At 40.3% G+C, this 144,179-nt stretch overlaps 1 protein-coding gene across 3 annotated transcripts; it reads left to right on the forward strand.

The window, feature by feature from the left end:
- Window positions 1–3,882: 3,882 nt before the first annotated feature.
- On the forward strand, window positions 3,883–76,038 carry ZFAT (zinc finger and AT-hook domain containing). 3 transcript variants are annotated; one of them, XM_057429848.1, is made up of 16 exons: window positions 3,883–4,164; window positions 15,057–15,227; window positions 20,625–20,885; window positions 26,905–27,078; window positions 32,417–32,567; window positions 33,331–34,799; window positions 36,041–36,273; window positions 43,492–43,579; window positions 48,360–48,509; window positions 50,724–50,897; window positions 54,221–54,309; window positions 57,224–57,362; window positions 60,959–61,077; window positions 62,999–63,125; window positions 64,755–64,885; window positions 75,510–76,038. In XM_057429848.1, exons 1-16 carry the CDS (start codon window positions 4,146–4,148, stop codon window positions 75,747–75,749), a joined length of 3,735 nt encoding a protein of 1,244 aa, XP_057285831.1. In that variant the 5' UTR covers window positions 3,883–4,145; the 3' UTR covers window positions 75,750–76,038. The 3 variants fall into 3 exon arrangements, with proteins under 3 accessions (XP_057285831.1, XP_057285832.1, XP_057285833.1); XM_057429849.1 differs by having other exon boundaries at window positions 4,142–4,231; XM_057429850.1 differs by lacking the exon at window positions 3,883–4,164 and adding an exon at window positions 14,522–14,631.
- The last annotated feature ends 68,141 nt before the right edge of the window (window positions 76,039–144,179 follow it).

Genomic DNA, 144,179 nt, shown 5'->3' on the forward strand with positions numbered 1-144,179 from the left:
TGATAAACACTTGTGCATGAAGGAGCTTATCTTCAAGTGGCTGGACAGAAGTTGCGGTGAAAGACAGGACCTGGGAAGAGCCTTTGAGGAAAATGGAACAGATATTCATGTGAATGAAACTGGGAGCTAGAAGGCAGCAAGAGGTCAGACAACGAGATACAAAGGAGAGAGAAGGACGCATGGGTGGAGTGGGCCTTGAATTTAGTCAATGAGGAAACTGGAACAGGCAGATCAATAACCAGCCCAGGACCAGATTCCCTCTTGAGGCGAGGGCTGTTCTCTACTTTGAGCTGGCACTTCCACCTGATGCTACTGACCCTGTTAGCTGAATCAGCTGGGTGTGCAATGCAGCACCACTCAAGCTGGTGACGAGTTACATGGTGGACATCATGTTCCGTGGTGGCACATGATGGAATTTCTGGAAGAACTTGATGGTGTTTTTGTTGAAGCTGTGGAAATTGTTATTCAGAGTTGTACAAACCTTGCTTTAACGTGGTTCTGTGAACAGGGCAGGCACCTCAGCAGCTTCTGCTCCTGTCCTTCTCATCTGACCTCTGGCCGACAGAGCTCCCAGAACATTTGGACTGGGTCAGATGCCAAAGATCAGAGATTCCAGCTCTGTTTTTTTTTGGTAAACACCCAGCCTTTATTAATACGGCCTTTTACACAGGCTTGTGACCTTGCCAAGCATAACTATATGCAACAACTGTATGTAGAAAGTAACAAACCGCAAGTCCTGTTGATGTTCAACCAGTGCATCTAACCAGTGCATCAACCACTGCATTTTCTGTGAGAGAGATTTGGGACAAGCACTTTTCTTGGCAGGAGAATCTACACTACTTGCTGCAATAAGACTTGGTGACTCAAGGACCAGAGCATGTTCCTACAGTGCCAAGGTAGGATGAATATTGCTCATGTCCTAAAAAGAGCACAATCCCTTCATTTCACAGGTGGCAAATGCCTGAGCATGAATGTGCCTTCCCTTTTACGGCTTATAGTAGAAAAAATGGTAGATGCAAGATTGAGCAGGGCTGGGAAGAGGGGCAAAAAGGGACACTAGGAGTCTAGAAGGTGAAGAGGGCAAGTCAAGACAGTGAACCAAAGACAAGGACAGATTCCTAAATGCTGCTTCTCAGCAGCTTGGAATATCCACACATGACTCTGCTATGATGTGGCTCTATCATTCAGGTCAGTGAAGACAAATGAAGTTGCTCTCGCTCTCGTGAGACCTCACCTGGAGTATTGTGTGCAGTTCTGGTGTCCTCAACATAAAAAGGACATGGAACTGTTGGAACAAGTCCAGAGGAGGCCACAAGGATGATCAGGGGACTGGAGCACCTCCCGTATGAAGATAGGCTGGGAAAGTTGGGGCTGTTCAGCCTGGAGAAGAGAAGGCTGTGTGGAGACCTCATAGCAGCCTTCCAGTATCTGAAGGGGGCCTATAAGGATGCTGGGGAGGGACTCTTCATTAGAGACTGTAGTGATAGGACAAGGGGTAACAGGTTAAAACTTAAACAGGGGAAGTTTAGATTGGGTAAAAGGAAGAAGTTCTTTACTGTGAGGGTGGTGAGGCACTGGAATGGGTTGCCCAGGGAAGTTGTAAATGCTCCATCCCTGGCAGTGCTCAAGGCCAGGTTGGACAGAGCCTTGGGTGACATGGTTTAGTGTGAGGTGTCCCTGCCCATGGCAGGGGGGTTGGAAGTGGATGATATTAAGGTCCTTTCCAACACAACCCAATCTATGTTTCTGTGGTTCTATAGTGGGGTGAACACTGGTAGATTCAGCTGTACAGCTGCTCAGTCAGTCTTTCTGCTGGGGCCTAAGGCTGAGGCTGGCTCTGGCCAAGCCTCCTCCCGCATCTGTAGCAACTAATGCAGCAAAACTCAGTGTAAGACTGCTCAATATGCTGCAAGCAGCAGCACAGACCATGACATCAGACAGGAGAGGTGACTGTTTTAACACACAAATGATTTCACTTCCTCACACTTGCCCTTCCACATTCATAACCACCAAGCATGTTCAGGCAGGCTGGGTGGAATTGTGGTGACATGGGGAACAAGGGACACAAGCAACTGAGTCCCCATCATCATGTCTCCTGACTGTTCCTTGACTGGCAAGCTTGGTGTGTCTTTTGTGCCACTTAGGAGCCGACAGTAATTTTCATCTACTGTGTGTTCAACTTACCCCACGCTGAGAGTCACTGACAACACTGCTGAGCTCCTGTTGCGCCTCCTCTGTCTGCCCTCTGCTTTCCTGACCTGGACATCTTGGGGAGCCACACGTAGTCAGGCCATGGTGTCAATGAACAAATGCCCTTCTTCAGTTCCTTCTGTTCCCAATGCTTATGCTTCCCTTCACAATGATCTTAACACTTGTTAGAAATCTCCATGCTCCCACCCTGCAAGCCTGAACTGCAGCTTCCCATGGGTCCCAGTGAGTTAAGTAACAGGGACCCGTTTTCTTTTGGCTGCAGGCCTATAGTTTGTTCTCCGTCTTCTATATCTGATCTTTACTGTGAGGGTGGTGAGGCACTGGAACAGGTTGCCCAAAGACGTGGTAAATGCAGTGTTCAAGGCCAAGGTGGGACAGAGCCTTGGGTGACACGGTCTGGTATGAGGTGTCCCTGCCCATGGCAGGGGGCTGGAACTTGATGATCTTAAAGTCCTTTCCAACTCTAACCCTGATTCTATGACGACAGAGAGGGCTCAGTCCCAGAGCAGTGTGGAATGTGAACTGGGGTTCTGGAGCCTGTATTTATGATATGAATCATCATATAGATATTTTCTAGATTTAAAACTGTTTATGGGACTAATATATATGTTTTGTGACCTTCTGCTGTGGCTGATTTTCACTGGTCACAATGAGATATAAGCACTAATGCTTTTATAAGCTATTTCTCAGCTATTCTGTATGCATTATTTCCAACAGGAAATTATTCAGGTTCATTACTGTAATCAATACTGAAATGAATTCCCGTTTTGACTATTTTTACTCTTCACACGTAACTGAGTACCTCTGCAGCATGACAAAAATATTATAACACTGTTAATGTTCAGGAAGGATAATGAGATTCCTACACAATAACAGACATTATGGGATTTAATACTGAATTCATTAATACCGAATACATTAAATACTTGTGATGATTTGAGTGATAAAACTGGTATTTGGTGGTTGTTAGCGTAGAAACAAAACAGAACAGGAGGCACAAGCGTGTCTTCCAGTGTTCCAGAGCCACCAGTTGTGCTCTGCCATGGAAGCTCCTGTCTTCAAGCTCCCATTAAGAAAATCTGAAGAAATTATTTATACTCAAATTCATAATGCAGAAGCTGCATCAAAACAATGTGATTCACCAGACTCCAAGGCAAACATTAAAACTTCTGAACCAGTCACAGTTTTAAGCATGAGGCTAAATACCCGTCTGAACTAGAAGCTTCCAGTGCTCATTTATGAGTTTGTAATGGTGTAAACTGTGTTTTTTTTCCCCAAGCTTGTCCAGTTATCTAGTAAATACGACGTATCAGGTTCATTAAGACACTTTTAATTTACTGGGGGTAAATTAACCCGACTTTGTTACCGAAGGGCTGTATCAGTGCAAGCAGTGCAAGTCCCATCCTCCTCCGGGTCCGGGGTACGGCTGAGGCTGCTCCGGGAACGGCGAATTCACCCCAGCAGAGCGACCCTCGGGACCACCGCAGCCTGATGGGTGAGCGGGAGGACACCGCCCTTGTCCCCATGTGCCTACAGCCCCCATCCCGTGTATCCCTCAGGAATTACCTCAGGACACCCGGAAGCGCGAAACGCGCCTCTGACAGACACCGCGCGCGCACGATGCTGCCGCCGCTGCCGCCACCCCGCAGGCGCCGCACGCGCACGCCCCGCCCTCACGCTCGCCGTACGCCGCCGCGGCGGAAGAAGGCGCCGTGTCGGACGCGGCAGATTCGCCATAACCCGCCGTTCACCCAGCCGGGTCCCCGCCGCCGCACCGAGTCGCATAAGCCTTTATTCACCAAAGCGGGAGGCCCGCGGGACCCCGGCACGCTGCCGTGGACAGCGGGCTTTGTTTTTACGCTTCCCCTTTCCGCGCCTCTCGGCTCTGGGCCAGTTCCCCCCCCCCCGGGCGCCGCCGCTTCCCCGCCGCCGTCATGGAGGCTACGGCCGCAGGTGAGCGGGGCGGCTCGGGACCCGCGGAGCGCGCACGGATCCTCCTGCGGCGCGGCCTCCGCTGACAGTGAGGGACGGGGGGAGGGAAGTAGTTCCGGCGGCCGTCTGTCGTCACGCTGCATCCGCACGAAAAGTAGTTCCCTCACCCGCGGGTGGGTGTGCTCGCGAACCACAACCGTGTTCGTCGCTTCTGGGTTGCCCGGGGAGTGTAGAGCCGCCTTTACCCGCGGGGCCAAGCAGGGGGAAACCCCATAGCGCGGGCCGTGGGATCCGTGTGCGTGTGGGGCCGCGGTCAAGGGCTCCGAGTGGTGCCTGCGCGGTGCCGGGGAGCCCCGAGGTGCCCCCGCTCCTTGTGCTGTTGAGGAGGAGTCGGGGAGCACCTGGCAAGGAGCAGCTGCCGGCTGTTGTTTGAATTGGAGTAAGGCACGTTTGGGTTTAAAACACTCGTGGTTTCCTTTAGCAGCTTGTGTAGCTTTAGCTCGGTTTATCTGCAGAAGGGAGACAGCGAGTTAAAGTCAGGCGTTTCCATTGCGTTGTTATCGCAGTCCTTTATCTGCCTTGTATTGGCCTGACTCGCACAGGGATTACTGTGTAAGTAGAGCTACCTTGATAGCCACAGTAACGCTGTGTACGTGCTCTCTGCATTTCACAGTCACTACCTGTTCGTTGAAGTACAGGTTTGTGAAGTGCTGTTGCAATGATTCAACTCACCGTGTATGTTCAAATGTAGCTTTTGGTCCTGGCTCCCTGAGATGACATTTTAATATTCAGAATTTTAAGTTTTATTTAGGGCTACCCTATCGAGTATTTGCAATTAGTTTACAACTCAAACAGGGTTTTGTGCCAAAGCAAATGGCACTATCGGAATAACTTCTATGTGAAGAGAATGTCTAACAGGTGCTGTGTTATTTAAGTACTATTATAAAAGCATTCCAGGACTGTTTTATATTCCCTGATGTAACTTTAAATGAGAATTTAATTCTCTTGCTGCTATCGCTACTAATAAGTTTGTATTAATTCAGTTTATCGTAATGAAAAGTGTTCTGAGGGTCATTGAATCCGGCACTGTCGTGAGTATCCAGTATATTTGGGCCTGCAACTACTGACCTGTATTCAACTTCAAATGCATTTCTCTTATGTGTGCTTCCAAAATCAGGTTTGAAGTGTTTCGACCAGGGTATGATGGAATCATAGATTGGTCAGGGTTGGAAAGGACCTTAAGATCATCCAGTTCCAACCCCCTTGCCATGGACAGGGGCACCTCACACTAGACCATGTTGGTCAAGGCTCTTCCTAGCCTGGCCTTGAACACTGACAGGGATGGGGCACTTACCACTTCTTTGGGCAACCTGTTCCAGTGCATCACCACCCTTGCAGTAAAGAACTTCTTCCTTATATCTAACCTGAGAGTCTCCTGTTTAAGTTTGATCCCATTACCCCTTGTATCCAGAAGTCGGTGGCTGATCATGCAGTACGCGCTTATTCTGCGTGAGGTTCTGAGTATTTTCAGCGCCTCTGGTAGTGCGGTTGAGAGTATGAATAGTGTACGAGTGTATTTTAGTGGTAGCTTCAACAATGGTGCATTTAGCCACATGAGGGCGATCTTAGAACATCAGAAAAGACAACATCTCTGCACGTCTATTACGGCTTTTTTAATTATGGAAAAGCTCCCTTGTTTATATGTTTGATAAACTGGTTATTCTAAACTGCCGCAAATGACTTAATTTTTTAGTTATTAGAGTGTAGTTTTTAATCCGGTTCTGAATTTTGTATATTCTAGCCAATGTAAAGTTAAGTGTCCTCTTTTGAAGAACTTCATGTAACTCTTCCCAGTAGCATTTGTAAAGCTAAAAGAAAAACAGTACATATGCTTTTATTTGCCTTCATTAGTTAAGCTTCGGTAGGTTTAAAAGCAAGTTTCTTTTGACAAATCTAGTAGCAGACTAGTTAAATAAAATACGTTTGGTTGTAGTAAGAGCGTGAGGACACAAATCGGATAAGAGCCTTGCGCCCTTTTCCTGTTGGGGTGGCTGTTTGCTCATGTGGCAGGGGGCGAGTTCTGGTTTCTGGTCATATCTTAGACAAGTCTGAAGCCAGTCGATGTAACCTGGATGCTCAGTCTTCCAGTAACTGAAATTAACGCTCTAAAATTGGTTTACCAGAAGGCAGAACTCTAGCTTGTTACTAGTCTGTTTGTCTACCTCTGTATTGGAGATAATGATGCCTTTATGTCAAATACTTGGAGATTTTCAGAGGTACTGTGTGATGTTGGTGAAATATTAGTGTTTGAATGTTGGAGTGGCTGACCTACGGTAAAGTATGCACTATGTAATGCTTCTACTGCAACTTAAGGCTGTGTGGAGACCTCACAGCATCCTTCCAGTATCTGAAGGGGGCCCACAGGGATGCTGGAGAGGGACTCTTCATCAGGGACTGTAGTGACAGGACAAGGAGAATGGGTTTAGACTTGAACAGAGGAAGTTTAGATTGGATATAAGGCAGAAGTTCTTTACTGTGAGGGTGGTGAGGCACTGGAATGGGTTGCCATGGATGTTGTGAATGCTCCATCCCTGACAGTGTTCAAGACCAGGTTGGATGAAGCCTTGGGTAACAGTGTCTAGTGTGAGGTGTCCCTGCCTATGGCAGGGGGTTGGAGGTGGATGATGTTAAGGTCCTTTCCAACCCTAGCTATTCTGTGATTCTTAAAAGTACCAATATGTGGATCTTAATTTTGTGGCATGCCTGATGTGTGTCTCTAGCAGTGCCTCCTGATGGATGTCCAAATAGGCAAGTGTAAGGACAGGACAAGCCCACACTGGTATTTGTCCAGAATACTCCAGGTCTTCTTGTGGGCTTCTAGAACCCCAACCAGAGTCTCTCCACTTCCTAGTTCTTGATGGACTTTTCTTCCAAGGATTTTTAACATCAAGCAGACCTTTACCCCCCTAACCTTTACCTGCAGAACTGTGTTCTTTCATGTTCTCTGCTTCTCCCAGTGCAGCAGCAGGAAGAGATCAGCTGAAAAGCAGTCAGAGATCAGCTAAAAATGCAGAGAGTGATTTTAGAGAGATAATTTGCTGTGGTCTCCATGACACACATGATTTCATAGTTCTTCATTTTATGCTTTGCCTTTTTTTGCAGAAAAATGCTAATTTATATAACTGTTTCTTGTATGGAATTGTACTCTGGTTTTCATTGTCCTTATTGTTGGACCTTTTAAGGATTTTAGTGGTAGTAATAGTAATTCAGTTTAGATGGAGTTGTTTTTTTTTTCAAGTTAGAGGAACAGTACCCACAGATGTAAGCCCAGTATGGACTTCTCTCCTGGCTTTTATAGACATTTGTGTTACAGGACCATTTGTTTTCTAGGACTGTTTATTACAACTGTAAGGTTTGGGGTTTGAGTAGTGCAGTTCTTAACTTTGTTTTGAGGCTCTTGTTAAAGTGTTTGCCAGAATTGTGAGATCTTGCATAGGAAACCTCTCCAAACCCATAGAGAGCACAGCAAATTGAAAAAGCCCCTTTTGCTGTGGGTTCCTCTTCTTTGAAGGGTCTTTTCTCATACACAGGTTACTTCTTACTGCAGGGGCTCTTGGGAAGGACTGTTACTATTGAGGTGCTTTAAAAATTGCAGCGTTTTATTTTCAAGCTGATAAAATTTTCCATATTGGCCTGCCTTACCGTGGTTTTACATTAAATTTGCAATCTCTGTATGTGTCCTCTTGTGACAAAACTCTATAAAGATGTTTTCTTCACTAAAATTTTCTTTCACTGCTATTTAGCTGTGTGATAAGGTTGTGTTTTCTTTTTTTTCTTCTGCCTTCTAAAACCCTCTTTGATGATTAGCATCAGATCTGATGCTTTTAAATGCTGCTTTCAAGGACTTAAGTCTTCTTGGAACCCTTTTAGTCCTTTTTGTGGTTTGTTTTTGTTTTGTTAAAGATTCTTTTTATCTTTATATAGTTCACATTGTTGAAGTTAAACGCAAACATTTTGCTCTTTATCACTTTTAGAGCATTTCGAGTAGCTCTTTAATCATGGTTACAGGGTAGCTCTCAAGTACTGTCACTTTGAGTGGGGTCCTGTGTTTTCTTTAGATAAAGAGCTGTTTCTCCGTACCTGGTTTCCCTGACTGCTTGCTGGGAGACTACCCATTAGTGATGTCTAAACATTTAATCATGGCATCCTGCCCTGACCTGACATTTAACCAATAAATGAAGCCTACAACAGATTGTTTTTATATGTCATTGTAACTTCTTTTATCCCCTTCAGTGAGTCACAGTCATTCTTACCCTTGTGGCCAGGCTCATGTAGTCCTAACGCTGCATTTCTGTGCAATGTGAGTATTTCATTCCTCAGGGAGTCTGTTATTTGTTAAAATAGCCTGGTAATCAGATTTGACCCTAAATTGCTTCTAACAGATGGCATTGCTTCATAAACAGTACTTTCTGTCCTCAACATTTTAAGGTGGCCATGTCCCACGGGCATCACAACAATATATTTCAGCAGCTTGTTTGAGTGTGTCTTGTCAGTAATCATAGAATCATAGAATGGTTTGGGTCTGAAAGGACCTAATGATCATCCAGTTCCAACCCCTGCCATGGGCAGATATGCCTCTCACTAGACCATGTCACCCAAGTCTCTGTCCAGCCTGGCCTGGAACACTGCCAGGGATGGAGCATTCACAGCTTCCTTCGGCAATTTATTCCAGTGCCTCACCACCTTGTCTACAGGATACCTTATCTCGGGCTTCTTGTGTTATCGCAGTAGTATGTACATTTGTCCTTTTACAAGCAATTGTAAAGAAATGGTAAACAGATTTTGTTCCAACTGTTCTTTGTTGTTTCCCATTAAAATTTTATTAACTTCTATGTCATCATTTGAAAACAGTCTTCATGGTTTTACCACTGCAAGGTGAATCACTTCGATCTTTGTGGTCACCTGTCCTTCAGACTGTAATTTAAAAGTATTTTCATAATCTCTTAAATTTGGCTAAAGCCTGATGCTCCTCTCTATGTTGTTCTCAACTTGTACTGTTCCCTTTGGTGTGTACAGCACTATCACATTGGTTCTGCTCGCAACAGCACCATTATGCATTCATGTCCCAAGTGCTTCCCCCCCCCCCCCTTTTGTTCTCTCTGTCCTGGTATATTTGTACTGCTTAGATTTTTAAATGCAGCTTATTTCTTAATCAGAAGCATTCACAAACTTCCGTGGAATTTAGTCTTACACAGCTCTCTGTAATGTCCAAGAGCCTCTATAGGTGTAGTTTATCTGATAAACTAAGCTTATGGTTTTGTTAGAAGAAATGTTTAATGTGTATAGTTAGGTTTTCCATAAAGTCATATTAAGCAGTGTAGATCTTGGTACCATCTTCCAGTTTTTGCAGGAGTGCATCCTATAACAACACTGCCATAACTTGCTTCCTTCCTGTTAAAGAACATTTGTGGCAATTAACTAAAGAGAATTAAATTACCCTGATTATAGTCAGCAGGTAAAAGTGAGCGCAGATATGGCCAGGTGCTTCTTTGCTTTGACTGGACATTTTCTGTGTTGGGGGTTTGGTCTCAGCAGTTACTTTATGCTGGTGAATTAAAAATAGTTACTGTTCAGAGTGGTTCAAATTCAGGTGAAGGAAGCCCTAAAATAGGTTTCTCTTCTCTTGCCTGCTGCTTTTAGAGCAGTTAGTTTTGAATAGGGATTGTTGTGATGCTGCTGTTCTAGTAATAGCACATAGTGGCATGTTTGATATACTTTTTCCTTAATATTTACTGAAGAGAATGCTTTGAATTTGGAGATCTGCCATAATCGTGCATGTGAATTTCTGTATGAATCAAAATAGAGAAAACAGCAGGAGACAAGTATTGATTTATTTAATTTTTTACTCTATCAAATGAAGAGAAATGAAATTAGTTTATATTGACATCTTCATTAAAATAACTAAAATGCCATAAGGTCGAGGAAGAGGTTTAAGGAATAAATTCATGGCTAAATATAGCCTTCTGAGCCTCAAGTAGATGTAATCAAAACTTGATTCATTTAAAGATCCTTTTTTGTAAGATAGAAAAGTGCACCTGACAGTTACTTCCATTTTACTGAAATACTGAAGCAGTGCTCAATGCTCAAGGGCATTAAAACCACAGTCATACATTGCACAGGAATGAAAAAATGTTTCCTTGCTGTGTTTCCTGTGAAAATATTTATTTAAATCTGGACTAGTTTTTGCCATACAATGGTTCAAAGTACATATGTCATAGAATCATAGAATGGTTTGGATTGGAAAGGACCTTAACATCATCAAGTTCCAACCTCCTGCCAATGGCAGGGGCACCTCACGCTAGACCATGTCACCCAAGGTTCTGTACAACCTGGCCTTGAACATTGCCAGGGATAGAGCATTCACAACTTCCTTGGGCAACCCATTCCAGTGCCTCACCACCCTCACAGTAAAGAACTTCTTCCTTATATCCAGTCTGAACTTCACCTGTTGAAGTTTGAACCCGTTACCCCTTGTGTTATCACTACAGTCCCTAATGAAGAGTCCCTCTCCAGCATCCTTATAGGCCCCCTTCAGATACTGGAAGGCTGCTATGAGGTCTCCACGCAGCCTTCTCTTCTCCAGGCTGAACAGCCCCAACTTCCTCAGCCTGTCTTCATACGGGAGGTGCTCCAGTCCCCTGATCATCCTCGTGGCCCTTCTCTGAGCTTGTTCCAACAGTTCCATGTCCTTTTTATGTTGAGGACACCAGAACTGCACACAATACTCCAAGTGAGGTCTCCTGAGAGCAGAGGGGCAGGATCACCTCTTTCAACCTGCTGGTCATACTTGTTTAGACGAAGCACAGGATATGGTTGTCTTTCTGGGTGTAGGTGCATTTTTTGTGCTGTGAGTGCACAGTGTCAATAATACATTACCTGATTACCGTGAATAGTGTTAATTTCAGTGATTTTTCTAAAATATGTGCTTCTTTCTCCTCCTTTCTTTCCTCCCCAATCCAACTTTAAATCCAAACAGCATAGGTAATTTTTATACTTTGTGAAGGGGTCTGGAAATGAAGGAACCTGCTTCCTAGTCTGCAACTTTCTATTTGTTTTTTAGTAATCCATTTGTTGATTTCCCTTTGCTGTGTTCATGCTCTGTGTAAAGAAAAAAAGACTGAGAAATATGCTGGGATCTTTGGAAAAATGAAAACAAAATAACTTCACATAGTTTAACATTTCTCTTTTCCATGTAAGAAGAAAACCACTGGTGTTATTTGTTTCAGTGTACCTTTAGCACAGTTTACATGGGCAAAGTGAAGATAATGGATTAACACAAAGTGTGCTTAGTGAAGGGAATGTTCCCATTTGGGTTTGGCTGTAATTCCTGTTGTTTGTTTACCTGCACACTTGATTACTGTGCCTTTCTTTCTCTGCATATTTAATTACTGTCTAATTAATTGCTCTGTTGATTTCCCACATCATTAATTATTCATTAATTAATCATTGATTCTCTGCATAGCTAATTAACTTATTGCTTATTTGATTTTTACACTTAATTGACTATAATTCATTACTCTATTGCTGCACTACCTAATCAGCAACTGGTTAATCAATTACTGTTTGCTTACTCCTAATCTAGTTGTTTAGGCCTGTGATCAGCAGGGTTTATCCTCTGCTATCTGCCAGGTTGGACAGAGCCTTGGGCAATATGGTATAGTGGAAGTTGTCCCTGCCCATGGCAGAGGGGTTGGAACTGGATGATCCTAAGGTTCTTTCTAACCCAAACCATTCTATGATCTGACCTCCTTTTCCAGCCATTCTTCCTAAAATAATTTCTTTACTCAGGTTTTGTTTCCATCCCTCCTCTGAGCAAAGCATATGGATTTTCTGTATGTTCTCTTGATGCTTTCTGCACCTTCGCTAACAGTGAAGGTTTTGTTCCAGCTTTACTTCTTTTTGATGGGTTTGTGTAATCAGGCACTTTAAACAACCACAGACTTCTGGGAATTCTTGCAATATCTGAAGGGGTGCCAGAGAATGACTCTTTGTCAGGGACTGTAGCAATAGGACAAGGTATAATGGGTTTAAACTTAAGCAGGGGAAGTTCAGGTTAGATCTAAGGAAGAAATTCTTTACTGTAAGGGTGGTGAGGCACTGGAACAGGCTGCCCAGTGAAGTGTTAAATGCTCCATCCCTGGGGGTGTTCAGGGCCAGGTTTCACAGAGCCTTGGGCAACATGGTCTGGTGTGGAGTGCCCCTGCCCATGGCAGAGGGTTGGAACTAGATGATCTTAAGGTCCTTTCCAACCCTAGCTGTTCTATGATTCTGCCCAAGTCCTCAGTGGGAGGAGTAAGAAGGAAAGTGGTCTGTGAGTACTGATTACAGCTGTTCAAGGAGGGGACAGGAAACACAAAACATTGAGACTGAATTTTTAGGGAAAACAACCAGCAGATCAGGAAGCAGAAACGTTGGCAAATAAAACCTCAAACCAGAAGTGTCATCCAGATAATGGAATATCCATGTTCAGTGTTAGTTAAACCTTTAGGTAAATGCTTATAGGTTTTGTAGTGTGAATTTTAAATGTGCATTTGCATTTAGTGCGAACAGTTATCTACTGCATCAGAAACAGGCTTCATACACTTTTCTTACTCCTCTTAAATAAAAGAATGCTGACTAGAGCTGAACTAGTTCAAAGGAACTTTTCCATTGTAAACATACTGCAATCAAAATAGAAATGTGCGTGCTCAAGACAGCAGAATGCCTGACAAGGAACCCTACCGAGCTCCTAAGAACATGTCAAGTCTGTTATCGTTACAGAGCTGCCTGTGTGTGTAATACAGAGCGCTTCAAACAACAGGATCAGGTGTTTGTGTTGTTTCGCAGATTCGTCTTCAAAGAGATGAAGATACACCTTGCCTTCTGCGGTAATTGTATTATTTCAAAGATAAGGATGCTTTGGTTATAGGTGCAACTGTTAGGTTAGGTGTCTTGTTAGGTGCAAATAAATATAAGAGAGTTAGCTTTGCTGTTCTTAACATTTAGAATGCCTTAAAGATGGATTTTTCTGAGTGGGGTGGACCATATAATTGTGTCATGAAGGGAGGGAAGTGATGTTGAATAGGAGTTGTGATCTTTACTTGGGGCTGTTTTGAAAATAGATCCCAAAATACAGCTTTCCGATTCTCTTCCCCCCAGATTCACCCCCAAATTCACGAAATAGCACTTTAGTTTTCTACCTATCCGGCTAATCTGTGGTTTGGTTTGTAATTTAGATAGCATTTTTCTTTTCCAATTTGCTGTCCCTAATTTTCCTTAGGGTCACTGAGGGAGAGGAGCAGTTGAAACCAGTCTCTGGGTGAGGAGGTTAGGTCTGTTGCTAAAGAAGTGGGCTGTTAAAATTGGTTCCTGGCTATTGTTAGGTGTCATCAGACACTGAAAGGAGCCGCTAACTGCTGAAAAATCAAACCATTAAAACAAATGACAGCAGTTTTAGGAAGCAAACAAAGTCTCTGAATTAACTATTTTTAGCTGGGTTTTTCTGAGCTGTTGACTTTATATTAACCCTTCTTTATTGCTACCTACTTTCTGTGGCTTTCAAATCACATTTCTAGAACCTGTGAATTAAAAGAAAACCCCCCCAAAAAACCATGAAGTTTTGACTAAAAAGTTCTGTAAAGTTTCTGTTTAAAGCATCGACCAAGGAAAGTTTTCATGGAATTATTAATTTGCTGCTACTTTGAAGGTTTTTAGTTTGTTTGGGTTTTCTTTGAATCAATGGGAATTTTTTCCCAGAACTTGTTTGTCACAGCATAGGAAATACTAGATGATTAACGTTAATATTGCTTCTGAGGCTAATGCAATTTTAAGAGCAAAACTTTTTTTCCCCCTTCCTAAGTTTTCCTCTTATTCCTGCCCATTTTTCTCCGTGTAGATGGGTCAAGATGAGATCTGATATTGTTTTGCAAATACTGGGATAAAAGGAGAGAAAACTTTGTTTGTAGAACTCTTGAAATGAATGGCCAGAGGAAGAAAGGAAGACTGTGATTGCACAGCTGTGACTATGGTGTGATGCAACAGTTTGTGGTCTACAGCAGTGCAGATGTTTTAAGCTTCCTTCCCACCCTTTCTTTAGTGGCAGAGCCACATCTAAGGATAATGACCCCTGAAACCATGCACTTAACATTTGTAACTCACAGAGTACGCTCATGGTAACATGTGAAGGTAAAAATGATACATCAAAACATCCAGGTTTTATCAGATCTGTTTATTTTCTAACAAATGTTACAGTGAACAAAGTTTCCTTTTATGTTTTACAGTATTTAGTTCTTCCTTTTGTTTATAGCATTTACACAGTTATCAGAGAAATTAGACTTGCTTATATGAAGTAAGTAGAAAGGTGAAGTACATGTAGGAAAGAACAGTGAGGCCTGTGAACAGAAATAAGGGTTTGGAGCCCAATTGTATTTCAGAGCTGCTTTGTAAACAGTAATGTGTTTTGCATTTGTACTGATGTTATACACAACGAACCTGGATGAGGACTTGGTGTCTTACAGAATTTCACCCTGTATTTGAAAGAAATATGAAACTGTAATGTTGTCTGAGGCTGGAAGGGAAAAAGGGTTTTTCTGTCCTGCTTCCTGTTGAACCTTGTTAGAAAATATCCAAGATTTAAGCCAGAAGAACTGTCCTCCCTGTGAGGATGTGCATAGGAGTTTAACCATTTCTTAACTGAATTAATTGGGGATTTATTATGAATGTCTTCGTTTAACAGTGCAACATTCTTTGTTTCAGCTCATTACTGTCTGTGGAGTGTGTTAACTGATGGTTACTGTGTTAGCTGAACCAAAACCTCAACAACTACGGGTAATATAAACAAGTGATTAACTGCTCATTTTAAACTTGTTTTTCAGGGATCAATTCCATCTTCATGTGTAAGCTTTGTAACTTATTTTCACCAAATCAATCTGAACTGCTGTCTCATGTCTCCGAGAAGCATACAGAAGAAGGTACCAGTGTGGATGACATCATTATTCCTCTCCAACCACTAACAGTACCCACAAACATCAACAAAGATGGAGAAGGTATGTTGATACATTGAGAGGAATGTAATTTTTAAAGTCATTCAGTTTTTTAATAAAACAACTGCCACCCTTAGTTTTATTCTATTCGAAATGGGTCAGAGGACAGATGTGATAGGGGATGATGACATTGGGCCATTAATTTTAAATGTCAGGTATGGCAAAGTCTACTTCCAACAGCTTTAATCTGAGCTGTGTAATAGCAGTGGAAAGCAACCAGGCCACCATGGATGGGGACGTGTTATGAGGCTTAGGAAGGGTGGTGTGCTTTTTGAGTGATCTAACTTGTTTGTTGTGATTCAAATAATACTTCTATTCCAAAAAAGAGTGATATGATTTGTAATTTATAACTGTGCTTTGACATTGGCGCTGGTGAGTAAAGCAATCTGGTAGTCAAAGGTCAAATTAGTTACACAGAACAGTTTTACTCTGCAGTGGAAGAAACTGCATTAATTCCGTTTTTAACTGATTTTAATTGCAATCCCTTGTAATATTAGAAATAGTTTGAAAATGAATCGGAATTTGTGATTATATCTTCTTTTAGGCCCTTGCTGAGCAATGGATTTATCTTGCTGGCAAACCTCTTCCTTAATAAAACTACTATGATATTCTAATCATTATGTTTTCTGGATTTTAAAAACTGTGGGCTCATGAATATAACCCACTCTAATACTTAATAGATTTTTTTTTTATCATTAACATAAGCATGTGATATTTCTTCATTTATTTGCCAGCATTAATTCAGCAGTTATATTAACTTCCTCAACATAAGAAGATATTTCTAATAATAGTCATATAGTATTCAACTATAGCTGCTATCTCTTCAGATGGTTGGTGAGGAAAAACTGCAGCCGATTACTCTTTTATACAATGCCTAAAAATTAGCAGTGCATCAGAAGACGATGAATAGATATCAGATCTGCATCAAGTTTCAAAATACCATTCTGATTTTATTTTAATTGTACAGAATGAATTTTCCAGACATGCAACATGCATCTTCCTTTCTGAAATCTTTGTTTCCTGTTATCCCTCCACTAAATCGTGTTTCTGAGTACAGCAAGACTAGTACTTTGTAGCTTATTCTCACTCCTTTTAGTAGAAAGGCTTTTCTGTAAAGGTCTATCTGCATTCGTGTCAGGGGCTATCTGCGCTTTCTGTATGGTAAGTTGTTACATTTATGTACATTTATGAGAATAGTATGTAATTCCTGTTGTGATATGAAGCAGCAGAAATTAGACATATGCAGCTGTTAAGAACTTTGCAAATATAATTATGTAAAGTACAACATTCATCTGTTAAGCTACACATTCATAAATTACCTTTTCCATTATTCTTGGTGAATACTTTTCATCATCTTATATGATCATATGGTGCCACCTTTTTCAGATTACGTAGCCCAACTCTGTGCCGTCTGCTATCAGTAAGAATGTCAAGGTAAATCACTTTCAGACAGTTTTCAACTTGTTTTCTAGAAATACATTTAATATCTCTTCTTTCCCATCACACGGATTGCTCAGAGAAGAGGGTAGTTTGCTCTGAAGTGCTGTTCAATTATTTCCTGTGTTCTGTTTAGAAAAATAAGGAATCTGGGGAGTTCTTCCAAGGCATTTTTTCCCTCCTGTTATGGAATCTGCAGTGATAAAACTTCTAAAATGTATATTATAAATTTTTTCTCAGTGGACCCTTTTTGTAGTAATTCAGTCTTGTCTCTAAAAGTAGAAGTGACTGATAAATGACAGTCTTAGAAACTCCCTTTTAGTACTCATTGACTGATAGGTGAACATCTTATCCTTTGAAAGCACAGTTTCTCTTCCAAATATTGGTAAACACTGTAGCTCCTCTAGAATTGGTATAAACAAGTGAACACTGAGTTGTTAATGGAGCTCTTTGTTATGCCTGAGTAATAAATTGATGATTTTATAAGTCCTGTGAACAAGTAGAATGTTAGGCAAGTAATATGTGGTTATTACTCTAATATTGTTTTATTGGCAGAGCTCTCTGCTGAATTTTATTTAGTCATGCCACTTTCCCATAGTTAGGTCATGATCTATTCAGATCGTTTGTTCTAACTGTTTTGATAGGGTGGTATTTGCATTTTGCTGTCAAGTAGAACCAAGGGTATTAGGCAGATGTTGCCATCATACAAATTATGCTTAGGTCGCATTGTGTCCAGCACTGGAGTGTGACATCTTTGGAAAATGACAGGTATTTACTTGTCAACTGCAGTCACTCATGCTCACTTGTGCTTAGGGGTTTTCTCTCGTAACTGTTCACAGTGATCTCTATCTTCTTCAAAGTGCTGGTCAGAACTCTGTTTTCTTTTGCTTAGTCAGATTGGTAATGATTTGAGGGACGACATTAGGGGCCCTAGCATCATCTATTCGTAATATTATTCCTTGATGGATCAGTAATTGTTTCAGGCTGTATCTGCATTATGGGATGCATGCTTTATTGATTATGAAACCTTGAAGACAGTTACAGTCATAGAAATCACCCCTCTCGGCTGATAATTGACAAAAGTACTTGCACTGGAGTCCAGTAGCACAGAAACGCAGAACACTGCGAGGGAGGGTTGCAAAACTTATATGAAAGGGTTGCTTTTTCTCCTGCTGTTCATGGCACTTGGAGCAACCTGGCAGGAACTGAGTGAGCTTTAATGTCCCTTCCAATCCAAACCATTTATGATTCTGTGATGCTGTATTTAAGCAGGCAGGTACTCAATCACTCCTATGACAAGACAGAATGCTTTCTTTTTCATTTGATATTAATTACATGATTAACTCAAAGCTGTGCTCTCTGTATGTGGTTATTTCTTTGCCTCATATATGTAAGGGAAATGTTGAACAGATCTTTAATAAGATGCTGCCACCACCTCCTGTTCTATTGCATCATCTTCCCTTAAGATTCTTTGAGGTCATTCATTTTTCCATATGCTCTAATTCAGCCAATTTAGTAAGGTCTCTTGGCACATATACTTGAAAATTATTTGGGGGTTGTATTTTATTTAATGTTCTCTCATGATTTTTCAGACTTTTACATTGTCAGTCTCCATTTATCAGGCAGAAGGTAGGCTATTGGCTTGATGAATACTCAATAAAAAAACTATATAGTTCTTAATCTTTATTCTTGATATACACTGGTGAAGGTTCCTGGTATAGGAGGAGAATAAATTTAAGTTTATTGTAGGAGGTACAATTTATGTGTGGCATAGACCAGTCTTTCTTAGCTTGAATAATCGCGGGATACTTTCAAGCTTTTAGAACTGCAACAGTTGCTTAATTACTGGGCATTTCTCTCTTGTAACCTGGAAGACATATTTCATATTTAGCCCATCTGTGAAAAGCAACAACAAAAAATGTGCCACCAAATCCAAACAAAAAAGCCCTCAAACCAACAGTAAAAGGATGAAATTCTGTGGAGAATAATTTTATTTTCCATTTTTGCACAAACCTCAAGATTTGGAAATATTTTGGTGTAGAAGAACAGCTTTAAGGGACTCCTTTGCTGTGACTGCCTTAAGCTGAAACATGCCAAAAATTTAAGTTTGCTTGTTTTACTTCTGAGCCTTACAAACAGAGTTCTTCACAAAACTTTTGTAAGTGCCTGTCTCTGATTTTAAAAGGTGATGGCTGACAGGAGTTTCACACCTCCTGTGTTTCACTCAGCACATATAATGCACGTTATGCTACAGGGTTTTTTGGCGATTACAACGACGGTATCAAGCTCTTTTTCTTTCTGAAAGCTGGAAGTCACTGCACATAAGTGAAAGCTCTTTAACTGGGATCTTGGTCACCCTGGGATCCAGAGACAATCCAGGCCTTATGTGGACTGAACCGCACTCTGAGGAGTAGTTTCTCTGTTTCTTCACTATAGAAGACAAATGTTAACTAATTTAAGAGCTCAACTGTCTAACGTGAGATAAAAAGAATGCTAAAATCCCGGAGGAAGCCTGACTGTCCTGTTTCTCCATACAACATCAGGCAAGCTCTTTTCACAGAATCAGAATCGTGTAGGTTGAAAAAGACCTTTAAGGTCATTGAGTCCAGCTGTTTACCCAGCACTGCCAAGTCCACCACTAAACCATGGCCTTCAATGCACAGTAATTTTCCTTCTAAATGCAGTAGATGTGATACTTCACCAGATGTCTGCTAAGACTTCAGAAAACCTATTTAAATGCTACCAGGCTTTGCTGTTTGAACAGACAGTTTCTTTCAGAAGAGGAAGATTAAAGTAAATAACCAAAACCTGTACAATAACAATCAGTTAATTCTTCAAGAAACACAGTATAAGGAAGTAAAAAACAAGCAAGCAACCCCCACGATTAACAAGAAAGAAACTGATAGAGACTGATTCTTGTCATTGTATTAAACTATTCAATAGAAGTAACCTAGAAATCTCCTAAGATAACTTGGTCACTATCTGGAAATTTCCCCCTTTCCCTCTGACTATCTGCTTTTGTTAGTTAAAAGTTTCCTTGGGATCTAGTTGATTTGGTCAGTGAAGTCAACAGTTACACCTGTGAGTGGGTGATAGCAAGGTGGCTTCTGAAGTAACAACAGCAGCAACGAGAGAAATCATCATCAGGAAATAGTGCAAAGTATTTTATGTTGCCATGCATTTCTATGTTCACTACATCTTATTGATGTTACCAGTATTTTCTCTACAGAAATATGGAAATCATACAATCAACTAGGTTGGAAAAGACCTTTAAGATCATCCCCAGGACTGCCAAGATGACCGTGAAACCATGTCACTGAGGGAAAAATGAGAAATTCTATTGTATTTATTAAGAATTTTGAATGACTTCAGATTTAATAACTTGAAATACTCACCAAGGAAACATTTTTTTGCATGACTCTGGAATTCGTTTGTTGCCAAAATTTTTTTTATTCCAAATTTTGACTAGGAAGTGTTAATAAAGAACCATAGGAAATATTGTTCAGTTTTCTTTTAAAAGGACAATGAGCTTTTGTTTTTTTAAACAAAGGTATACATTGACATGTGTTTTCTATGAATACATGTAATACTTGAGCCATTTCTTTGAGAGTGCTTTAAATTGAAAAGGCTTTTTGTTGAGTGTCAGAACAGAGCAGATCAACTTTGTGGAATATGCATGCTGATACAGTTATAGAACAACCCAAAAGAGTGCTTGCAGTGAAATTCCTGTAAAACTGACACTTTGATATCTGCCAATCTCAGTAACTCAAACTTTGCAGCTAGCAGAAATGCCAGCAAATACCACTGTTTTCAGATAAGTTTGTCTGAAGCTACTTTCTTTAAGCTTAATGGATAGAGGCTGTCAAACTTAATGTACTATTCCTGTTTTTCACAGATCAGATTGATATTGCCTGATAAGCCATGGAATTTAATTACAGTTTCTTTTTAAATCTCTTTTTCTAGAGCTTCTTGTAGCGAAGAGGAAAAGAGGGAGACCAAAAGGCTCTACTAAGAAGTTTTGTGTGGATGAAGATGTGGCAGAAAATAACCCTGTTCCAAGTGAAGAAACTCTGCCTGGGACAGAAGAAGGAACAGAACTGTCTGAAATCTCACCAGGAAGCTTAGAATGTAGGAAATGCAATCGGAAGTTCTCCAACACACGTCAGCTGAGGAAACATATCTGCATTATTGGTTTAAGTGAAGGAGAGGAAGAAGGAGATGGAGGTAAGAAAATATCCAACAAAAATGTCTGAAGCATGTTGTGAAATTGTGTTTCCATCTTGTGACCTGATTGGTAATGACTCGTAATCCCCATTGTTAATTTCAAATGGAATGGAATTGTCAGTTTTTTGAACACAAAAAGCACACTGAAGCAAAACTGAGAGTAAAGCCAGACAAGGTAGACATGTTTATTATACTAATGATTGTCTTAAACTTCCTGAAATGCTGCTTCCCCATAAGCAACTGTTCTGTCTCTCACAAAGGATTAGAGTTTTGCAATGAGAAGTAGTAAGGGCTGCATTGCTAACTATCACACATAGGTGAAGAAGGATGATCCCAGAGAGGTTTATCTATCTTGTGGCTTGGGAAACCTGACATTTCTTCACTGTGGCTGCTCCCAGCCAGGAAGTGGAGCTGCTTCAGCCTCCACCACTGGGATGGGATGGGTTTGAGGAGTTTGGCTGTATCTGGGTTGGGTCATTTCCCCAGCAGCTGCCTCTAAGCTTGCTTGTTTTGAGGCATAGACAACAGGTAGTCATTTTAACTGCCATCTCTCTCCCACACTGCAGCATGAGCTGTATCTCTGGTAGATATAAGAGAGGATGTTTGATGGATGGGGAATGTGATTTGGATGGAAGACAGATTACAGTAGTGGACAGATTCTTGGAGTGAACCACTCATTCCTGCTGAATTAGAGCCTGCACCATTCTTAAAGATAGCACGTTTGGCCTTAGTTTAACATGGTTTTGCCATCAGCTGGATTCTGATTTAAGTGATTTTTTTTATTTTTTTTTTCCTGCAAGTATCATGTCAATCTCTGCAGGAGAAGCAATTGCATGTGTTCATTTTGTATGGCCAGTTTTCTTTTTGTTTTTTTTTTCCCCAAGCTGTTCCCTTGCTACTGTGAAATACCAGCATCTTTTAGGGGATAAAAAAAATAGTGGTTTGTATGAAGCATAGTTTAAAAACATGCCAGTTAAGGATGTGTAGCTGTGCCTGCTAGATGTCCTACATCCAATTACTAATGCAGAGAGCAGTACCTTCAGTTAGTGGCACAAATAGAATCATGGGACAGATCTAGTTCGACAGGACTCTGAAAGCAGTGATTAATTCGGAGCTGACAGTAGCTTTACTCATCAACACTGACACGACCGTTCCTTAAACGTGTTAGAAGATGCAGGCACAGTGTTGTATTTCTTGCACAAGCAGGAGCAGCCATTTAAAATGCCTGTTGCTAGATAGAGGAGGTCAGTTTAATCATCTGCTGAATCAAAGTGCCAGCTGACTTCTTGGGGAGGGAGATGCAAAGTGAGGCAGTTTGTCTAAATAAATCTGTTTAGGACTAAGCAAAGACTCTTACTGCTTTGAGAGACTTGGCATAGCTATTCTAAGTTGCATATATTCTATTTGCTCATAAATCATCTTAAAAATCAGTTATGGGTTTTCCTTTATGATACAACAGGAATTGTACTATAGAGGTGGGTTGTTCTAGTTATAAGAGGCGTGCTTGTTTTGATACTCTAATCCACAGTGCTAACACTTAAGTAGTTTTTTTTTTTCCTGTAAGACAGCTAAATTACTGATGGGATGGTCCCATATTATGGAAAGGCAGTTTGAGCCCTTGTGGTCAAAACTGTAACTCTTTTTTCATTAAAACATGCTTTTGTCTCCCTATTAACCCTTTCCTAAAGCACACTATATAGTTCAGCGGGTTTTGGTGTATAGAGTTCAGGAAGAAAGCAGCTATTACTGAGAGTTAAGATGTTGTTTTTTTTTCTGGTCTGGTGATTTCATAGAGAGCTTTTGTTGATCAGGTTACACACACTATGAAATAGTTGGGTTTGAAGTAAAAGGTACCGGTAATGTGTGCAGCCCCAGCCTCTTATCAACAGATTGTTTCTGGAAGATGCTTGTTGCTCTCAGAAAGGGGGAGAATGGAGCCGCTGCCATCAACATGCATCAGATTAGTGAATAAATTCTAATGTTTAAATATCATAACTGGACTTGACCACTCCACAGAATAGTATCATAGAATGGTTGGGGTTGGAAGGGACCTTAAAGAATATTTCATTGTCTTATCTTGTGAGACCTCACTAGGAGTATTGTGTACAGTTCTGGTGTCCTCAACATAAAAAGGACATGGAGCTGTTGGAACAAGTCCAGAGGAGGGACACAGGGATGATCAGAGGATTGGAGCACCTCCCGTATGAAGACAGGCTGAGAAACTTGGGGCTGTTCAGCCTGGAGAAGAGAAGGCTGCGTGGAGACCTAGTAGAAGCCTTCCAGTATCTGAAGGTGGCCTGTAAGGATGCTGGGGAGGGACTCCTCATTAGGGACTGTAGTGATAGGGCAGCGGGTAACGGGTTCAAACTTAAACAGGAGAAGTTTAAATTGAATATAAGGAAGAAGTTCTTTACTGTAAGGGTGGTGAGGCACTGGAATGGGTTGCCCAGGGAAGCCGTGAATGCTCCATCCCTGGTGGTGTTCAAGGCCAGGATGGACAGAACCTTGGGTGACATGGTTTAGAGAGAGGTGTCCCTGCCCATGGCAGGGGGGTTGGAACTAGATGAACTTAAGGTCCTTTCTAACCCTAACTGTTCTATGATTCTATCTAGTTTTAACCCCAAATAGTGAGGAGACAATCAGGGTTTTTTTCATATAAAAAGTTTTGAGGATGTTTATACACAAACATATTCAACACTAGTTGAAGATGTATGATCAGCAAATTGGTTGTATTTTATCACTTGCCTGGTTTTGATCAACATCTGTGTGGGCTTTTCTGTGTTAAGGGACTTTGCATTGCACTCAATACCTTCCTCTCATCTTTGCAGATACTGAGTGCAGTATTCCTGTTACTTGCTGGATGTTCTCAGCTCAGACTGAGATGATGGAAGTTGAGATTCAGTCCTTTGTTTGAAGTACTCACCAGCTTTGGGTTTCTTCAAGTATTTTCACATGACCATCATCTTAATATATAGCACTTGGCACCTGTGCACAAGATTACTGTGCATATAAAATAGCAACACTTCAGTAAAGAAATACTGTTATATTGCAATTTTGTATGTTATTTTAAATAGCATTTGTGGTGTCATGTTTTGAAAGCAGAGAATCAATCAAATCTATTTATTGTAACATGTTTTTTTTCCAAAGCTTTTACCTTAGGTTGAACTGAAGGAATTAGCAAACTGATCTGCCTGATAGAGGCACATTAGGAAAGAAAACCAGCATGAAACATTTGTTAGCTTATTACTGTGGTAGTAGTTATGCATTAGTGTGGATCACTGACAGAATTGTTTGTCCTTTTCTTTCTTTTCTGTTCTTAGTAGAATTCCAATATTGAGAAGTTAATAGAGTTACAGCTTAACATGAAAAGCATGAAAAGGCAATATAATGGTTTTGTCATTTGTTTTCAACCACTTTATTTCCTCATTAAACTGACTCTTACTTTTTAATGATTAGAAAGGGATTTAAGAGTAGAGGGCTTGGGTTCTATTCATATGCCTACTAGAAATTTAATATGTGATCCCAAGCCAAATAGAGAATATTCTGTTGTCCTCATCGCAGCTTTCTTTTCAATCTATAGTATTGGATTTCTTTTATCTAAAACATACAAAAAATGACTTTAAGTCTTGTCCACAGGTATATCAAATCTTCTCCCCCTTCCTCCCCCCATACTATTACTAGCTGTCACTGTCCACTAAACAAAAAGCAGAGTAATTAGCCCGATTAATCTTTGTTGTTTAACAGTATGTGTTGCAGCCTGAGGGAAACACAATTTAATAAGCAGCTTTATGTTCTCTTTGTATTCTGATTCTTTATGAGACTTGTTTCTTCTGTTGATGGCCTGGTCCTGCTGTGAAATTCATTTTATTGTTGATAATAAGCTGACAGAGGCTGTTTCATGAAGGAAATGTGGAAAATTGTGTTTGTTTCCTCCCACCCCTGTTCATCACACCAAAAGAAAATGCTGCACAAGCAGTGCCTTTATATGTCTTTATATTCATATCTAAATACGTCTTTATATTCAAATATCCCTTTGAAGTGTTGCAGAGAAATGTCAGGTTTAGAATTATGTGGCTTCAACATCAATAATTTACAACATTATTAAGGAGTTAAATGGGGACATAATGAGCCCCTTTATAAAGCAGCAATATTTTCCAAAATCTTAGAAATTTATGGAGAAAAAGATAGTTGAGAAGAGGCATCTATCAAAGAAGTTATCTAATAAAATTGAGGAAACCATTACCACGGAAGAGCAGCGGGCTCTCAAGGCAGAGCGTAGTTTTCTGTAACCTAGAAACTGGAAGCTGGGGTAAAAACCTCAACTCCATAGAAAGTTGGTTGGCGGAGTGTGTTTGAATTCAGTTTGTGTGTGGTTGTTGCTCATTGTAGGTATTGTAAATATGAATTTCGGATTTACAGATTAGTATCAAGTCACTGTGAGTTGTCACTGCACATGTCTGCCTATGACTGCCTGACCTACACACCTTGTTTCCTTCTGGTTTTAGATCTAGTACAGAGCTTGCAGTTTATTCAGGTGGTAGTTACGTAGTCAGTCCTAACACTGAGAAGGCCACACGGGACAGATTTGTTTGAATCTCAGCTGAATATTTAGAAAGCATTACTGAAATTAAAACACAGCTGATTCCACGTAGCATCTCTTTCCCCTGCTCTTGCTATTCACATGTCATAAACAACTCTAGACATCCAGCTTTGCTGTTTCTGGGGTTTATTTTGTATATTGTTTCTCAGTGAAGCAGCTACAGCACAGTATGAATATACATTGAATAACTTATCCTGGAGATTGTGTCACCTGCTTTAGATTCAGGGGAGGGGAGGGAGGAAGTGAGGAGAGAAAGAAAAGAAACTCACTGGGTTCATTTATAACTTTCTTCCATCAATTTTTGCTTTCCATACTCATTACCTCTGGGACGTTTGCATAATGCCTTATTTTGCCAAGTTTGGTTTCTCTTGCCTGGATTTTCTACCACTTCATCTAATACAAAGAAATTTGTTGGTATAAACTTTCAGCCCTCTGTATTTATTCTTTATACAAATTCTTTATATATAAACATTTGCTTTAAGGAAGAATTAGCTTCAAGAAACAACTTATGATTATTCATTCTTATTTCAGATGAGTGTTTTAAATACAACTATTGCATTGCTTTCTAGTTAGTATGTCCAAATGTTATCCCATTTAAGAAGCTGAAGACATTCATGCCCCGTCCCTGGCAGTGTTCAAGCCCAGGCTGGATGGGTCTTTGAGTAACCTGGTTTAGTGGAAGGTGTTGCTGCCCACAGCATGGGGTTGGAACTGGGTGGTCTTTATGGTCCCTTCCATCCCAAACCATTCTGTGATCCTGTGATTTTGAATAGCAACAGGAATGATGTAACTCTTTGTTTTGAAGGCTTGCACTTCTACATGTCAGGAGTTAGGCTGAACAAAGAACTGTTTTGAACCTTAATTATTGCAACAACACTGAAAAAGAAAAGTATGTTTCTGGCTATTGGGTCACGGTAATAGTGGGGGAAAAAAGCATAATCAAAAGAGACTGTTGGATGACTTTCCATTAAATAAGATGGGTCATGAATCCAGTATTAGAACAAATAATTCTGAAGTCAGCAGGACAATTATATGTGGAAAGGGGAAAAATAATTTGTTCATTAATGGTGAAATCATAAGAAATTCTGCACAGTTTGTAGAATTTTTACAAAAAACCACAGTAACAACAAAATAATTTAGAAACACAAATGTTTCTGAGAGTCCAGTTTTGCAATTCTGGGTTGTTTGTCTTTATTTTGCCTATTTTCTCTGTTTGCATAAGTATCACACTTGTTTTCTTAAATTGAGGTGAAAGAAGTTCCCCTTTAGGGAACCATGCAGCACCTCTTGTTTCGGTAACATGTATTTCTTTGTACAATGGTATTAACTTCCTCCTAATTCTTTCTTGTAGTGTTAGTGACTGTGTTACCTGGATTTCTTTTGTACATAGTTACATTCTTTCTGATGTTTGCTCTTTAGGTAATGATTCTGACGTTGACCTTGACAGGAAGGAAGACGAGCGAGAGAAAACTCCAAAGAGGCCCAGAGCTCAGAAAACAGAGAAAACTCCATCAGTTAAGGAGACTGAGCAGGTTTCAGGAGCTAAAAATCCTATTATAAGTGTGGTTTTGACAGCCCATGAAGCTATTCCAGGTAATCAGAATTGTTATATAATCAAATGTAAGTTTTGTCTGTGCTGGCACTGTATAAAGTTAGTCATTGGTCTGTGACTGAACTGCTCAGGATGATTATTATGTGAAAGATATTTAGTGTTATTTGATTAGCTTGATGCAGAATCTCTGCATCTGACAGCTACAGCGTTTTGGAACTACCATCACACTTCTTCCCAGGTCCATCATTTGTCATGCCTATGTGTACTTATCTGCATTAACATCACTTACATAGTATGTGAATAGTTTTAAAGGAGAAAATGAATAAACAGTGATCAAAGAACAGGAAAGTATTTTTCTCCTGTAATATCTTTATTACAGCTCCCGATTTTGTGTGTATATTTATGCTAAATGTAAATTTTTAAGGAAAACAAAGTATATATCTACAGTATACTATTTGTAATGTTAATATTTCTGCATACAAAGAGTTTGACAAAGTGTGTGTATATATTTGAAAATCAAGTAAAGTTCCTATATCATGATTGAAGGATTCTTCATCCATAAGTTCCTATAGTGCCTTTTCATCGAAGAATTTTGGAATCATTTCAAACTATTTATTTTAACAGTAGACATGCATTTGCCACTTTAGATAAACCATTCACTCACCTGACTGGCAGAATCCCTTTCAAAAACTTCTGTGCATTGTTTTCAGCTTTGTAGCTTTATTGTTCTCTTTGTTATTACATTCCTGTTAACACATTATACATTATACATTTTGTTAACATATTCCTGAGTATGTGGTTTGCTTACAGCTCTCAAAACAACTGAAATATGTTATTTATTATATGCATGGAAACATCTGTCTTTGTGTCCAGTCCTGTAAAAGTCTTTTGAGGACGTCAGATAAGCATTCTGTCAATTAGAAACACAGAGAAGGCTTCAAGAATCAGTTGTATTTTATTCACAGTATAGAGGAGATATTCAGACTGTTTGTCTTCCTTCTTAAGTGAAAGATGCTTTTGGAAGTACATTAACATGTTGCTGTAATTCTGCTGTACGCTATTTAGGTTTGGGACACTACGTCATGTGTTCACTAGATTATGACTGAATTGATCTTTTAAAAATCCCTTCAAACACAACAGTTAGTTTGTAGCTTCCCAGAGCATTGATTTATTTTTTCTTTTCTTTATTTTTTTCCCCTGTGTTCCTTTAGTGTGATGTGTACTTGGAAGGCATATGAAAGGTAATAGATGTACAGCTTTAGAAATGTGAAAGCTTACATTAACTGTCAGACTAAACACATTCTGAATAAAAGTTGCAGGGTTTTTTCTGTGCAGGTGTTGAAAAACCATGACAGGCTTCAGAAGTGGGCCTGTGCAAACAGCATGCACTTCTACAAGGCCAATGCAAGGTCCTGCACCTGGGTTGGGCAAATCCCAAACACAAATAAGGGCTGGGTGGAGAAGAACTTGGGAGTGTTGATTGATGGGAAGTTCAACATGACCGTGAAGATGATCTGAGGGCTGGAGCACGTCTTCTATGAAGGCAGACTGAGAGTTTTGGTGGTGTTCAGCCTGGAGATGAAAAGGCTTCAAGGAAACCCTGTTGCAGCCTTCCAGTAACTAAAGGGGTCTGTAAGAGAGCTGGAGAAAGAATTTTTACATGGACATGCAGGGGTACGACAAGGGGTAATGGCTTGAAACTGAAAGAGGGGAGAGTTAGATTAGATAGGAGGAAAAAAAGTCTTCACTGTGGGGGTGGTGTGACACTGCAGTCTTTAAAGTATTACAGAAATCACATAAAACAATTTAAATGTTTGAAGTGGAATCTCTTCTGAATCAAACTAATTGAGTATTAATAACTAATTGGTTTTAGAAGCTTTGGCAATATCACAGAATTTAAACATAGGAAATAAAATTCATTTAAAAACCACAGAAGACTGAATGCTTGGCAGAGTTTGCTTGCTGGTTATTAAACATAGACTATGAACAAAAGTATTTGTCATTCAAAATAAAGTATTTTTAGATGCGCATATAATTGTAGTTATTCACGTTCATTCCTAATTGCAGTGCTTACGAAAAACTGCTGCGGTTAATCTGACACCAGCCATGCATGCTCATGAAGACAGTGTTCCCTCTCTTCAAGGTCTCTAGGTCCCTCCAAATACAGAATCAGAGAATGGTTTGTGTTGGAAGGAACATTAAAGCTCATCCAGTTCCAACCCCCGTGCCATGCGCTGAGACACCTTCCACTAGAGCAGGTTGCTCCAAGGTCCATCCTGCTGGTCACGCTCCTTTTGATGCAGCCCAGGATACAGTTGGCTTTCTAGGCTGTGAGCACACACTGAAGTTGGTTCATGCTCATTTTCTCATCGACCAACACCCAAGTCCTTCCTCTCAGGGTTGCTCTCAATTCCCTCTCTGCCTAACCTGTGGCTGTGCCTTGGGTTGCCTTGACCCAAGTGTAAGACTGTACTTGGCCATGTTGAAGTTCATGAGGTTGGCATCAGTCCATCTCTCCAGCCTGTCCAGGTCACTCTGGATGTCATCCATTCCCTCCAGCATGTTGATCACACCACGCAGCTTGGTGTCAGTGTCAGACTTGGTGCATCAATCCGGCTGTCCATGTCCCTGGCAAAGTTCTTGAGCAGTGCCAGTACTAAATACTGACCCCTGAGGAATGCAGCTTGTGACTGATCTCCACTTAGACATTAGGATATACGAAGTACATACACGTACAGAAATAGCACAAAATATTTTGATTATTTAAATTATTCATTTAATTATTTTTTAATTTCTAAAGGAGTTACAATTTTTTTCTTCTACAAATTCCTGCTACAACACTGTGCAGGTTTTTCTCTCCCTGATCTCCACTGAAGAACCTCTATTTATAAAAAGGCCAGCTGTATCCCCCTGCTACTGTATCTTGTGCTGTAACTTATGAACACTTGTTTCCTTTTCCCATCGAGGTTTTTGGAAAGCAGGGAGGAAGTGGAAGAATGTAATTTTGTTTACTACTTTGGGAGTGACTTGGTTTAACTGATAGAAGTTGTTTCTATTAAGCTGGTCAGTCTTCTGTGTTTAAGCTGACTTCTTTCTTGTAGCTCACAGTATGATGGTTGTGGGTTTGTAGCACATCTGAATGGACTTAACCTCACACTCATGCCAAGGGAGCTTTCCTGCTTGTCTCTTCCATCCCAGTTTCTCTTTCTTGCACTGCCACTTGTAGTAAACTGCTTCAGAAAGCTGGTAAAATAAATACATGTGTATTTGCACTGCCAGTTTTACAAACTGGAATGTCTCATGTTGGGACCACTGGAGTTTCAAAGGTGGGAAGAGGGAAAGTGGTGATAAAATGAGTCTCTTGGGGGAAAGGAGGAAGATTGGGATTACCCGTTTTAAAGTAGCTGGGTCAGTAAGGACAGAGTGTTGTCACAGGGGGAGTGTGATCCTCCTGCACCAGCCACACATTCCTGTCCATTAGATCATTGTGTAGACATTGTGTAGACATTGTGTAGATCTTAGCCAGAGACCCCTTTTCTGATCCTCTTCATCTTTGCAAACTCTCGTGCTGGCATCACAAGCATGTAGGTGAGCAGAGGGCTAGAGAAAAGAAGCTAACCTTGTACTGATTTAAAGCAAATATGGCATTAAGCAAGGTGAGGAAAATTAAAGCTTACCCTTCTGAGCAGGTAGCTCTGTTCCCATGGAGCTGCAGATTGATTTGGCTCAGCCAATCTAATGTCCCACTCTGTTGAAAAGGATAGTAATCTTCATTCTGTCTGAGTTTCTGTTTCTTTGTCCAAGTTAAAATGTTTAACCTCATAGTGAGCTAACCTATAAAAAATATTAAAAGCTGCTTTTGCCTTTTTTAAAGCTTTATTTTTCACCTGATTTAGGTGATTAATATTCTATCCTGGTAGCATAAAAGTCTGTTAAACAGTTCAGTCTTTTCAGGAAATGGTCAAACATGCTGAAAGGCAGAAGGATGCAGAGGAGGTTTAGTGCAGAGCATTTAATGAGGATCTTTGTCTAACGTTTAGGAAATGAGAAGCCTGGAAGAGGTAGCCATGTTTATAGAGCAGTTCAAGATCTATTTTCTTTTAACAAAGTGATTCTAAATATAGAAGAATTTGCTTCCATTTTAAAAATATTGACATATGGGAATACTGGTCTGGTGTCTAATGTCTTTTTTTATCATCTTTATGTTGAACCCACTGATTGAACTGCATCTCCTGTACTGTAATGACAAGCTCCTGTCTCACTGGGCTACCATAGTGCAGTTTGATAGATGGAGTCCTGTTGGACAACCTGGCATTTATGAGAGGGAGTGACAGGAAGAATAGAAGTTACAGTGTTCTGGTAACATAGGCTGAAAACTTAGAAGATCAGAAAGCAACATTTAATTTTTTTTGAAGACTTTTCTATAGTACTTGTTAGTAGTGTGAAATAATTGTCATCTGTGAATGGATAAGGTCATAAATAGACAAATGTATGTAATCTCAACTGTTGAAGATAATAGCATTCCCATTGAACACATGGGTAGATGAGAAGTTTAAAATGAGGTGATCAATCAGTAATGGGTGCTTGGTTTGATATACCTCAGTGGTTTTTTTTTCAATGTAAATTAATATTGATATGGATTTTCAGTATCTTCAGTGCTCACTACAGATGACCAACATTAATTTTTTCCTTCTACTATTCAGAAAATAAAGAGCACCCAAGTAAATAATCTCCACTCAGTCACATCTCAAAATATGCTTATTTGTGCCTTAACTAACTGTAAAGCTCTGAGGGACAGAATCTGATCTTACTGCATTCAGCAGAGCCCCTTCTGCTTTTAATGGAGATTGAGAAGTGCACATGGAACGTATTCTTGTATTCTTTTATTCTGAAGGATGACAGTATGCCCCAAAATACAAGCAGTAAAAGATCTGTATAAGGAAAAGTTGTGCACTTTTAAATAGACTAAACAGTGTCTTTTCCTCAGCCTTATTTGTGGAACTGATTAAACAGCTTGTCTGAGGTTTTAAAGGATGTAATATGGGGCAGAAACAAAGATATTAAAATTTCATTTTGAAAAGTTACAGTTTTTAGAATGTGGCAGTATTTAGATGTAGGATCACATAATAGCAGAAATCAAGCACCATGAACAGTCCCTAGAACCAGCAGTTGTGGCTTGTTATTTAAGCAGATCTGTGGTATAAATACTGGTGGGTTTTGGAGGTGTATCTATCATTTTACACACATGAATTTAACAACAGAAACCAAAATAGGTGCACTAACAATTACAGAGTTTAATGTTTTGCTTATGCTTGTATATTATAGGTAACACATTTTAATAGGCTATTTTTAATGAGCATTTTTTGTTCTTGCTTTTAGGAGCCACAAAAATTGTTCCTGTTGAGGCTGCTTCCCAAGAAAGTGAACCTGCAGCTCCAGAGGCAACAGTTCAAGACCCCTCACAACGAAGAGGTTATCAAGAATATGCCATTCAGCAAACCCCGTATGAACAGGCAATGAAATCAAGCAGGTAATTCTGAAGTATTTACATTTGTGTTTATTCAAAATGTGAATGAGATGCTTCCCTATCCATTTTCATGAAACTGAAATAATTCTGAGCCTTTAAAATAAGGGAACAGCTGAAAAGTAATCACAGAATCATAGAATGGTTGGGGTTGGAAAGGACCTAAGATCATCCAGTTCCAGCCCTCCTGGCACGGGCAGGGATGCCTCACTGTATACCATGTTACCCAAGGCTCTGTCTAAACTGGCCTTGAACACTGCCAGGGATGGATATGGTTTAGTGTGAGGTATCCCTGCCCATGGCAGGGGGGTTGGAACTAGATGATGTTAAGGTCCTTTCCAGCCCTAACTATTCTATGATTCTATGATTTACCACTTCTTTGGGCAACCTGTTTCAGTGCCTCAGCACCCTCACAGTAAGGAACTTCCTTATATCTAACCTGAGCTTCCCCTGTTTAAGTTTAAACCCACCATCCCTTGTCTTACAGCTATCCCTGATGAAAAGTCCCATCCCAGCATCCTTGTAGATGTCCCATCCCCTTCAGATATGCAAGGCTGCTATGAGGTCTCCATGCAGCTTCTCTTTTCCAGGCTGAACAGCCCCGACTTTCTCAGCCTGGCTGTGCATAAGTTGTAGGTTTTAAAAGGCCTGTGGAGAATACCTTTAAAAACAAACATTTCTGTCCATTATGGATATTTGGAGTAATTTTGACATATTACAAAGTTTCGGTGCTATAAACATAACTGGTTTGTTTTGTTTTTTTTTTTAGGTTGGGTCCAACTCAGCTGAAGATCTTCACATGCGAATACTGTAACAAAGTGTTCAAATTTAAACATTCCCTCCAAGCACATTTGAGGATCCATACAAATGAAAAACCTTACAAATGTTCATACTGCAGTTACGCCAGCGCAATCAAAGCCAACCTTAACGTTCACATGCGGAAGCATACAGGGGAGAAGTTTAGCTGCGATTACTGCTCGTTCACTTGTCTCAGCAAAGGCCACCTCAAAGTCCACATTGAAAGAGTTCATAAGAAAATCAAGCAGCATTGTCGCTTCTGCAAAAAGAAATACTCAGATGTGAAAAACTTGATCAAGCACATCAAGGAAACACATGACCTTCAAGATAAAAAGGTGAAAGATGTTTTTGATGAGCTTTGCTTAATGACACGAGAGGGCAAAAGGCAACTTCTTTATGATTGCCATATTTGTGAACGTAAATTCAAGAATGAACTCGATCGAGACCGTCACATGCTTGTTCATGGTGATGAAAGACCCTTTGCTTGTGAGCTCTGTGGTCATGGAGCCACTAAATACCAAGCCCTTGAGCTTCATGTTCGAAAGCACCCATTTGTATACGTGTGTTCCGTGTGCCTGAAGAAGTTTGTCAGTTCTGTAAGACTTCGTGCTCACATCAAAGATGTGCATGCAGATTTGCAGGAGGCTTCTGTTTTTAACAGTTCTATCAATCAGAGCTTCTGCCTGCTTGAGCCAGGAGGTGATATCCAGCCAGAAGCCCTTGGTGAACAGCTAGCACAAAGTGCAGATGAGCTGGCTGTCACGAGAATCGATGCTGGTAACGCACCACAACCATCTGACTGTAAAGGTGAATCAACAGCTGCGGATGTAAACCATAATGGTCAATCTAATGGTGACACAAAAATTGATACGACCATTTCCTTAGCATTCGAAAATCCTTTAGCGAAGAATGTAACAGAGACACCGTGTCAGACAACAGATGTAGCAGTCCCAGACATTCAATCCTGTGTAGCATCAGACTGCTTTCAGCTGAAAAATGGTACTTCTGGTCCCGATGAGTTAAAAGGCTCTCCTGCAAATGAAGAGGAAGTTAATCCCAGCAGCTCAGTAAATGAGCAGGGTGAAGAAGTTCAGCTTTTGCTGTCTGAAGACAAAAGTTTAATTCCGAGTCAGGATAATGCAGTGACTGAGAACCTTTCAGACTCTGAGGAGAGAAATCAGCCTGTTCCTTCCAGTGAATCAGAAACAAGCAGTGTGCCAATTCAAAACGCAGCAGAAACCACAAGCCCTCTGCCAGCACCAGCAGCGAATGCAGCTGTTGGTCCACAGGGAGCCTCTTCTAATGCAGCTACACCAGACAGTGGGAGTGGAGCTGTTGCCTTTATGCAGATCTTGGATAGTTTGCAGAAGAGACAAATGAACACAGAGCTGTGTGAGAGGATAAGGAAGGTTTATGGAGACTTAGAATGTGAATATTGTGGTAAGGAGCAGCAGACGTATGTTTGTTTGGGGGTTTAAAATGTTATGTAGTGAGCCATCTTTTTCTTGCTTCTCTGGTTACTAGTGATTGATGTATTTGTGTATCTTTGCAGCAGTATTCGTTTTGTAGTTCAGTATGGATTCTGCAGTCCAATGAGATTTACTTCTTGCTGTGTAAATAGCATGAAATGACTCATCTCCTCAAAAACCCACTAGTGGGATATAGTAAAGAAGTGCTTTGTTATGCTCAGTTTTGTGTTGATGTGAAATTTGATAGAATTAGATCACTTCTGTCCACTTGCCTCTTCCCACCTCTTAACTTTCACTGAGGCCAAGCGCAGCAGATTAGACATGAGATAAGCATTAGTCAGTCCATGTTTTAATGCTTAAATTTCATTATCAGCTTAATACAAAATTCAGACTCTTTCTCATACAGTATGTGGGGATGTCTAGTGTGAGGTGTCCCTGCCCCTGGCAGGGGAGTTGGAGCTAGTTGATCTTAAGGTCCTTTCCAACCCTAACTATTCTGTGATTCTATGTGTAATAATAGTCATTCTGTACAGTAGATACATGTGTACTGCTATATTTTTGTGACTTGTTTTGAACCATGTGTTTTTAACTGAAAATTTTCGTTGTATAGTATCAGATCAAGACTGTTCTGATCATATTTGGTTTCTTGAATTTATCAAAGAGGGAGGAATACACCATTCCCATTTATTCTAACTGAAAACTTTTGTCTTTACAGGAAAAGAAACAATTTGGGATTTATCCTGTAGTCTTTAGTCTTGAGAAGGGGCAAGAATCAAAGTTTGAAAGAAGTTTTTGAAACACCATGATGTTGCACATTAGATGAATTGCTGTTCACTTGTTGGTGCCATTGTGTCAGAAGGGCTTTTAGAGGAGTAACACAAGAGGAACTAACAAAAAGATTTTGACAATCTCTTTTGGTGTACAGTTGCATTCAGATTCTTTCTAGAGTAAAACAGATTTAAAGGACTTTCTCATTAGGAAAAAGATCATTGATCTGTATTAAAGTTGCCTTTGTTAGGCTGTTGCAGGTCAAAAGTGTTTTTTGTAAACAGGTTTTCAGTAGCAGAGTGACTTTAGGACAACTTTTCAGTAAACCAAAAGAGATGAAATTCAAACAGTGTGTTTTACCCTGGAAGAAAATTGGTTCTGTATTAGAATTTTCAATTGCAGTTGTGTAGAATTTACTTTCTTCATGTCTAATTTTATTTTCAGGCAAGTTGTTCTGGTACCAGGTACATTATGACATGCACGTTCGTACGCATACTCGAGAACATTTATATTACTGCTCCCAGTGCAATTACTCTTCCATCACCAAAAACTGCCTTAAGCGTCACGTCATTCAGAAACACAGTAATATTTTGCTGAAGTGTCCCACAGAACACTGTGACTACTCTACTCCTGATAAATACAAGCTCCAGGCACATCTTAAAGTTCACACAGAACTGGTGAGTAACAAACAAGATGGTACCTTTGTCCCAAGAGTCATCATCACAGTGTTTGGAATGGCATGGCAATATTTGAAGATACAGGTTCTTACCTGAGCAGTCTTTGCTTTCTTTTGTGCAGGGAATACCTGAGTTACAGCAACTAGATATGTGGTCCATTTTGTAGTGGTTTCCTATAGGTTATGTCTGTATCCATTTTCTCCCTTTGATTTTCCTGGTATTCTCAGCTTCCTTGAGTTTTGAGAGAGTTCAGTATTGTTACGCCACTTAATTCCATGGACCTGAATTTCATTCCTTCATAAAATGGTAGAACAAAAACATGTTCCTCTCTTAATTACTATAGAAGGAAGAAATTTAAGTTGAAAAGAGTTATTTTTTTCCTAATAGTTCCAACTATTTGCAGCCAATCTCTTTGAACACCTATCATTTTCTGCTGCTGTTACAAAGATGAAGAGATCACGTTTTAAGGGCTCCTATCTTATTCATGAAGCCTTCCATCTCTGAATGCCATTGTGTTAAAAAGAGGTCAGGTCTCCTTCTTCAATGTGCCCTGTTACATGTTTTATGTGAAACTATACAAGGGGTGGCATGCCTGGCTGCAAGCCTCTTTGTGCAATACACTGCTTTGTGGTCTTGCTCTGATCCAACATTATCTCTTGAATAATCTTTTGAGGAAAAATCTTTTCTACATCAACCCTGCTTGCATTTTTTCACAGTATACTTTCAAAAATCTATTATGGTATTCAGAATGAGAAATATTTTAAAACTACAGAATGAGAAAGTGAAATTACTTATATGCTTTTCTTGCAAGAGTAAGAAAAAAACAGTTATTTTCTTTACATCATCGTTGCCTTGCTTGTTCCTGTTGTTGTTTTATTGTTTTGCATGAATGGCCCAAATAGGTTAAGATTCTGTCAGAAAGGCAAGATGCTTTCTGCTTGCAAAGTATAGCTGATCTGGGACGTTGTAGGATTGTGTGTACCCAGAGGGGTTATAGTGTGCATGCACTCACAAGGTATGAGTATAGGTAAGTTCCTTCCTGTTTCAAATTGACCTCTAGAAAAGGGTGCTCAGCAAGTGCCTGCTCTCCCAGCATAATGAATTTAGTCTACTTTTAACTAGAGTATTTCTTGAAGGCCATCTGGAGTGCTTAGGTGGAACATACGACCTCATGTATTTTACATGAAGGTACTGGTGTTGAATAAAGTACAGTTTAGCATTTCAGAAAGTGTTTGACAGGCATGCTATTTGTATTTAATCTTTCTGACTGATACTGCCAGAAAATTGGCATGAACTACATCCTTGCAATTTGGCATTTTAATAATTTATGCAGTAAAACACTTGCAAAAGGCAGTTTACCCTTCTCCTGAATATATTTTTATTCTTATTCCAGCAGAAGAGAAAATACCAATTGTTTAATTGCAACAGTCACTCTTCTGTCCTTTAAGAGCAAGGAAATACTCACACAGATGGATCTTTCTTCATTCTTTACACAACATTATGGTTTTTGCTGGCATTGTCTTGTAAATAAATCTTACACACACTTGACAGAATGCACCACATACAACAAATCCTTCCTAATCACATGAGAAAGCAACGTCACAACTCACTTAAGGTACAGTGATAAATACTGTTGTTACACTTCCTTTTAATAGTGAAATGTGGTGCTTGAATTAAGGATTCATGTTAATTTTTCCCAGAATGTGGCCGATTTCTGCTCAGCTACTTAAAAAAGCTGTTGCCTAGTGGTTTCAGGTCATCTTCTGCAGTCAGCAGGTAGGCTCATGGCCAGCATTTCCAACGGCTGAAGTTGGTGTTTCTAACAGTACAGACCACTGCCCCTCCTACTCTTCTTAAGTACTAGTCCTTTGTAACTGCAGGGCAGATTTAAAAAGACAAAATGGAAGAGCTGACACAAAAGGGAACATTTTCTCCTCCCCTTTTTTCCCCGAGTTCTGTAGATATTTTAAACAGAATCTGAATTTGTTATGAAATGGGCAGAAAGCTCACATAATAGACATTCTTTTAGGCTGCTTTTGAATTTATTGTGTTTATGATGTCCATCTGATGGCAAAAATCTGTGTAAATGATGTCTGAGACTACTTATGGACAAAGACCCTGCGATGGGATATCCCATATGCTTATGTAAGTGCCTGTTTTTCAAGCTTGATGAGTATCCTTCAGCTCCCACCAGGAGCATTGTTTTCATGATACTAAATAGAACTGAGAAAATGCGTTTCATAATTAAAACCCGTGTCACAGTGAGATCTTTCAGAAGGATGCTTACTGATACTTACTGTCAGATATATTTGAGTATTTAAATAGATTGAAAAATTTATGTATTAGAACTTAGTGACTCAACTTGGCAGTTCTCATATTGGCCTTTGATCCCACTGCTTGGTATATTTGCTTAATGTACACAGGGCCAATCATTCCAAAGTACAGCACTTTAAGAAACTATGCACAGCTAAATGTGGAAAGCTTCTTTAATGTTAATTTTAGGTTGCAGAATCCATAAACATTAAAATTAAATCTTCCCTAGAGACAGAATCATAGAATCACAGACTGGTTTGGGTTTGAAGGGACCTTAAGATCATTCAGTTCCAACTGTCCCTGCCCTGCTCTGGGCAGGGACACCTTCCAGTAGACCAGGTTGCTCCAAGCCCCATCCAGTCTGGCCTTGAATGCTGCCAGGGATGGAGCATAAAAGATATCAACGTATCAAAAGAAGATACCAACATCTCATCTCAGTGTCTTGTATGAATGCATATCTTTCGTTACCTTGTTGCTGGCTGCTTTTCACCTGAATCCCTGTATTATTTGGTGAATAGGATAAATGATGGTTATTAAACATCAACTTACTGTTTGTTCACCCTTGTCACTGAGTGTATAGCCGCCCATCTTTCTGTCCATGCACCATGTAAGTCTTGTACTGAATTGGGGATTATTTATTGCCTGGGCGATGATGAGGAGGAGTTTATATGTGCTGCATCTTGCCTGTGGATTTGCTGCACATTGTTGTTACAGGGAAGACTTTTACTTTTGAAGTCTGGAAATTGACGCTCAGCTTGATTCAAAACCAAAATTTTGCATATATTCCCTGATTTTCCATACCTTTTATCTCTACCTCTTGTCTATGACAGTTATGACAATTATTGGCTTTTATGTGACATGTGTGGCTCACTTCAGTTTCATAATAGCTAGGAAAGGGATGGGCCATTTATGATGACTTATGCGACATGGTTTAGTGTGAGGTGTCCTTGCCTATGGCAGGGGGTTGGAACTAGGTGATCTTAAGGTCCTTTCCAACCCTGACTGTTCTATGATTCTATGAATGAGCTAGTGGTAACATTAGGGACCAGCTGTGGAACTAAAGAATGCCGATACAGGTACCAGAGTTTGTTTACAACCTCCAGTGGGTTTTACAGTACTCAGTGTGCTGAGCTTTGAAATGATGTTAAATCTATATATGTAATTGATGCTGCAAGAGAAGCTCCTAAATAAAATGAGAGTTCACATCCAGAACCACCACTTGCTATTAGGTGCCTACATCTGCTGTCACCTGCGTTTTGCGGTGTAAATGATTCTTGTCCTTGAAAGGATGCTCAGAAATTTCATTATGCTGCTGACCTTTCCTGTAACAGCATAGTTAGAGCTGTTAGTAGGAAGTGAGATACTCGAGCTGTGATTGCTTATTTCCTGCCTGAGAAGTGTTAATTTTCAGACCATCACTGGTCTGACTATGATATTGCACTCTGGACCAGTGCCACTGTGTAGTCAAGAATGCAAAGTACTGGAAAGGGAGGGAATTAACCACAGAATCTATGATCTAATGATCAGGCATTCAGTTGGAAAATGGCTTTTGTTCTTGGTCCTTGCTTCCATAATGAATGCCAGTCATCTTTACTAGTAGTTATTTCACACACAAAAAAACTTGCTTGAGCAGTACAGTGTGCAGGTGCTTGTCATTTTGTGAGCTGTGATTTCTGCTGCTTGCCAGACTTCATAAGTCTGTCTAGCCATTAGCAAATTCTTCTCTAGCCTCCTTCACACATGTGTGTAGCCACCTCCTGGGCACATCAGATCCTTGTAGCCAAGTTGCATTTTAATAGGACATCAGCGTAATTTGGCAATCTTCTGTGAAAATTCTGATTTTAATGGCATGATGAAGATTTCTGGGCATCCTCAGTCTTTGGAATTATAACTCAGGGAACTAATTCTGTTTCATTAGGCATTAGAAATTACATTTCTGTTGATCCGAATAGATGTAGGAGCAGGCTTTGACTCTGTAGTCCTCTAGAAAATTGTACAAAAGGAGGAGAATGGATTGTTCATTTCTACAGTGTATTTGTCCAATTTGGGCCTAAACACTTTTTATTGTGGCCATGGTCTTAATTTTACATTATTGACAGAATTGGTAACAAAGCTGTCAGGAGTTGGAGTTGGAGTCACACAGTCTCGTTGGAAATTAGTAGCAGGATTGCCATGTAGATGCTGTAATATATGATCATATGTGTTCTATGTATGTTCATAAGAGATATTTGTGTCATCAGAATGTCTCATTCCTGATAAGTGTGATATGATAGCTTCTGATGTTTCTGGTGTTTTGCATGTAAGTCATATTTAGTACTATTTGATTTGTTAAATAAATTCCATAGTGGTCTGTTGCTTTAGATGCTGCCTATACAGAGGCTTTTCATTTTTCTTCTCATCACTGTATATGTAAGCAGCCTTATTTTAGAATGAAACTTAGCATAAATAAGAAAGTTCTGTGATAGTATTAGATTAATCTTTTTGCTAGGTTTAAGAATATTTATGGCCCTAATTCATTCCTGATGCGGAACATGCACAGTACTTTAAGTTAGAAAGCTCACTTCATTTTAGAACTTTTTTAAGTTTCTTAGATATTCTCAAATTGGCTAATAGGGGGATTAAGCAAATCTCAGGAAGTGTGGAAGTGACTTTGAAATTGAAGTAGCTGATTAGACCATGCAGCTGGTCCCCAACAAAGGTAGATCCAGCTCTCCCGATACTTTGCTTCTGTTTGTGTCCCTCAAAAAACAACCATAAAGACATTTAAAAGGCAGGCACTCCAGAATGGCATAGGATAAATAACTTAGTTTTACCAGAGGAAAACTTGCATGCTGAGAATGCGATGAAGATATTACTACAACCTCAGCCTAAGTAAGGCCTTCAAAGTGTCTTTGTCATCATGTATGACAAGGACATTCTGAAGAGCTAGAGCTGTGGTGGTGGAAACCTTCTCTGGAGCTCTGTGTTGTGACCTGAATGCTCTGAAATACTTAGCTTGCAACAGGGGATTTCTTAAAGTCTGGTTTTGAGAGTGATGGGATTACACAGAGGGACCAGCACTGTCACAAGCTCTCAGTGCAGGGACAGAAGTGCACTTAAAACAGTCAGAACTAACAATGTAAGCTCCAAAGGTCTGTGGGACTGGCCGGGACAAAAAAGCTGTGAAAGGTTTGGTTTTAGCTGGATGGTTTTGGTGAGAGGCTGGCGCTTGACACAGTCACTTTGAAGGGACTTAGTGCTCCAAAGTGCAATCTGTTACACTGAAAAAGACCCCCCTTTTGAAGATCGTTTGCTGCGGAACTTGGTGTGATGACTTTCTAGCTGCTTAAAGAAAGGTCTTTGAATTATTCTGTTACTGAAAAATTTTGTTACCATCCTCACATAGAACGGTGTGTTCTTGCCTGTGCTTTCATGTTACTCTGTAGTTTTTGATGCATTTACTGATGATTTTGGCTCTTTCAGGTGCAGGCTTCTAGTCTTGCCATCTTGACAAGTATTAGCAAGAATGTAGAGTTGTGACAATTGCAGTATTTAACTTAAAGTAGTGTTTGTGGAGGGGAGTGTTGGTTGGTTGTTTTTTTTTTTTTCTAATTTAACTTTATGAAACAGCAATGTGTATTTGTCTTAGTGTTCTGGGCACAATGAGAAACATTTAATACAATGCGTATTAAAGGGCAGCAATGCCCAACTGTGCATAAAAGTATACTAATATAAATAAATGAAAATAACTAGTATAGTTCTGATGTACAGTTGGGTGTTGCTGGTCTTCAATTTTCATGTATTGTGTATTTTGAACACAGTTATAAGTTTGAGGAACAGTTTGACAGAGTGAGATCTACCGAATTTCAGGTGGCCCCTCAGCAGCCCCTAAATGATGCTGTGCTTATGTTTTTCTTACATGTGCCAAATTATGAATCTGATTGTGCAACCCAGCCTTTGAAGAGGCTCAAACATTGCTATAGGGTTTTATTAATCTGCCAATTTTCATTTGAGTAACATGTTCAGGTACAAGTGTGAAATTAGCAGGAACAGGTTCAGAGGTAATAAGTTGTATCATTTGAAAGACCCTAATTCCACAAATGAGCAGCTCTTTCCCAATAAGATTTTGTCAGCACTTGTAGATTCCTAGAGTCTTCTATTCCAAAAACCAGTTAATTGAGAAAAATGCTACATTTTTATGTGGAGTTTAATACAGTCGCAAAAAGATTGAAATTACAATTACACTAAAATTGCATATAGGAAGAAATTGTATCAAAACTCTCCAGCTGAACTTGTTTGATGGTGTTAATCTTCCATAACGTCAGTGAAACTGATAAAAGACAACTTACAGGCTGGCTTTGAAATCAAAATAGGAGAATAATACTTTATTGGCAATACATAAACTGCTGAATATTTATGAAGTAGTTAGAAATGCAGACACTGAGTAGTGGCATCTGTCACTGTTAACTCCTGTGCTCAATTTCAGGCCGTTTTCTAAATATACCTACTGGTGGGTGTCTTCAGAATAGTGAGATCTAATCCTTAGGTTTCAGAAGGGTAGACTTGTGAAAAACCTCAAAAACCCCTGAATATTACTATTTACATCAAATTCCTTTTCTTCTGTTCCATGACCTCATCTTTCAACTCTTGATTCTCTAAAGAGTCAGTCAGGATGTAATGCTTACATTTATTGTGAATATTCTCATGTGCTGTAACTTGGAGCCCTTCATTCATGGGGATTAATGGTGTGCTTAGAATACTTTAATATTTCTCCTTCACTTACTTCACTATAAATATCTTCATTTCTTTCCTTAAAAGCTGAACCTTCAATTATAGCTTTGTTGAGAACCATGTATAACTGAGTAATGACTATGGTGATTACAGCAGTAGACTGAATGCAATCTCTTTCTTCCTTTCTTGCTTAAGGATAAAAAGAGTTATTCCTGTCCTGTGTGTGAGAAGTCATTTTCTGAAGATCGACTTATAAAATCTCACATCAAGACAAATCACCCTGGTAAGGAAAAATCGAGGAAAATTTCTCAGTCTGTTGCCATAAAGGGATAAAGGTTTAGAGCGAGCAGTGTAATGTGATTATATTCTAACAGAAGAGAAGAGTCTACATCTAATTTAACTGGTTTAGAAGAAGAATTGTAGTGGGTTTGTAGATGTTAGAATTTAGAGTGAAAAAAAAAATCATTGTTCCAGCTTGTGTGATGTGGAGTCTATCAGGTAATTGTGCTAAGAAATCTGTCTTCATCTGGCAGAGGAGTCATTTCCAAAAGAAAACCTAGGTGAATTCAAATTAAGCATTTGGGTAGTTTGGAATTAGGCAGACAGACATCCTGTAACAGCCCATGAGACATAAAATTCCCATTGGCCATACATAAACTGACAGAAAGGCATTTATTACACATTATTGTGTCCATAGGTAATTGGTGTGAAGGCAGAAGTCTCTGAGCTGATGCTGCTTGTGCTCATTTGGTGTGTGGCTGGGCTTTACCTCCAGGGCCAACTGAAATCTGCAGCAGGTCTCTTGCTAGAACCATCTGGGGTGTAGTATGATCAATATTAAGCTGGAGCTGACAAGCCTGGCTGGATCCAAGATAACCATTGCAGTCCATTCAGACTCTGTTTATACCTCTCATTCTAGTGAATCATCAGTAGAATGAACCTGATTTATCAGTGCAAGCTCAACATAAAATGTGCAGGGAGTCAACATACTGTGCCTGAGTAAACAATCCTTTCTCAAACCTTGGAACTTCAGTGCCAAAGTGTGACTGGTGCAGGCACTGATTTAAATCTGACTGATGAGAGCTTGGCAGAGCTGCATTGATATGTTTCTACTTTCCTCCTCAGTATTATGTTGGATAGTGTTGTGGTTTAACCCCAGCTGGTAACTCGGCACCACACAGCTGCTCTGTCATAGCCTTCCTTCATCCCTGCCCATGCAGGATGGGGAGGAGAATCAAAAGAATGTAAACCCCCTGGATTGAGAGAAGAACAGTTTAATAACTAAAGTACAAAATAATACTCCTGCCACTGCTACTACTAATAATGATAAGTGAAATAGCAAGTAGAGAGATACAAAACTAAAATGGGGAAGAAGACAAGCAATAAACAGCAGTGATACATAATACAATTGACCACCACCCACTGGCTGATGCCCAGCCCAACCCAAGCAGTTATCAGTCCCTTCTGGGTGACTCTCCCAAGTTTATATACTGGGCCCAGTATGGAATACCCCTTTGGTTAGTTTGGGTCAGGTGTCCTGTCTCTGCTTCCTCCTGGCTTCTTGTGCCCCTCCTCACTGGCAGAGCGTGAGACTGAAAAGTCCTGATCAACAGCTGAAATATCTGTGTATTTCCAACATTGTTCTCAGACTAAAGCTAAAACACATCACTGCACCAGCTACTGGGAAAAAAATTAACTCTATCCCATCTAAACCCAGGACAGATAGAAAGGCCCTGCTACTGTGGGTAAAGGAGAGTTGACTGCATTGGCCAACGTTCTTTAATTAACTTGCCTACAGTGTTACTTATCACCTGCCATAATATCAAGAAATAAAATACCAGCCACGCTCAAAACTTGAGTTTGGGGAAGAAAAAATCCAATTAAAATGATGTAACTTTTCTTGTCTTTGTCAGAATTACAACATAATAGGTAAAGCAGTAGTTTCTTATCTTCCTTCTGCCACTAGATAGTGCTAGACCCGTGTTTTAAACAATTTCCTTCAATTTCAGAGTAAGTCTCGCTTCAGCTCTTTAGTTACCAAACCTCTTTATTTGCAGACTACGTTACAACAGTGTGGTTGAAGGGCTTGTCATACATCAGGACATGTCTGATGCAGCAAATTGAGATGAGGAAAGGTTTCTGTGCTATACTGTAGTCAGGAGGTGTGTCACCCACTAAGCATAGAAATTGAATCTCAAGTGCTGTGCCTATAAATCCTTTGTGCTGTCTCAGCCAGGGAGTATAAGAGGCCTCCCTAAATAATGTGATCTGTGAACTAGCAGGACATTATGTACTGTGCCCTTACAGGTTGCCATTGGTCAGCAGTCCTCCATTAACTGCTGAATTATTAGTGTACACTGTGTGAGGGGTCCAGAAATAGCAGTTACCTCTAGAGCCCTGGCATGCTAAACTCCTGCATTTTGGTATCTGAATCCCTTTAAACGTACAATGTAAATTTTTTGACCCAGGAAAGTGGCTTCTGTAAAACTCTGGGTTATAATAGAGGAAAGATTAAAAAAAAGAAAACCTGAACAGCCTCTTATTTTTGTGTTCTCTTTTTAGAATCATAGAACAGTTAGGGTTGGAAAGGACCTTAACATCATCTACTTTGAAACCCCCGTGCCATGGGCAGGGACATCTCACACTAGACCATGTTGCCCAAGGTTCTGTTCAACCTGGCCTTGAACACTGCCAGGGGTGAAGCATTCACAGCTTCCCTAAACAACACATTCCAGTGCTTCAGCACCCTTACAGTAAAGAACTTCTTCATTACATCTAATCTGAACTTCCCCTATTTAAGTTTTAACCCGTTACCCCTTGTCCTATCACTACAGTCCCTAATGAAGAGTCCCTCCTAGCATCCTTACAGCCCCCTTCAGATACTGGAAGGCTGCTATGAGGTCTCCACACAGCCTTCTCTTCTCCAGGCTGAACAGCCCCAACTTCCTCAGCCTGTCTTCATACGGGAGGTGCTCCAGTCCCCTGATCATCCTTGTGGCCCTTCTCTGGACTTGTTCCAACAGTTCCATGTCCTTTTTATATTGAGGACACCAGAACTGCACACAGTACTCCAGGTGAGGTCTCACGAGAGCAGAGTAGAGGGCCAGGATCACTTCCTTCATTTTTAATTCGTATATTGCAGGTGAATAGAACTTGGAAGCAAAGTACCAGATTTATAAGATATATCTTCTAGGTACTAAAGAAATACTGCATCTAAGATATGCCTATGCAGTACTTATGCAATAACACTGTTTAAATGTATGGAGGAGAATTAATACACAAATCTCTTCCTGGGTGTGCTGTCCTTTATTTGGATAGCATACTTCATTATAAGCCAAATGAATGTGAGTGATCTGATGACAGAAAATAACAAGTACTGCAGTGGAATGAGTGCAGTTGTTTTTAAAAACCTAAATGGAAAATAATAAATTTGAAAGGGAAAATGGATACTGTTAAAAGGAATTGGATTTTAAAACGACATACCAAAAATGAATTTAAAGTGAAGCCCTCTCATATTTATCATTAAAATGCTATTTCTGGAGCTCCCTCTCTTTCCTTAATATCATTCACTGTGACCCCTCTCTTGTCTCTTCTGTTTCATCAAATAGAAAGTATGAAATAAAAGAGTAATCCTTCTAGGTTTGCAGAGAATAGGAGTTGAATTCTGATCTCATGAAGGCAGTAGGACAAAAGTCTCTGTAGACCTTGGTAGAGGAGTATTCAAAACAAGATGATAAGAGAGCTTGGCTTTATTGCCAAATGATTTGGATACTGAGCAGCGAAAGTTGAGTCTTGGATTCTGGTCGCAGCTCTCAGAATTCTCCATCTTTTCATCCACTGATTTAATTTGGTGCTTCTTAATAGTCTGAGACACAAGATATATCCCTGCGGAGCAGACACGCTAGCCTGCACTCATGAATGAAGCATCTAAGCCATAGAAGGCTGATGAGGGTTCAGACTTGTATCTGTATTTTCCTTTCTTTGGGTACTTTTAGAATATTTCTCTGCTCAGTTCATGGGCTTTTATGTTTCCCTTTTGAGGTTGCTTTCCTTGTGCATGCGAGTTCAGGCAAGATTTTTTATTCCACTCTGGGATCAATCATCAGGACACTGGGTATGACAGATCATATTTGATAAAAGTGTAAGTTTAGACTGTAACTTTCAAATTTTACAAGATCTTGGACATATTAAATCATCAGCTTTTATGTCTTAGTATTTAGATTGCACGAGTGCTGTACTTTGCTTGAGTCAGGTGATAGCGTTTTATTCATCTGAAATGCACCGATTTAGTTTTTAGTTTGATTCAGTTTTTAAAAGCATTTGGCAATGTTTTCATTATGTGTATTTGGGACACTTTAATTTAAGCGTCATTATTTTAAGCTTTTTCACTGTGACAACCGAAACACTAGATCGTATGAGGGAAAAACTTACAGAGTGGAGTGTGTTGAGCCTGAATAAGCAAAGGCGAGAAGAGGAATCTTGATTGCTGTCTTCAGCTATCTAATAGGACATTAAGAAGACAGAGCCAGAATCAAGACAAAGTCAGAATCTGCTTGGGATTCTACAGTGAAGGGCAATGAGTTGAAGCAAGGAGGTTCTTATTAGAAATGAGAAAAACAAATTTGACTGTAAAGGTCATCAAACACTGGAACGGGCCAAGACAGATTGTAGAAACTCTGTCCTTGGATATGTTCAGAACAGGACTGGATATGACCCTGAGCAACTTGATGTAACTTTGAAGTTGGAGCTCCAGAGTTGGCCCAGCTTGGAGAGGTGACCTTAGAGGTCCTTCCAATCACATTATTCCGTGAGTCTGTTTTTTTCTTTATAGTTTATACCTGATTATCAGACTTTCTGACCGTTCTAGCTATGGCTGATGTGACTTGAAACCCTGCAGGAAATAAGGTCCTTATGTTCTTTGCTCAGGTCTTATTTGAGTGGCAGTAGGGGAAGTAGAGCTTTTAAAAAGTTGGAGTGAATTGGGATCTAGCTCTTCAATATTACTTACAGAACAAATTCTCTCATGTCTTTCTGTTTTTTATTACCTTTTATATTTCTCTCAGAGGTTTCAATGACGACTATTTCTGAGATTCTTGGCAGAAGAGTTCAGCTGAAAGGACTTATTGGAAAGCGAGCTGTGAAATGTCCCTACTGTGATTTTTATTTTATGAAGAATGGGTCAGACCTTCAACGTCACATTTGGGCTCATGAAGGTAAAACTCTGCTTTTAAAATTTCAGGTATATAATCAGTCTCATTCCACATGAGCTTTGCTGATATAAAAAGGAATTCAAAATTATGGCTATACCTGAATCAAAATCTTTACGCTACACTGGAGGCTAAATAATTTAATACATTCTGGATCACATATGGAGCTGCACACTCATAACAGGAATAGACAGCTTAAATGTTTTATAAAATTAGTATGTTTCTGATTCAGTTTTCCCCAAAAACTCATTCATAAACATCTATAAAAGTATTGTGTAATAAAAGTGAGTAAGGAGGAGTGAATTAAATGCATGCTTAGCCTCTTCAAGCAAGTGATTTTATGTATCTTCTCATGGGTAACTGCTGCTTTCACATTTGTCCAAAAATACTTGGACTGGAAACCTATTAGGAAAACAACTGAAATCCGGTTGCTTTGATGTATACATATAAATTCTGTGTGTAATTTAGGTAAATCATGCTGAGCATGGCAAGTAGCTGACACAGGCATAAACAGTGATGAAAAATCCATAAGATAATGCTGATCATATCTATGACTTTTTAGGGAGAAATTCCAGTAATGTGGCAACACACAAGTTAAAAATGCCTTGAACTTAAAATCTATGCCCAGTAAAATCTTGTGTCTACCCAGTCTGTCTATTTTTCTAACAATTGGAAGACCACTTACTTGTATGCTCTTTAATCAGTTAATAGTCTGTGGAACAGATTGACTATAGTGTTCGAGCATGATTTTGGTTTCTTTAGCCCTCTCTCTGCATAAAGGGGATAATGGGTTTTGATACTCTTAAACCGGCATTTTGGTTCCAAAGTGTTTGTTCCCATGCAGATACTTCAGACATTTGTTCTAGTATTGCATATTTGTTTGAGTGCTTTAACTATGAGCTCACCTGTCTATGTACTGTAGTGGTGCTTCTTTTCCAGTAGCCTTTACTCCACTAAAGAGTTTAGGTAATACAAAATTGTAGGCTTAGAGCTATTACTTGTGTATTCCTTTAGATACAGTTTGTTTGTTCTGCCAAGAAGGCTCGGAACCCATCTAACTAATGTGAGAAAGAGGTGAATAGAAATTTATTTCCAAATCAAAATGTGCAATCAAGTCTGCTTAAAGTAGGCTATAATTCCTCATGCTTGTAAATCTAGTTCTGAGGTCATGAATATCATTCTAAAACTGCCAGAGCCTCATGAAACTGTTGAACTACTCTGCCAATTCAGATTCTGAAGGATTTACTTTGTTCCTGTAGACTTGTTAGATGACATACTGTGTGTCTCTCTCTGTTACATACTTTGGACTGTTTGAGAGAAGTGAAATTGTAAGTGCTTGCATCTTACCAAGGGGGCCAAAAATAATAAATTAAAAAATAAGTACTACAATGTAAGCCATTAGCCAGCCTGATAGTAGATAACAGTAAAACACAGCTTTGCACAAGTACCTCATTAACCAGTCCTTCTTAAAACAGCTTTCTTCATTCTTTATGTTATTAAATGAAGAAGGATGGCAGCTTTCCAGTATCTGAAGGAGGCCTACAAGGATGCTGGAGAGGGACTCTTCATCAGGGACTGTAGTGATAGGACAAGGGGTGACGGGTTAAAACTTAAACAGGGGAAGTTCAGGTTAAATATAAGGAAGAAGTTCTTTACTGTGAGGGTGGTGAGGCACTGGAACAGGTTGCCCAGAGAAGTGATAAATGCTCCATCCCTGGCAGTTTTCAAGGCCAGGTTGGACAGAGCATTGGGCAACATGGTCTAGTGTGAGGTGTCCCTGCCCCATGGCAGGGGGGTTGGAATTCGATGATTTTAAGGTCCTGTCCAACCTAAACAATTCTATGACTCTATGATAGTTATCTGAAGGCTTTTAGAGGGATATTTGGTATCTATACCAGCTAGGCATCAATTTAGGCAGTGGACTCTACTTCAAAATGGAGGATGGACACACCAAGACCAAAGCGTTAGTATATCCTTAGTTAAACTCAGTGCCTGGCTTCAATAGGAAAGTACTTAATTCTGAAAGAAGCCCTCCTTTCAGTAAGTTAAATAATGCTGTCAAGAGCTTGGTATCATTTACGCAGAGGCTGTAGGTGAGATTTCTTAAATGCAGATAGCCAAGTTTTCCACAAGTTGGACCTTGTTTGTGTTGCTCACATGTCCCTGCTCTCATCACAAGGTTCAGCTTGCTTGTATCATAGTATGTATTTTTATTCGTAGGTGTCAAACCCTTCAAATGCTCCCTCTGTGAGTATGCCACTCGCAGCAAGAGTAACTTGAAAGCCCATATGAATCGTCACAGCACTGAGAAAACACACCTTTGTGATATGTGTGGGAAAAAGTTCAAATCAAAAGGCACTTTGAAGAGCCATAAACTCCTTCATACTGCTGATGGTAAGTGTATGTTTATTAAGTGCAAGTTTATTCCAAGGCAGTAAATACTGGCTGTGCTACAGGGCCTTGCTAACAAGCATTTTTCAGTTGAACAAAGTGCTGCCTACAGATGTTTTTTATCCCTGTGAGACACTGTGAAATAATTCAAACCTTTGCAAAATTAGTATCTGTGAAAGAAAACCAGTTGTCTCTGCAGTATTTGAGACACTTTGTGTTTGCTTTATATCTTTTTATATTCTTACAGACAATTGTTGATCTCAATAGAAATTTGAAAGCATAAATAGTTGCATAATTATGTCTCTTACTACTTTCTTCTGCAAGAGTATTGTTGGGAGTTGGCAAGTCCAGTAGCCCAACAGAGGCAAGGCTAGTGCAGCTCTGCGTCTAATCGTCTAGTGGCAAGCCTGAGCATGTGTTCTCTACGTGCACACATGCAGCAGCTGAATTTGCTCTGTAATCTTAATATTTCTGTGATAACAGAAAGAAGTGAGATGCAAATCCAGAAAAATATTATCTTTTGTATGAAAATTTGGGCTAGAACAGTATTTTATTCCTCTGATTATCAAATTGAAAATAGCAAGATAAGCTGTACAGACCTTCATTATGACTTAGTAGCCTGATCGTTGTTACTCATGCAACCTTGTGAAACCTCATTTCACTCTATTGACCATTTCATTTAAACAATTTTTATTAAAAATGCATATTCATTAGTATTATCCTTTCCTAGAAAGCACACGATGCTCTCTTGCAACTTAAGAATCTATGTGAAGGTTTTTTTCAGAGATATTTATGTTATTTATGCTTGTATCTGCATGTATAAGTGAAGGAGATGATCCCTTTTGCATTGATATGATGCTGGAGAAGGACTCTTCATCAGGGATTGAAGCGATAGGACAAGGGGTAATGGGTTTAAACTTAAACAGGGGAAGTTCAGGTTAGATTTAAGGAAGAAGTTCTTTACTGTGAGAGTGGTGAGGCACTGGAACGGGTTGCCCAGAGAAGTGGTAAATGCTCCATCCCTGGCAGTGTTCAAGGATTGCTGTTCAGGTTGGACAAGCAAGTCCAAGGCAGTGTTCAGGTTGGACAGAGCCTTGGATGACGTGGTCTAGTGTGAGGTGTCCCTGCCCATGGCAGGGGCGTTGGAACTGGGTGATCTTAAGGCCCTTTCCAACCCAAACCATTCTATGATTCTGTATTTTAGGAAGCCTATAGTTACTGTGTTATTACTATGAGTTAGTCACTTGTTATTCCAGAAGTACTTTCCAAGATTTTGAAACAGCTTGGTCAGTATCAAGCAGGTGCTGCCCCATACATCTGAACTTTATATGAAGGAATCAAGATTTTACTTATCAAATGCAATCCTCAGCTGATTCCTGGCTGGGAGAGGGAAGCAGATTGCATTTGAATTAAAAGGACATTCAGAGCGCGATTAGACTATTTAAAAACCTCTCTGCATGGGGTTTCATTTCAAAACCTTTCTGTTTTGTTTTCACCATCTGGTGTGTCCAAATAGGGAAATTCAGCAATGAAAGTTGAATTTTATTTTACCTGGGAATTAGTTCCACTTTATACATGTGTGTAAGCCATTACTGCAATTCAGCTGAGGCTGCTTTGAAATTTGGCACTGTAGTTGTGCAGGAGCTGCCTTGTCTGGCTTTGGCTTGAAGGTATGAAGTTAAATATTTATTTGCATGCATGGAACTATGCTCTCTTACCATTTACTGCTAGGTCAGGCTGAAACCATGACTCTAGAGGCAGTGTTATTACCAGGAGCCTTTTTTATCTGGCTTCAGACTGTCATCATCCTTTGCCTTAACTGAGGTGATTGAATATTCCTTTTTGATCCACCTCCCTCTTTGACTGATGCAAATACATCCAAGATTTACACTCTTTTGCCTTGCTTTTTACGCTTCCAAAAGTGTTCCAGGAAATTCCCCATACCTTTGGAAATGCATTTTGCCATTGGCTCAGGTGGAAACAGAATCTCACTATCTGTGGAGTCTTAAGAAATTTCCCTCTCTAAGTCCACCCCAGTAACCTCTTCATGCATTCCAGACACTTGTGAAAAATAAGGTAACATTTGTCTCCAGGAATGTAATGTCAGATTTCTCAAGGGACTTTCAGCCTCTTGAATGCTGACAGTTTCTCTTTGCCCAATGTCCCTTTCTAAAGTGACAGCACTTCAAAAGTTCTTGCTAGTGCACATCCAGTGTTCTTCAGGTATTTCACAAAGAATGAATTTGAAAGATGTTTTGCTGTTTATGAGTCTTGTCTTCCTGACTTATGAATCCAGGCAGTTTTTATTCAAATATCAGCCCTGCAAGGTCAGTTCAACCAGTGGAATGTAAAGCAGGTTTCTGTCTGCTTTATTCTTCTTCAGAAGACGGACTTCTTGAGAGTAGCATGATAGAAAACAATTTCATAGTTTGGGCTTATTAGTTTGTGATTAGAAATAAACCAGAAAGCCTGGGTTTCATTATATTAATTTGATGTCATAAATTGTATTAAGGTTTTTTTTTAGCTCTGTTTTATGGAAACTTTCACACCTAGTATAAAATACTTGTAACTTCTTGAAGAAATCTGATCTCTTCAGGATAATACAAAATATTTTGTATTGTTCTTCTCCATCCTCCATTTTACTTCTTTTGCTTTTGCATTAGTTTTTAATATATGCTTATTCCATATCAAGTCAATACATTTTACCAGCTATGAGCAGTTAATATGCAAGAATGAAGTCTTTCTCTGTATAATACATTTTGTTATTTGGCTGGAGGTAGCAGGCTAATAGAGTCTTAAAGATGAAATAATGGAGAAAGGGAGTATGAACCCCAGAGAATAAAAGGAAGGCAATTCTGTTGTTTTAAATCATAAGGAAAAAAAAGGTTATTTGGGAGAGATAATGCTTTGAAAGGAAAATGTATTTGAATCATAACAGTTCAGTGCTTGGGAGAGAAATAGGTAAAAACACGTGAACATAAACAAGCACCTGTGTATTAAGGATTTCCAAATGTACTTTATAGGTAGCAAAATAACTGTGCCTCCAGTTGTAAATAATTGATTTCCTTCTTTCATTTAGGCTGCACTGTAACAATTCTTTTTCTTTCCCAAGTTACTATCCCAGAAGCATTTAGCCTATTTAATGCTCATAATTTAAAGATGACATTCAAGTCTTTTTTCTTCCTTACCCTGCTCTTAGCTCTGTTTAACCAAAATTTTGCAGAGTAAGTGTCAGACTTTTGAATATTGTTCATATGAGGAAATATAATCAGTCATTTTCTGACCTTCAGTAGAAAAAAGTATTCCATTTTCTATTCCCATTTCAGGAAAGCAGTTTAAATGTACAGTGTGTGACTATACAGCTGCCCAAAAACCACAGCTCCTCCGTCATATGGAGCAACATGTCTCTTTTAAGGTAAGAAAACATAGAAATCATGCTTATTGATAAGTGATTTAGAAAAGCATGGAACTTCAGACAACAGTTTTAAAACTGACACATTTTCCCGTTTGATGACAATTGTGCATCTTAACATTTTAGTGTTTTGGGGATTTTGACTTTATATTCAGACTTTTGACGTAGGGTTGTTTAATCCTTAGACAATTTGTAACTGGTATCTTTACTTGCCAAAAATACATGTTGCAATATAAATCAAGCATTATTGGATTTTTGTGATTGTGAGTCCTTAAGACAACTCATCTAACATGTACCTTAAAATGTCGTAGGGAAATAGGAAAGCAAACTGCATCCATCACTGTTCATTGCCACCTTAATTTTCTCTGAAGGTTTGCCATTCTATTGTACTAGAGATAAGTTCATATACTAGAAGAAAATTGAAGAGAATTAATTCTAAAGCACCCCATTTATCTGAAACGTGTCTTGGAAAGAGTTTTAAGGATTGTTAATGTTTCTGTGAAGTGTTTAGGTTAGAGATATGTTTTACTTCAATAAACTGTAGTATGATTTTATTCCTAAATTTCACGTTGGTTCTCAGCATGATCGTTTTTGATGTAATGAATTGTGAAATGTTATATTGAGGAAATAGAAATAATGTACGTTTCTTTTCCAGAAAAATCCAGTATTTTATATGAAAATGTTCATTTTAATGTAACATTTTCTCTTGGCTATGAGCATATTTCTTATTGAAACTATCATACTATTTTCATTTGCACCATCTTTCTTTATCTAGCAAATAATTCTGCTTCTATAAGGAGTACACTTCAGCCATTCTTAATAAGCACCAATGCTATGTACCTCCATAAGGCAGAAAGGAAGACAGTCTTTTGATTCATGGTTTAAATTTTGGAAGGCAAGACATAAAAGCAAATGAAGCAAGTCATCTAAAGAGAGGATACATTTTGAACAGATAATTTTCCTGTCTTCAGTATGTGGCTTTGCTGGGGACTTATCTTTTTAAAAGGATTTTGTGGAAATGAAAATACATCTTTCTTCTTTTTAATGGCTAACGGGATGAATGTACTCATAATGCAGTTCTTTAAATATAGCTGGTTCTAACCTCAGGGTTAGATTTAAAACTGTTGACTCAGCATCTATTTTCAGTCCTCTGTCAGCCTGCATGTAAGTGTTCTATTCAGTGCATTATCAAGAGAACTGCAAAACACTGAAATAGGTCAGTTGGGAGTATTTGTCAAAAGGCGTTCAAAAACTGCTAGTAACACATTGCCTCCTTCTGGGACAGTTGTTTGCAACGTATCAAACTCAGTCATGTCAGTAGTTATGTGACCTAATGATAATATAATCTGTCTCCCAAGAAAAAAGGCTGAGAAAGTTGAGATTGTTCAGCCTGGAGAAGAGAAGGCTCTGGGGAGATCTTAGAGCAGCTTCCAGTGCCTAAAGGGGCTGGCAAGGAAGTTGGAAAGGGGCTTTTTATAAGGGCATGTAGGGATAAGACAAGTGGGAATGGCTTTAAACTGAAAGAAGGAAGATTTAGATAGGTATTAGGAAGAAATCCATCCCTGTGAGGGTAGGGTGGTGGGGCACTGGCACAGGTTGCCCAGAGAAGCTGTGGCTGCCCCATCCCTGGCAGTGTTCAAGGACAGGTTGGATGGAGCTTGGAACAACCTGCTCTAGTGCAGGTGTCCCTGCCCATGACAGGGGTTGGAACTGGATGATCTTTAAAGTCTCTTCCAATCCAAACCATTCTATGGTATTTCCAAGTTCCATGAATTTACAGTCCTGCTATCCATTAGCCGGTAACACACAGGACATGCAAACATGTAGAAAGTGGTACAGTAACACAGGAGTCTGTCAGAAATGTTTTCTTGGAAAGAAGACTGTTTCAGCAATAGAAAGGAGAGTATCCCTCTCTGAAAAATGGAATAGCTGAATTTTTCAGTACCCTCTTAAATGTAAGGTTAAGGGGATCTGAACACCACTTTTCTTCCTTATTGTTGCTGTTTGGAGCCTGAAGGAAGGTCGTGAGCCATAAGCTTAGGGGAATGTTCTGGTCAACAGACCTTGACTTCAGACATTTCTCTTCTTTAAATTCAGCTTCTTAATAAACACTTCTGTACGAACCGTCTTCAGGCCTGGTTGCTGTGTATTTTGTATCCCATACAGGGGTACTTGACTTTTCCCCTTGGACTTTGGTCAATGTCACAGTCTTTTCCAGGACTCTAATGGTTGTGTTAAGCTTCCTGTAACTGTGACTCTCAGTCAGAAGGCTCTTCTCAAAGGCTAACATTAGGCACAAACACTTGTTTTCCTAAGCTTTTTTTCCTTAGAAATGTCTCCCCATGTCAGTTGAAGGCAGATATATCCTTAAAAATCAGTTCCTTTAGTTCCCAAAACTTACTTTACCAAATGATCAGATGAATGTGGGTGCCAGTGAAAGAAGAGCTGTTGAAAGCATGTTGGAGAGAGAAGAAAAGGAAAGGGATCAACCCTGTCAGGTACCGTTACCTGTGGAATTAGGTTGGGTGCACAATCATATTGTGCCTCCAGTTGTTTTATCTCTCTTAACCTCCCTTTTCAGACCAAAGCTCATGGCAGCTGAGTCACTTCCTTCTAGTAGAAAAGGCTTCACATGGTCAGGCCTGTGATCATCAATTACAAAACCACAGTTTCCTGAATTACAAAAAGTAGATAATAAACTTATAATGGTGAGAATACTCAAGTGTCATGCACGTAATAAAAAGTACCAAATTTTAGGTAGCATTGAGTTACAACTTCCATTTATATTTAATTTTGGAAGGTCTCCTTGGAAGATGTCTAAACTGGAAATGAACATGTTTCTGGAAACATTGCAGCTTTAGACCTGTATCCTGAAGAGGACAAGAAATATGGCCTAATTTTTCCTTTCTGCTCCTAGCCTTTCCGTTGTGCACACTGCCACTATTCCTGCAACATATCTGGTTCCCTGAAGAGGCATTACAACAGAAAGCATCCTAATGAAGAGTATGTAAACGTAGGTTCTGGGGAGCCTGCAGCAGAAGCCCTGATCCAACAAGGTACATATCTACTGTATAGTAGACTTATTATTTGCTGAAGTGAGTTTGGTGTAAAGTTAACTTTTGTGTGATATTTGTTCCTTGGTTTATTGGGAGTTATGTGATAAATCATTGCTACTTTTTCTTAGTACTGAAATGGCCACTTTTTACCCTTCATTCAGTTCTTGGTTTCTAAAGGGTGGTGTGATTGACCTTGCCTGTACTACTCCTTGTTGCATACATTTATCATTTTCACATGTTTGTCTCCTTTTGTAAGTATTACTATCTGTTGAAATGAATGATGAATTTCTATCATTCTACTGATAAATTTCTAGGACAATTTGGGAAGGTTGAACTCAAGGTAAGGTTGAGCAAATGTGAGGGAAGAGACTGAAGAGTAAATGGCAGCAAATCATTCTGCACTACTAAAATGGGGAGAGGGAAGAGAGTACAGGTAAAACAAGTTGCAAATTGTTAACGCTGATAATCTTGTTTCTGGTTAAAGGAAGCACACCTTATCTGTATAAATATTAGTGTAATGGAGATCTTAACAGTCAAATTCAAGAATCACTATTATTCTAGATCTATTTATTATTATAAAAAAAAATAAAATAGAGCACTAGTATACAAGAGAAGAGTCAATAGTATTACTAATACAATTAAAATAGTAACACACACATTAATTTTTACTCCTCTGCTGGTACTGTGGACGCCCCTCCACTGTTTCTCCCAGTCATAAGAAGGGTGGTTTCCCTCCGCTGTTTCTCCCAGTCATAAGAAGGGTGGTTTCCCTCTGATGTTAGCATTGGAATGGGGTTTTCAGTAAGTTATTGGCATCTGGAGTTCTTAGCTGGGAGGAGTATGATGTTCTTCTCCCCTTCTACTTGGGGCCATTGTTATGTTTGTTTACACGCATTTATGCTTTTCTTTTTCATTGTTCTATAGCTCCATATTAAATCCAAATTTACTGTATATGCTGCCCTTCATGTATGTTAAAAGGAAACTAACAAAGATTAATGTCTAGTAAAAGCTGTCTGTATCTATTCATATTGTATTCTCATTCTAAGTTATGCACTGAGCCTGGAGTGAATGGCCTTATACTTGTTCACCTTCTCTACTCTCAACTGGTTTTTGACTGCATTGCAGATAATCTTAACTGGAAATATTTGTATGAGTGTAGACAGCTGGACTCATCTCAAGATTCCTAGAATGAGGTTATGAATAAATGAATGATTCATAGAAGAGGGAACAGCTTTAATTCTTCTGCTGTATTGTTATTATAGTTTCAATACCAGAGTAATGCAGAAATGTGTCCTCTCTTTCACAACAGCAGGTTTTTGCCATTAGTACAGATTGGTGTGAAATGAATATTTAATTTCATTTTCTGTAACTGATAATATCTTTGTCCCAGTCTGAAGAGGGGTATTTTTCTTTTGTGAACTTTTGAGTTTCCCTTAATAGGGAACCTATCTCAGTTTTGTCTAGAGATGCAGTATTGAGCATCTGCTATAATAGTGAAGTTTGATTAAGAGTTATAATAGATTGAGAACTAGGAGGGGAGATCCTGTAAGAATAATCACAGAATCAGCTAGGTTGGAAAAGAACTTTCAAGATCATCAAGTCCAACATTTACCCAAGGACTGCCAAGTCCACCACTAAACCACTAAGCGCCTCATCCACAGTGAAAGACCCTAGTGACTGGGAGTAGTTATGTTCTGGTTTTATCAAAATAAAAAGTTTATTTCTTTTCACCTGGTAGAATACCATAAGGTGAGTTTCCATTAATGTAAACCAGAATGCTTTTCTAATTACCTGGTCCATAAAAGACTATGCAGTGAGGGCTTGGCTTATAACCAGCTTATGAGAGTATATTTGAGGCATTTGGACATGATGGGTAAGAGTCATCATTTGCCATGATAATGTGGAGTCAGCCATCTGGTGTCATAGTTCCTAAAGTGGCATAACACTTCCCTAGCCATTAGATCTGTTAGGGTGAGTTCTGATCACCTAGTGCAACCATTTATCACCTGCAGATTATTTTTGTTCTGCTTTAGTCAATAGGGGGGAAGAAGAGCAATACTTCTTTGCATAAGTACAAGCAGCTGAGATGTGACATTTGACCAATTGACTTTCATCAGGGGAAAAAGAGTAAAAGCTGTTTAATCTAGCGTAGAAAATTGGATACTTACGATTTTGTCATTCTCAGGTTTTTGTCTGTAATCCTGTACACTCATACTGTAAACCTTGTGCTAAATTCATGCTGTGCATCATTTTGCAGATAGAAAACTTAGGTTTACAATTTTGTATAGTAACATAAACAGTAGAAACTCTCAAAAGCGGAGACAGTTGGGTGAAGATGACATTACAGTGTTAACTCTTCCAGTTTGCTTTGATAATGTGCCAAAAAAATACCATTTGTTTGAAACTTGAGAAAACTCTAACAGCTGTTTTAGAGAAGATACATGTTTTAAAAATGATTCATGTATGCCACTATTGTGTATGTTGAATATTGAGATCTTAGTGTTTATAAGCACTTCAAAAGAAATCCCAGCACTGACTGAAAGAGTACACTCTGGTTTTGCATTGTGTCTCAAAGGCTGGCACAGCAGGGCTTTGCAAGACAACAGGGTACCAGTAATTAAAGCTGGAGCTTGTCAGAGACCCCAGTCTTGTAGATTTTTGAACTATACATGCATCCACATTTAGAAGCTGTGATGATGTGTAATGGAGTAGACATAGTCTCTAAGGAGCCGTATGATCTGAAATAAAAGAGTATCTACAGTGCAGAAGCATTAGTTCAGAGTTATATAAAACACGTGTTAAGCTTTGGTTTTGGTGGGCCTAAAGCAGAATGTAGGTCAGACACCCTCAGACTTGAAAGAAACTTCATTTGGAAACTTGAACTAGTCTCCACTAGAGCTGCTGTTGAATTTCATCCGGAAACACGACTGTTAGGCACAGACTGAAGCATCCCCTACGTTTGCAGTGTTTTTTTGTGGCCAAAAACTTTTTCGCTTTCCAATGTACATGCCACTTCTAGAATGGCTTTTATCAGCAAAGGAAGTACAAGATCTCACCCAGGAGATATTTACTTTGCAGTTCATGTTCTCTCTGTTATAGTTTGGCTACTCCCATAGCGTTTAGTTCCTGAGAGATGAAACCAGTATTTCTTACATGGACATATTGCAGGAGTGATGCTGTATCTGAGACTAATGCAGGGAGCTGTCTGTTCCTGCTCTTTCTTTCTAATTGGTCTGTGGCTGGGGTTCCCCAGGGAGAGATGCAGAGAAGGGGAAAGATTGGAACAGCATTCCTGCAACTTAACATCCACCAAAGGGAGGCATGCAGTCAGGAAAGCAGGACTGCAGTAGCTTCCCAGATATACGAGTTGTTCCAGACTCTTCCCATTACCATTAATCCAAAATTGCTCTTTAAGCACTATGGAAGTTCAACTACTTTATTTCTTCCCCTTTTTTCATGTTGGACAGATGGCTAAAGAAAAGCCTTTTAAATTACAGTTGTGTGGCTTGATTAAGATGGCGTCAAATTAAATGGGTTCTTACTGCCTTGGAAAAGAATTTGTATGAAAATAACTCAAGGAATTTGTTTCCTTATAGGTGGCATTAAGTGTCCTGTCTGCAGCTTTGTGTACGGCACAAAATGGGAGTTCAACAGACACCTTAAAAACAAGCATGGAATGAAGCTAGTGGAACAAGATGGGGAGACCAAGTGGGAGGTAAAGCAAAGTTGCCATGGCTTTGGCACAAGATTTTAAATAAATATAGGGAGAAAAGTTAGGATTAGAAGTATTCCAGAAAGTGTTCTTGACCTTATATGCAATCAGGTCATGTATTCTCATCTCCATTTTGAATGCATACTTCTCTATGAATGTTAAGCTCGACTGCTTTAATAACTGGTACGATTAACATCCTTGTAAGTGCTTATTCCTGCCTTTTAGGGATCCAGTCCTCTATTTGGAGCACAAAGGGTGAAAGTTTTAGTGAAAAAGTGTGAAATTTAAAAACTTACTGCATTTTGTTACCTGCTAAATATTCCCTGGTGTTTACTGCAAGATGCACAAAGCTGCAAGCTTAGTTTGAATTGATGAAAATAGCTTAGGGCTTGGACCAGAGAAGGTTAGAATCTAGAATCTAGTTATACAGAGTAAGTATATAGTGAGTCTTCTGTCACTTATACTGTGTTTTCAGCTTCAATCCAAAGAATGTAGGAAATCACAGCATCACAAAGATCAGACCTTAAAATATTTAAGTTAGACCCAAGAAACTGGGTTAATAAAAACCAAGCCAACAACTTTAATTTTCTTTCTTTGGGGCTCTTGGGAGGGCTTTGCCTTTCAGGCTTTCCTCTGCTGTTATGTGCACAGCAGTTTGTTCTAAAATGAAAACTGTTAGTCTTACAGTGCAGAGCTGACTGTATAGACGCAGAAGCTATGGGGAAACCACAGAACTGTGTCGACCCATATATATAAAAAATTAGAGTTGGCAAGCGTAGTCTTTGCCCCTGCCTGAGTAGGCTGTTGGTGTCCAGTGAGAGGAAGAAGCCACAAGTCAAGTGCAGCTGGCTGACCTCCACACTTTAAGACTTGTTCTGCTAAATTTCAGGCAGTCTAACCCCTGTTTCAAAGGAGCCATCCCGCAGTTCCTGTTTAACAGGTTTTGAGTATCCACAGGTGGAATATTAAGTCCTTGAAAAATAAGAGTAGATTATGCATGGTCAGTTATTCAAGCATTTTAAAGTGTAGCTCTTCAAAGTCTTGTATCCACACGAATTTCACAAACAGTTCTCTATACACTCTCTCAGTTGATGCTCATACCTGAAAAAATTAGAGGACATCCAGGATGCAAGCACGTCTCTATGGCTCAAACAGCTATAAAGAAGTCCCATCAGAGCAGGAATGCATACTGACAGCTTGTCTTGAAAAAAACACAATTATAGGAAGAATAATTTTTCTGATACAAAATGCTGTTTTCAGACTTCACAGGCATTTTACCAGATCTGCAAGAACATGTGTTACAGACTAATTTTGCCTAAAAGGTCTTTACTAGACACTGATACAACAGAAATCAGTTGTTAGTTCTAAAGTAACTGTGCAACAAAATTGAAGTCATAATAACTTATCATACTTGAAACAACTTTTGAAGTAGAATCTAGAAGAAAACTATGGGGTGATATCCCAGCTCCCATGTAATACTCTTGAATTACAGAAACCTATAGAATCATAGAATAGGTAGGGTTGGGAATGACCTTAAGGTCATCCAGTTCCATCCCTACTGCCATGGGCAGGGGCACCTCATGCTAAACCATGTCATCCAAGACTCCATCCAGCCTGGCCTTGAACACTGCCAGGGATGGAGCATTCACAACTTCCCTGGGCAACCCATTCCAGTGCCTCACCATCCTCACAGGAAAGAACTTCTTCCTTATATCTAACCTGAACTTCCCCTGTTTAAGTTTGAGCCCATTACCCCTTGTCCTGTCACTACAGTCCCTAATGAAGAGTCTTCAGTATTTCCATAACTTTAGTTACAGTATTTGTTGTCCAAAAGTCATTCCTTTAAACTCAGAACTTTGATTGTCACTGAGCTGCTAAAATGAAAGTGTGATTATTCATGCCTTGGCTGGGTTTTGTTTTCAAGTTAACTGCTGAAGTTTCTGAAGAAGCATCCACTCAATATCTCCATATCACAGAGGCTGGAGAAGATGTTCAGGGCACTCAGGCTGCTGTAGCTGCATTACAGAACCTTAGATACACTTCTGAGAATGGTGAGTTACCTTTTTTTTCAGGTTGGAACACAGAATTTATCTTTTTTTCATGAATACATTATTCTTTTGAGTATACTGGGCAATCATATGATCTGCTGTCAATTAAAAATGATGAAATTTGCCATCCAGAACTTACTTTCAGGATTTTTCTTTGGGGATAAATAATGAGAAATGATTATTCTTTATGAATTTCTGTATCCTTAAGTCATTAATACTTATTATGCACTGTTTTGCACTCAGTTATTAGGGGTGTGGAATTTCCTGCCTGTATTATTAAATACACTGTGAAATCAGCTATTTTGGCAGTGGAGATGGTGTGTATCTAATGGCAATTCTCTAGCTATTATTTTTCTCCCTGCTTAAGTCAGCCAGACTGCAGAAGTGACACAGTGGAATAGCTCATTTACCATGTTCCCAAGACAGTACTAACTAACTTAATTCTTATGGTACACAAAGCTGAGTAAGCTATTCCATATCAAATTGAGGAAGAATCAGAGTGGGATTAGGTAATGGCTGCTGAATGGGAAATAACAAAACTGGAAGAGGAGGAAAAAATTCCAGGTTTCTGAGAGTATTAAAACATCAGAGTCTAGACCAGTTGCTAATATATTTTGGGTTTACATATATGAAGAAATGTGTTGGTTAGCAAAAGATAGCTTTTTACAGTTGTTTACCATTGTGGTCTTCAGAGTTTATAATACAGATACATTTCAAAACCTCCTACTTTTAATGGCATTTCCAAGCGTGTTGCAATTAAGTTACTGACAATTTCTGGATATTGTTTTATTTTAATGGCTGGGAAATCTGAATGAGTAAAAATCTCTTGGGAACTTTACTTAAGCGTTTATACATTTAAATTAAAATGCACACGATCATGGAATATACTGTACATAGTTTTGAATTTAAGAATGAATATGTAGTTTGTAGAGTAGAATTAGTTGCTTTTTAGTGCATCCAACTTCAGATACTCTTTCAGCATATTGCCTCTAGGTATGAAAACCAATATTATGCTGTCTAAAGGCGCTTGTATAGCAAAAGAAGCTAAAACAAGCAGTTTTCAGTACTCAGATAAAATTGTTTCTTGTGTAGATAATGGAAGTACTTTCTGTTTGAAATGAAATTATCTGACGCAGATCCCCATCACAGTTATTATTTTACATTAAAGGGTATTGCAGGTGGCCAGACAGATGGTAAACAGAGGTTTGTAGTATACCAAATAGCTGTTGTGGTTATATAGGTGTAGTGTTCAGCTTCTATTTCAGCTGAATGTCTGGCATATGTACATTTGGATTTGTAAACTCTTGCAGGTTCCTAATTTGCAGTTAATGCTGTGAGTTGTATCTATTATTTATCCAATGGATTCTTTCAGATCTCTTTCAAATAGGCATGAAAATGATCAGTGTGGCTTCACTTCCTGTTCATACATTCCTCAGGCAAATTTGTTTTGTGGCTACTTTCCTGCCATGGATTTGTTATTGAATTATATTACTGAGCTATTTGAAATGTATGAACAGCGCTGTGAGTCAGAGTTAAAGCAGAAGGGGAATGAGTTGCCTCCAGCTGTTAGATTCACATACCCTTAGAGCTGTTTTACTGTAATGATCATATGCTTACTGTCTTTCTGATCAGGTGAAAGGCTTGATCCAACAGCTGTAAACATCCTGCAGCAAATCATTGAGTTGGGTTCAGAAACCCATGACACCACTGCGGTTGCTTCTGTAGTTACCATGGCACCTGGCACTGTCACAGTGGTGAAGCAGGTAAGAGCTCTTTTCTTCTCTAAACAAGCTATATTTAATTTTCATAGATTTATTGAGAAATGAGTATTACTTTGAAAGGGTTAAATTTTGAATGACCATGCAAGATATGTATAGATTTTTTCCTAAAGTAATCTTTTACTACATGTTGTGTGTGTGCTTATATGCCCACACACATACATGTTTATACATATACAAGAGCAAATAGTGACAGGACAAGGGGTAATGGCTTTAAACTGAAAGAGGGTTGGAACTTGATGAGCTTTAAAATCCCTTCCAACTGAAACCATTCTGATTCTATGATATATACACATATAAGAATGCAGACATTTTTGCTTGTATATAAAATATGAGTCAACAAATACACATACCTATGTGTGCAAATAGACCTTTTTTTCTAGCTGGTATTTTCAGGCTTTTTAATATTACCTGCATTGTGCGTGGTCACTTAGTTCCATTGTCATCTGAAAGAATAAGGAGGTCCATGGCGCAGCTTTGATCCGGATACAGAAGGGCATGGAAGGGCATTGTTTATGCAGTGTAGTGATGTAGGACTGTACCCAAGGGTGAACCACTGTCGTTAGCCTTTGCAGTGCTGTCCTGTGGCTGAGGTTTGACAGGCTTGTGGGGTCCTAAAGTCATGTACTCTGGGGAGAAGATGAGACTTCTCAGTCTGAGTTCACACTGAGGGTTGCAACACAAGTGGTCTGTGGGCATGTGACAGCTCCGAGAAGAATATTGGAGGTGCTCCTTTATAGCAGTCACTTACGTGAGACAGAAGTCAGTGTGGGCACTCACACTTGATATAAATAAAGAAAAATCCAACTGAGTTGTAGTTGGTTGAAAAGATCTGTGGTTAATTTTGTTGTTTCCAGAGAAATTGTGCAACACCAGAAAATACAGATCAATATCAAAAAAAAGCATATATAAAATTGGTCCATTTCAGGGTTTTGCATGAATTCTTATTCCAGAAAAACGGTGAATTCAACTGAATTGATAGAATTGATGGTAGGCAGCACGATAGCTCCTCTTAAAGTGGGACAAACCTCATGAGATATTGGTAAAAGTACTTTAATGTGTTTCTGTTTTCCTTGAAGTTTGCTGCTGCACAGTTTTGGCTAAAAATATTTGCAAAGCACAGTGTTAATAAAGCACTTCAGAAATGAAGAATGATAAATTACACAAAATCAGCAAGTAGAAGGAAGTAATTGTACATTTGAGGTGGCTTTGGACTGCAAACATCAAGGCTTCTGCTGAGTATTTCTTCACAGAAACCTACATTTTGATATTTGAATGTTAAACTTTAAGAACACATTATTAAGAAAATTCAGTGATTCTTCCTCCTCCAGTTATTAAATCTGATCAATGTCTGATTCATCGTAAAATCTCTCATCTTCTTTTTTAGGCCGTCTGAATTTAGTGGTAGGTTTTTGTGGAGAAATTTTTATGTTCAAAATTAATGTTCCCCCTGACTTTTTAATCCATATTTCTAGGCTTTTGAGTTTACAAGCTGATAAGCAGTGACCACTTCTTTTTCCCTTGCCTAGTATACATCAGTGATTCTCACTGCTTGATACAGAACTATTATAATCTCCACTTCTCTATCAAATCAAATATTGCATTCTCAGACCACAGAATATTTTGCTGCTTTTCTTACTTGTTTTCTCCCCCTCCTCAGAGTTTTGTTAGTAGAAAGCATTCCCCCCCCAGCTTGAAGTTCCACAGAAGCAAATGCAGTGAAGAATTTCAGTGCATCTCAAGCTGAGCGATCTTGTGCTACCTTTGCTTTCGCTGGAGTTTACTAACACTTTACTGTGATGCTCGAAGCGCCATTCCTCTGTTAACATGTGTCTTGCATGTACTGGAATGCCTCCTCCTTTCTTTCTCTAGTAGCCTGAGTGACTTTTCACTTTGTGTGTGCAGAAGCGTGCAGATCTGATTTCCCAGGGGAGGATCAAGTGGCAGTATGGCTACTGACAGCCCACTTGACTGCTTAGTTACCTTTAGTGGGCTTTGTGGAAGTGGAAGGATGGGGGAAGGCCTGTAGATGATGATGATTCCTCTTTTAAATTTTTCTCCTTTCACTTTTCTCTTTTACTTTCTTTTCTCTTTTAATTTTCTGTGCAAATTAGTGTTTTATGCAAATCAGTGTTTTATCAAAGTCTGTTTGATTTGCTCCACAGCTTTAGTTCCTTTCCAGTTCTTGTCTTCCTACCAGAACATTGCTTCAGAATTGGAGCCACAACCAATTTTAAGTTGAGGGAAAGCAGTCTTTAAATGCTGCTAACCTGACTGTAATCCTCTCCTGCTCAGTATTGTCAGCTTTTCTTTTTTTCTCCAATTCTGAGTAGCTTTCTATGAGATATCGCTCATTCGTACCTGTGACTTTGTCAGGTTTTAATTATGTTGGCTTCCTAATGGTTAACCTTGACGTGATCTTAAGAAATGTTCATATTTCACTTTCCTACTGGAAGATTTATTTCATGCTTTCTTCCTTGACCTTCAGGTTCTCTTGTGGATTGTGAGACAAAAAAAAATCCGTTCAGGATGTCAGCAATACATCAGCGTCAGCTGTCACTGATTTTCCACTCTTGTTCTTTAATGGCCTCAGCGAGTCCATCCTTAGCAGCTTCGTTCTACTTTTTTCCTTAACAACATTAATTGTAGTTCTGAGTTTTATGCTGCTATGTCGGTATTATTCTTTTCCTCTAAGTATATAAATTATGTATTTCTTTCAGCAGTTCTTACCTTCATATCTCATTTTTTTGCTAGCCCTTGCAAGTTCCTTTCATAGTTCTGTATTTGCACCAAGGAACTTCTAAATCTTGAATTACTAGAATGTACTTATTGCTGTAAAAGTTCCACTGTATTGTTGCTCTCTTTGTCTCCTGTTTCCTCCCTGGAACTTTCTCCCACAGCTTGTCTCTTCCTTACTTTTCACCCATAGAAGTGTCATTTACACTTAATCCTTGAAATTATGTGTGAATCCAGATGTATCTTATCAGTAGTGCTGCCATCTTCATGCTTCAGCACTTCCCTTAACCTGTGTGCTCAGATACCTTTGGTGTGCAGTACTTGCAGTATTTCAGGTTAATGCCTGCAAAAACAAACTGTGTCTTTATCCGTAAGTCTTCTTAGCATATTGCAAGATGTCCAGTGTATTAATTAGATCTGGGCTAGTATTAATGGTATATTTCATATATATACTATACCGGTATATTGGTTTAAATTGTTTTCTATTAAGCCACAAGACAGAAAGGATACTTTGTTTGAGGTGTTCTATTAAATCATTGTTCTGGGTTGCATGTAGTCTTATTGCAAGTATCTTAAATAGTGAATACACATCATAATGGAGGTGCAAACAAGATCAGATTGTCTGTTCAAAGCCCCCAGCTCCTCAGTGTGATGTTGGAAGGAAAGAAATTCAGTTCTGACATTGGAAACTTTATATTTTTTTGTTCATAGGAGTGATTTTATAAAAGAAAGCAACTTGACAACATAGCAATGACCAGCCCTAGTCAGAGCTGGGATTCAGTTTATCATTTTAAAGCCATAAAATGCGAACTTTTATTGGCTTGGATTATGATTGGGATATGGAAATCATTGTTGAGTCTGAAAGTGTCATGTATGTGAGGCCTTTCAGAGGTGGTGTCTAGAGTCTGAAATGACTTTAGCTCATTCTTGCCTAAGGGTCAGTATACTGACCTGTCATCAAAGTTTAACTTTTTCTGGTATTTAATTTGGGAGAAATGTTGTGTGGCACCTACAGAAACATACAGCTGCTAAGGAGCATCATACACACCAAATGCCCGAGAAGAAAATCATTGATATGAAGTGTTACCAGTGTGATCTGAGATTGGCAAAAATCCACACCGAAGCTTTGATCGCAGCATGGCTGGGGAAGTGCATCCCTGTCAGTTTGAGTCCTTTGCAGTTACTAGGGATGCAGTGTGGATCTCTTTCTGAAAGCACTAATGGATGTTACTTTATGGCATGCTAGTTGAGTTGTTCTGCACTGCTTAAAGGCCAGAAAATGTAACAAGGTGGGGAAAAGGTGAGAACAAAGAGTGCCAGGTTTGAAGAATAAGTAGGAAAGCGCCTAGTAAGTGCTTAGAAATGGCAGGAAATATTGTTCATCCTTGAGGCTTATTTCTTGAATCCCTCACCGCATCAGAAGGGATCCCCCTCTGTGTCCATCAGCATTATTTTCTTCATGGTTGTTGCTCTTCCATTTCCAGTGCTTGTTAGCAGGAATGTGTAATTGTAAAAAGGTACTTTCTGGTTTAATTAATGTTTTTATTTTTCATAAATGTAGTGAATTGTACCGAATGCCTTTGAAACAAAAGGTAGAAACCGTGTACAGTGCCGTATCCAAAGTTGCATTCTTCTTTTTGCCTCAAATTACTGAAGCAGATGAGTCGATTTTGGATTCCTGGTCTCAAGCAGGAATTTAGTCAGCATGCAATAGTAACTTGTTAAATTTGGCTGTGTGTTACCTGTTTTTCAGAGTTTTTGACTGGGACTCTTTTGTGCTGCTAATTTGCCATGCTTAAGCCTGTAATATTATACTGGGTTTGCGTGGCAGGGTTTTGGTAACAAAAAACTTTTTTCCTAACATTCACAATGTATGTTTTGCCCCTTTTGTATTCTTTCAGAAGAACTCAAAGATTGATTTTCTCTGCCCTTCCAGAACAGAGTTCTGAGCAGAACAGAGTTCTGTTCACCTGATGTTCTTTTGTGCCACATCAAACAGACATTTGTTTTCATTTCCAGTTCTTTTTACTCCTTTCTGGCTTAGGAACCCATTTCTCATTAACTGTGAGGATTTTGACTCCTACCTTTGCTCAGTCCATGAAGATTTAATTGCTCATTACTTTTTTCAAACAAGTTTCTTAATACCTTGTTCCATATTGTGCTTAGTTATGTGGATTTTTAATGAAGAGCAATATGTACCTCTTTGTCTTCTCTCAATTACTCCTCAAAAATATGGTGACAGTAATTATCTGTCGTTATACTGCTATATTGATACTAATGTCTGTCACACAAGACTACTCCTGTCTCATTTATGTTGTACTCCCCCACTCTCCTTTTTCTGTATCTGCTTTTTGTATTGAACTTACAAGGTCTTTGGGCCATGAAATACATTTTGCACGTAGCTTTATCTGATACAATCCAGGTTCTGGTCCAAAGCACCGCATTGGTAACAACAAAGAGCAGCAATTGGCTGCTGAATTGCTGAATTCTTTCCTTTTTCTCCCATTCAGTAATAAGAGACAGGACTGATGTTCTGCCTCTGTACACTTTGGAGCATAGGGTTAACGCTCTTCCTGAAAAGCATAGTGACCTATTTTCAACCTAGACTTCTGCATAATTTGCTCTGAAGAGTAAGTGTATCAAGTGTTTCAGTAACTAAGCAGATCTTTCTGAAGCTTAAGGAAACACTTAAGGGTTTCCATGCATTTCACTCTTTATTTTAGTTCCTTTCATCCTTTTATTGTGTGATCTCTTCAGGCTTCAGTAAAACCCTACCGTGGTAACAGTGACTTTCTTCAAAGTGACAGCAGTAGCAATGCACAGCAAAGATTACACATCAGCTTGAAGCTGATCACAGAACAGTATTATAGAGTGTAAAAAATCTTCAAAAGTAAATAATAATATTAGCATGGCTGTCATGTCAAAGGCTGCAGCAACACACCTTTTATTTCGGTCTGGCTCTGATTTGTAACTGCACTATGCTTGGTGCTGGTGTTCATCTAGAAAATTTGCTAGTACATGGAGTTACACATAGGTTGATTGTCAAGTTTCTGGTTGCTTTAGGGCATGGAGCAATTTGATGCTTAAGGTGACAGTGCCAGCAAAGGAAAGTTTTAACTGGGGTAACAGATAGCTAAAATGAGATAGCAAGATTCCTGTTCTTGACTGATGGCAATGTTGCCATACTTCCTCAGAAGGAAATGTGGTGATACAGCCTTTTTGCAGATGAGGTGCTAGTCAGAGTCTTTCTGTCAGGATATATTCAACCAGCCAGTTGCTAAGACTTTGTAAAAGTCTGCCTCACCAGTATGAACGTTTGTTTGCCAGCTTGCATTCTTTATGTTATGCAAAGCAAGTCTGTCATATTCAATTCTCATATTATTCCAAAACTATGGAGCGCCAGATTGTCTTTGTTTTGTAGCTCATTATAGAGGTTCATATGATCAAACTGCAGTGTTTTCTCTGTGTGTCTGTGTGTGGTTTTCACACAATATATCCATATGTAAACTGGAACAGAGAGAGTTCAAATTATTCAGATGGCACTGAACAAAATGGTAGAGAAGCTGCTACATCATATATCATATATAAGGTTCTCTCTCATGATATAAATAGGAGCATCTGTAACCGAGTGTAAGGTTTCAAAATCCTGCAAGATCTCTGTGATTAATTTTTCTTCTTCATGGTATACTGAAAGGCAGCCTTCAAACTGAAATAAAGGAAGAGATTCTGTAGAGGGTTTGGAGTCTAGCCCAGCAAGACTATTTTAAACACTGTGGACCTGCAACTCCTGCTGACTTCAAAGAAAATTGAAGATATTATTTCTCAGGATGTGCTCTAGAATAAGCAAGAGGCTTTAGCATCTTACTGCAAGTATTTTTTTACTCCTTTTCAGGGATGAGAAGAAGCGTAAGTCATCTTCCTTAATGGCTGGAATTAATTTCTCTCACATTAAAAATACTTGATTGTTTTGAGAGGAAGCGATTCCTCTAAGAGATATCACTTACATGTGTATGGATGGGCCTCGGATATTTAAATTAAGAATGTTTACAAGTTAGAAATGTTGAATTTCTTATGAAGACATCGGGAGGAAAGTCCCATTGGCTTTTGAGAGACACGTTTATCTAGTAAAGAATTTCGATGCAGGTACTGAATTGATTTAATACGCCAGCTGTTTGTGGCTTCAGCTGCTTGCTGTCATTCTTCAGAGAAGGGTAAGCAGCCAGATGCTTTTCAGCTGCCTCTCAAACAGAAAAGAGGTCTTGGATGTTACTCTTCAAAAGATATCAGATGCCAATAAAAAGAATTGAGTGTAGTGACTTCATTCATTCCGATGGCAGCTGTCCCACTGTTTCATCAATCTGAGGAATGTAAATTAACACTTCGAGATGATTCCCTGTGGAACAATCTAATAGGAACAAGCAGAAGCATGTAAACATTGAACCGACTTGAAATGTAAATATCCAGAATAAGGTGGTGATTTGTCAAACTAAAAGGGTTACAGATAGCTGTCCAGAAAAGATACTGCAAGCTAGAACCATCAGAAATAAGGGCATTAGTCTTCTTTACCCTCCATGACAAGGGTAATAAAACCACAATCGATAAAGTCAGGTAGGGAGGTTAAATTAACTTTCTTTATTGGGCATTTTCATTTCAAAAGCATATAAAACTGAAAAAAATATTAGATTACCACTATTGACTTGAATGAGATTCTGGTTTCATTTCATTTTCTTGTCAAGTGTGCTTTAGTTATTTTCCTTTCTTCGTTATTTATATACACTTAGAAAACTGTATTCAAAGTTATTTATGGGTTTTGGATTAAAATGACTAAAATGAGACTGTACAAGATCCTTCTCAGACTGTGTGGTGCATTCTTGCAGCTCTTAGCAAATGTAGTGTAATTTTTCTGGCTGAAAGCACGTTGTCAGAGGATAACACAGAGTGCACTAACACAGGAGAACTTAGTGTGTATTAAATAATTGAAGGGCCAAATTTTAGACACCTCTGTGTCTAAAATTAGTTTGAGGATCTCTATCATCAAGGGCTGTAACTGTGAGCTGATTCGTAACAGGCTGTGAGATTTTAATTATCTAACCTCTTTAACTGCAACTTTGCATCTGAATTCGCTAATGGTTACACTTTTGTCTGCCTGTTATGATCTTCATTAGTAGATCTTGTGTATGTTCTTGCTTTTCATGCAGGAGCAGACACTGGAGCAGGAAAGTAGCCTCAGAGAAGCAGTAGCCTCAGGAGAGAGTCGGGGACAGTTATGAAAAGGGAGTCCTGTTTATGAATTCACAACATTCCTGTTGCTTTCAGTACAACTTATGGTTTCTTTAATAATGAAAAAAACAAAATGGGAAGGGTGGGGAGGAACAAGAGAAGGAATTTGACTCCTTCAACAACGATTTAGCTCCTTGCTTTTCAAAGAGGGGTTCAAGCTTCCATTAGGAAAGGGTACTTTGTTGGCGCCCATATTTTATGACAATATAAATTAGCTTTTCTAAGGGCAGTTGCAAATCTACTGTATCAAGGCAAGCATCCAACCAGCAGAAGCTGTTTAAAGTAACTTTCAATTAAAATGTTCAGATATGCTTGGTAAAAGAAATAGAACATGGAAAGGACTTCAGCCCACTCCTGTCCTTTTATCCCTATACTCTGAATCTTGTGCAACAAAGCCAGAACCAGCGCCAGTAAGTATGATTGTGCCATTGCATTAAGGTCAGTGACAACAGCAAGATTCCCTTTAGATGGTAAATCTTTCACCAGATAAAAATCCATGTATATTTCATTGATATATTACAGGCATACTGGCTCTCAGGCCTCCATATAATTTAACACTTGAACACACTTGTTCTTGTTGAAGAAAAAGCTTTGTATAGCCGGATGGATTGAGTGAAAGTTCAAAGGGAAGTCCTAAGGGGTTTGTGCATGTCTGAAATCTTCTTCAACTGACAGATACTTTAAACATGGAATAAAAAGACAGTGTACAACAATGGGAATGATTGCTTAGGGAAAAAAGGGAAATTAGGAAAGAGCAGCAGGAAAACAAATAAGTAGAACCTCTTTTTCTCCTTGCTGGTCTCTAAGGAGTCAAACACATGCTTGGAATCTCTTCTGTAGTTCTCCCCTTCTGTTGCCACTCCCCTCATAAGCCGCAATACTGATGTTAACTATATTTTCTTGAACTTGATGCGTGATCATCCCCCTAAACTGGGCACTGGTGAGGCCGCACCCCGGATCCTGTGTTCAGTTCTGCATCCCTCACTGCAAGGAGGACATTGAGGTGCTGGAGCGGGGCCAGAGAAGGGCAGTGGAGCTGCTGAAGGGCCTGGAGCACAAATGTGATGGGGAACGGCTGAGGGACCTGGAGAGGGATTAGTCTGGAGAAAGGAAGGCTCAGGGGGCACCTTATCTCTCTCCACAAGTGCCTCAAAGGAGGATGGAGCGAGGTGGGGGTCATTTCTCCCAAGTAACAAGTGATAGGACAAGAGGAAATAGATTGACGTTGCACCAGGGGATGTTTACATCGGATATTAGGAAAAACTTCTTCCCCAAAAGGGTTGTCAAGCACTGGAACAGGCTGCCCAGGGAAGTGGTGCCGTCACCATCCCTGGATGTATTTAAAAGATGTGCAGATGTGGTTTAGTAGTGGACTTGGCAATGCTGGGTTAACATTTGGACTTGATCACAGATGATTGGTAAAACAGTGACTGTCTATACGCAGGGTGCATAGGCTTTAGAACTCATAGTTTATGTTCAGGAAGCTATGCAGCCAGTAAAAGAATCAACTGTGGAGCAATCAGTGCAGGAGCCCTAGAAAATAAAGGAGATGGCTACTTGATTTGCCAAAGCCAAAAGTTGTTTTTTTTTCCTAGACAAAAGCAAGCAAACTTATTTTTGAAGGTCTTTTCCAATATAAACAATTCTGTGTTTCTGTGAAATGCAGCAGTTCTCTCCACTGAACACAGGGAGTGGTAATGTATTGAAAACATCTAAGAAATGCCTTTGCATATATCTTGCATACCAAAAAATTGCTATTACATTCTGACCTCAAAAGTACATGATTTTATCACTAACTTGTGAGAATGCAGTTCCTCCACATGACTTACAGGTTTTGATGTGGCTTTACTGGCCTGGGGTACTTTGCATAGAAATTTTGCATGGATGTGTTAAGTAATACTTGTTCTTGGATTCCTGTAAATACTGTATTCTAATAATTGACAGGCAAATTTGAACTCTTTGCAATGAGATTCCAAATTGTACTGGCTTTTTCTTTTTGAAAGGAAGCAGAATGATCAGTAAAAATGCTGTTGTTTTCAGTTGTTTCTGTCACTGTCCTTTCAATAATGTAAAAATTGCTGCTTCACAAGCAGGGGTCTTAGGAGTCTATTTCAGTAATGTTTACATTTAACAGCTTTCTGATGAAAGTCTGTTAAGGTTTACGATGAGCAATGGGTTGGATAGGAAAAAAAAAGAGAAAGAGATGGGTACACCAGATGTGGTTTCATGTGGTTTTTGATGAATTCTCATCTCACTGTTACTACAGGAATTGTTTGACTTCAGATTTATTTCAGTAAGAGCAGATTTGAATGAACGACTGCTTAAAGATTAAAGCTGTCCCCAAATACCTAAGTTGTGGAACTATGCAGCTCCCTGTGTGTTATCATTGAGATGCTGTGTTGCTGCTTTCAGTATTCTGTCTATCTCTACACTTATTAATCAGAAGTGCTCACAACAAATTCTCTGTCAGGCTGACATTTGCTTTCAAAACGACCTGATTGCTAATTTCTGTGCTGTATTTCCAGTAATCATCACGATACCGGGTACTTCTCTGAAAGGTGAAATTCCTGTAACCTCTTCAATTTCTCCTTAGGTAAAAGAAGAGGAGCAATCAGCCAACCACACTTTGATGATTCAAGAGACGCTGCAGCAGGCTTCAGTGGAGTTGTCTGAGCAGCATCACCTGGTAGTTTCATCAGATGAAGTGGAGGGGATTGAGACAGTCACTGTCTATACGCAGGGTGGAGAGGCTTCGGAATTCATAGTTTATGTTCAGGAAGCTGTGCAGCCTGTGGAAGAGCAGGCTGTGGAACAAACAGTGCAGGAGCTCTAGAGAACAGAGGAGATGGCTACTTGATTTGCCAAAGCCAAAAAATTGGGTGTTTTTTTTTCCTAGACAAAAGTAAGCAAACTGACATTTTTAGTTAATTTGTGAAGTAAGACCTTGTTACTAGATAGTGATCTGACTGGTTAGATTGTATCAGTAACTTACATTATGTACAAAACCTCCTCGGACTTTCTGTATATAAGAAATCATAGATTCACAGAATGGTTTGGGTTGGAATGGACCTTGAGGCTCATTCAGTTCCAGCCCCCTGCCGTGGGCAAGGACACTTTCCGCTAGACCAGGTTGCTCCGAGCCCCATCCAGCCTGGCCTTGAACACTGCCAGGGATGGAGCAGCCACAGCTTCTCTGGGCACCCTGGGCCAGAGCCTCAGCACCCTCACAGGGAAGAACTTCTTCCTTATGTCTAATCTAAATCTCCCCTCCTTCAGTTTAAAGCCATTTCCCCATGTCTCATCCCAACCTTCCCTTGTAAAAAGTCCCTCACCAGCTTTCCTGTCGGTCCCTTTAGGTACTGGAAGTCTCCTGTGAGGTTCCACAGGAGCTGGATTCTCTCTTCTTTTTCTCAGTCTGTTTTCCTAAGAGAGGTGCTCCAGCCCCCTGATCGTGTTCATGGCCCTCTCTCTCACTTCATTCCTGTAAATCCCCAGAAAGACTGTCCGGTCAAAACCATGTTATCCTGTGACAATAAAACATCCTATAAAGGTAACTAGAGTATCTAGCAAAGTCCACACATCCCATTTTATACATCCTTAATATGTGCTTAATTCACTGGAAGCACAGTTATTTTTCTTTCAATTACAAGGGTTCTTGTTTCTGAGTTCATGCCTAGAACGTGTTTGCCACATTGTGGATCTAACCCATGCAAAGCCTCAAGACTTTAATTAGAAACATACCACAGACGGGCTGCAATTGTGAGATGATCCTTTGAGTTTGGGAGGTATTTAAAAGCCATATGTGATAATTCTGGGTACCAGTTCAATGTCTTTTGTTTAGATAATTGAATAATGATATTCTACTGGATAAATACCTGTCCAGTACCATATGATGAAACCAAATCTGTCAAATCAATGAAATATTCTTTTGTTAGTGAGAAAAAAATTATATTCAAATTAGACAAAAATTCTATTCAAATAATTTGTAAATGCTATCAAAGATGTATGTTCATATGTTTTAAACAGGTAAGTGTGTAAATATGGTCGTGTGAAAGAACCTTGTACAAAAAGCTTCAGTAAATATTGAGAAGAATCTAGATATCCTTAATTATGCATGTATATAGTTCAATATTTTAATTCCTGAATCTTGAATTGTTTCTGATTTAATATTTTTGAATTTGAGCTATAAAAGTTATTAATGAATAACAGAATTGTCGTGTTGTCTTCTAATGCTCTGATTTCTTAAGTGTTGGGCTCCCTTTCACAGCCAAGTAAAAAATGCTGGTTTGCATTGACTCTGACGAATTATTCCTCCACTTAGTAGTCTCTAATCAAGCAAGTGGCATAATGAAGTCTAGGTGGACCTTTCTGTGTGACTGAACTTGCTTGCGGGTGTTCTGGGTAGAGGAGTGAAAAAAAGCTTTTGACTCAAGGGGGAGTTAATGTAGTGAGTTGGTTGTCTGCCTCTTCTCATTCTGCAGGGTTCTGTTAAGGCTGTGCACAATCAGAGTACAAACGTTTAGTGGTAGCTTCTCTCTCAACTGTGGCGATAGGGATGGAAAAGAACTGAAAACCATTTGACATTGGTGGTAGTTATGTTTCCTCTGGTTTAATCTTGAAAGTGCCCAAGAAGCCCCAGGGACATTATGTTTGGATGGAGACCTTTTTGCCTTTTGGTGTTAACTGGCCAGAGCTGGTCACAGATGTGCGTGTTGGTTTCTTATATCTTCAGTAATCTTGACTAGAATGGGCCATGAAGTGTTTAGTAATATTTGTAACATGATAGAAAGTGATGCACCAAATGTATCAACTTGATTAATCAGCAGAAGAAACTTTGGGTTTGTAATTACTGGCTAAAAGTCAGTGTTGATATGCAAGAATAATGCTTTCTGTTATCTAACATAGAAGAAAGCAGCCTGAAAAGGTTTTCTTAGAATTTACTGAAATATTCATGGCCCGCTTGTGGTTAAAACCACCTTTGGAAGAGCATCATAATCGTATGAGGTGAGACAGCTATGTTCTGAACCTAAAACCTTTCTGAATCAGTTCAGCAATGTATTGTATTAATATCACCTGACTGGGGTAGGAAAACAGAAGTGTGTTTTGCTATGCATCACTCAAGAGTTCTTAAGTAAATTATTTCCAGTTTGACTCAGTGCTTACATCTGTGAGAGGCAAGTCTGCATTTGGAGGAAGGGTTTTGATTTTGGGCTTTTTGTTCATTTTAATTCCAGTATGTCATGGCTATGCACACCTAATGTGATTTAAGGCATGATTTATGAGTTCTATCAGATTTTCCTACACTAAAGCATAAACATTTTTGTTAATTTAATTTATCCCTTTTTTAAAAAATTCTTTAAAAAATACTTTTCAGTTTGGGTCTTAACTCTGCTTGGAAATGCAATGTTTGGAAACATAGGAGGCTTAAGTCAGGAAGGACTTTCTGCTGTGTTGTGTACTGCACATTGATTTCTCGCCTCCATAATGAAAACATTTTCTTCTTTCTAGAATAGCAGCATCTGTAATGCTACGAGGAGATAAGTACTTCCTCTTTAATGTAAGCAACGGTACTTTACAAAGTGAGTGTCCAAAGATTTGCATTTTTTCAGAAGCACAAATTGAACAAAGAGCTTTATTTATACCAGATGCTTGTTTGGAGAGGCCACGGCTGCTCCGGTTGTCTTTCGTCTGGATTTAGAACAACCAAGAAGGTAAGAATTAAATCTGTAGCTTGGCAAGCTCTGCTTCTGTTAGCACCTAAACAGCACAGATTGTTTTTGGTGTAGATTCACCTCCTTTTATCCAATTAATCATATCTGAGGGTTAAGTGACCTTTTCAGTTCAGGGATACAAGCTGTTACTGTTTTGTTAGTCAAGTAGCTCCTGTTTCTGCAGATTATACATTCTTCCCACACACCAGTCATTTTCATTAGCATTTACTACACTATATGATCTTCTGTTTTTTCCTCTTTTTTTGACGCCTGAAGAGTATTCTGGCTTTAGGCTAACACTTGGCAAATATTAGTCTTTCAAAGCCTAAGCATGCATAAATCGAGTAACTGATATCCACAGCTAAGAACACATCAAATATTTCTGGGACTGTGTTGAGCATAGAATGGAGATAGGTCTTGGAAGCAAAGAATGAAAAAAGGAAGCTGTAAATCATTTTAGTGGCAGCAGTCTTATTTAATGCAAGATAAGATTATTGTGCTAAGCTGTCTCCTTCAAAAGGTCTTACTAGGAACTTAACTAGGAGCACTAGTTCTGGAAAGACCTCATGTTACAGGATGGTATAAGCATCTGTACACAAAGGGGAAAATTTGGACCTCACAGGGCAAAAGGCACAGGAGAGGGCATGGGAAATGGAGGTTCCAAAGTATTTCACATCCCTAATTTATTATATCCGCAGAAGGTAATATCTCTTTCCTGAGTAGAGAAGAAGATGAGATCTGCCTGCTTTTCTGATGTGGTTTGGGTTCTGTGGCTGGTTGTGGTTCTTCTAGATCCAAGCACTGTTTCTGGATTTAACCAGTGGTTGTAGCATCCTAACTTACATGAAGCTGCACTAATAGAAGCTTTGTACAGGGTCTGTATCACTCACCTGCAATCCATGGGACAAAAAGAGAAAGGAACCACATACTTCTACTTTGCTGTTTTACCTCAAATTTGGGTTTTATGAAATCACAACTAGAGATAGGAGTACTGGAGAAATGATGTTAGACCAATTGTTCCTACTATAACAAGGAATTACACTCTTTGAGTATATACACCTGCATGCTTTTATTTGCGTGTTTTCAGCCGATTACAGAAGGGGACATTGCTGCAAGTCTTATTTTCAAAATGCTGTAATAAATTCCTTCTAAAACTATAAAGTTCTGGGTCCACACAATATCCTAGCACTGCCATATAGAATATGACACTTAATCCCTTTGGTCTTAATAAGGGAAAAGAAAAATGCTTTCACATTGCAATAGATTTGCTCACAACATGGTCATGTGTTTTACAAACTTAAAAACAACCCAAGTCAAAATACATAGAAAGCCCCTGCATCTCAAGAATGAGCAAGTACTATTAGCACAGCAAAGAAAGGAAGAAAGTAGCAGAAATATTCTTGCAGGAATATTCAGATGTTTTAAGATCCAGGTGTTTGGCGTCTGAGGGACACTTTTGAATCTGTGCTCACCTGCAGGATGGGGACATGATTTTTGGCTTGAAGTCTTTGTGCCTGCCTGTGAAGGAGGCTTATCGTTAGCTGCTCCATCCTGTTGAAGCTTCAGTCTAGTGCATGGAGATGTGAAAACTCATCAGGTGAGGAAGTTTTAGGCACCTGGCCCTTCTTAATATCAAACTCCTGGGATAAAAGCATCCTGAATACTCAAGACTGACCACTTTGGGTGAACTCTTTTCCAAAGTCACACCTAATCTTTTATGGAGGTAAAAGAATTATCAACCAGTCTTATGCCTTAAAAGACTGCAAGCTTGTCTTTCAGTGTCTTGCTTAAATGTGGGATGTGTTTATGTAAGAACGGTGAGGTTCAACTGAGGACTCTGCAACTGGAATTGGAAGGAACATTGAGTTTTGTTTTTTACTTTTGCTTGAAAATAAGAGTGACTTATCAGAGTGCACATAGAGCTGAGCGAAACAGATGGTGTGACCAAATCGGATTAAATGGATTGTTACAGTTTGTTTTGTGGTTTGTGGCTGTGGAGTTTTCTTGATTGCAGTTAATTACCAGATTACAGTTTCTGCTTTTTGAAGGGGTGTTTGAGCTGGATGTCAAGGTTTCAACAGGGAAAGACATTAACTCATTTGCAGACTGCATCATTAGCAGCAACGTGGTTTCTTTAGGTAATGCTAATAATACAGTCCTTGCTCATAATGTGATAAACTACAATGTCCTTTTCCCATTTGTAATATGACACTGAGGTTACTGAGTTGTACTGCACATGGCTTGACAGCTTCTCCGTTTGCATTTCCAGCTTTCCCATCATTAGCGAACATCATTTCCATCAATAGCGGCACTACTGCATTTGTCTTTGTTTCTTCCTTGAAATGATGACAACTTATCATCTTGGAAGACTTTCATGTTCACTCAGTCACAGAGGTGGATTTTGGCACATCCTGAGAGTGTTAAGCTTGATATTATGACATAAATATGCAGTATCATATTAATCTCAGCTATAATTCCAAAAGGTACCATAATTCATTAGGTTCACATGCTCCTGTTCTCAACCTGCCTATTAGACTTGAAGGGATTAAAAGCAGTGCCTCATCTTTCAAAGGACTGCAAATTATGGAGCCCTTGTTCTATTTTCCTAACAAAATACTCTGTTGAAGTCTGTTGTGTTTCCCCCATCAATGCTGAAGACAGTTGAGGCAAAGAAAGGAAACCATCACATTTCTCTCTTGCTAAACTCTAATCGATAAAAATGCTCTGCTTGTATGTAAACATAATCCCTTGGATTTGAAGCCTTGGGATTGAATTCTGCTTTGTACAGGACTGGAGATTGTTGGAATCAATTACTGGGTTACTGGAGATTCAGCCTGGAGAAGGCTGCGTGGAGACCTCATAGCAGCCTTCCAGTGTCTGAAGGGGGCCTGTAAGGATGCTGGGGAGGGACTCTTCATTAGGGACTGCAGTGATAGGACAAGGGGTAACGGATTCAAACTGAAAACAGGGGAAGTTTAGATTGGATATAAGGAAGAAATTCTTTAAGGGTTTTGAGGCACTGGAATGGGTTGCCCAGGGAGGTTGTGAATGCTCCATCCCTGGGTGTGTTCAAGGCCAGGTTGGACAGAGCCTTGGGTGACATGGTTTAGTGTGAGGTGTCCCTGCCCATGGCAGGGGGGTTGGAACTGGATGATTTTTAAGGTCCTTTCCAACCCTAACTATTCTACGATTCTGTGAAATAGACTACCTTAACTGCAGCAGCATCTGGATGGCGAGTGACTCCAGCTAGTCAGTGTATTCTTACTCTTCAGCTGAAGAGTTCAAGAGTTGCTTGCTTGTTTTTGTGCAGCTACCTGTTTTCCTCTCTCTACTTTCTAAATGAAGTTTAATGTGCCTAATAAATCTTATATTAATATGTGCACCCTTTGGATGAAGGGAAGGAGGTTGAAAGGAGGATGGAGCCAGGAGGTGGCTGTTCTCTTCTCCCAAGTAAAAATTGATAGGACAAGAGGAAATGGCCTCAAGCTGCACCAGGGGAGGTTTAGACTGGATATTATGAATGATTTATTCACTGAGAGTGTGGTCAGGCATTGGAACAGGCTGCCCAGGCCAGTGGTAGAATCACCATCCCCGAAGTGTCCACATCAGTTGAGCAGGTGATTGATACCAAGTGCCCATGTGTACCCTCATCAACAGTATATAAGGATTTCACCGGAGCAGAATGGGCAGGGTTTAGTATGATACAAACACATGGGATGATAAGAATGTTGTCAAGGAAAAGAAACTCTAGGCCAAATAACAGGATTAATGTCCTGTTGGGGAGAGCTATTAGCTTGGAAGGTAGGACCTGAAATAGCAGAAGCTCCTCTTCATGAGTTGCTCGTGTCATTGAGCAAAATGCAGCCAGACATTAGGAATGAGCCTGGTGGGAAGAACAGGGCAGCTGACCTCAAAGGTTTCTCTTACACATCAGATTTCTGAGCATTTAATAATGGCAAAGGAGAACAAAATGAGATAAGACCCTTTTCACATTCAGAGCCACACCGAACAAGGATGCTTGTCAGAGCTTGCTTGGAAGGAATTGATGGGATGGGCATTAATGGGATGTGAAATAAGAGCGGAATTGTCACTTTGACAAACTAAAGAATAACAAAATAAATTTGTTATTCTTATGTCACTTATTCCTCATTGAAAAGTCCAGCAGAAGGCTTGAAGTGAGTAGTGGCTGCAGTGAAATACAGAAGCACAAAATAAACGTCTCTGACAGTGCCATAAATGACCTTTTTATTCTCCATAAAAATATTTTTACAGTCTTGTTTGTTGAAGGTGGATGAAGAGGGGAATTACAGTCACTGCACTGCACAGAGCTCTGCCTGGCTTTGGGAATGCTATAAATTTTTCTGGAAAGCTGGAAATAACTTTTATCAGCCTCGGTAAATTAAAAGGGATCAAAAGGTCTTCAGTGTTTTGGAATGAAATCAAGCTATTAATGGGAATTTATAGAGCAAGGTTTGTTGTGTGGTTTTCTTCAATTCAAGGAATGTTATCATCTGGAAAATAAGGGATCATTTTGTGTCACGCACCCTAATGAAGTACACTGCAAGTCTACTTTACAGGAACACCTAAGACACATGGGAATGAGGGCATAGGAACTGCCTCATCCCTAATATTCTTTACGAGCTAGCAATGAAATAAAGGACAAACCATTACAGTGGATTACAGAGGCAGTCAATGCTTTTACAGTTTGTTTTGGAAATGGTGCCCCTTTTTGATTAGCCTTGATAGCATTCATTTTGCTACTGCCATTAGAAGTGAAAATACTTTTGGAGAGCTGAAAGCTGAATGAGCTTGGGTATTAAAACCAGAGTATGGAGTTCCTTAGTGCTTGTTCAAAGGATTCAGTGTATTAAAGGAGTTTACTTTTTCTGAGATAGATCCAGCTTCTCAAACAGAAGGCGTCGACGTGTGGATGATGTGTGATTTAACACAAACCCAAACCATTGCACTGGGGCTGACATCACAAGGGTGTATGAATTTGTGTGTAAATCACCCTCCCAGTGATTTAGAAGGACTAGTTAAATGCCTGATTTAGAAAGTAATAATTGAGCCTATGTGAGGCTGCCAATTAGGCGTGCAATAATTGCATGTGTTGGGAGCGTGTATCATGAAAATGGGAACCAATGGAATTACACCACTTCTCAGGAGGTTTTAGAGATTGAGAGCTAAACCCAAAATTAGCTACGCATATAGAGAGATTATGAAGCATCAGCACACAAAACCCAGAACGAATTCTCCAGTGCCAGTGAGCTTGGGGCTCATCACCACTAAGTGAGCATCCAACGGCACAGTGGATCGAGGTGGGAGCTGGGTAGTAATGGCATGCATATTTTCCTAGCAGATATGAGCAACTAGTAGTAAAGCATTTCTCCCTACATGTAACTCTTGCTTACATTATAACACAAAACTTAGAAAGCTGTCTATAATAAGGTTGTCTGCTGACTGCAAGTAGTGTTGCAATCCTTCTGAGTCCTTCTCACCGTCCTTCTTTGTCATTTGTAAGATAAAAATAGTAGAGGGTAAAGCAGCATCTTTAGTTAGTGATGGGTACCTACACCTTAAATAAGGATGCAGTTCCTTTTTTGAGTGAAAGTGAATATTTAGTAATCTTAAGAAGGAAACTGATAGGATGATGAACTTGAACACCACACAGATATAGAAGTCCTGGCTGTGAGAGGTGAGGAGTGCTTTGAAGTGTTGAATATCATGAATAATTTGAAAATCAAGCAGTAGGTAACAAAACCTGGGCTCCAGTCTTTGTTCCTCCTTTTTTAGCATGGGTGTCAAGAGCACTTGCCTACATCATGACTGGTTTGACCATATGCTTAGGAAGTACAGTACAGTACAACAGACAACAGAAGTATTTTGGGAGCTGGGATCAACATTGGAAATGCCGTGGATATTTTAGAGACCTGCCTGGCCTTGTTTCCTAAAAGGACCTTGGACCTCGGTTGTAGGTAGCTTGTCTCCAGTCCTGCCTCTTCCCCAGTCTCCTGAATGGACCTCAGACCTTCCCTGCAGCTTTGTCTGCAGCCGTGCCTCCTGCTCAGTCTCCAGCTGCTCCTCACTGTGTTCCCTGGGTGAATCTCAGACCTGAGTCATCACCTTGCCTTGTTTGGGACTGCCCATGGAGCCTGTTACAACCACCCAGCTCTGTCCATGCAGCTTCAGGTCTGATTGATGGGGTGAATAAAGCAGTTGGACCTTCGTGCGTCGTGGGCTTGTGAGTGCTACTGCAGTACGAATAGGTGGGAATAATTAGCTTGACCATTTAAGCATGTCTAATGTTCTCTGGGGCCTTTACATAGCTGCAAAGCACAAAGCCAAAGCACGTACAACCTATCCCTATTATCTATAGATCTATGTGCTACAGCTATATATATCCCTATGTATATGTGAGTGTATATATATCCCTATATTTATATATTCCCATAGTATATATACTATATCTACATATATTCGTAAGTCACTTGAACATTGTTTTCCTAAACACTTAAATTTGTATTGTAAAACCAGAACTTTAAATCCCAAATTAAGTTGTTTGGCATCAAAAAGAAGCCTGGAAAATTAATTCATCGGTATGTTAGGAATTTGGAAGACATCTTCCACACTATATCTAGCTATTCTAAGGCCTGAGGTGCCACTGAAATGTCACTGAAAGTTTGAAAGGAGAATGTTGCCTTAATACAAAGTAATCTGCATATTAATTACTGTCACGCAGCTGATGCAGTGGGCTCCAGATAGATTCATCCCCTTTAAATCACTTTAATCCTTTGCAAGCTTGCAAAAGTAATTATTCTGCATTTCCATCTAACACTGTGTAATAGAAACTTCAGTCTGTTCACCTCCTGCTCCAGCCCCACGGTGACCTTCTCTGCACATACACCAGCAACGCCGACTGCAAGTAATTCCTTCTCTCATTGGGAGCCTTCTTACATTGATCTACTCTCCATAAACAATGGTAAACTTACCTGCTGGATTGTCCTTTGAACAAGGTCTGTCTCTGTCTCATTTTTACTTCCAGCAAACACAGCGTTTGGGTCATGCATTCCATGGCACGGCTTCTTGTTCAGCGTGTAGAACACATTGCCATTGATTTCTGGTTGCGTTTCCCTGCCGTGGCCAGCACTGTGCTCTCTGGGAGTGAAGCAACTTCTCTGCATCTGCTCTGTGTGCTTCATTTCTGCCTTGGCAACGGTATCTTCTGTGCAGCTTAATTTTCCTTTGGCTGAATTTGTCTGCTTTATCAGCTTGATTTAATTGGCCATCTACTGAACCTGAGGTGTGAGCCATTTCATCTGACCGGGGGGCAGCATATTACAGTGGGTAGAGGCACTTGGTGGTGGTGATGCAGCAAACATATTAATGTGGCAGAGCTCTCTGTTAAAAGGCTTGAATCCTTCTGCTTTAGGATTATATAGTCCGCAGAAAATTGCAGTAAATCACTTCCTTATGGGTCTGGGCTTCAGATTCTCCCATTTATTCCTTACCTCTTTTGCAAAATTCATTTTCAATTCAGAGCTCACTGGGCCTGAGCTTTTCTTCTGTGACCACCATTAACACAATGATGGTAATCACTCTTTCCTGAACGTTGCTGTTATCTTGCCTGGTTTTCAGCAGTGTTAAGAGAAATCACCAAAAAGACATCCCTTGGTGTCAAACACCCACCTATTTACATGACATTCAGGTGAGCTGAACGACTTGCAGGGCTGTCGCTGTTTCTAGCAAGTGGCCCAGAGTAACTGAAGCTATTACAGCATTCTGGTAGCCTTTCTTCTGGATACAGCTGACAGTTCATTGCAGTCATTCCGAACAAGCTAAACAAGATGTAGAACGTGCACAGCTCCATAAGACAGGGCAATTTTACAGCTTTTCAGCCTTCATGAATGATTCAGACATTATCCTTCCTATGTATTTTCTTACATTACTAAGCATGTTCTTTTTGTGTGTGTGTTTAATTCTTTCTTATAATCCTGCTTTCTTGATAGTATTTCAAGGACAGATAATTACAACCATTTGAGCTGACATGGGATCCTTATGTTGAGACTGGTGGGGATCCAACTTTAATGCAGAAAGGTGAGCAAGACTGAGCTTACTGCATTGGCTGTATTTAGTTATGTGCATATTACTAAGTAACAGGCACCATTTTATTACACATAATGAAATTACAGAGCAATGACATTTACTTCACATTATGAAACATTTCTGTAGCAGTTGAAATCTCAGTTGGGTTCTATTTACCTGAGAAATTACGGTCTCTGTCCAACCAGTCTGGAAGGTGAATGCTGGAGTACTTGCAGCACCAGTAAGGTTCCTTACCTGTAACTTACTCTGCCAAAGCTGCTTGGGCTGAAAATCAAGGACCTGCTGTCTTGGCAACTTGGGAAGGATATAGAGAGGATAACCCTTGGGTGCCCAGTCTGTCACACACCCCCCATAGCTTTTGCCTTGTGAAGCAGCTGCTGAACCTCTCCTGATTTGCATTCGATAATACAGGGTAAGCTCAGATCATGTTCCCTTTGTGCATCGGGTTCTGTGCTTGCTGCAGGAGCAGCTGAGCTGTTTGTATAGCAAGAGAGAGAACCCTTAACGGAGGGTAATGTCAGCAGGCGCTGCAGTCATCTGGACACTGCCTGTTCACTGCTCGGAGCCTTCGGTATGGAAGTGAAGATTTGTCCCCAGGTGGACATGAGGAAAGGAAAGTGGGAAGGGAAGGGACAGGAAAAAAAGAAAAGGGGACAGAATAGAGGGAGGGGAAGGAGAAAGGGAAGGGAAGGAGAAAGGAAAGGGAAGGAGAAAGGAAAGGGAAGGAGAAAGGGAAGGGAAGGAGAAAGGGAAGGGAAGGAGAAAGGGAAGGAGAAAGGAAAGGGAAGGAGAAAGGAAAGGGAAGGAGAAAGGGAAGGGAAGGAGAAAGGAAAGGGAAGGAGAAAGGAAAGGGAAGAAGAAAGGAAAGGGAAGGAGAAAGGAAAGGGAAGGAGAAAAGGGAAGGAGAAAGGAAAGGGAAGGAGAAAGGAAAGGGAAGGAGAAAGGAAAGGGAAGGAGAAAGGAAAGGGAAGGAGAAAGGAAAGGGAAGGAGAAAGGAAAGGGAAGGAGAAAGGAAAGGAGTGGAAAGGGGAAAGGAAAGGAGTGGAAAGGAGAAAGGAAAGGGAAGGAGAAAGGAAAGGAATGGAAAGGAGAAAGGAAAGGAAAGGAAAATGGAAAAAGGAAATTTCAATCTGTGAACACAGTCACCCTTGGATCAGTTTGTTACCCCCTGAGCTCAAGAAGAATTCTGTTGGTAATTTCAGACACTGAACTCAGTGCCCCTTTCCACCACGGGACTGGGAAACAGCGCATTCAAGATGAATGTAGCAAAATGCAACCTGAAATCAGATCTTCAAACCCTCAACCAGTTGATTTCAGTGAGTAAAAGGGAGAAACCCGTCTGGCAGCTACCCATGACTCAAAAATGTCAAAGATTACACGTTAATAGACTCTCTAGCTGGGAGCTGCTTATTACCTTTCAGTAAGATCCGTGTGCAAGACGAATTGAGCTGTGATAAGCACGTGGAACAGCCATGGAAGTATTCTAATGGGGAAAAGCATCATGTGCAAAGGTCATCAAAGGTCTGCCTCTGTTTGCTATTCTGCCTCATTCTTGTTCCCTTTCTAGTTTCTAATAGTTCCAGCCCCGCTGTGCAGCTTTTTAATTAACATTTTTGGTTTTATGGAAATGGTGGGGATAATGCAGCCCCAGCCTGCTGTCACTGGTGTGTAGATGGGAAAAAAGGGTTTCTAGTCACAAACACGAGATGAAGAAGTAACAAAGGACTGGAGGGGGAAAAAAACCCTGCTTTCTAAACCATCAGGTCTGTGAGCCTGATCCAAACTGCAGTGAAAGAAAGGAGATTCTTTCTCTGGGGTTTGGAGAGCGCTCTGTTCTAACAAGTGCCAGCTCTTCTTTATTGACTGTAATTGGTAACAGTGCTGCTGTAGCTAAGGATAAAGGAAGCCGTGTTCAATGTCTCAGCAGGAGAAAGAATGCCCTTGTTACATCTTGTCCCCTCTGTTTATAATAGCAACGCGGAGCGAGCGTTTGCCAAGGGTGTGTTGGTTGAAGGCTGAATATGCCCCATGAAGGCACTGCATGCACAGGGGCATAGTGGGTTCAATAGGCTGGTATTGCCATCTTTGCCTATGATGACTTAATCCTCGTTTTGCACTTGCCTGCATCCATTTATCTGGGATGATCAAAGTGCTGGAAATAAGGAAACTCATTAAGGCTCCCAGCCCTTTCCTGGAACCAGCAACCCCAACAGATGCTTAGGTACTCTGTAATGGATATCGCACATCAAGTGAATAGAGTAGTTTTATCTGAATGCATCAAGCATGTGCACCCTATTGCAAGCAGGGAGGAAAGGGGGCTGCAAGTTACTGTCAGGGTCAGAGGGAGCCCCAGAGCACTTTGTGCTGCCTGTCAGAAACAAACCCTTCCAAGCATCCGAGAAAGGGAGAAGGATTGTTTCCTTTATGAACTTCTGCAAAGCCGTTTGTGATGCTGCAGCATGGAAGGAAGGTACATGGGACATCTGGCGTGCACCACCCTGCACTGGCTTTGGGATTACACTGCACCTTGCCAGCTCAGGCCTAAGAGCTCCTTGACACTGATGGGAAACAGGCTTCTTCCCATCTATGGACTTTTATGATCTGTCCTAAAACCTGGCACTGTCTCCTATCACTTTTGCTAAAAAAGAGACCATTTTTTCCTCCTCAACCCCCTGGAGACACCATTATCACACAAGCTTGAAGCTGGATGCTGGTCCCAGACCACCATTTAAAGACTGTGCTTTCTGAAGCATGGTCAATCCGAATATGTAACCGGAGGAAAAGCATCTGGCAGAAGCAGCCCTTCACGTCAGCAAGCATCATTAACATCCAGCTGCTTCTTTAGGGGGACAAGAGTGCAGACCGCGCAATGGAAAGTGGCAGGTCTCTGTTATTGGAGGGTGAAGGCAATGACAGGGCATGTCAGCATTTGTCACACTGTGTCAGAGACTGAGTGACAAAGGAAGGGCAGTGATGTGTCTCTCCAGGCAGATAGTCACTGATAGTAGCCTGGAGTCAGAGCCACTGTTGTCACTCAGCCATTGTAAAGAGTGACAAAGGAGCAGTGGCTGCCCTGACATTTAGAAGCAGCATGAAATATTAATGAGCAGTTGTAAAAGTGAGTTACCAAATCAAGGAGAAAATAAAGATGCCAGTGTGCTGTCCTGCAAACACAGAGATAACCGTTCCCTCCCCTCCTCTTTTCTCTTTTTAATCAGAAGATGGAGCATTCTGCATTGGTTGCTTCTATTTCCAACGAATAAGGGAGCAGGGTTGGAGCGACACAGCCTGAGTTCTGAACAGTCTCTGCACAGTTTTATCCCTGCTAAATGTTTTGGATCTCTTTCTCCCTTTAAAAACCCCTCTATATAAAACCCTGAGTGCAAATGTTCAAGTTTCTCTCCTTGCCAGCCCCATCCAATAATAGAAACTCTATTTTACTTCATTTCTTTTCCTGAATTGTCACCTTGTGCAAACTTGGGAGACTGGGTCTGTGTTAGATTTTAATGGAATACCCATTTGTCTCATTACAGGATACAGGAGATATTGGAATTAAAGACATGAGCTGGGTTTTAAAGTTTGATCGCTGCTGATCTGTTGTCCAGAGAAATTTCTCCTCAAGTGCTCAAACTGAAAGGCAGCCGAGTAAGCAGGCAGTAAATAACAGAGTTGAAATGATTGGCGTTACTGTTTTTAAGGGAATTGAGGATTTATAACATCTCACTTTGTACTGGATGTGCTCTTGCTAGCCTTTAATTCGGTCTCAACTGCTCTTAGGTCCCTTCCTTCTCTTTCCCCCTCACAAAGGCAGGTTTGACAGCCTGAAAACAGTCTTGATGGCTTAAAATTAGCCCCCTTTTTTTACCTCCTTTGTGTCTGAGGTGCACTTATAATGCTGGAGATGATTTGTAAAGCACAAGGATGTGGACATTCTTGGTCATCATTTCCATGAGGGTGGTTTGTAGGACACTGCAGGGACCCTTCTGGAATGTGAAGGGTTTCGTGCTCTGTTGGGTTGAAGGAGACACTCTGTGTGTCTGACTGGTTTTCTGACAAGCATTTGTTCTTGGCCTGCTCTAATCCTCAGTTTACACAATAGCTCACACACTCCATCTCATCCGAACCACTACACTGTACGGCTGCAGAAAAGCAGCTGAGCCCATCCTCAGCATAATAAAAGTGAGAAAACACAAAGAGAAACACTACTGGAGGTCACAGTCAATCCCTGGATGTGATATTTTGTTAAGAAGTTCATACTCGACAGTCATTCTGAGGACTTCATTTCCTGGGTTCTGAATACCGCAAGGATAAACTTCATGCAGGTTTAAGGAGAGGCTGTGATAAATCCAACTGGAGTTGAATGTGATACAGATATCTGTGTTAACAAAAGAACAGTGGCTGTACCTCCCAGGATGAGATGCACAGAGGCAGGTACACATGGTCCAGCATCAGCACAGGCTCCCTGTGAGGGAGAAGATGATCATAGAATCATGGAATAGCTTGGGTTGGAAAGGACCTTCACAGGTCATTTAGTCCAACACCCCTGCAATGAGCAGGGACATCTTCAACTAAATCAAGTGATCCACTCCCACCACTGGCGCGCAGGTCTATGAGTCAGTAAGGAGCAGTACTTCAGGCGTAGGGGTCTGCCCAAGCTGTTTAATGGACAAATGAACAGAGGATTTGTGTTTATGGCATCGTCTGGCACCTTCCGACAACATTATGTACTAACATGCTTTAAAAGGAAAAATAAAACCCTCACCTCCCACAAGGAGTGAATAGAAATATGTCTTCTGCTACTGCAGTGCTGCCTACCACATAAATAGAGCGTCACGTTCCTCCGAAAGCTCTTTCATAGCTGTTTAAACAGACACAATAAACTGCTCTTGGTCATAGATAGTAAATCTTTCTTTGCATGATTCTGACTGGCAAACAAGCTGAAACGAACATACTGGGGCTATGGAAAACACCTGATGCTTTTTCATTTTCTCAGTTCAGTTTCATTGCATTAAATTTACAGATTCCAGTTTGGATTCTGGTTTGGATTGGAAGGGACTTCAAAGCTCATCCAGTTCCAACCCCTGCCATAGGCAGGGACACCTTCCACTAGAGTAGGTCGCTGAAAGCCACATCCAACCTGGCCTTGAACACTGCCAGGGATGGGGCAGCCACAGCTCCTCTGGGCACCCTGTGCCAGCGCCTCAGCACCCTCACAGGGAAGAATCATCATCCTTCTTTTCTTAGTCCTACCCTGTGCCAATGTAGTCCTGGGTCCCTTGGTCATGACAGTAAGGATCATCAATCTGTCCTGTTTAAGACTGGAAATGCAGAGAAGACCTCAGCCCACTCATTTCCTGAAGGCTCAATAACTGCCCTCTCTATACAGGCGGAGCAGTTGCATTTTCTGATTGTAAGGGATGCTTTATGCATGAAATACTGTGAGAAATGGAAAGCAATTTTCCTTTCAAAATGTTGGCACTATTACATCCAGCTGAGACGTGGCTGCACAGGAACACATCAAAATGAAAAGTTACTTGGGAAGAAGGGAATTGAACTGAATATCCAGGCTCATTCCAAGGACTCAGCACGGCTTTGGAAACATGTTTCCCAAATGCTGCCTCACCCACCCCCTCCCAATGGCCACGACATTGGTGTGAGTAGAAAGAGTGCTCACCTTCTCCATAGTTAAATTTAACCAGAGGGCTTTGTAACGGTGAATGAGTAAAAGTCGTCCTCTGTGGAGAAGATGAAGAAGTAATTCATTGGACTTGTTTTATGGAGGTGTCGTCCAATAGTAATTTCCTTACAGCTTCCCCTGTTGGGAAGGTACTGTGCACAGGGACGTCATGAATCTCTTCACGTAAGCCATCAATAATACATAAAAAGGAAAGGCAGAAAAGAAACCCTATAGTAACAAATCTTTTACTCACAACTTTCATGTGCAACTTGCAAAGAGGTGTCTGTATAATATGACAGCACGCTTCATCAATCTGAGGTGGTATATTGCTAGCAGGACAGAAACAGGCCAGCCTAGGGCCAGGCTGCATCCACTCTTGAGGCAGGAAATGGTTGCCCACTTTCACTTAAATCAGAAAATATAAACCAGATCCAAACTTTACATTTGAGCCCATCACTACAAGAGAGACATGGAGGTGCTGGAGCAGGGCCAGAGAAGGGCAAGGGGGCTGGTGCAGGGTCTGGAGCACAAGTGTGATGGGGAACTGCGGAGGGACCTGGGGGGTTCCGTCTGGAAGGTTCAGGGGGAGCCTTATCGCTCCCTACAACTGCTTGACGGGAGGATGGAGTAAGGTGGGGTCAGTCTCTTATCCCAAGTAACAAGCGATAGGACAAGAGGAAATGATCTCAAGCTGCGCCAAGGGAGGTTGCGACTGGAGATTAGGAATAATTTCTTCACAGAAGGGGTGCTCAGGCATTGGAACAGGCTGCACAGGGCAGTGCTGGAGTCACCGTCCCTGGGAGTGTTCACACACCGTATAGATGAGGCCCTCAGTGACATGGTTCAGTGGTGGCCTTGGCAGTGCTGGGGTAACAGTTGGACTTGGTGATGTTAAAGGTCTTTTCCAACCTAGCTGATTCTATGATTACTGAATTACTTAGCTCTTGGCTTTGAATGCTGTAGATCAGAAAGCTCACCGGTATGCTATCCCCAACTCCTTACCCTTGCCATTCAGCATATAAATAAATATATACATGTATGAATGCTGTATTTTCCTTTCCCTCCCCAAGGCACTTCATCTTTGCATGACAAAGGTAGAAGAAAAATGAAATGTTATCATTCCTGCCATCACTGAGATTCACAGCAATGAGAAGAACTTTGTTTTCTATTACCTACTCATGGCTGCTGCTATTTCAAATGAACCAGAAACACTTTTGAGTTTCGCCCTTCTGAGTTATCACACTTTCCCCTGCTGAGCTGAAAGCAGCAAAGACTGTTTGTCAAGAGACTGGGGAAACTTTGACGTGAGGCCTTTAAAGAGAATGCTTAGGGAGCTGTCGATCACAAGCACACGCACCAGAGGCACCCTGGGCTGTCTCCTCCCTCTGGCTTTACTCCTAAGGTGATTTATCTGCAGTTTCTGAACATGTTTCCAGTCTTCCGTTCATGAAGTAACTGGGATATTCAAGGTTCTCATTTTACGCCCGAGTGAAGACTAGTAGTTTTAGTAGGGGCACCTTCTGAAAACAGAGCACATCCCTGCTGTTTGAATTGGGCACCAGACTGGGCTCTTGCAATAACCTGCTATTTTAGAAAAGAAGTGCATTCTTCATCTATATAAATAGGTGAATATAATTTTCTGGGTGCTGTCAAGTGTATCTTTTCTATGGAATCATTTAACTTCTCAGTCTTAAAAAAGTTGTTTTTCTTGAAGCCAAGTCACCTTCCCATAACTTAAGGAAATGTCCATCAGGTCAGTTTTTGCTCTTGGACTTCACTGCAGGTCTGCCTGCTTTTGCTAGCAGTGTGTTTGCCCTCTTGCCCTTAATTTAAAGAAGATATTCTGCTTACAGAGACATTTATCTAACAGGGACCTTAAGGGAAGAAAGAATTTGGTTTACAGATGACTTGATTCCCTCAAGGAATGCGAATCAATCATGTAAATTGCAGCGTGTCCTGCATTTCAGGTTCAATCAATAGGGGATTAAACTCTCGTTTCAGCATGGGGAAAATAAATGCCTATCCTGATGCTATTAATAACACCTGGGATTACCAGAAGTGTACTGATGCTTTCAAAATCTCACTTTTTAGTGCTTATGTGTCTTGTTTGGTATTTCACTGGGCCTGTTTACTGGGAGGGCGAGAACAGAGGAGGAACTTTGACTTACACTAACTTGCTGCCAGGCATTGCTAAAAAAGTTTCTTTCCTGTAGCTCTGATGTTGTGTCTGTTTTTTTTGGCTGCAGCAGCATATTAACATTACAGTTGCTCAGGAGCAAAATCAAGAAGGACCCAGTTTAACTGCTCTACCATGCTGCTCCTTGCTCTGCCACACTTCTACATTGCCTTGAGCAAATCACTTCGGTAGAAGCCACCCATGGTCGCAGGGCTGTAAGATCCCTACTTCAAAAGCAAGTATTTCCCTAGAGCAATTCAGGATGTCTGTATATTGGCCATACCTCTCCTTTGACTCCAGGTTTCTGGTCCATCTCCAGGCTCACTAACTGCCTAGTAGTTTTTTCTCCGCCTGCAGTTATTAACCTCTGTTAGAACAGTTTGAGATCTGTTAAGATGCTAATATCTGTATGGCTGGGGGTTAGGGATTGCTGTGGTGCAAGGTTCCCTCTCTGGGGGTGAAATAATGTTCTGGTGGAAGATGAGGGGTGTTTTTCATACTGACTGGGAGCAGCCTGGAGGCAAACAAAGGAAATACAAGTGTTTGATGTAGTGTTACATGTTGTGTTTGTCCGTCTGCTGTGTGGTCAGAGCATTTGATCTTCTTGCAGAGAGGACACCTGTGTTGTATCCTCTCCGTTGAGATGAGTTAACGTTGTATATGAACTACCTTTTCCATAGAGTGTCCAGAGTGTGGGAGACCTCCATTCAATTCCTTCCCCAGGCTGAGAGGACTCAAACTTGTATACCCATCATGTGGATGTGGCATTTCCTGTAAAAGTCACTTGATTAACAACTAAAACCACTGATCCATACGGGAGAACAAGCAGCAGGAGGTCTTGCTTTGTGGATCATGGAGTCCTGATCCCCATAATCTGCCTACAGATTATGGAGACCTACAGACTGAAAAGATCTCTACAGAGACCTTTTCCGTGTCTGATACCAGACAGGATACTTCATTTTATACTCCATTACCCTTTGCAACACTTACCAGTCAGACTCACCTCTTACAACCTTTTGGTTTTTATACAGGGCTAGAGATGCCTCTTCACAATGTGGAACCTGGTCAGTTTGTAAGGAAATCATCAACTCACTATGTAAAAACCCGCCTACATGCTGCCTACTGCACTAATACTTCTGTCACTAAAGCTACATCTATAGCTGCACTTGAGCCAGGTACTGAACATTTTCTTCTTCTGATATACAAGCTGGAAGAGACAGAAGTAGGTCTCTATTTTTTAAATGCATAAAATGCTCTTTGAAGAAAGGACTGTTCTTTGCTGGGATTAAGATCTGCTGCCCTAGCACTTACTGCATCTTCTGACAAGCATTTCCAGTCCTAGAAAAAAACCCAGATTTATTTATATGTATTTTTTGCTGGCCCACATCTATTATCACATATTTTGTTCTTTTGTATGTAGAAATTGCAGCTTAAATAATACGTTTCTTCAGAAATGGAACTTATAGAATATATTATGCCACATCAAACGCTATTTCCATATCAGTGTACTTTTGAACTAATAAATCCATTGCAGTTGCTAGTGAGTTTTAGAATGATCTCTTGCCTGCTTTAAATGGTTGTCATTGATTTTGAAAAGTGCCTGATGCACATGAAATATGGTTTTGTAGATTGTGTGGTTTAAACTTTGGAGATTTCTGCTTTAATTTACAACAGCCCTCAAATGCTTCTGGCAAAGGAAGCAGCCTGCCTCATGTAGGTCTGAAACCAGATGTAATTAGGAATGTTTCCCATCAGGAGAAGTCTGTTCTGGCTCTTTACGTGACTGTTTTTGTATCATCATTTTCTATGAAAGCTGTTGCAGGGAATTGGTGTCTGTCTTCACAGCGATCTGTCAGTGACTGGGAATCTCATAAGCTTGTTAGTGAATTTTGACTCAACAAAGATAAAATCAGCTTTAGCTAAAGCCTTCCTGGCACATAATGATCTAACCCGCATGTGGACGTCTTTCAGTGATATTGGCCTCGAAATTCTCACTGGGAGTGTTCTCACCTGAACTGGTCATGCTGAAATTCAAAGTGCAGCATTCTTTGTCCATCCCCCATTTGACCTATTTCTGTCATAAATTACCCAAACTGGCCTTACGAGGGCTGCATGAGGAGGAGAGATGTATTCTTGTGGCCATTGTCATCTTCTGCTTTTGGTGCACTGTGCGCATTAATCCATGGTCTTGCTTTTCACAGCATGACCACAGGCTTGGTTTGATGGCAACAAATTCATCCAGGTTATGGATGGGTGTAGTGGGTCTGGTAGGTTACCCTTGGGTGGATGCAGGTGCCCACCAAATGTGGCAAAGGATGCCACTCGCAGTGGCAATTCTATAGAACGGTTCCATATGACTGTTCACCCTGTGACATCCTCCTGACCTCCTTAGCATGATCTCAGGCAAACAGTTCATCTATGAATCCATCTGTTGTGAGACCGGCTCGCAGTACTGTGTCAGCAAAACATTTATATGATTAGAAATACTAATCAATGTCTACAGCAAGGTTTGCAGCTTCACATCTTCTCTAGGCTGCAAGCTGCTTTTCATGCACCCGGGATCATTTTTACCTTTTCACATACTAGGATATTGTTGACTTTTCTCCAGCTTGTGACTCATTATATCCCCCATCTCCTTCTCGGAATAGCTACTGCCTGGGGAGTTAGCCCTTACTGTGTGTTTGTACAGTGGATTCTCCTTGCCTTGCATGCTTTTATACTGAATTTCACCCTCCATGTTTCAGACATCAAGATCATCTGGGAATTTGACCTCATTCTCAAAGAGGCTCAGCAGTGCCTTCATACCCTTGAAAAGTCATTAAAGACTTGCTGTTAAACATTGAGCAGAAGAAAGTCACCCCACCCCAAATTGGCAAAGAACTACTGATATGAACGCGAAACACAGTTATGGTGTCCTACTATTTCTGCACCTACTGTACATGATCTCATTTAGACTGGGCTCTTTCTTATTTCTAATATAGTATCCTTGAGAATGGTGTTCAAAACTGTGCCAGTTAAACTGTATGAAATCCAAAACTTCTTCGCTGCCATGTGAATGTGTAACTAGTTTTGGAAGGAAATGAGGTTCAGTCATGTTCTTGGCTCATCAGTATTTTTCTCATCTAACTCCTTCTTATTTTCCGGATTCTTATACATGGCTGGTCTGATGATTTGATCCAGAACTTCATTGTGTATTTAAGGCAAGCTGAAAGGTCTTTATTTCCCCTTTTCAGGGCTGGGAATGCTTTTGACCTTCAAAGTTTCTTGGTAGTTCACCCACCCTTTGCAAATTCTCTCAGCTGACCACCAACAGACCCAAAGGTTAACCTGATAAGGCCAAGCTGTATTGAGAATATCAAAGGCTCAAATGAAGTTTTAATCATAGAGTGGCATTTAAGATGGCTGAGTGTGCCTGAGCATCTGCATGGTGCGTGGGGTGCACTGTGTGCGTCTTCCTGTAGCAAGCTGGAGGTGGGGTGAAGATCTCAACACTAGCTACTTATCCTAAGCAGTTAAGTCAAAGGCCAGCTGTGTGTACCTGCCTTCTGCTTTTTCTCACTGGCATCAAATGCTCCCTCTGCTCAGCAGAAAAAGGTAAGTCCCCTTTTGACTTTCTCACCATCATTTGTCAGCAGTTTCCCCTCTCCACTGAGTTGCTGATTGTTAATTTCCATGGTATTCCTTGTGCTACTGATGTAGACCCGGTTTCCTTTCTTGTTCTTCTGTGTATAGACAGACCCCTTTCTACCTTCCTTTTCCATAGTCATAGTTTACAGTTTTATTTTAAGTATATTGACTCTGAAGAACTGCAAATCATCATTTTCTCTTCTCTACCTCCTATGAGACACTGGCTGTGTCCCTGAGATTCGTTCAAGGCCAAATGCTAAAGGTGTCCATGGAGTGAGTGAAAATCTTTGACCTTAGATCATGCTGGAATATCACTGGGAGCTGTTTTTTTTAAGAGCAAATATTGGAAGTTAGAGGACTCCCATCACTCACAGAATCATAGAATCAATTAGGTTGGAAATGACCCTTAAGATCATCAAGTCTAAGCAGTAACCCATCACTGCCACCTCCACCACTAGACCACGTACCTAAGTACCACATACATACTTCTGTTTTAATACCTCCAGGAATGGTGATTCCACCACTTCCGTGGGCAGCCTGTTCCAGTGCTCCATAGCCCTTTTGGGGAAGAGGCTTTTCCTAATATCCAATCTAAACCTTCCCTGGTAAAACTTGAAGCTGCTTCCTCTTGCCCCATCACTTCTTACTTGGGCAAAGAGACTTTCACCCACCTCACTACAGCCTCCTTCAGTCTGCTGTCCACCATTGCTCACTAGTCAAGGTAGCAGAGTTACAGCACCGTTCCTGCACACCCTTCCATGCAAACTCCCTCACAAACAGCCACACCACATCCTATTTGCTTGCTCTGCTTGTGGTGCTCCCCCAGGGTTTCTTTTATACATGTCTGTGCCCAACAGTACTGGCACCAGAGCTGCTCACCTCAGCAACTGAGTTTTCGTTTGCTTCTTTCATTTTACTCTTTTCATTTGCTTCATTTGCTGTCAAGATATAAAGTCTCTGGCAATGCTTTCCATCTCTCTCTAATCTCTTCTAGGGCTTCTCTGCTGAAACATGGCAGCATTAAGAGCATTTGCGTTTCCAACCCAGTAGACACCCAATGGACAGCACAGTGCTGTGGGGCAGTTCTAAATAAAACTTTTCAAGTAAATCATGGAAATGAAGTGTTGAAGATTATCAGCATGAGGCTGTTTAGAACTGACTTAAATCGATTCGTCATAAAAGAATATTTAAGTAGATTCAATAATTGAACTGAACCAAGTTCTCTGCTCCCACCTCTTAAGTAATGCCAAACACAAACTGGTCTTTGTTATAGCTCTAAAATTGAAAGCACGTTCTCCATAAAAAAATTAATTGCTTTAACCTGGCTTTGCACTTACTCAGAAGAAATAACTACATTGGCTGTAGGCCTGCGGCTGTGAAAACAGCATGGTATTGAAAATCTTTACTTCTTTCAAGCTTCTCTTTTGATCATGATCATGCTGGCTCCATTAATAACTCTTTAGGTCACGGGAATCTGTGCTTTGAGAATGGAAAGAATGACCTTTAATTACATCCAAACTTTTCCCTTCTCCTCTTTTTGGTGCTGTTTTGGCAAGCTCTTCCCAATCAAAGGCACTGATGGTTGTAGTTCCACCAGAATCCTGGGCAAGTAGATATTCATGGACATTTAAAAGGCTGGCACTAAGGTACTAGACAAAGCCTCCTTTCTCTCTGTTAATAATACAGCATTTTGACAGCATGGAAACGGCACACGTCTCTAATGGTATACACTTCAAAGCAGGGGATAGCACAAAATCAATGCAATTTCCAACCAGAACAAGCATGCAGAAAACAATATACTCTGCCCATTTTTAAGTTTCACATTTGAATGATATAAAACCTGTTTTTCTGTTACTTCAGAGAAGCCACCACCAACTTGCTGCTATGAACAATAAAATCAGTACTGCAGCATTTATGCTATTATTTTACTCTTAAATTCAGTTTGTTTTATGATGTATTTTCAGTTTGCTTTAAGATGAATTTGTTTTTCTATTGCAATGTTAAATCATTCCAACCTAAGCCATTCTACGATTCTATGATCATGGAAATTAGTTCTTATTAATGAAATATCTTAGGCTGCAGTATTTGCTGAAGCTCTAACCCAGTCCAGCAGTTAAAGAGATGCTTAATTCCTGTGTATTCTTCAGGTCAGTCACAAGTAAGGACAATTTCCTGACTCATGGGTCACTGTTCTTCGGAACCTTGGGAGATCAGGCTGTTCTATTTTACTTTACCTGTAAAGATTAGAAAGATCATTGGATTGTGCCTTCTGCTATTACAGGTACACAGAATTTCTTATCCATGTGAGATGAGGATCTGTCTCAAAACCTTGTTCTATTCAAGTTTACTGGCTATGATCCAGACATTCAGTCCATGGAGATGTGGAAACTTGCTTCTGGTTTCTACCTAGATGTATTGATTCCCAGCTTGTTTGTCCCGCATTAACCTTGTTGTTCACTTCTTTTGTCATGACAGCTTGAGCAAGCCCTGTGTGCCCAGTCTCCTCTTGCACAGCAGCCCAGCTATGTTACTGACCTTGTCTTCACCGTGCCCAGTTTGAACTCTTGAACGTGAGTTCACTGGCTCAGAGTACTGCAGGTGAGGTTTCCCCAGGAATAAGGACACCAAGGTGCTCTGAGATACAGTGATATTTGTATTTCATTGTATAGACTGGAAAATGCTCATCTCATATGTTCTAGGAGCACCACTGCCTTTCTCACATATGCAACAGTGGTGATTGTCGCTCGTGATGGGCAAGTACAATCCAGCCTTCCTCCTCAGTTGTTGCAAGTTATTACTGCCCTATGTAAGTTATTTCACTAGTTAATAGATGTGACAACTGTCACTGATCACTTCAAAATAGCATACTTAAATTTCCACTCTTACTGACATAATTTTAAAACATTCTTGTTGCTTTATTGCTCTGTCAGGTGGGTGTTCTCCACACCACATGCTGTAAATTCCTTTAGCTATTTTTCCTGTGTCACACCTTGAAATTCTTTTATTGGACTCTAGCATTATTCCATCCTATCTCAGACTTTTGGATGCCAGTGTAGATCCTATTTCTGCTTATCATAGCACTTACAAGAGCCAGCAGGTAATGTGCCACTGTGCAGAATCCTACTCTCTAGGCAAAGCATCCATTAAGCAAAAGAAACAGGAGAATGTTCTACTACTGTTCTTAATAGAAAACCAAAAAAGAGTCACTTTATGTTGTATGAACTCTTTGGGAGAGCCTGTGGAAGCAACAACATTTAACAGAAGGGTTAGAAACCATTGTGTCATTTAAGTAACCCATGGGCGCTCTGCAGTGCTCCAAGCTAAAACTGAGCATTTTTAGGTCTAAATATATATCCAGGAGGGAAATTTAAACATTAATACATATGTACCAAATATGGCTGTTTGGAGACCTCAGGGCAGTCTTCCAGTATCTGAAGGGGGCCTGTAAGGATGCTGGGGAGGGACTCTTCATTAGGGACTGTAGTGATAGGACAAGGGATAACGGGTTTAAACTTCAACAGGGGAAGTTTAGATTGGATATAAGGAGGGAATTCTTTCCTGTTAGGGTGGTGAGGCGCTGGAATGGGCTGCCCAGGAAAGTTGTGAATGCTCCATCCCTGGCAGTGTTCAAGGCCAGGTTGGACAGAGCCTTGAGTGACATGGTTTAGTGTGAGGTGTCCCTGCCTATGGCAGGGGAGTTGGAACTTTCCAACCCAAACCATTCTAGGATTCTATAATTCTATATATAAAAGTAGGTATAAAATAGAATCATAAGATATTATGTATTGCCTTCCTAGGAAAGGTCCTGTTTCTGCTGCATCACTCCTGAAACCTAAAATGCAGATGGTAGTGCTGCTTTTCTCAAGCATTCTTTGTGCCATGCTCAGCAGGACAACAAGAGCACCCACCTGCTCTGCAAGAGCAAATAATAAACCAGACACTATTAAGAATTAAGTTTCTAAAGACTCTAAGGATATATACTGTGGAGGTAAAATAGGTGCTGTACTCACTCATGTCTCTCTGAAATATTGTACCCAAATCAATTATCCTTTTTCCGATGTGATTTCATAAAGGCTTAATTAGTTCACGTCTGGAATTGCATCAGCAAAACCAATCTGTTTTAATTGTTTCTGTATCAGTGAACTGCGGCACATTTTTTTCCTAGCCACAAAACAAATTTAATCAACTCTGCCAAATAAGAAGTCGTTTGTCACTTGAAAGATGAAATTGTTTATTTTTACTGTCAGCCAAAAAGAAATATTTACCATACATCTGCATGCCGACGCCTTTTGCATCTATAAATGTGCTAATTTGGCCTTCTGTAAAAATACGCTTGCACTGGAGAGTCACATCTATAATTCTCCTTTTCTTCCATTACCTTTCATAGAAGGTTGTCTGGGACACTCAAGGTCTGTGCATGTCAGAAGTCCTGCTGCCTCCTATTAAAGGCTTCTTTAACTGGGTGAAATGAAAAATCTCTGCTTGCAAGGTCATCTTTGAAAGCCATGTAAGACACGCGAATGATGAAACGTTGCCTTTTGTTCTTCTCAGAAAGAATTTCTTAAACAGACCAAGCTAATACAAAGATGAGGAGTTGATAAATAGCACATTTGGAGTGGAATTCAGTCAAAATGTGGTAAGATTTCCCCACATACATGAATATGGGAGGTGCACCCCAAAGACTTTGCTCCAGCCCAGCAGAGTGGATGGATGTGGATGTATAGACCCATACTGAACACACTGACCACCTCAGGCTCCAAGGGAAGTGAATTTTCCTGGTCCTCTGCAGTCAGCAACCGTCAGCCAGTGCCCTGCAACCAGCACCAGGAGCTCTGGGTCTGCCTCATCCTGCCTGGATGTGCTGGCACCGAGGACGGAGCAAAGCACATCAGCAGTCCATGCCTTCTGGTCTTCTCTGTTCATGACTTCTCTATTACATGATGGACCAGGTGCTCTAATTCATGTATGTAGAGTGGCTAGTGCTACTGGTGGCTTTCTTAACCACAGCATAAGGGTTGGATGCTGATGAGCCCTACCGCAGACCTTTCCCCACCAGTGAAGCGCCAGTTCTGCATCCATCCATTCACATACCAAAGCTGCCTCTGTAATTCCTGGGCACAGGAATGTGTCTCCACATGGTGGCAAATCCCTAGACTCTTCCCTGTCAGCAATTTGTCCTGTTCCAACTTATGCACTCACCAGCAGTCCCTGGATACAGCTCAACAGCTGGCATGATCCTGGAATCATTCCTCAAAGTGGTTTGTGTGCAGCCACCTTCTTTTGGGGACTCCCTTGATTTATTAGCATGGATGCAGGCTGATTCATACCACTTGACTTCAAGGTCCAGCGACGTTTGTCATCATTTGCCAGCATGTCCCGCCATGTCTTTTTCTCTGTGCCTGTCAGCTATCCTGTGGAACCTGCCATTTCAAATCTCAGCTACTGCAATAGACCTTTATTTGCTCTCAGCCCAAACCATTTCAAAAGCCTCCTGCTTGTCAGGATCATGTCTGTGCTCAGATGTGAGCTAATCCTGTCACTCAGCAGCAGGCACAAAGCTCTCTGCTCCTACGGAGGCTTATTCCACAAGGCACAGTCTAATTGTTGAGCAACTGCTCTTGCATCTCTCAGCCTGTCATTGGTGTAGCTGCCAACCAAGCCATTAACAAGAAATAGTCAGATTTTTCCCTAGAATATGAACAGTAGGGTTCTATTTCCTGTCATATTTCTTTCCTAGGCCTTGGAATACAATAATCTGATAAAATTCTTATTAATATTGATAATATTGTATGGTCACTGCTTGATGAGACATTTGGAATAGTTGAAATCTGCCCACGGTATTTTGAATCATGCCTTTTCTGCTAAGACTTAGATCTCTTGAGCAGAGGGCAGAGATTTGCAGCATGGCTCTTATGACTCTTTGTGCACTGATAGCTGGATAATTGAGAAAACAAGGGCAATTCAGACTCTGATTCACATTGGATTTACCTGTGGTGGCTGAAGAGGTTACCAGCCTGGAAGATAAACTCTTCAACTGTTGCAGCTAAATCAGAGGTGACTGTGAACCTGAGCTGTCAGCCTGCACACTTTACAGCTTGATGTCTTAATGTAAACTGAGATTGATAGTGGTTTACATTTACTGGCAATAGCGAAATCAGCACCACATCTAATCAGTAATCTGGCAGGGACATTTGGGGATGGCAGGCTTTTAAATCACCCTGGCCTGAAGTGCCAAATGTTGTGAAAAAGGTGGCTTTAAGGACCTTTCTTAAGGACTGTAGTATCTGACTCTGAATTCACAAGCCCGTGTTCATCAGCCGCTGTGGATTTCAGTGGACTAATAAAAAATAGCTGACCTGTGGGACTGAGATGAGTGATTTTCCTCTGTGCAGTTTCTCTGCATAGCTCTTCATCTTGTGAGAGATCTGTCAAATCAAATGACTGGAGTAGATTTATTAAAGTGGGTTAAAACCACCCAAAACAGGACAATTAAAGCCCAGTCAGTTTGGTGCCAGTTATGTCTAAGACTTTAGAATAAGTTTTTAAGGAAAATACAGACATACAGAGAAATGAATTCATGAATCCTGGGTGCCCAAGTCTTCTTTGATAAGAGATGAGATTCTTTATAGTAGTCAACCACGCATCTTTCTCTTGACACGTAAGAAGTTACTACTTAAGGTGAATAAACTGGGTATCGGTGAAGAACTTTGAACTGAGTAGGGATGAAAGGAAAAGGAAATTTACAACAGGTTGTTATGAGGATTAAATTACCATGGGGGAAAAAGGGGTCGCTGGCTTTGGAAACTAACATTTAACAACATGCATTGGCAATCTCCACAGGAAAAGCAGGGATAAACTTAGGAGAACTGCCTATGACAAAAACCAAGCGGAGCAGAGGAGCCTAAAATGTATCTGAATGAAATACAAGTCATACGGGCTTTAAGAACAGGAATTCTGGCTGCAGCGTGGGAGGTCATGATGTAAAATAGAGGAGACATACCTGGCTATCCATTCAAATGTATTTCCAGGGTTAGGATTGCCAGGCAAGGTGCTTTTGATGGAGATAAGGAAATACAAGACTGTCATGGGACTTTATCTGGAGTAACATGGGAATTCTGGTTTCCCATGCCTGAGAAAAAGAAATGTGGACTGAAGCAGGTAGAGAAAAGGGCAACCCAGCAGTTTATTTCATTGGAGGAAACCAAAACTGCTCAATTTATTTCACATGGCAAAATGGTACTGGAATACATCTGTGATAGGTGTGTGACTCCATCCAGGGAACACGTTTCCTATGGAGAAGACTGGTGGGTCCCCTTCAGTGCTGCATGCCTGGTAGGAAAACACAGTTTGATGCCAAAATGGTTCAAAAGAAAGCATTTAAAGCCATTCTGAAAAAAAACACCAAAAACATTTCTGTTGTGTAAAGGCCAAAATGTTTCACTGCTCTTTGAAAGCTCCTGAACAAGTATGTGACATATGGGTATCATTGCACTGGGAGAGGTGAGGGAGAGGGAGATCAGATGGAGAGGTGGGATCACGGCTCTTTGGTCTCCCACTGCATGGGAGCACAGTGGGATGTGACTGTCTCAAGCTGCTTTGGTTGAAGGCTTTCTTGTGCATTTCCTGCCCTGTGCCACCTTCTGCAGGTTATCCCAAGAGCCTGCAGGGTCCAGGAAACCTTCCCAATAGCAATTTGTGACACCTCCGTGACAGCATGAGCAGGTCAGAAAAAGACCATGGTGCTCTGTGTGGTGCCTGCACTCTGCTGCAGTGATCTGAACTGACACTGAGCGGTGGTAAAACGTGCTGTGGAGTCCAGGCCCAGGGTTGCAAGGGAAGGATGAAGCTTCTTATCAGAGTTTGATGTGAAAGAAGGAATGTAATAGAAATATCAATGCTGGTATGTCATTCAAGCTCTGTCGTGGCTTGTTTATCCATGGATTAAACAGATGTAACAGACCTTACCTGCTTCAAAAAGGATTCATAAGAACTGGAATCAATAAATACTTGTGAAAACCTTTGATACTTGAAAATGGAAAATGCTATTTTCTCTAGATTTGTACAACAATCCAATTACTGTTTTGGAGGACCAGAGGGAGAAAAGGAAACAGATTTGATCAAGACTGAGGTTGTTTACCACAACTACACTGAGACCTAAGTATAAAACATAAGAATAGATGAAGAAAAAATGGTTCCAATAGTTATCTCCCAAATTTAGAACAAGTACAAGATCTAGAAATGTAAAAAAAATAAATAAATGAAGAAGATAGGGCAAGGCCATTTTGTCACATCAGCTGTTTCTGTATCAGGACTAATGGAAGCAGTGTATCAGGTTAGGAAGGCACAGTCATGAAACTAATGAAAATATAGGGGGGATGATAAATGTGTTTTGATACCATCCTAAGACCTAAGTGTCTCTGAAGAGTTTACTGCAGAAGTAAGTGCAGGGCACAATTCAATTCCATGTAATTGCAGTGAAGGCAAGATTGAAGTCACCTAAATTAAGACTGAATTTAGACTAATGCTTTGCAGAATTTGGACACCAACAGCTCAGTCCACTGCTTCAAAATGTCAATTCTCTTGATATTCTTCGTATTATCCATTGTCTACGTGTCTCTTTGGGCAGCCTCAAGTTCCCCATTCATATAATTACAAACATTGCACATCTCTGTTGTCACCCATTGAGATCAGGTTGGTGGCCATGTCACCTTCAAGATAATTTGACATTCAGATTTCCTCATCAATGCTTAATTCCATCCAAGAACCTGGAGAGCTTCCGGTTCGTGGTGCTATACTTGCAGGAGCACTCTGCCATGCATACATCCATACAGCTGACCACAGATGTTCAAACCCATGACAGTGAAGAAATCAGTAAATAGGGAGCACGAATTCAACCTTCCCTGATGCAAAGGGTTTCAAGTCTCTGTCTCTGATATCCGCAGCCATCATGCTCCAAGGACACGCACTCCAGCACTCTGGATGCACAGCTATGAGTTCAAGATTAAGTGAGGCTGGGAGAAGAACAGAGAGACAACAACTTGACCCTACTCTGAGAAAAGCAGGTAAGATTTCTACCTATGCCAATAAACCTTGTTGAAGGAGAGAGCAAAGGTAGGTTTTGTTGGTCCGGAGCACTACCGCAGTAACAGGTTAGCAGTTGGAAAGTTCTGCCCTGTACACCTGTGTGTGAAAAGGACTTTCCAGGCTGGCCATTCTTGTCATTAAAGTTTGCTGCCATTGTGCAGACTTGTTTCAAAATGCCCCTCTCCCTGCATTTGTTGTCTGCTTTTCCATCTGTCTCCTAGAAAAGGAAAAAATGTCATTTGAATATAATGGAAAACCTTCTCCTGTGATAAAATACAATGAAGGAACCATTGAATACAATGATTTTCCAGCAGGGGACTCATACATCTTTAAATCAATACTGTTGTGTTTGCTTGCTGTGATGAGCCAATGGCACAACTATGACTGGCAGGGGCTGATCAGCTGGCTGGCTGCAGGATTCATGAAACATGTATTATAAAAGCATAAAAAAGAGCAAATATGTCCAGAAGAGCATATGTCTCAGCCTGTCTCTTGTATCTTTTTTGTGCAAGCATAGTCTCACCATGGCCCTGAATCTGCCCCTGATTCTGTCCTCTTGCGTGCCCCATCTCTTGGCTTCATCATTATGGTGACCTGATCTACCTGCCTCTTAGTCATAATGTAGGCATCTTCTCTTTCCCCTTTCCTACCCATTCAAAACACTGCTGTTCATGACATCCTTTATCTCTTCCAAGTGCTTATGTACTGGTCTATAGTATATCCAGGAGAAACTAGTTGAAAATATTTCACAGCCTACACTCTTTGCTCTCTTTTTCCTCACCTTCTCATCTTCCTGTCCTCAGCCTGGCCTTGGCATCAGCTCAGTTGCTTGCTTTGTGCTTTCGAGTGAGCTCCTCTGTGCCTTCTCTCAAGTTTCCCTTTGTGTTAGGCAGGAAAACCCCACAGACAGCTCTGAAACTACTCTGTTATGATTCTCCTCGGAAATCCCTCCCTAAAACATCTATTTGCTGTGTGATCAGGTCCTTCCCTTCCTGAAACCGCTGACCCTATCCCTTTGGCCAACAGTGTGTCCTGGTTTCCTTGTGTTTTCCTTTCCTGCTTGTTGCCTCTCGCTTTACATTTACCCCATGAACTATGCAAGGCAGAGGGCTCCCCTGTTTGCAGGGTATGTAACTGCAGGAGGAAGACTGAGGTATGGAGGTATTATCCAACTAAATAAATACTCCACAGGCAGCTGTTTGCTCTCTTTGTAAAGATAGGATCCGTATTCATCCTTTGCCTCTCAATCTTATTTGTCATGCTCACCCCTATGAACAGAATACTCTCCTGATTACTATATAGCATGCATTTTTCCTCACCCTAAAGGGTGAAAAGCCCAGAGAGAGAGAGAGAGAGTTATCAACTATTTCTTTTGCAACCATTGTTTTTATAAACCAATTCCAGGCTGGAATATTAAGTTTCAGCCATAAGCCCTCTTATCCCAATCATGTCTTCATTAGGCACATGAAAGAACTCCTTAAACCCCAATATATCATACAGCTGCAGTGTGGTCACTTTTCAGCCATATACTGTACCTTCAAGAGTATAATAAATCCCACAATGTCAATAGTAGCTAATAACGATGATCAAATCCATTATTTGCAGAAGAGACAAAAGACAGAAAGCACAAAACACATGGAATCAAAAGGGAAGGCTTGAGCACAGCCCCAACATTTCATAAAGCTGAAAAATGAAGGCTTGAGCATAGCTCAAGACATTTTATATGCTGGGACATAATTGCTCTCAATTTCTTTATATTGGCTTTTATCTCCAAGAAGCCAGATGATAAATTGCCAAGTTATTTATCATAAGCCGTTAGTACATGGTTTCCCTCCCCTCCTCCTCATGCCCTCCTCCTTTGCCTTTGGATTCTTTCCTTTTGATATTTTTCAGTTTACACAATTTGGAAAGGCCAAGAAATGCAGAGCTTAGGCGCTATACTCTGCAGCCAGCTGCTCTCCTTCTCAGTATTTATATACTTCAGTTGTGCTTGGGGAACTTGGTCATCTTTGGTGTCAGACAAACCCGTTTTAGAAGGTGCTCCTGCCCTGGAAGGTATGCACTGAAGAGATGAAGCATCTAAGAGAAAGAGGATAAATGGTAGTGACTCATCCTGAGACACCAAGCAGGCAAAGGGCAGGCCTGGGAAGGGGTTTATACCTCAGTGATGCTCTAGTCACTGCTTTTTCCATGAACTGATGTCCTTTTATTAGGACAAAAAATGCTGTGGCTGAGAAATTGGGTGTTTCTCTAACCTGTCAATGGTCAGACAGTCCGTAAAGGACCACTGGGGTGGTCTGATGCAGCTTAATAATAGAATTATAGAATCATAGAATGGTTAGGGTTGGAAAGGGCCTTAGGATCATCCAGTTCCAACCCCCTTCCATAGGCAGGGACACCTCACACTACACCATGTCACCCAAAACTATGTCCAACCTGGCCTTGAACCCTGCCAGGGGTAGAGTATTCACCACTTCTTTGGGCAACCCATTCCAGTGCCCCCTGCAGAACAAACAGCATTTTTAAGCTGATGGTCAGACCTAGGTTTCCTACAGACAGATTTCAGCGCCTCTTCTTTCCCAATAGACCCTATTGCTACTCCTCAGTCATGGCGCTCAAACCTTAAGCAATGTGGATGTTGGGACCTGGCACCCCTCACCCACTGATCCTGATTGCTGACTGTGGGCAGCTGGAAACAGCCTGAGATGCTGCAGCATCAGGGTGTGCATTTTTCATCTTCTCTGTGATAAGAACGGAGGTGAGGAGTTCAGCGCTCTCCCTTACCTCCACTGACATCAGTGCTGTGTCAGCCCTGATGGTATTAGCACAATCCTTTAAAAGCAGTTCATCTTATTACCGTGGTGTGCGCTCCTTGAAGGCCATGGACAAATGCTAAAGTCTGGAAGTGTGTGTGATGTCATGGAAGAAATATGAAACAGCAGCTGAACTGCTAGCTGCTACAAGGGCAAACTTTGGTTAATGTTTCCTATTAACTCCTGGCTCCTTCTGTCAGCCTGCTAGTGCGGTAGGGAGAGACTAAAGGAAATAGTTCTTTCGTCTTCTGCTTGAAATTGCTGTTTGCCAAGGATTTGCTGGAGGTCTAATTAAAGCAGAATAAATGTTTTTTGCATTTCTCACCCAAGAGGGTAGTTTAGACCATAATCAGTGGAATGGATACAGCATGTTTCTGACTGAATTACCAGTGCTAATGAAAAGGGATACTCTGAATGATGAAGACAAATGTACTTCAAATGAAGAATTAATACTGCTCATAAGGGCACAAATATGAAAATCCATACTCTTAGAACAAATGCTTTAGTACTTTTGTGTCTAAATCTCTGTTAGAATCTGGAATAGACAAATATTTATGCTGATATTTAGTACTTAGTACTCATGTGGCTGTAGTTTATATTCCCCATAATCACGTCAGAATGCCATTTTGTGTGCTTTGTGCTGTGCCATTTCCACATTCGATTTTCATGTCCCTGAAGGAACTTTTCATGGGGAAACCCATTCTTCCAGCTAAAGAACAGCTCTTTGCAAATCTCTGTGGTGCTCTCTGAAATACAAATGGTAACACTAATAAGGCCCAGATGCCTCTGTATTGAACAGTACCCCTCTAGCTCATGAGAAACTTCTTCACAGGGGACCTTATGTTCTTAAACAAGATGCATCAAGTGATCTTTGCAAACAAGCAGTTACGGAGGGAAACCACAGATAGCCAAGAGATGTGGTTATGAAGGCTATCTATAAATGTGAGTTGCAAGAATGTCTTGGTTTTAAAGACAGAAGCAAACAATAAAATGTTCATGGGTTCACAGGTCTTACTAAGCAACAGCATCTCTTGCTCCTGCTCCATGACCATTCAGAACTGCATCTTCTGCTGGAAGCCTCTTGCTGAATCAGCCCCCCAGACAGATGTAGGCTTACAGCTGCAGAGGTTCTTAAAGACAGATGAAATGTTCAACCACATTGCTCTCTCCCATACTCTTTCTTAGGGCTCCCCTTGAGCAAGCACTCAGAAGCACATCCTTGACAGCCTAACCTCTCTGTCCCTGCTTCTAGCAGACCAAACAGTAACGTGAAGGATCACTCCCATTCCTTCCTAGCCTGAGGGAAGCCTGAGCCTGGCCACATAATTTGAAACTGAAACCCAATTTCAAAACATCTGTTCCTGAAGGCTTTGTTAGGACACTGGTGCAGACTGATAAAGGTGGCAAATGGTAGAGGATGAGGACTCTGAGATCAGAAACATGCCATAAAATCTAGGATCTATTTTCTTGCTAGGTCTTGCTTTTGGGTGTTGATCTGCTGTCACTGTTTGCATTAAATTCACCATGATGGACTCTATACCATAATTTGCCTTGATCTGTCAGTCTACTTTTAGGAAACAAAGATAGCAATCAGCTTTGCAGAACCATTATGTCATCCTACAGAAGACAGTGTTTTAAATATTGCTATTAGTACCTTAAATCTATTATTCAAGGCTTGACCCATCCTGGCCTTACAAACTGTAGCTGTCTGCCAGAGTAACTCCATTTGCTCCCATTTAATACAGTGTTGTAATAGTTCCCTCAAGTACTTCTAGTTTTTTGCAGGCTTGCAGTGTACCATTGCTGTTTACTGATGGGAAAAGTCATTGATGGTACCTTGGTTCCTTGCGGTAACAAAGAAGTTGTCTTATACAGTGAATAGCTGTTCCTTTGCCATTGAGTTTATATTAACATACACGATGTCAATTAAACAACATTTGAGGATCAAATATGTGGCAATAACTGGAGGGGCTGAAATAATTGCAAAGGTTAGGTCATGGTGATCAAGCTTCCAAGTGCATTTTACAGCCCGTGAAGCCTGTGAAATGTGAAGTCTGCAGGTTATTTCTTCTTCCTTCAGGTGTCAGAACTCATTTAGGTTTTAGACACTGCCGTAAAAGGCAATCAGATCTTCCTTTCCAATCTCCAAAATCATTTTAACACAAGTAATATCAACAGATTCACATCATTTAAAGCCTTCTCCTATTGCCGTACAGCTGCTTAGGCAGTTAATTACAATATGTTCCCAGGATGAGAGGCTGAATAGGCAGTCACATTTGTGCGCTTCATTAAAATGAGCTTAGCAAAATTAGGCTGATGGGATAATGGGGATACCTTGTGCAGTTTCAACTACTCCCAGCAACAGACTCCTGCCAGATATTATTCTCTTTGTGTAAATTATATATCTTACATTTATTGACTAAAAATAAGTAACAGGGACATGTATTCATCTTACATCAAGCTGCTAAGCTTGATTTTAAAGCCTTATAAATGAATGCAGCATCTACTCATGCAAAATAACACTATATCCACTATCAAGCTTATCATTCAGTGCTGAGGAGAGAAAGAAGCTTGAAATAGTTTTGCTAAGGAAGTACAGGAAACGAGCCACTCCACAAGAACAGGTGGCTGACATGAAATGCATCAGGTTTGCATCCTCATCATTTCAAGTAATGTTCACTCTAAGTAAAGTTTATGCAGCTCTTCTTTCTCACCTTCAAGAATTATTAAGACTTGACGTATAAATTATTTTAACGTTGACTTGTCCATTGCTGCTTCATTTGCATTTGAGTCAAGGCCCCAAAGGTGGGATTCATCTCATCTGTCTTTCTGAGAAGCTGTCATCTCATTAGCTACATATGGTGTAGAATAATTAGGTGGACAAACTGCCCTTCAGGGAAATTTGTCTCAGGAGAGGAAACACCTTTGATTACCGACAGAGCTCCAAAACCAGCTTGAGACAAATCATCTAAATGTGAGCACCTAATGTCAGAAAGGGCAAATTCAGGTCAAAGAGGCCCATTTTTTGAACCCATCTATTAAATGAGCTCCACTTGATTAACAGAAAGATGTCACATTCAAATAAAATAATTTATTGTGTTGTTTGATTTTTTTTTGGTGTGGTGGTTTTGTTTTGTTTGGTTTTTCAGGGTGCACCTCTTAGTTTTTTGTTTTCCTTTTCATGGTAACAAATGAAGAACTTTGCCTCACCCTAGCATCCTCCTCTTGGCTTAGCACAGAGCAGAACGAATAGAGGAGAGCAGGTTATGCTTTACCTTTATCCGTTTCTCTGAGCAGATAATGAGGGGCCAGTGTGTGTGTATGATGTCTGGGAAAGAGCAGTGCTATGTGCTGTTCCAGAAGCTGGTTTTGGTCCTCACCTCTGGGACACCTGCAACAAACTAAATTGAAGACTTCCAACACCCAAACAATGAATAAGACTATTAAATCTGACTTCAGGTGACTCATTCATTCCCAGGTGCAGCCCTCTGGATATTACAGAGCAGGTCTCTCTGCAGAGGGAGCACACGAGGCATGTGCTGTTGGATGCTTTAAACGTTACTTCTGCAGTCTTGGAGTTTCATGTTCAAATGCCAAGTCAGAAATAAGCCTTCAGTATCTGTTCCTTTACTAACCACACTGCAATGAAAATGACAAATGGTCTGAGGTTATTATGTTTAAATGGCCATGGGGAGGAAATAGGTGTCCCTTTCTTTGCTGTTAGCAAGAGCTGTACTCTAAAGATGAGTAAAGCAATTGCCGAGAAAAGTAAGACATTATTCCATGCAACATGCGTCACAAATATACCTATTATTTATGATATATGGATAAAACAGGAGGGATTATATTTTTTCTTTAAATCACTATTGTTCTATAGCAGTGGGGTATGTGTTTTTGTGAACAGAAACACGTGTAATTCCAGTGTGTGCAGTTTTGTTATATTCAGAACTGCTGAAAATAATTAGCCACAATACCAATTTCCCTTCTGGAGTTTAAGAAGCAGGATGAGAGCAATGGTGTTATTAAGAATAATTTCAGCGCAGTAAATATAGCAATCTAATCATCTATAATGGCAGGCTAGACATCTATGCTTGACTGAAATGAAGAAATATAACACTGTGTATTTTATTTCAGTGAAAATATGCATGCATATATCCTGCATGCAGCAAATAAGATGTATAGAACACATTTTCCAAAGCACGTAATTCCTTCAGTGATCAGCTCCAAGCCCTCACTTTTTCCTCCAAAGTATTAAAACCAAAACACTACATAAAATATTGCATTTTCCTGTTACTCAGCTTGCTCTGTTAAAAAGTTGGAATACTTTAAATGTATTTTGCACAGGTATATAAAAACCACTCTGGATCAAAACCTAAGTCCTGGAAGACAATGAGACTTTCATTGATGGTTCAGTTGTTAAACTGGTAAGGTTCTAGAGATCTTGCTGGTGTTCAGTACTGGGTCCACATCAAAAATGCAAGTTTTGGAGTGGCACTAGCAGATGGGACTGCTGTTTCTTGTATCTGGAGTAAGCAATGTTCATGCTCCCTGACGGCAAAGCATATGGTCTAATAACCGTAAATGAGGGTCAATATTTAGCACTCTGCTCTTGAGGTATTTAGCATTCACCTAATGCCCTTCTGACAGAAAGCCTTATGGGACAAATGGGGCCAACAGTTCCCATACAGTATAAGTACGACCATTTACATTCTGCTTGGCACATACTATTTATAATTCATATTTCTAGTTTGTGCAGTCTGCAGCATTTAACAGCTTTTAAGATGCTGCATTTAAAGATGAGAACAGCAACAGAGAGAGGTGGCTGAGGCCAAGCTTGTCACGAACTTAGCAAATTTTGTTGTCTTTGGAGAATCTCGTTGGTACAGACTGACTGTGCCCATACTCTGTGTGTGCAGTGCCATGCACTGGCAAATATCTCCTTGGGTAGGCACTGCAAGCTGAAGCTTGCCCTCAGAGGAGAACTGGCTGGACTGACCCTCCAAACCCCTGCTGGTTATGGAAGGTATTTTCAGTAGATGTGCCAAAATATTTGAAGAGATTCATACACTTTTTAAAGGAGAATTAGGGTTTAATCAGGTGAAGTAGTCTGAATTCTACAGTGAACACCAGTGTTAGATGAAACTCCTTAGTGCTGGTTTCTTGTTTCCAGGTGAGATCACTTCTTTGCGCTCATTCACCAGTCTTCTTCAATCTGCCCACAAGTTGATTTTGACTCAGGAGGGCTTGTGGTGAGCTGCTTTTCCTGATCCATTCCCAACATATGGCTTGTGTTAGGTGCTTCCATATGTTTTCTCACATGGGCTTGATTTACTAAATGGATTAAGTGACTCTATGTGGCTGATCTGGCTCATCAATATCTGCTATTTCACTGGCCTGCATGCGTTTACAAACTTTATCAGGGTCCGTGCAAAATACATTTATTGATGAACAATAATCAGAAAGATACCAGGTGGCTGGCAAAGGCATCTTCTGGGCATAAGGTAGCCCTTTATTAAAGTTTATAAATATGTTCATAATTTCTACTTATTTATTTTTCATATAATCATATGATAGTAAGTTACAACTCAAACTCTCACTACACAAAGTACGCAGTGAACAGCATAGGCTTGCTGCTCTAAGTACACTTCACCCTCCCAGATGACGTTTAACACTCTCTGTTTAAAAATAGACCAGAGGCGTTAGTTGAAATCTCTATGGCTTTTCTAAGCTTGGAAAGACATTAGGTATTACTTTCCACCTGACAAAGAGAGGTGAGAAAACATGTTCCTATTCAGAAAATCAGCATCAGGCACAGCTTTTTGATGTGGATTTATTTTCTTTTCTCTCTGTAACACTTTCAAGGTCGTATCACCAGACATGATAAACAGTAAATGTGCTATGAGAAGACATTTAGCACAGAGAACATTAGCATCATCACTGCTAGTAGTTCTAAATAACACACAAAAAAACCCCACCAACAAAACCCCCATCATCCAATGATTAAAGCTGATTCCTTGTGTAATTAAACCAACCAACTCATTAGCATTAACCATACTACACTTTCTAATGACCCAATTTATTTTAAAGTACAGATCCAAGCAGATCTGATAAGGCCACAGTATCCTAATTCTAAAGTAATTCCTAATTAAAGCAGCCTTCTAGGCATTGGCAGCCACATCAAACCATGTCTCATTACAATTCGACTTACTCAGCAGACCAGTCCAGTTCAACATGAAGGAATTCAGAGAACTCGCAAGCTTTTGGTTCAGTATGTTCTTTATGGGAATTTGATGAATTTATTTTAATTTAAATCTATCTAAGGACTAAAACCCAAATCTATTATGGACATTGAAATCTTTCCTGTAGGTTGCAGATTCTTCTCTTTCCCAAGGGCAGCATCTGGGAGATAATATGGTAGGTCATACTAGAATGAAGCTCATATGTATTTAAGAAGCAAGTTATAGTTACAAAAGCAAAGCTCAGAGGATGATTTGCTTTGGCACAGCATTTTTATCCCCAAACACCAGCCAGATTTCTTGGCCCTTCTTGGCTTTAGCACATCAGATAAAAAGCCATAGATGCATTCCCAGTAGTGTTATAATGCACCCAGTAAGTCACCATGCTTATATAATGGTGACTACCTCAAAGCAATGAACTGCCTGCACTCTGAGCCCCCCTGGATCCATCCCAGGTGCCATGCAAAAGCTGTGTGACTCCATCAGCACATTGTCAGGACTGACCTCCTTCTGCTTTGTGCCACCCTAACGCGGTCGAAGGGTTTTGGCCAGCTCAAAGCACACACAGAGCTCCTTCACATCTTCACAGAGCATACTGTGTATCCATGCATTGAGTGGAGATACTGCCTGCAACAGCGTGGTGTCTCCTTCCAGACAACTTCAGTGCTTATCAGTGATCCTTGTTAGGAGAAGATTTTGAGTTTAAATCCAACAAGCTCAAGTTATCTTCAAAGAGGAAGGTCATTTGCTGTGGTTAGATGAGATGGCAGACACTTGCCTTTCAGAAGAACTCCACTCAAGAAAAAAAACAAACCTCTCATTAGTGAGGAATTTAGTTCAAAATCTTCACTGGTATTGATTCTGTACACACTTGGTTGACAGATTAATTTAAATGTTTACTGTATCTAATCTTTCATCATGTGCATCTGAATGTTTCGTAAACCAATTTACTTTAGCTATGGAAAGATCAAACAGTAGAGATGCAAACTGTATATAGCTTCTATGCAAGAGCATCAGAACATGACATTAATCTCCTTTCTAATTTCCTATGCTCCCATTTTTGTCATACAAGGTGACATCCCTCCGGCAGCTGGGTGATTGATATTGTGGAGGGTAATTACTCTTAACTATCTTTAATATTGGTGCAATTGCTCATCCATCTTAAAGCAAATGATATATGGGAGATAAATATTAAGGACAGACATTGAATGGTTATAAGAAAAGGATTTATCCTGAAAAAATACAGGATACCTATGTTTATCCCTCTGGTACCAAGTAAATTATATGTTTCCATTAGAAGTATCTGCAACCTGCCCCAAATAAATGGACTCAGAAATCTTATGGCGAAATACCTCCCTGAAATAGAATAAGGCCTTGAAAAATAAAACTAAAGGGGACTTATCCTCTTATTACTGCAATATAAAAATTGATAAAAGTACCACGACATTATGTCAGAAAATAAGAGCCAACAAAATAATGGTATGTAGCCTGTTCTAGTCTGCCAGTGTCAAGGATTTTTATGAGGACTGCATGAAGTACACCATTATGGTTTATCCTTATTCATGTATTCACATCTTGATGTGTGATACATAACTTCCTCAATAACACCTTGCTTTCAGTAGACTTGAAACTTCCTTTGTTATTTGTCCCCAAATTGATAAAGACTGTCAGCTCTAATTGCTTTAATTTTGTGGTTGCTTATGTCTGGGAATGAATGAGGTTGGGCTGCTTGACTGCAGTCTGGTGACCGGAAGCTTTGTAGGGTCTGTCTGGGTTGACTGCTTTCTATTGAGAAAACATGAAGCAAATCTAATCTCCTAGGGCTGCATGTGGGGTTTTTTTTGGAGAGGAAAAGCATGATGGATATAGAATCACAGAATCATAGAATTGTTAGGGTTGGAAAGGACCTTAAGATCATTTAGTTCCAACCCCCCTGCCATGGGTAGGGACACCTCACACTGAACCACGTTACCCAAGGCTCTGTCCAGTCTGGCCTTGATCACCGCCAGGGATGGACCATTCACCACTTCTTTGGGCAACCCATTCCAGTGCCTCTCCACCCTCACAGTAAAGAACTTCTTCCTTATATCCAATCTAAACTTCCCCTGTTTAAGTTTGAACCTGTTACCCCTTGTCCTATCACTGCAGTCCCTAATGAAGAGTCCCTCCCCAGCATCCCTAGAGGCCCCCTTCAGACACTGGAAGGCTGCTATGAGGTCTCCACGCAGCCTTCTCTTCTCCAGGCTGAAGAGCCCCAACTTCCTCAGCCTGGTGCTCCAGTCCCCTGATCATCCTCGTGGCCCTCCTCTGGACTTGTTCCAACAGTTCCGTGTCCTTTTTATGTATACCTAGTATTTCTTGGCTTTAAATTGACAAATGCTCTATCTTACTAACCAGAAATACCTTGTAACACAGGGACATGAGAAGAAAATGTGGAGATTCCAGTGGAAGGCATGGGGTGGTGGGGACAAGATATACTTTCTCCCAGTTAAACATTGAGCTACTGTTTAATGCCAATTGAGTTGCTGATATTCCAAGACCCATACCAGAAGGGCTCATTCCCAACCACCACACTTCCCTAATTAACTTTTTTCCCCAACACAGACCTCTTGGTCATTCACAAACTGTATTAGAGTGCTCTGAAGTGACGTGGTAAATCAAAGTCTTTGTAGTTGACTGCCACTTCATTCTCTTCTAGATATTCACAGATGCTGTTTTTCTTCTTATTACGATGTTCTTGCAACAGTGGGCCCGAGCAGCATAACAGCGTCTGTACTTTGAATTCCTCCATAATAATAGCAACAAAGGTAGCAGCTGCCATTATTGCTAAGTTCAGGGCAGTCTTGACCGTTATTTTTATCTTTTGATTTATATATTCCCATGACAACGTTGCTCTTTATCTGCTTCCTCTCCCTAGTAATTGCCTCCTTGGAGGTGAGCTGCCTTGCCCCTTCAAGGTTTCCTTTTGCTAGGCCAGCAAGTCTATTTTCTATAGCAGTAGCAAAGTTAAGTATTGTCCACATCTGCTAGAATAAGAGATAAGACTGAAGTAGAGAGAAAGTTCTGAACAGACCAAGGAATTCTAGGATAGCATCTGAAGGCTTTCAAACACAAGTTGAAGCATGCAGTTCTAAAATGTTTTGGTCTTGGTTTTCAGTTAAAATGCTCACCTTCAGCTGTCTGCCTCAAATTAAACATAGGTCCATTGAGAGAGGGGTTTCTGTTCATTTTTAAGGATGTTTGGTTATCACATCTGTAATCTAAGAAAAACCAGCAGCCTTTGAAGCCAAGCAAGCCTCAGCTTGGCCTGATCCAAAGCTCATGGAGGTCACTCTCCAGTGTTTTTCAAATCAGTTCTCCTTGAGAGCAGCCATCATCAATTCCTGCTATGTGCAGGACAGAGTTAAAAACAAAGACAACTGGAATAAAAATCCAACCCTGTACTGGAAAATCCCCCTGGTCTTTATTTAAGTGTCAAATGCAGAAGAACAAATTACCACCATTTTTTCTTCCATGGGACTTACAGATATAGCTTTTTGCTTTGGAAAGTTGGGGTTCATGTTTTACTTTTTTTCTGTTACCGGATTACCTCAAATATAAAAATTCATGCCTAAAGCAAGAAAAAATCAATCAAAACATAATAATTTATTCAATGGTATAGACTGGTGCTGCCAGGGAAAATTGATAAACAAATAATCAGAGTGCATTAGACCCCATCCTTTCCTGAATTACATGAATGCAGCTCTTATGTAGCAGAGGCAGTTTTGATACTTCAGAATATATATAAAAGGCTGGGCCCAAATCTCCTCCCATGTTAATTTTATGCTGGGGTAATTTCATGCATTTTGATGAGATCACTTTGTGTTTGCACTAGTGAGAGAAATACAAGAAAGAGCTTCCACAAATACTTTTACTGTCTGTGCTTATTTTTTTTAATAGGGGGAAAACCTATAATTTGGACATAATCATTTTCAGAAAAATGATTCTTTTCCTTTGTGGAAGGATGATGTACAATACCATAAATACAAATAATGGCCATTGAGCAAGGTTCATATATTATACTGTCAACAAAACACTGAGCTGAAGACCAAAGAAACTAAGAAAACCAACAACCCCTCCCTGAATAAAACCCTAATAAAAATATTGATCCTAAGATGGGCTCAAGTAAATTAACTTCTTGTTCTAAGAGCAGCCATCTAAATGCGGCTTCATCCTGAACTATTTTGCTTTCTTTTTTGGTTGTATTTTTTTTTCTTTAACCTTCATTCAGTCTGCATCCTGAAGAAGGTCTCTCTGCTAATAAGGTTACTCAGTCAGCCCTTCTCACCTCCTGTAATTTGCCTAAATTAAGGAAGGCAAATTAAGCCAGATCAAAACAATATTAACAGACTGGTGCTACCATCATAATTAAATCACAGCTGAAGCAAAGGGAAGATGGAGACTCAGTCATAAATATTTCAAGTGTTTCTGATGACAGTAATGCTTTTTATTAGGGAAAACTATCATCGTTTTTATGACCTAATGCACATTTACCCTTTTCTTGCGCTTCAGTCACGAGGTAGGTTGTAAGGTAAATTGGATCCCCTTATGTTAATGCTTTTTTTTCCCTAGTTAACTGACATTAGTTTTATATTCTACATTATTTAGTGGTTGCTCTCGTGCCTGTAGTAGATGTTGTCAATAAGAAAAAAAATCTTTTTCTGAGAGGGATTTGTGTCCTACACTGTTATCTCAACAACAGCCTCATGCAATGGGCTCCGAAGACAGGCTCAGCTCTGCCTGTTTTGCCTCTGAGCAGCTACAGGCCTCAGTGTCCTGAGCTGGACCCAAGCAAGACCTCCAAGAGGGATGTGGTGTAGTAAAGACAGGACTTTGAGGACCATGGGACAGAATCTTCTCAGCTGGGGGTAGGTGCGAACCAGAATTTGCGATGCCTGAGGTGAGCACTGATATCAGTCCGTTAACAGCAGACCTACTGACTTTTTTCCAGCCATCATTTAAAAGCATGCCACAGGGTATTCGACAAACACAATGTTGTGGTTTGACCCCAGCCAGCAACTAAGTACCACACAACCTTTTGCTCAATCCCCGTCCCAGTGGGATGGAGGAGAGAATCAGAAGGGTAAAAGATGTATAGTTGTGGCTGAGCATTAAGGAGGAAAGGATGTGGCACCTCAAAAACTGAAATGTCATTATAGTTACACATGATGTCCCATGCAATGGGATTAATGGCACCTTAGGATACATGGACTTGGATACCCCAAAACCCCAGGCCAATGACAAATGTCAGTACTCCTTAGTGCCCTCCTCTGCTACAAGGCACCCTCCTCCTTGCAGGGCAGGTGCCTCAGGGTTAGGACTGGACTTTGGCACAGCTGTACCCCAAATCCTGACCAGGAAGGAGCACACAATACGGCATTTATACTTGCAGCATGCTATAGGGCTGTCACACATAGCCCATCCCTTTCGTTATTAGCCCACCAGTATGGTTGGCCAACCTTGGAGATGCTTTTCTTGTTCCTATAAGACTCTGGGGTGTACTCAATTCCGATATCTTTAATTTCATTTTAGCTTGTTGACCTCCTGTGCTACCCACTCAACACATCTCTGCTTGTTTACACTTGAGAAGGAAAATCAGCTCAGAGAAAACAAAACTCTCTTCCTTAGCTTGGAGCGTCAATCAAGGCAAGCAAGGGGAAATGAAGTGGAAATGGAGCATGACATCCAGGGAAAAGCCTTCCTTTGATCTTTCTTGATATTTTTGGTTACAGCTAAAGGGCAAACCACAATTCCTTCATTACTCTGGTATGTGAAGTAATTGTTTTGGATAAGGGTACTGGTTGAACGTCTACATCCTGCAGCCTATGCTGGGGAACAATGTTATGATGTTAACATAGTACAAACCACAGAGGACAGCTTTCCTTACAGCAAAACCTAATTAATAGACTTGTGTTCAACATAATATTGCCTATAAATTGTCCAACAAATTTCAATTATTTGAGAGAGGGTGCAAGATAAAGTCATCATTGGAACAGTGTAGACACGTTCTGTTGCACTCCTTCTCCTATTGCAATGCTGTATGTGCTTGCTAACGTGCCTGTGTAGCATATCTGTTTACTGGAATAAATATTAAATACCTAAAGTTTACCTTGATAATTATCCCTTTAGTGTTATCTGTGGATAAAGAGCTCTACTGTCTGCTCAGGTTTGAACTGCTGAAAAGAAAGCCTGGATGTCTTGTGGTTGTAGAATAGGTGAATGAAGACATCCTGGACAGCAATGCACTTTTTATCATAATCCTGGCACCAGGAAATACTAAGTTTAATAGGAAGATATTTCTCCTAATAAGAACAAACAGAGTTCTATGACTCTATGATTTATGATGATGACATCTGAACTCTCATTTCATCAATTATGAACTTCATTGACCTGCAATACATTCTTATTTTAACCTTTTTTCTTTAGTGCCAAACAAAGCAAGGTTTCCCCTGCAGCAAATAATGTTTTTTCCCATCTAAATTAAACATTTACACAGATTAAACTAACATTTGGCAGGTTGTCCTTTCTAAGCCCTTTACAGTTAAATCCTTTCTCCATATACTCAGAGAATTCAGATGCATCCACACCTTAGATGCTCTTTTCAAACATATATTGAAGCATTCAACTTTCCAGAGTGTGATTGTGCTTTATATGGGGTATCCCTATATGACAATTAGGAAACAGCCGCAGAAGGCACCTACCTGTGACTGGAGGAGCGTATTATGCCTTGGAGAGTTATGTTACACTCAGGACCATCACTGATCTTAGTTTCCAGAGTATTTGGCTGGCCAGAAGATCCCATCCCTTCTTAACGTATGATGAGGGTAGCTTTAGATTAGACACTAGGAAGAAATTCTTCACTATGAGAGTGATGAGGCACTGCCATAGGTTGCCCAGAGAAGCTGTGGCTGTCCCATCCCTAGCAGTGTTCAAGGCCAAGAATGGACGTGGCTTGGAGCAACCTGGTCTAGTGGAAGGTGTACTTGCCCGTGGCAGGAGGTTGGAACTGGATGGGGTTTAAGGTCTCTTACAACCCAAACATTCAATGATTCTATGATGTGAAATCATTTAACCATACATTACTTTTCACTTAGATTCCCACTGTCTGCTTGCCAATCTGTGCAAACTCCCATAATTGCAGGACATCACAGTAGCCCCTATGGTGAGGTGCAGTACCCTTGCATCCTCAGGTCTGTCCTAGCCTCTTTGACTCCTAAATCTTGGTCCTCATCATCAAGGAACACAGCAGCCTGACACAAGCATTTCTGAGTAGTGTATTACAGTTTTAAATGATTCCCATTCTAGAAATGTGATCAGCAGTTTTGCCTCTCAGGCATAACAGAGCCCAAAGAGTGACGCAAGTCACTAACAAATGACCAGATAAAACCAGGCATCTAATTCTGAACTTTGAATTTGGATAAACTGCAATGGTCCACATCAGAAGCATGCAGCAAAACACCTTCCATCTTTGGTATCAAGTCTTTTCTCCTTCCAGATGAGAAATTCTTTCTCACTGAATTAAGGCAAAATTCACTAGTCACTAGAGTGCCCTGAAAAACTGAGAAACAAAGAGATTATTACGAGTTTCTGTACAATAGCAAATTGCTTCTGTTTTAAATATTTCTCAGGGAGGGCATTTCTTTTCCAGGTATCTCAAATAAAGCCAACAATCCCAGGGAGGATGGCAGTACTTATATTTATTATCTGACAAACGTTATGGAGCGAAAGATTACATCTGCCTACATTATTTGGCTGTTTTGTGGGAGCTGATGCCATCAGAAATGAAATAACCAGCTTCAGAGAATGCTTCCTCTTAGTTTATTGCTTCATTTTGTTTTATGAATGCAGCCTCCGTAGCCTTTTGCTTTTATTCTGGCTTTCCATGTTGCTGTGCCTGCTACTCTAGCTTGTCTCTTCCACTTACAGTATAAAATCCAAGGGCTCCATCTGAACATAAAAGTAACCTCAGATGAAATTTGTGAACCTCCAAGAAATGAATTTGAAATAGCAAGAATAATAAAAAACCTTATGCATTTAGAAACAAATCAGTTTGTCCTTTTTGTAATGTAAGAAAAAAACAAGAAACTTACTCAAAAAGGAAAGAGGATAAAATCCCACCTATGTCTTAGTTGTAAGCCCTCTCTGTACCCAGCCAAAGGAGCAAATTTCTCCAGCAGAGAAAGCCCAAACTGCAGCCATATGTGGAAGCTTCTGCTCCAACCAAAACCACCCATTTAGTGTAAGAGAAAAGAGCTGGGGAACTGACCCCTTACGCCAGTTCCTATTCAATATATAATCTCGCAGGCCAGAGGGAATGAAAGCACCTGGGGTTGAGAGGAACACATGAGAGATGAAAGAGAAAAAATGTAATTTTCCCTGAATAAAATGGAAGTTTCATCAATTTATGTCTCCGTCTCCTCCTTCCAAAAGCAAAATTCCTTTGAGCTCTTTCCCCAGCCTCATTTGATTCCCAGCAGTCCTCCATGTCTGTTCCTCTGGAGGCTTTGCATGTAACACACATATTCCAGTTTTCATTTGCTGTGTCTGTGCCTTCTATTTTTCAAAGCTAATACACCAGCCTGATGTTTTCTGCTATTTTATATTCTGGAGAAGTTTTCCAGCAAAGAACCTTATGAAAAATTGCATTCTACACCTTTAACTCACACACTGCAGGTTGCACCATGGAGTCGGAGCCCTGTGATTTTCTTCATTTGCCCAAGCAGATTATGCAGAGATGTCAAACAGACTCAGAGAAAAAGGACAATTACAACTTTTAGCCATGGTCTGTAGCCTTCATCGGTAAAGTTTGAGCCTCATATTAAACTCAATATACAGTTTTAAACTAAATATAGACCACTTTCTCATGGAAATGACATTATACTGAGTGGAGCATCCTTTACAGTAATTGCATTCACAAATGATGTGAGCATGCCTAAACCTTTTGGGAAAAGGTTTTTTTCTTCCACCTACATTAATCTTAAGATTCAAGGCTCCATTGAGATGAAGGGCTTGTTCACATCCCAGCCCTCTATCAATTCAGGTTGGAGAGCTGCCCTGGGAAGCAGGAGGTGGAGTGGGCATTCACCTGTGATTCTCCAGACAGCGTTCCTGGTGTGGTCATTCACATCTGAGTGGTAAATGAATATAAAATGACCTCAAGTAAAATGAGAACATTTTACACCCTCTTTGCTCTGAAAGTAATTATGCAAAACGAATGACAGCATCAATATGTAGCTATAGTTTTAAATAAGAGTTGTTAGTTTTAAGAAATAGGTACATAAGGAGGTGAATAAAGCTACCAAGCAAGCTGAGATTATGGCTTTCCTCACCACCTTTCTACTAATATTTAAGAATTAAAAATCTCTTTGCAGTAGTTACATAGGGAAAAGATCACACCATAAATGACTTTACTACCTTCAAATCTTCCTGGTGTGAGAATCAGTGACCAACTAGTGAAAAGGAAGATGTGAGTCCAGGTTCAGAGGAGGAAAATCCCACATCAGTAAGAAGGTATTTTTGGCATCTAAGCTATAATGTGGTATATGGAATTTAGACATGATTTCAGCAGTTCGACTCCATGGCTTATTCCAGAGCTGTGATGAAGATGTGATGACCCCAAAAAGGCAAATCTAGGAAGGCCTGTCTCATCTTAGAGATAAAAGTGTAATTCCAGTAAATGGTGTCTTAGATAACAAAGAAACTCAGGAAAAAGGATAAGGGCAGGTGAATAACCTACACCAGACTGATATAGCTGAACATGTTTCAGAGCAGGTCTGCTAAGGCATTTTCAATATAAAAATGAGCAGTTGGATCTGATAGGAATTTCCTTGTCCTCATGTGGGGAGAGAAGCTTTTGTAAAGGGGGATATGACTACATTCAAGCAGCTCCGCAGCCCCCTCTGCTCTCACTCTTGAGTCAAAATGAGCACAGGTAGAAGGAACCCTTAAGGCTAAGAACAAACTTGCAGATGTCCATAAGGGTTGAATGAGGGTGGTTGCAAGGAAAACCAAATGAGATCTTAATCAGTCTGCATGTTGATAGCACATTCCCTGAGTGACAGGAGACACTAATGGATCTTGGAGGAGGTAAGGACACAAAGGAGAGATATCTGCAGTGAGTAAATCTCTCTCTGGGGGGCAGATGAGCAAATCAGATTGACTGTGAAGCTCGGTGGGCAGCAAACGCTCATAGGTGATGGATGGAATAGTAAGCAGTAAGGAAAACTGTCTCCTAGGTGGGTGCAATGAGCCCTGTGCTGGGCTGTCAGGGCAGCATCAGACTAGCTGTGACTTTATTAGCAACCCCGAAGGATAAGGGATGAGACCTGTCTTCTGCTGGGCCAGTAGGACCAGCGAGAACACCAGGGATGGGATGTTTCTTGGCTTCAGTGGGGATTTGCAGTTCCACTGCTTATGGCTGCTGGATAACGTGTTGGGACCATAGCTGCAGCAGCATAGCAGATCAGCATTAAGAGCTGTCAAGAGGACACTGTTATTAATGTAAAGCTGCTCTTAATCAATTCAAGGAAGCTGCAAATTTATCCTCCCCTAGGAAAGCGGCTGAACAAATGTGGCACAGAGAGCAAGAAAGGGATTGCTTGGGCAAGTCAGTATGGGAAACTTGGGTTAGAAACCCTATGATTTCAGTCCCAAGAAAGGAAAGCCATAGATTTGCATTTGCTTTCCTGTTCTAGTCCCCATGCTTCCTTTTCCTCACAACATCTCACTGGCAGCACTGGTACATGGAGAAAATACAAGTCTAATCCTGCAGTGTCCAAATCAAAGAGATCTTTGCCATGGACTTCAGGGGCAGAAAGGTCAAACCAAACTCTTGTGTGTGTTATCCACATGAGGCAGGGTCTTTCTGCTTCCCCAAATGCCTGTGCACTGGCAATACACAGAAAGCAGATGCTGATGGCAGCAAAGGGGAAAGTTATGGTTGTGAAACACAGAAATGCCCTGCATCAGACATGCTCTGAGCCCCCTACACATTAATTTCTGTGCAAAGACCCTCATATCCCCACCTTAGAGTATATTTTGTGCAGCCACACCAGCAAAGAGAGTTTATAAATGCAGTGTTTATAAGCTCAGGTCAGACTGTGCCTGTACCCAAGCAGTTTCAGTTCGAGTTGTAGGTGTGAAATATAAAGATTCAAATACACCGTCTATTTCATTTCAAGCAAATCTTTCTCTCCAGGATATAAAACACTACATAAAAGCTGCTGTAATGCCTGGGGTATTCAGTGTCTCTAATGGTATAAAGCAGACCAGCCTTTTAGGGATTTTTCTAATTGAAAGAAAGTGATTAAACGGAGAGTGGTGAGACAGGAAGTGCCCTAGGTGTTATATAGTTAGAGCTGGTTTGTGCCATTGTGAGTAAATGGAATCAATGCTTTGTATCATTATTTAAACAGTATAATTGAATTCGGAAATTCAGATGCTTAATGTTCCCTCTGGCCTGCAGCCAGGGAAAAACATGGTCAAAGGAGAGGAGGCCAATAAACCAGCAAGGTAGCTCAGGTGTGCTGGAGATCAGGGAGAAATCAGTTCCAGGGTACTAATTGAAATCAGTGGGAGTAAAGTGAGGCTCAGCCGATCTCAGGGACCTGAGTGAGGTTTGCTTTCATTTTGGCTTGCTTTGGAGAGATATTTTCTGGCACTCCATGCTTCCACCTTGGGTTGCTTCTCCACCATCTCTGTTGAAGTGATCACAGTGCTACCTTGGGGAAGATTTTGCAGTGATACTTCCCTTGGAAGGCTGCTGTTCTTCACAGCATCAGGTAAAGCACAGCTACTCTAAAAAGTCAACTTTCACAAGCATATTTGGTACATGTACCCATTTTTGATGTGACAGAGTGGAGGCGTGATGGTAACATTTCTGCCCCCATCATCTAGTTTAATTGTGATTCCCCTTAGATATCCTAATAGCTGAAATCTGGTGTCAAAGAAATCCATCGTGGAAATAAACTTTGATGGGCAATGCCAGTTGGCCAGACGAAATGATTGCAAAGCTGTGATGGCTTCAGATCAAGAATGGGAAATTTCATGGAAGTTACTCCTTAGGCAACTTAGTAGGCTCAGCACAAAAGTGAAAGAGTGAAAGGTGCCCAATCATAGAAGAGTTCTAATAGTAGAATAGGATCAAACTAACTAATCAGTTCAGTCTTGTCTGTGAGAATCTAAGTCATTGGTGCAAGAAGTTTTTGCAGCCACTAAATTTATGATGCAATGATGGATTTACTTTTGTTTTTCATTTCAAGATTAATGGATAAAGATGAAAATTACAGCAAATTATCCCATTATATTTATGCTACTTGTGGCAAAACTCTGCCTCCCATTGCTTGAAAAACAGTATGGTGGAGCAAGGTTTGTAAGGGGGTTTCTTATTTTCACCTAACAAATTTGAAGGCCGAGCTCAGTAGTTTGTCATTGATAAGGCTTTTAGTCATTTTGAAGAATTGGGAAAATAGGGCAAATGCGTTGTCCTACCAGCATTGCATTCAGAGAGATAAGTAGTCACCTCCAAGTTGTGTTTTTCTTAGCATAGCTGAACAGGTATATCTGTCTTTGGCAATCCACTCTAGGGAAAAGACAATAAAGATCAAAGATAATTACAATGTGGACTGCAGAAAGATACCTTTGAGCTGTTTCTATAAAGATGAGACTGCCTACTAGAGATGATCTTTAGAGCTGTTTCCATGGTGCAAGCAAACAACTTTAATGCAAAATTATGCCTGAGTCTCATTCAGGTGTTCCTTTATCTAAAACAAGCAGCATAAGTAGCTCATTCACACCAGCACCTCACTTCACAAACAGTACCACTGAAATCAGCAACAAGGATGGCAAAATCAATCCCTGGGTAATCATGCTTTTCAAGAGGATTTCACTTCTACAAGATGCTCAGCAGATCCTGCAGAACTGACACAGACCTGGGGACAATTAAGACTTTGCAGAATCAGACTGGTAATTATCAGGCTTTGATTCGTGTTACCTCATGGGTATGAAGCTTATATTTCAAGTTTTGTTCTCATAAATAATTTCTCTAACTTTTTCTCATTGCAGCTTCTTGAAATAATCCAACAGCTTTGGAATACAGATAAATGAATACCTCACGGGTTATTGGAGGTGATACTTATGACTTTTGGAGAATACTAATTAACCCAGTGATTCTTTTATGTTGTCCTGGCTCAAACAAATAACATCTCCCTCAAATTTTCAGGTACATTTCCAAATCTATTTAAATATATGTATAAAAATATAAATAAATTATATACCCATATACAGGTCATTCTGTACAGTGAGATGATAATTCTTATGTTGGTATGGCACAACCTAAACAATACACATTAATTAGGTGTGCATCTCTCACCCTTACGTCAGAGGTGTCATCCTTAGATCCCAGGGATGACTCTTAGTAAACTCCTAGAGGCAGGCAGCAGCCGTGCTTTTGGAGTAGAATGGAGTAGTAGCCATGGAGTAGAAACAGGTGACTTTACAATCTGTTTTGTGCTCATGTTTCTATGGAAGAGGACTAGTAGCAGGGAGTTTTGTGTTTTATAGCAATAATTTCACGCGTGATTGGTTGGATGTGTAGGATAGGCAGAGATAAGGTGGGGTATCCCATTCTCAAGAAATGCGATGGCTATATAGTGTTTGCCTGTGAATGCAGAGGTCTGGAAACTGTTCATCTAGGATCAGTGCTTCCCAGTGTTTCTTTAGAAGGAACGGCCTTTTAGAGGATAATGTGGATGGGAATTAGCAGGCTGTGGAAACAGCAGATTCTAAGTGTCACTGCCACTTCTACATTTGCAGATGAATGCAGTGGTACATGTTTGTGCTACCTCAAGTTTTGGCTGCTTTTCTGAAAAAGCTCTTAGACCACGCTTTATTTTTAGGAGAGGATCCTAAAATGAATCAATTTTGGTTTTGGTTGGGTTTTTCTTTTGGCAAGGGCCATACTGGGGGAAGGATAAACAACTATCCTGGCTTGTCAGAGACACACATGGGGCTGCATTTGCTCTGCCAATAGGGCTTCCATCTCCAACCCCTGCTGTCTGGCACATTTTGCATGTATTAATTCTACAGGAAAAAACCCACAACATGAATTTGGCATTTTAAAGCAGATGTCTAATTAGTTAGTGGCTGCTATTTTTCTCTTAGACATGCTTTTGGGAGATTAATGATAATGAAAAATTGCTGAATCCCCTTTATCCCAAAGAACATTCGTTCCACTACTTTAGATCCGATGCCATCACCCACAACATACTGTTGAATGCTCTACTGCTTTCAAGTCTAATCCCCATCTCTGTTTTGGGGGAAGGGAGGCTGTTTGCTTTTGTACATCCACGTCTGCTTTGATTCATACGTAATTTATGGTGTGCTTTCAACTGCTCAGTTAACTGCCTTCTGTGCATATCCAAAACAAACAGAGTTTCTAAGTCAGTTACGAAAACTTTGAAGAGTTCTACTTTTCTGAATTGTTTGATGGATAGCATGTACTTGTATAATAAGATGTGGTGTGCACGTTGTCACAGACCACGCTTAGCGGCTTGGAAGTAGAAAGCTTATAGCTATATAACATAAGCATCTGCTGTGTTTGCAGGCTGCTAGTCAGAAAAAAACAACTTAAGCAAAAAATATGCTGCTAAATAGGCAAATTGTCTGCTGACAGTCGGCCACTGTGTCACAGTTGGAAGAAAGGAGGCACTGTACTACTGCATGCTCCCATTGCGATGGAGCCAGGGAGCCTAAAGATCTCTCTCTATAGGAATTTCCCTGAGCTGAACTGTCTTCCTGCAGTTCACTCTCTTTCTCAGTTACCTTCATTCAGACCTTTCCTGCCTCTGCCAGAGACCTTTCTTCTCTGAAAACCCAGGGATGAACAATTACTCTCCATTGTAACCGGAAAGGTAAGGGAGATGGCCCAAGTGTGGCATCACATCTCTGTTTTAGCTGCCTTTGGCTGTAGCATTCACATCACTTTTCGTCATAATTTCATTTTTTAACCAAACAGCCCCGACCTTCTAACCCTCCAGAATGTGGGTAAAAAACCCATATAAAATTCCTCTATAATTGAAGTGCTCCACTGAAATAGAAACTCAGATGTTAATCGCACTGAGATATCTGAGTCTGGGAGGATATTCTTTTTCTTAACAAGTTCTGGCTATTTGATCTCTGCAAGATGAGGGATGAAACCCCACTATCACAGTGGTGATGGTAGATCACTCTACCAAAAGGCCATCTCTTCAATCAGATTATTTTTATGAACACTTTCAACTGTTGTCCCATTTGTTGAGCACATTTGGGAGAGACTTGGCTGCGCAATGGGGCTTTTCATGGCAGATGAAATGGCAGATTTCTTAGGAGTGAATTATTCATACTGATGTCGTGACCTTTCATTAGTATCCTTAGTTTCAAAAATAAACTCTAATTCTTTTTAATAAGTCTCCCTTGCTTTTTCTGAAAATCTTTTTCTTCTAACTCAGGAACAGGCAGATCCTAAAACTTAAATGCAAATTCCTGAGAACATTCTTTTTAATCATTCCCACAACCTTTTTTTTGCTAATAAGCTCAGGAAATTAAGAAAAGTTCCTATATTCATTTCACAATACACACTAGTAATTTCACCATCTGTAGAAGAAAGCCACTGTAGCCCTGTGTAATTTAAATTCCTATCATATCCTACTAATTATATGCCACATCCTTTAGGGAAGTCATTTCCCAATTCGTGTATCATATCACAAGAATAATATAATATCACAAGAAGATATAATAAAACTGATTTATTTTTACAGATATTTCCCCTCTCATATAACTAAAATCAGTATAATTTCCAAACTTTAATATTCAAGAGCTCTTGCATTCTTATTAGTAAATAACAGATCTATAAATTTCAGCATCTTCTAAGAGTACTGCATTTTTCAGATATAAGGATTATCTCAGGATCATTATTTCTAATCCAAATTTAGATTACTTGCCTTGTTTAAACTTCCAAATGCACCACAAAGCTTTGCTTACATGCCTTTCTTTTTCTTGCATTTGCATTTGCAAGCAATGGGTTTGTAAATCACCTCCTCATCACACAGTGTGCAGAGTATCTTTTAAATGATTGCCAATATATCTTGAGCTTCATCTAATTAAACCATACTCAACTGATGGATGTGCTTCTGGTTTATCTTTCCTTGTGTAATGATATTCTTTTCCTTACTAGGCTTTCTGGATCACCTTCCCTTAGTGCTCCTAAAGTCCCACAAAAATTCTGGAAGGCCTAGTAGGACAATTTATCCTGGGTCAGAGCAATCCCAGGCACAGCTACAGGTTGGGCAGAGAAGAGATTCAGAGCAGCCCTGTGGAGAAGGACTTGGGGGTGTTCGTCAATGAGAAAATGAACATGAGCTGGCTTCCGTGTGCGCTCAGAGCCCAGAAAGCCAACCGTATCCTGGGCTGCATCAAGAGGAGCGTGACCAGCAGGTCAAAGGAGGTGATCCTGCCCCTCTACTCTGCTCTTGTGAGACCCCACCTGGAGTATTGTGTGCAGTTCTGGTGTCCTCAACATAAAAAGGACATGGAACTGTTGGAACAAGTCCAGAGAAGGGCCACAAGGATGATCAGGGGACTGGAGCACCTCCCGTATGAAGACAGGCTGAGGAAGTTGGGGCTGTTCAGCCTGGAAAAGAGAAGGCTGCGTGGAGACCTCATAGCAGCCTTCCAGTATCTGAAGGGGCCTATAAGGATGCTGGGGAGGGACTCTTCACTAGGGACTGTAGTGATAGGACAAGGGGTAACGGGTTCAAACTTAAACAGGGGAAGTTTAGATTGGATATCAGGAGGAAATTCTTTCCTGTTAGGGTGGTGAGGCACTGGAATGGGTTGCCCAGGGAGGTTGTGAATGCTCCACCCCTGGCAGTGTTCAAGACCAGGTTGGACGAGGCCTTTGGTGATATGATTTAGTGTAAGGTGTCCCTGCCCACGGCAGGGGGGTTGGAACCAGATGATCTTAAGGTCCTTTCCAACCCTAACTATTCTATGATTCTATGATTCTATGATTTACCCTTGGCTGCTCTATCCCAGTTTCTTCTAGAAACAACTGAGCTGGAAAGTGGCATCTGTTCTTTCTGGCTTCTTCATCAATGTCCATGCTTCTCTTCCTTGAATGATGTCTTGTCTTCATAGTTTTCATTATCTTGCCCTGAGCTTGCTAGTCTAAAATAAGAAAGTAGCTGTCAGCTTTTGTTGTTGGGTAAGGAAACAACATTTTTAGGGCATGCATAGCTTGCCAGGAGTATTCTGTATTGGATTAGGTTTGTGTATGTTTTTGTGCACCCCTTTGAGCGGCCCAAGTCCATCAGCTCATTTTGTAGTGGGTCTGCTTGCCAAAAAGCTGTCAAGGTGATAGTACCAGCATCCTCTCCAACTGAACTCAAAATGGTGACAGGGTGAGCTGGCTCTGAACCATTAGCTTGTTCTTCCAGGCAGCAATATTTCTATGAGATCAGCACAAGCCCGTGGGACCCTCGTGCTGCTCTCATTCTAACTCATGAAGCAATGACCAGATTGGTGAGGCAGGATCTGCAGCACCCTCACTGAGGGACATCTGGTTATTTGCTATGTTTTATATGTAAATGCACTTCCAAAAAGGAAAAAAAAGAAAACCTAAGCACCTATAGCTTGAGCCAGTAGGCACATGAACATCCATGGGAAGCATTATATTTCACAATTGAGCAGATTCTGTTTTAATAGAACTTTGCAGCTTTATTAGCCTGAATAATCATCTCCCAGGAAAAAATTCTCAAAAATCATGGTCTGTCAGGAAGAAAGCCAAACAGGACAAAACCTTAGCCAAATGTGCAATAATGAAGACTAATCCTGACCTGGCAACGAGAAGGGACAGATGACCAAAGAAACCTTTTCCATCTCAGGTCATGTTGGTTCAATAATAGCACGCAGCCAACAGTTGCCTTTATCCAAAACCCAGTCCCAAATTTCTAAGTAAGTGCATGAAAACAATATAAAAGAACTGAGTTACAAACAACATACTGGATTACATGATCTTTGCATTAAAGAGCAAATTTGAAGAGTCTTAGACTTTGAGATCTTCATTTCTTAGCTTCAGAATAGCTTACAAAACCAATTTCATATATGCAAAGACCAGAAAATATCAAGAGTGCCCTAGCTAGATCATCAGGAGAGTTTAAGCCTTTAAATCCACAGGTCTAGATACAACCTGAGTGAATAGAATTCCTGATGCAAGAGAAGGCCCCTGTCTTCTACATGGGATAATCATTAGTAGTATGGTGTGTTTGTGCACACACAAATGGGAGGAGTAAGGTTTCTTCTTATTTACTCCTTGAAGCAGATACAGTGGATGTGAGGTGAAATGGCTTGGGAATGAGGGTAACTTATGTCTGTGTTTACCAGTGTCTAGGTTTGAGACTGAAAATGGGAATTAAATATCCCATATACAGATCTTTGTCACCAAAAACTGGAGTAAAAACCCCTGGGTACTAGAAAGCATGTAAAAAAAGCATAGCTTCCAACTGTCCCTGTACAGAGGAGCATGTGGCAAACTTACATTGAACAGTGTTCCTTCCTGAGCAAAAATACTGGCAGTATTTGCAAAACATGAGATTCATAAAGTGAGAACAGGTGACAAATTGCCATCAAAGTTGGGGCCATGGTCTACATCTGGGGTGTTCTAAGTCAGCTCTGCCACTGAAGGATTCCCTTCTCCGATCTCAGACAAAGTTCCTCAATCTTCCCTAATTCTGTTACTGGATTTGGTGCTAGGAAGGTACTCTGATTTTGATAAACCATCTACCTTGAATAGTTAATCCTGGGAACCAGAAGCAGAAGCAAATAAGCAGGGTGCACTGAGCTTTGAAATAGTGATGCAGAGATCCTCAGCATCGCAAGCTGTATCTTGTTTTGTTGGCAGCTCATACAGGTATTGTAAGCTTTTAAAAGCCAAGTAGTGTCTTCATAATTCCCAAGGGGACCCACTAGTATTTTCCCAAATTAGACTAAACCAGAAAAGAATAAAACACTACACCACAGCCCATGTGAAAAGAGCCCTCAGGCGCATACATGTACAGCACTAAATTCACTGTTTGCATATAGTAAAAAAACTACGACACTGACATTTGAATCAACATAGAATAATTTACTGTCATGGATCACAGCTTTCAGGGCTTCATTTTGCTGATTTTTTCTTGACATAATTAAATCCAAACACTGCCTGTTAACATGGTGTTTAGAAAAAATCAGGAAAGCCTGTAAGATGTTTGTCTTTTGGAATAAATCTTGAATATCATTTATTCCAAGTGTTCCCTCCTCTTCAGCTGTGGCAGTCCAGGGTTCACACTTTACAGAGTACTTTCCTTCTCCAAGTTAATTGCAAAACTCAGCCTTTGGAATACTGACAACTGTAAAACCCCAAAACTACAGATGGCACAATCAGAACACAAAGGATGTGTTGACAGGCTGATAAATGGACAAACTACTCAAATTTTCTCTAGAAAGGCTTGGGAAAGCATCTCTTAAAGAAAACAGGAGATTTTCATGTTCTTTTTGCCTTCTGTCATAGGAACATCAATATTTTGTTCTCTACAGCATTAAAAAAAGAAACTTCATACAGAGAAGAGGTTAGCAAACATTGTCTTCAAAGACAGGAAGAGCAATTTCTATGAAAACACTCAACTAAAGAAATACACTGAGGTTAGTTTTATTTCTGAAATCTTTTCAATCATTTTTGGCTCTGACTGCAGAGAGAGTAGGCAGCAGCAAGCTTTCTTACCCAGCATGCTTTCTCCCTGTGTATATGCAGACTCCCATTTACTTAACACCAGGAAACTGATCTGTTTGTCCTGTAGTGCTAGCAATCATGGGAGCTGGAAATGAGTTTCATTTTGGCTTATGTGTCGTTGACTTGAGCCTTAATTAAAATGCAAGTTCGGATAACTTTGGGGTGTGAGTCATCAGGATGAAGAGTGATGAGTTTATGTTTGAAAATGAAATTAAGTCAGCTGATGAAAGAGAAAGGAAAAAGCAGCGATGGAACATTTTGATCCCAAATTTAAGGGAAAATCAAAGGAAACAGCAACTCCAAAGCCATAACACAACAGCTCTCTCAGGTGCAGTTCATATGCACCCAGATAAACTTTCTTTCTGTATTAAATCCAGATTAGCAAAGCTTTGCTGGAATTGCTGATTTCTGAGTAAGAAAAGGACATAAATTTGGAAAGCATCATCCCTAAATCTGTGTGGAGACAGAACTTTTGGGCAGAGAAAACCAGCCTTGCTTTAAGAATATAGAGCCTGTTCCCAGAGGCTGCTGGAAGCATCCTGCACCCCTAGGAGAGCAGAATTAGATTAAGCATAGGCACAATGTGCTACAACACGCAGCAGCCAGCTGTAGCAGAAGAAATGGGACTAATACAGCTGAGAAAACATTCAACCAGCCCCTGACTTTGAGCCCACGAATAGAAACCAAGGCAGTTTAAAATTTAAAGAATAAATGAATGTTTCACTAGGTCAATTAATTTTCAGCTGTGGAAATGAAAACCACAGTGACTCAGGGCTTGTAACTCAATATCACTGCCCAGAAACAAAGAACAAACATAAATCTGAAATACTATCAACCACAGTGGAATATATCACAAGTCAGGTCTTCATGAGGGAAAATTACCTTTTGCAGTAAGTTGTTCTTGTTATTGGAGTGGAAGTGGTGGAAAAGAATTTTCTGGAACACAAGGGATGGAGCTGAAGTGGGAGTTTTAATGAGAGGAAGTTCTGACATTTCAGTCAACTGCTTCAAAAGCAGTTTGGCAAAGCTTGAAAAAAGCCTTCATTAAAGTGTCCATCAGCTGCACTAATGTTTTAAACATGGTCTGTATTTTCATAGCAGCATGTGACTGAAAGGTGAAGGTGACTTGTGAGGAGCAGGTCCCCTCTGTGTGAATAGAAAGGAGACATACGGCAGGTGAGTCCCCTCTTTCAAGCTCTAATTCTTCATGGGAAGAATTGACCCTCTGGTCAATTTGGGACATAGAAAAATACTATAAAATAATAGTTTCTGGTCAAATTAAAGCTAGATTATATATATATATATATATTAAAGATTCTATTAATTTCAAAGCTGATGAAAATTAATTTGACTCTAAATAAAATCTGTCATTTTAATTTGGGGTTGTAGAAACATCTGAAGAACTCATTTGTCTCTCTTCCTCTCTTTTTCCTTTTCAGTGCAAGTCATTTTTAAACAAAGATGCTGCTTTGAACAAAATACAAAGAAAGGTCTTGTTTCCAAAAAGAAAAAAAGGTCAAAAACCCCCATACTGATATTTTATAAATGAAGCAATGTACCTGCAGAGAGGAGGACAGTGTAATGCAGTGGTGGATAATAAGATACAGCACCATGCCAAAGCAGGAAGATAATAAAGAAAGAGAAACTTAATAAATTGCCTTCAAAATGAAATGAAAGACTGAGCTCCAAGGCTTCCCACCATCACTCTTGAGAGAGCTTTTTGTTCACGGAATACTTAAATTGGGAAACACATAAGGCACGTACCCAAACGGCGATAGAAACAGCCTTTTCAAGCTGAGTAGTCTGTATCATAATTCAGGGGACCTTTGAAGAAACAAGATAACCAAATGGTTTATTTTGTCTACAAGATCTTGTTATGTAACATTTGTGCCTTCAGCACGCTATCCCAAAATGAGTAAGACATAGTCCCAGATATCTCTGTGTTTACAGAAAACGAACTATTTCCATTTGTTTTTCAAGGATGGAGAAAAAATAATATGCATCAGTATAATATAAACATAATTTGTTTGTTTCATATTGATACTTAGAAATAAAAATTATTTTCAATTCACATCAGTATGAAAAATGCCCCATGGACAATACTATGTGCAGTTCTGATGTCCTCAACATAAAAAGGACATGGAACTGTTGGAACAAGTCCAGAGAAGGGCCACGAGGATGATCAGGGGACTGGAGCACCTCCCCTGAGAAGACAGCCTGAGAAAGTTGGGGCTGTTCAGCCTGGAGGAGAGAAGGCTGCGTGGAGACCTCATAGCAGCCTTCCAGTATCTGAAGGGGGCCTATAGGGATGCTGGGGAGGGACTCTTCATTAGAGACTGTAGTGACAGGATAAGGGGCAACGGCTTAAAACTCCACGGACATGATTGTCTCCTGCTCTACTCGTAAAGCAAATCCTTTTCTTCTTCTTTGGGATGGAGTTTTCCAAAGGGCAACTGGAATTTCTCTTTCTCATTTTGGAAAAAGAACCAATAAAATCTCAGGAATATGAACTCTGATCTCTCTTTAGCTGCTTTTATAGTGCTGTAAACCTGAAAGCTGAGATGTCAGGAGACCCTAAAATTCAAAACCCTTCAGACTGCAGCTGTAGATATCTTGGTTCACCTGGAATCCTTTATCAGGGGGAATATTTCTTATAACTGACCTACAAACAAAACCCAATACCATCCTTCACAGCCACAGAAGTCTGGTAAGAGTTTTAACTGTCCAGTTTTCACATTCCCCAGTTTTACAGCAACGACCATTCACAGGTGTGCAGTGTTTTCTATCATTCAACAGCCCATACGCAACGAAGATCAACATTCCCGGGTGTTTTGGATAGGGAATTTGAAAGGAAAATTAATTTTCCAACATCATCGTATGAATAGGTGGCACAGCTCAGAACTGTAAGCTGTTTTCCGAGTCCTGAACAGCAGTTGGAATATGGTTTTACTCCCACCAATAAAACCAGCAATTAATATATATATTTTTCAGTAGATTTTTTTTTAAAAAGCTGAGCTATTCCTCTAGTATAGGAATTTTTAAAATTATTTTATTTGAGCGTTCTTTTAATGATTTTATTTGGTTTTGTTCAAAGACAAAGATTTCCCTATTAAAAAAATATATTCCAATGGGAAATGTTAACTTAACTTGTTTCTAGTTCCTTGCCAGATCTCAGAGGTGATAGATCACAAATCTTCAGCAGTGAGACGGGCATTTCCTTTTGGCTTATTATTTTAATAAGCCATCAGTAATGAATCTGCCTGTTCTGGAGCTTTAGCCAATAAGTGTCAAGGGCTGGGATTTATAAACTGCTCACTTATGCAAACATGGTTTTCTGCATTCAGAATATTTTCAGTAGAAGACACAACTGAGCTGACTTCACTTGTCATAGAATCATAGAATCATTTAGGTTGGAAAAGACCTTTAAGAGCATCAAGTCCAACCGTTCCGCAGCACTGCCAAGGCCTCCACTAACCCATGTCACTGAGGGCCTCATCTACATGGTTTGTGAATGCTTTCAGGGACGGTGACTCCACCACTCCCCCGGCCAGCCTGTTCCAGTGCCTGACCCCCCTCTCAGGGAAGAAATCGTTCCTAATATCCAATCTGAACCTCCCCTGGTGCTGTTACCTCTTATTCTACCTTGTCCTTAGCTCCATATTCAAATGTTCCCCAATGAACCAGAAAAGCTAGCAGCAAAGTGTGCTGCTACATGCACAACATGACATATGTTGAGCCCAGTGAGGGGCAATATAAAACCTGGTTGCAGCTTCCACTAAAGAAAAGAAAAAACATAGAATACCACAATCAATGGAACAGTAATTTTCAACCTTGCTAACAGTGTATGATACCAGTATCAGACTATCCTCACATCAGCCAGGTGAGATGAAGCTGAATGATGTTCTTCTTTAATACAAATAGAAGCTGATAGAAATAAATATGTATAAACTTCCAGTGCAGTCTATTAGACATACTCCTCTGGCTTTTGCAGTCTCTTTGAATGTGATGAAGCACCAGTCTCCAGGTTCTAATTAACCTGCAATGATCAGAAACGTAATAGTTTGGCAAACCATATCTCAGGCCACTAAACAGTAGCCACTCTAACCCTCAGAATGGATGTCAATGCATTTTTGCTTTATTGAGCAAAATTGATGTTATTTTCATTTGCTCTCCTCCTGACAATGCTAAACTACATCACAACACTTCAGGACAATGTCTGCACAACTATAATGGGCATACTAAGAGAATTAAACTCTATATGGAAACCAATTAATATTTTGCTTTTCATCCCAATTGCTTTTATCAGAATTATAAATATTAAGTATTGCTTATTCTGTGCATATTGAATCCCTTAAAAAACTCTATAAAACTAAGTAGGAAAACAATAGTAAACTACTGTTTTGTAATTTGAAACAATATAAGGAAGGGTTTCTCTTCAACTTCCCTCAGCAAGGGGAGATGGAAATCTCCCTTGTGGCTGCTGACTAGTTTAGAACCCTCTCTAACCCAGGAGAGAGGCTTAAAGAAAGGCAGTAATAGGACATAAGTGTGATGCCATCCCACCTGGGGTTGCAGGAGCAGTTACCTTTTGCAGTGGAAACACTTCAGGACCATCTCACAATGAGAAAACTGCTCTGCTGTGCTTGATGACAATTACAGCATTGGGACTGGGTACCTCTGGGGACTGCTGCTAGTTTACCCTGAAGTCATCCCTTCTCCAGCCTGGTTCTTCAGCGTCTGCTCCATAAGCAAGTGCTCTCCACTCTACTGGCTCTCCACTGACTTTCCTTCAGTTTGTTTATATTCTTCTTGCATGGGAGATGAGAGTTGGGGGAAGGAGGCAAAACATTAAAGTTGTGATTGAACATGGTTTTAATGGTAGGACTTAAGCCTACATGGTCTTAGGCCAGAATTTCCTTTACTCACATCCAGATGTGTAGCATTGTGCTGTAAGCCAGCCAGCTGTTGATGTTTCTGCTGGCACCTGCTTCACTTCACATGTATTAGGTGTGACTCATGACACTTGGCAATGAAACAAGAAAAAGGAAAATGGAGGGTAATATAAACCATTTCAAAAGAAACAGAATGTTAAAGGCCAGGTCTTTACCCTTGTGGCCTTACTGAGAGGTTCCTACTGACGTTGATTCAACGTCTAGTAAAGGAATGAGAGTCTAATTTAAACAAAATTGGGATACCTACATTTATGAGAAAGGACCATATGAAAGCAATAGCCAACTGCTTGTAAGGAAAAGAGATGCTAGCAGTGGATGCTTATGATCAGAGCAAGCGGAGTACCCAGTAGACCTACAATCTCACTTCCACAATCCATCCACACATACCTTGAATTATTGACTTGAATCTAGTTTGGATGCAATAAGCTGTGAGATACTCATTGGGTAAAGGTGAACTCATCTCTTGGAGATGCTGCTCATCACTGTGACACAGAGAAATGGGCTCTTTGTTGGAGGTGAACCTGCCACTGTCTAGAGAGAGGTTTGTCAGGGCCAGAGGAAGGACCCCAAGTGAGAAGTCCTTATCTATGATCCTCTCTAGAAATTATGAATTAGACTAGTCAAATCTGCTTAAATCCTTTTGCAGAATGTCCTGTTTAGGGAAGTTTTCTGTAGCAACAAACTGCAGATAAATACTAAAAATGAAAGCAAAGTAAAAAAACCCCAAAGTTTAGCAGCTTAGTACAAGCACACTGAAGCAAATCCACTTCAATCCAATTATAAACCACTTAGTATATAGTGCTTTGCCTGGAATATTGGACAGTGATGTACAGCCTACATATATGTAAGAAATAAGCGGTCAGAACCCATCAGTAAGAAAGTTCACCATTAATTGCTTTACTGAGCAATTTTCTGCTAGTCAGATGTCCCCAGATATGCCATAACATCTCCCTGAGATTTTCTGATGGCTGATGGTGTTATCAAATGCCACCTCTTCTACAGTAATGACTCCTTTTCCTATAAATATAAAATACAATGCTGGGAAAAAAATTCCTCCACCCTGTAAGAGTTTTCTTATTTTGCCTCATGAACCCAGAATAACTCATCGTGATAATTTGATTATACTTCTCAATGAAAAATCTGGTAGACTATTTTTCTGCACAGATTAATAACAAGAACAAGAACAACAATAGTAATAATAATAATAAAAATGGAGATATTTACAATAATTCTTAATACATGGATTTTAGATAAGTAAGAGTCTCTCAGGACTGATAAAATCATTTGGTATAGACCGATGCTAAATTTCTCTTTGATGGCTAAAACCTTCTGGTGGATTTTAGTTGCATTAAAAAAAAAGGAAGACATTTCCAGTCACCTGGTCTCAAAGGTTCTAGCTGTTACTTGTGCGTTTTGACATAAAGTAAGCAATTTCTGCAGTTTGCTTGTGCAAATATACTGAAGTATTTTGTGAAAAGCTTTGTCTTATTGATGTATATCAAGAATTCTCCAAACATGTCACTGAATTGCCTACTCAAAGGATGCAGGGAAAGATTTTCTACTGTGAAGAACCTACTTAGTAGATGTTCTACAAATGTGTGTGAGTTTGGGCATGCATCTTTGGCCATAGTTTGGAGTTTGGCATTTAAACATCACATAAATCTCTTGTAAGGCTCTGAAGGACTATTTGTTACTCAGCTCTGATCAACCTGCCAAAAGAAGAGAAAACTCCAGGCCACAACAGGTAGAGATATTCTATGATGCTAAACTTCAAGTTAAAAACAAACAACAGCAGTAACTTATGTGAGGTGATGTTTGCAAATTTAATCTGTTGTCAATCATGCAGTGAATTTCAACATTATCTTGAAATTACCACTACTTTTCTTCACTGATCATTTTTCATAAGAAAGTTGCTGTGAACCCCTTACTTAAATACCAGATGATGACAGAAAATGGCTGTTTAGGAGTCTAAGGAGGTGTTTTCTTATGAGCAATTTTGCAAGAGAAAACGGTCCCCACTTAAGCTTCTCTAAGATTCATTCTTCCTGACATCAGAAATGTTATTATGAACAGCATAAGTCCCTGATGAAGAGTCCCTCCCCAGCATCCCCATAGCCCCTCTTCAGATACTGGAAGGCTGCTATGAGGTTTCCCACAGCCTTCTCTTCTCCAGGCTGAATAACCCCAACTTTCTCAGCCTATCTCATATGGGAGGTGCTCCAGTCCCCTGATCATCCTCGTGGCCCTCCTCTGGACTTGCTCCAACAGTTCCATGTCCTTTCTATGTCGAGGACAATTGAGGAATCTTCAACACCTTCTGTTCTCTGCCAATGGAGGTTCCTAGCAGAGAGAACATGGCCACAATAGACACAACTTCAGCATTTCTGAACTTCCACGGGGCAGAGGGATCCACATGATCTCTTATGCTGGAGACAGAATTGTATTGTTGGTTGCTAGGAGAAGCCACGGAGAGCTCCCACAGGGCAGCGGCTGCGCCAAATAACAGCGTTTAACTCCTGTACATCACTGATAAGTGTCCTGTAGATAAACTGTTTTCTTGAACAGTTTAAACTCACAACAGTTTTGGACTTCACCTTCCTTTCCCTCCTGTTGTGCTGTTATTTACTTTTCCTCTCATGTATCTGATTGAAAGAGTTCTTAGAACCAACAAGTTTATCAGTCAGGTTGGTTTTGATAGCGCTTTCTTTTGTACCTGGTATACACAAGAAGAGACTTGACTAAGATGCATTATAGGACTGCACTGTAAGAGATTAAAGAATGAATAAACCAATCTTTAAGTACCATTCATGTATACACTGCTTATGGGGCATGGAAAATCTAGTTAAAAGAAATTCCTTCTTTTTTTTTAGCATTGTGATGCCAGGAGATAAGTCTTTGGGCAAAGAAAACCTCCTTTCTTTAGAAATGCAAAATATATGAGGAGTTGAAGGCAGGGAAAAGTATCCATTCCAAATTTATTTTCCCCATGCATCACTATTAAATAAAGTATGTCAATGTATTGCTTAATTTTATGACCTTTTAAG

This window comes from Pezoporus wallicus, unplaced genomic scaffold (genome assembly GCF_028554395.1).
Source record: "Pezoporus wallicus isolate ANWC-B61680 ecotype Strahan unplaced genomic scaffold, APGP_CSIRO_Pwel_v1 contig_7545, whole genome shotgun sequence".
NCBI classification, from domain to species: domain Eukaryota; kingdom Metazoa; phylum Chordata; class Aves; order Psittaciformes; family Psittacidae; genus Pezoporus; species Pezoporus wallicus.

What these genes read in the sequence shown, in the direction of transcription:
- ZFAT (XM_057429848.1), top strand. An exon ending in AGCCCATGAAGCTATTCCAG is followed by an intron (nt 27,079 to 32,416) that starts GTAATCAGAATT and finishes TCTTGCTTTTAG; the next exon opens with GAGCCACAAAAATTGTTCCT. An exon ending in AGCAACATGTCTCTTTTAAG is followed by an intron (nt 54,310 to 57,223) that starts GTAAGAAAACAT and finishes TTCTGCTCCTAG; the next exon opens with CCTTTCCGTTGTGCACACTG.